Genomic DNA, 144,179 nt, shown 5'->3' with positions numbered 1-144,179 from the left:
GAGAGACATACAATCAGCGTGGTATTATGTTGCGTTTTAATTTTTTTTTTCTTAAACTACTGGAGTTTTACTTTAACTTCTTCTGTACTTCTTTTGATTCTTCATGATTAAGAAATGCCAGATGAATACTGGTAACAGACACCTACATGCTTTGGCCCTCGCTTTTTTTTTTTGATACGCCTGGCTTTTAAAAAGCTAAAACAAGTGAGGAAATTTACAGTCGTCTCTCAGGGGATTTCTGAAAGTGAGACAAACGGATGCCTTGAGACAGTTTTACTTTATTTCCGCTTGTTGAAACTGATACGGCATTAAGAAAATGCCAGCCTGCGGGTGAGTGTCAGCAGAGTGGAGGGAGGGGAGAAGACTCCCACGGCCTGTACTGTGAAGAGAGCAGTTCCCCATCCCTGACAGAGGATTAGCCCTCTACCCCCCAAACATGGGAAAGCTGCTTAGAAGAAGTCTCCCCCATCCTCACAGTCAGAGTCCCCTTGTACACCGTCACTTAGCCCAAGTCTCAAACATTTCTAGGGTGCAGCCAAGATGCCCAAAAACGGTTTCATTAATGCTTTTCTGTGGATTTGATAGGTTTCTGGCATTGCTACTAATTCCGATAAAGTTTTACTTCCCAGTCCAAACTAGTTTGAGATGGATGTGATGTGCGTTTGATGTGATTTTGTTTACTCCTAGAGGAAGAGACTTGCACAAAGTGGCAGGTTAGGAGTCAGAACTTAAACTGCACGCCCATCTGTATCACATGGGGGATAGCATTTTATGATGTGAAGTCCTACCAGTAGAATTTTTCAGTATCATGCTCTTAGTTTTACAAACGTATATAGAGCAGAGTCTGTTGGAGTTACACAAATCCATCTGAAAGCCTTTTTATTCTCTGGCGAGACGTCAGCGATAAAGTGATATTCAGTATGCCTTTCACGTAGAAAGAAATCTTGATATAACTTGCTATTTGCTTTACCTTTTCATGTGGAATTTTGAGTGTGATACTGTATGTACACCATACATTGCCAGTGAGGAGTTTCATTATTTGCCACCCACAGATTTGATTATGATAAGCTTTTATTAGCATATGGCATTAAAAAAAGGATCCATTTCAGTTTCTATTGAATTCTCAGGAATGACTTAGTAAAAATGAATTCTGTGGCAAACAGAGGGCTTAGAATTGGTGGAGCACATAATCGGTCTATAGAAAGCTGTGCTTGAAAGCAGTTTTTCCGACCTAACATTGAATCCTCAATTAAAGTGTGTCACAAAACTAGTTTGAATTGGGACTTCAGCTGGCTTAATGACAAGGCGGTATTTTGGTGACAGAAGGAAAAGTTCATTGGAAGTAAAGAGGTGGAACATTTTCTAAGGCGCAGGTAGCAGGGATGAAGTCCCTAAAGCTTTATTCTTTCTGGGTGAAAATTGAGCAGTTAGGTCTTCTGACCTACATGGAGGTTGGTTGTGACAGGATTTTGTATTTGAGGGGTGTCTGCTGTGTGTGTACACTGCAGAAATCTGTGCTTACATACCTGAGTTGAGATGGTTTTTTTTCTGTCTCAACACCGGCTGTGAAGCTGACCTGCAAGAGAGCAGAGATGAATGCATGGGTAGTGAGTCACATTACCACTAGAAGTAATGTAACCTTAATGCAGGACACTGTTGTGTACTTTACTCCTGCTCATGGTCTAATCTCACAGTTGCCAGGTGACCAATTCCTATCTTGATTTGAGGTTAGATGCATATCTTGAGTAAACTGGAGTTATTACATATCCTTGACTGTGATGAGGATACAGTTGAAGTCCATCAGTGTTTGTTATAGGCAGTTGCTTGCTGCTCATGCGTCGCCTGTCATAGACTCTGCAACATATCATTAAAGCTTTTTTCATATGGTCATTATAACCATTTAAGTGTCATAAATTCAGTGTTATGTTTCAAAGGAAAGCACAGCTGTATTTGTTCACTGATAAAAAAGAAAAGCCATATGAGAAGCTTATCTACAGCAGCTCTGTACTATGAGAGGAAAAAGGGTCTCTGTATGATGACCTGGGAGAGTCATGGCAAGTGTTCAGTAAATCACTTCAGCATTGGAGCAGGATTTATGAATACATATCTGACCTGACACAAGGATATGCCGGCTTGCTCCTATTTATCAGGTTTACCACAAACAGAGTGACATGTTGGAACTGTGCCTGTGGACTTGCGGGCTAGTTCCTCTGTACTGTAATGAAGAGCTTTATTTACTCTCGTAAAGATGGCTGTGCGGCTAAACCTTGATACAGGTGTGTGGCTCACCATAAATACATATCTTGGACATCCTAGCTGTCTGAGATCTGAGGCTGTCCTTTCACGAGGGTAGTCAACTGATGCGATAACCCCTCGTGGCAGATGCTTGTGGGAGTAAAGCTGTTACTTTTGGCAGACATTTTGAGATCATCATGTCTAATACAGTTACTGTATGAAAGTCTTTGTATGATAACAGTGACTATATGCCACTTGTTTGTGCCATATTATATATTCAGACAATGTCACACAGTTATTATCTACCGACACCATTGCACAAGCTCTGGTTTTCCAAGTAAAAAGATCAACTTATTGAAGCATAGTTGGCCAGAACATTGAATAGAGCTTCTGAGTGGAGCAAGCTCTTTGTGAACATCTTCCCCTCAAACATTGCCTAGCGGCGCTCTATAAAGCTTGTCTTAACCCTTTCATACATCTTCCCCCTTGTCATTATCTTAACTGGCCACGGCCTTCTCTTTCTATATCCATCTATCCACAGGACCCAGTTCTCTTCACGGGCACCATGAGGAAGAATCTGGACCCTTTCAGGCAGCACACAGATGAGGACCTGTGGAATGCACTCCAAGAGGTACTCCAGCGTGGCTCTGAATGATTCCCCCTCGCCGGCCCAGGGGGGGATCCCTCTGTCCCCCTGTACAATGCTGCCATTCAGCCTCCCTGCTCGCCACAAGTCATGGGGGGAAATCCCATTAGGGCCATGGGGCCCAGCTCAATGTGCGGCTTGTAACTGGGAACCATTGAAAGTGCTGGGGGAGATGTGTTTGGGCAGTGAGGCCAACCAGGATGAAGGCTCCCCCCACAGTGAAGGGCTTCAGCTCCTGGTCCTGCCTCTGAATGGGTTTGGTGGCCTGGATTAAAGCTAGAGGCTGTCCACAAGAGAGCACTGGCCAAGGTCATCAGTGGACCTGGCCCTGCATTGTGCCAGGCGGTTAATGGGTGTGTTTGGATAGCTCTTTAAAGACATCCCCACAGGAAGCCTTTATGAAGGGGTAATGAAGGGTTGGGGCTCTGCTCTCCCTCTCTGCAGGTGCAGATGAAGGCTGTGTTGGAGGACCTGCCCAATAAGCTGGAGACGATACTAACTGAGTCCGGCTCTAACTTCAGTGTGGGCCAGAGGCAGTTGGTGTGTCTGGCCAGGGCCATCCTCCGGAAAAACCGCATCCTCATCATTGATGAGGCCACAGCCAATGTGGACCCAAGGTCAGAGGACACAACACGTGAACAGCGCTCTACTTGTAGCTTGTTTACTGTAAACTGGTGCTAATCCAGATGGGTATTTTTTAGCTGGATTTAATAAAACTGTAGCAACACTATTGTTATACAAACCAAAATTATTCCTAAAACAAGACTTTTGTTCGAGCCACTCTGCAATTGTAGCAATAGCACATACTGTAAGTGAAACGAATGAAAGGTGCACACATTTAACACTCATCACTCACCTGGTGGGAAAGGATTATATTTCTTAAAGCATGTGACTGGAGCATTAGAACGCTATTATTATGACTTTTAAAAGGTAAAAGATTAGGTGAAAATATTATGGAATCAAAGCATTATAAAAGTATTACAAGACACAAACAATCATCTTAAAGTCAAAATAAACTGAACCCATCTTTTGTTAACTGAAGGAGCTTTGCTATCCTTTATTTTTATACACCCTCTTATGCACATACCTCGCTGCTGATGAGCCATTGTTCAGTGTTAAGTAAAAATCCCTGCCCAGGGGTCTATAGGAAGAGAGTTTTTTTGTGCTGACGTGTTGTGTTCCCTGCTCTTTTTTAGAACTGACAGCCTGATCCAGCAGACTATCCGGGACAAGTTTCAAGAGTGTACAGTCCTCACCATTGCTCACAGGCTTAACACTATCATTGACTGTGACAGAATACTGGTAAGTAAGAATGCAGTAAATTTCCATTGTCCAGCACTTCAGTCAGTATTTTAAATCAGACCACGATCCTTCAGTTATAAGCTGCAAGTTAACAGACAGAAAAATGGGGTGAAACTACAGATAACCAGCCAGAAGTTCAGCGCATTTAGTCCTAACATTTTGTGATCTCCCTACTCAAACGTGTTCTTTCTATAATAAAGTGGCCCACAGAAACGTGTGCTTCATTTTCCCTCCCACTGCTGTACGTCAAACACATCAGGGCTTACAAACACCTCTTCCTTTCTTTGCAAGGCGCCTACTGCACAATCTTTACAGAGTTTTAATTCACTTGCTCTATTTTCAGAACAGCTGGCCGGATTTCTCCATCACAGCGTTCCCTCATTGAGCCTGTGCTCAGGCCACTTGATCTTTGGCCCTTTTCCTTCTACTTCCTGCAGAGGTGCCAATTAGTGCCATTTGTGGCAGAATTTGTTAAGCGTCTATGGAGGACAGGACAACCTGGTGGCTGCTTGGTCACTGAGAGGGTTGCTGAGAAAAGCCAAATATCACACAGTGGGGACCGTTTCACACCTACACTCGTGTTAAATGCCCCCAGATTGTTGCGCACTCCGGGAGAACTAAGCTTTGGCCCACCTGAATTGCCTTGATCAAATTCTTAAACCATGCCATATTTAGACGCAGAATGTTTTCCAAAATACAAACTCCATCTGCTAGTATCCTGTCGATTATGACAGCAGCTGCAGAAGTCTCCCTTTCATACTAAACACACCCTGAAAGTGGGCTTTAGCGATAACAAACTGCTCATTACCGCTGTAAGGGGATCCAGCTTGTTAAAATTTGTCTGTGATATAATTGTAGTCTTTTCCAAACTGCTTGAATTGGCACTATTCTTTGTGTGGTTTATATGGCATGTGATGATACAGGAAAGATGGTAATTTTCTAGAGTGTCTTAAAGGTGTGATTGTTGGATTTGACTGAGGACCACCCCTGAGCCGCTGAAATGCCAGGATAAATACATGGATAAATCACTGATCTTCAGTCTGTCAGAGTCAGCGTGCTAGACTTTCACACTGCTAACAGGCCACGCTCATTGTCCGTGACCTTGTCGAGCACAAACAGGCACCGGTGTTTGCTGTTGCATGAGTCACATGAAATGGATGGTTCCTATGTGCAGAGACTACTGTTTCCCCCATTCATCTCGCACCGTCTGCATGCATCACTCAGCAGTGAAACAGCTGAATGTCAGTTTTCCCCAAAGTAAAGTATACAGGCGGCGACAGGCGCTCACACCCAGCATTGTATGCGTGATTGCAGGTTCTGGATGCCGGCAGGATCCAGGAGTATGACGAGCCATATGTGCTGCTCCAGAACCAGGAAGGGCTCTTTTACCAGATGGTCCAACAGACAGGCAGAGCCGAGGCCGCCTCACTGCTGCACACAGCCAAACAGGTAACCACACCCACCTTTGTCCCAGGACGGGGCTGTCACTAAATAGAGTCCAGCCGTGCCACACTAATCCCAGACTCTCCCTTTAACTCCAGACTTCATTGCTCACCTCCAAAATGATACAGTTAAGCAAGAGAAGATGTGCATTACCCTGACAATGCAAAGACACTTGATTACCATTTTAATTTAAAGTGCCTACTTGGAGCATTGCAACACCATAACATTAATTTCAAGAGAGAAATTGTCCCCTTTGTAGATTTACATCCTCTGATTTTATCCAAGAAACTCTCCGTATAATCTTTTTCTCATAATGTAATTTTGAGATCATTTTAGAGATGATTCTAGAAAAGCAGCTTTCTTTGCACTATATCTATTTGGAAATATTGGGTTTAACTTCATCGCGATTTGGGATAAACTTTCTTTGGGGATTACTGTAATAGAGAATGTCCATATTTTTCCCCTGTGAAATTCATTTGTGATGTAATTCCCCTTCAGACACTGCACAGATAAGAGCCGGCTATTCATTGTTCAATTCCATTTTATGTGTGTCTGTCTGGGACTACAGATACCATATTGCAACTTCAAACAGGTCTTTGTGAAATAAGAAAAAGTAGGCATCATTTCATTTTCTCTCTGTCCCTCGCACAAATTTATCAGCGGAACTGTATCTTCTCAGCCAGAGGAGTGAAATGAGTAAAATACTGATTTCAAAGACTCAGCACACTGTGGCATTATTTGGTATCGTCTTACCCTGTACACTGGCGGATTGGTAGTGACATTGTTCAAGCCCTTACGTTTTCCTTCTCTTTATTGTAAGGGTGCTCTCCTTAGATCAGATTACTGCAGCATCCATAACTGTCTAGCACCACTTATTAAATACTAAGATGGTCCACATGTTGTGTGTCAAGTTTCTATAGTTGTCAGTCAAGGTTTAAATACATTCAATAATCTGATCTCAACCTCTAGCTCCTTTGTTCACGTTGAAAGAGAACGCCAGAGTAGACAGTATACCTCATGCTGGGACCAACCTGTTTTTACCTGTTCTCCCTCTTTTTCTCAAACTTTCTGTTATTGAAATCGTCGGTCTGTCAGCGCCTCTTTGTAGTAAGAAATCAAGCATTTTGTAAGCCAACACACAGGTGAAAATGAACTCAAATGGAACAAATAATTTCAGTGATTATCTATATTTTTTCCCGTGAATTTCACAGGGCTAAATAAGCCACTTTTGCATGCTTCAGTGGCTGACAAATCCCTTCAGCCAGCTCCGACTGGATCTGTCATGAATCACACCTTAAATAGATCGAAGCTTAGATTGGACTGTGTGCTTGTGTTCTGTGACACTGCTTCCCCCTGATGCACTTCCAGGTTTACGTGAACAAAAAGCGTGTGACAGACGTTCGCTGTGCCAAGGACATCAGTGTCATCTTTGAGACGTCTCTTTGACAGTTTGGAGAGTCGCTGCGGCCCTCGCGCTCACCATCACTGACCAAATCTTTTACCAGATATACTTAGATTCCTTCCTGTATATTAAAATGTCTTTAGTCTCCCAGCAGCCCGAGTGTAGTATCTTCTGCATTTGATTGGCAAAGTCTTTTGGTGTGGAACAATTATCTGAGGCAGGGTGTGCCTTTTTTATTGACAGCATTTTACTGGATGGCTGTTTATTGATTACACCCTGCTATGTTTATGTATGTGTGTTCTGGCCTCTTGGGTAGCTTCAATCCTGCACTGGTGCTTAAAAGAGTGCAGATATTGGATGTGTTTATCATGGTGCAATAAATTATTGGTGACTTAAATTATTCTTTTAAGGCAAACATTGTTGGGTAGGACCGAGGTCTCTTTATTATTTGGAAAATGCTTGAGAAGACGAGGAGAACGTGAGAAGAGACGGCCACGTTTTCAGTAATTATTGTGCCTTAATTAGACTATGGATTTTCGTTTTTGTTAATTGCACTGTTTTAATTAAGTCTTCCAGCACTTTGACGATAGTTGTGTTATGTGTACCTCAACTCTTATCAGGAAAGGACAGTAAAGTTATAATGTAAAGTTTTAATGTAACATTTCATGTGCGTGCAATGATGATGACTAACACCAAGAAACGTGGAACAGAAGTTTATTGCCTCTGAAAAATGTTCTCCTAATATCAACTTCCTCTCTTCTGATAAACGGGCTTTAAAATCATAGTTTAGCCTGACTGTATATATAGCTATGTATTTATTTACATTGTTTTCTATATGTTTGCGTACGGTTTTGTTAAAGGTCATATCTCAGGGAGTATTTGTATTTGTTTAGTCATAAATAAGTGATGCAATTCTAAAAACATGCAATAAAAAAAAGTATTGCTTTGATGTTTCAGTACTGTCTTCATTTTTGCATTCAAAACATTGTCTTGTCTCATTGCATTGACTCAATAACCATTTCCTGCTGCTGTTGCTGATGCTATATTCAGATATCTGAATGGTGTGTTTGCTTCAGGTCAGTGGTTACAACTGGTCTTGACCAAGATGCTACAAATTGGTAAGTGGTTAGGAAGAACAACCTAGTGATTATCTTGTTGAGTCAAGGGATTTTTAAAATTCTGTTTCACAGTGGTAAAGCGGTGCAGCCATTTACTCTTTTATTTAAGCGTGCTGGTAGTGCAATATGACGATTACGTTCCCAATTAAATTGTAATTTTGTAATCACCAGCTCAATTAGAAAAGAGCTGTTTAATTCGCCTTCATACAGAAAAGAGCAAAGCCGGTGATTACGCATTCAGAGATGGCTGTCAGTGAACACTTAGCTTGCTATCAAAGGCTGTATTTAACCAGGCCAAGATTTGGGTCGTGAACTGTGGGACATCAGTTCCTTTAAAAGCTGAGTGATTTACACAATTCATTAAAGCCAGTGAATCTTCAGCCAGCGTCATATTAAATGGTTACTTACTCTCAAATAGCCCCTTGGGAGTTGAATTGTTGGCTCACGAATAGATTAAAGTTTACATTGAAAAGAGAAATTGAATTCAGAGGTAATCAATAGCATAATGGGCCAGTGAGAGGAGCCTGCTGCCTCAAATGAAATTACCATATTTTTAATCTTAATTTTCCACTCTGTTTATCTGACAGTGTGGATGTGCAATCCAAACAGATAATGAGAGAGTGGGATATTGACAGAGAGGTCCTCTGGAGTGCTTGTTTCAGTGATTAAACGCTGTGATCTGTGATTACTTTGTGTCGGGTGTCAGGCTGGCAGCCAGGGCCCGGGGAGACACAGGCCCATAGCAGCTGGAGCATCATGGGTCTCTGAGGTGCTAATGCACCTGACACAGCATTGACAGCATTCGAAATCCTATCAGGGACTGCACCACACGGCAGCTGCCACAATAGGAATACTCGTGGCACTATCTACATCAGAGTCAGCATATATCCTCTCTGCTCTCCCCCCGATAACAGCCAACACAAGAATGGCGACAACAAAGTTTGCACAATAAGTATTATTAACCAGATACCTTCCTACGTCGCTCAATAATGGCGCCATTTTAAGACATATCTGAATAGGTGTGCAAATAGCAATGCTGTCAACATAGTGCTGATATGGCTTTAATAAATAAATGTCTGAGAAACCTGGCAGTCCACACAATGAAGTTTAATCCCAAAGAAATAAAACACAAAATAAGAGTCGGCACAATGTGGAGGCAGTGAATGAAATGAGGCATTCACACCGTAGCATTTAATCCATCCACACTTTAAGAGAGGAGTGATACGTTGGTGCTGATTTGAGGATGTGATACACATCCTATTCAGTTAAAGATGTTTTATTGTCATTTGAGAGAAGAATAATGTAACAAGTATCTACAACAACGGAAGTGGTGTAAATTGTTTAAGGTTGTTTTGTTACGTGCCAATAAATAAGTAGTCTCAAGGCCATTTTGGGTTGAGGAGACAATGTTTTTCACAAACTTTCTGTTGTGCCAGCATTTTCTTTTGTGATGGATACTGCTGTTTGACAAATGGAAACAAATTGCATGGTGCAGGCGCCTGAATGGCAGGGAGTTGGGGAGTGTCAAACACGGTGCTGAAAGACGATGAAGCGAGAGCCTCAGGTTTTTGTGGGCGACTCAGACCTGACTGATCCCAGCATAAAGTACTTGTTGAAGAGAAGGAGAAAGGAGAACAGGATTTCGACAGGCTGCAGTGAAATTAGGAGAATTGACTATGGCGGCTTTGTTCCTGGCTGGTGACATGGGGTGGGGGAGATGGAGAGACTGGAGCGATTCCCCAGAGACTCTGCGCTCAGCCTTTCTAAAGTGACTACAAACTGAATATCTGACAAGTTCCCAAGGCCTGACATGACTCTGTGGGGAGCTAAGAAAACAAACAACAAAATGGCTTTTAAGATACATGTAGTGACACTGCATGTAGTCTGTTAGAAAATGGCTTTTTTATCATGTTAAAAATAGGTTTTCAATGTGGAATATGTATGCTATATTTTCTAGATTGTCGCAACAACCTAGTTAGACCTAGTTTTTCCCCAACAGACTTTGTAAAAGTAGAAACTACCAAATATTGATTTGCAAATCCATTAGAGGGCTTATAACTAGCTGCTTCTCTTTCATCTTGCATCACAAAAACATTAACCTCCCATGCATGCTCACGTGAGCTTTAATGAGCAACACTGCAACACTGTATCACGGTGTCTCAGCAGTTTAGTGACCACCCGGGACTGGCCTTATGGACTGGCTCACTAATACTGCTACAAACAGTAATTATAGGTCATATGTGTAATGGATGATTGTGCTTCGTAAACTCCCCAGGCTGTGGTTTGTTTCAAACTCTCTAGAGTGCGAAGTATATTTAATAAGCAGTGGATAATTTCACTCAAATTGAACACAAAAAACAAGGGTGGATCCATTTATGTATTTGAAATCATAAAGAGTAACCATATTTAGGCAAAACACAACATATAACAGAACAAGTGGTCTTAAAGAAGCCTGTTTTTTTTTTTTTTGTAATTTCACCTGCCCCTACTACTTTGAACTAAACTGGCTAATGTGGCCCTTTTGAAAGGCCACCAAATAGGAAACCTCTTTGCATGCTTTAGCCTTAAATCCCGGGCATGCTCTGTCACCTTCCAAAAGTGCTGTTTGATTCTTCAACTGCGAGAGAAAGAAGCAAAGTGGAGGGCTAGACAATAGCACAGGGCTTATCTCATCAGTAAATAAGGCTTATTGCTTAAAGCTATAAAAGGCTATGCTTATTGGTGATGTCACCCCTTTGTGGAAGATTGATGAAGCTTGAGGCAGGGGGCATAATGTGAGTGAGAATGTGTGGAGGAGGAGGAGGAGGAGGCCTGGTGCACCAAAGAGTTTCTAACTTTCCCCTGCAGAGTTTGATATAATTTAAAATGTATGACATATATTTTAACTGCTGCTGCACTAAAATTGCAGTCTTTGGAGGTAAACTAACTCAAATGTACTTCAAAGTTCCATCTGGCCAGGGGGCTTTTATCCTTGGCCATGAGAGCGGTTGATGTTCTGTGCATGTAAACGTGCAGCTTTGGGTAAAGGTGGGGACAGCTTGTGTCCCCCATTATTGTCTGGTTGCATTTACGTGGGTCCAAGGGCCCACTGTGTCTTTTCGGGTTACTTTCTCATCATTTCTCCTAATGTAGAGACCCACAGGGTTGGTGGCAAGCGCACAATGCGGCTGTTGTATGGTTACTGTCAGCTCTCTCAAATAAGGCTTCCTGTTCATTAGACTTCTTTTCACCTCCACACAATGCGCCGGCTTTGCAGCAATAGTGAGTCGACGCCCATCTCTTCAATGCCATGTGAATAGTTCTAAATAGTGTTTATGCAAGCCATTGTTGTCTATTGTGTGCCCAGTCTTAATGCACAGTGATTTGCCTGCTTCTGTAGCCTGGGATACATTATCTTGCCTATGTGGCTTCAGATGCATGCCTGGCTTTTGAGCCAGTAAACAGTCTAAAAGTTAACTCCCTATGGACAATACTGGAGATGCCTGATAAAGTAGAACAGAGTTTACTAAATGCCCCTCCATAATGACTCAAATTGCCTCTTCCTCTGCTGAATTTTGAATCTGAATTTCTGTTTAAAACTTTGTAGTTCTATCATCTGAAAAAGTCACACCTCTATAATTTTATAAAAAAATAAAAAAAGTATCTTGTTTTTTTTTGCCCCCCCCCTCCCCTAGAAAATATAATAATTAAAATAAAGTTTGGAAAAAGAGTCAAATTTAACCTCAAAAATGGTTTTAAATCATAATCTATGAGGATTATTTTTCAATAAATACATAGTAAAGTTGATACTGTTGCTTTGGAAGATTAGACTGACACTATCTGCTGCACATCTGGTGAAGAATGTCCATTCAGTGGGGAGATGTATTTAAACCCTGTGTCTTTATTCTTCAGACTGCCAGTGTGAAAATGAAAGGGTAATACAGATAGACAGCCAGGTGGATAATCTGACACAGATCACAGTCAAAGAATAACAACTTTAAAATCTTGAAGATAATGTCAAAACGATATGTCTTGCAATGGAAATCGTATGTCTTGTGACTCCCATCAGTTACCTTAACATGCATGTCTGTGTGTTTGGACCACAACTTTATTGATTAAGCTGATTTGGAAAAAGATAAAGAAAAGATTCCATATAAATTGTGCATTTGGTTCAGTTTATGTACATGTACTATAGCTATATTTTCCATTTCACAAAGTAGTCCCTGCTCTACATTTGAACTGTTCGGTTACCTTGAGGTTGCTTCTAGAGCACTAAAAAGAGGTTGGTGGCACTAAAATGTTTTTCTGAAATAACCCTGAAAATTGAGAACGCAGGAATGACCATAATATTATAGCCTTCATCTGTTTGTGGCATTGTTCTAGAAAGCATATACATCACCTCCAGTGAGTAACTGATAGGTCTAACCATTCACTTCTTGGATAGATGCACAAAAGCAGAAGATATCTGCGGCACAGATTACATTATTCTCATTTCAAAAGCATTCACAGTCAAGTATGGAGAACAGAAAAAAAAGATGCTTTTAATGCCGGCCAATGATTACAGGTGAGTGATGTAACTGATAGTTGGCCCCATTATTGTTCGGAGATTTGGTGTGTTTGACCCCCTAAAGCATTCTGCTGCCAAGGGAATTTAAAACAACCTTTGGACTCGAAGGAAAGGAATGTTATGATTGCTCTCAGTGACACTGATACAACACTGTCACATCGCTGACTCCAGACTACAGAAGAGGCTTCACTGCGACTGAGCCTGCGACTGTGAGTCACATTTCACCAACACTTAGCAGCAGGCACTTCATTACCCTGTCGGACAGAGGCTGGATGTTGCTTAGTCTTTGATTGCCACATCCCCTAACGTTCATGCTGCTGCTTATACATTTGACCTCCATTAGCCCACCAGGTTTGTTTCACATTTTATTTATTGAACTGTAGTCATGAGGTAATTCATTGCCTGCAACAATACTCCTTGAAGCAAGTTTTTTTTTTTCTTCCTCACACCAAAGTAGTGATGTTGACTTGCTTTGCTCCTGGGCTGATATTTTCATTAAAGGCCTTCTTATCAAATAATGAAATAAAGAATCTGTTTCTTGCCCAATGCTATTACCTCCCACAAATCAAAAGGGTTCCAGTGTAATGTCTTGCCTCCCATGCCAGTTAATTAGGTGGCGTTGTGCTACATACTGATGCTGCTTTCATGAGAATAATCTGAGACAATAAAGCTGTCTCTTTTGTGTCCTTCTGCAAGCCCTCTTAATTAATATCAGCAAATACAAACCAAAGTTAATTGAAATTTGAACATCCCATCTGTATAGTTTACAATAATACAATCGCTAGTGTTTTGTTACTGTTGTTGAATAACTATAATAGCTGGTATCATATCTCTATTTAGTATTTCATTGATCGCTCTCAGGGATGCAGCAGAAATATAAAGGAAAGAAATGTCTTAACCATGAGGAAACATAGGAGGCAATATATGCAACCCCAACATTGATTTAGACCGAGACATTAATATTCACACTCCTCCAGATAATCATCGCAAGGTGTACATGATTTGTTTTCATTGATTAAGTGACATTGCTCCAGCTTCTCACACCATGGTTATTAATATAGTTTGCATTGATATTATTTTTGCATTAACAACAATTTCACCAAGTGAGAGAGATTACGAGACTGATGCAAAAGAGTAGCATCTCGATGGCAGCGAGCTTTAATCAGAACCTCTTTTGATGCAAAATCTTTACGACTTTAATCAATCTTTACGGGACGAGCTTTTCAAACTGTATGCAAGTTTGAATAGCATAGTTTTAAAGAGGCTGTGCCCTCCTGTCAGATACCTGATATGTTTTGCAAATTACAAATCCTTCGAGGAATATGAATTAGGTTGTGCAACTCCTGAGTGTTCCTTCCATTCAAGGTGAACACAGTTCAGATTTCACTTTACACTAATTCTTAGTCCCGGCTAATGCAATCAGGCCAACAATTCCCAACTAGCGTGGGATTTTAGTACACAGACCCATAACAAAGCATAATCTGGCACGCTACTATTCCAGTAGGAATTTTTTTGTCCTCGCATTTCTTTTGTCACATTGGCCTATGAACAGAAATAGCTAAACAAAATAAATAAATAGATAAACAGTGGGTTGTCTTTATAGCCTTTATGCAGTGATATGTCTGAGCCAAGAACATTTCTGAAGTTAACAGTATTTATGTTCTGGTAGTGTTGGTCACAGTCTGTCACACATTATTTGCATCTGCATGTCCGATTAACAAATATGACATATTCCTAAGATCAGGCTCCTAGCACTCTAACCACCCACCATGGCAATTAACTGTCTACTAAGCTAACAAGCGTAACACGCATGCCTGATGCAAGCCAGTAGAATATCAAGCTGCTAGATGTATCCCTGTTTACCCTGTGGTGCCGCAGTAAACACACAGTACACATGTGCGGGCTAATTTCAAATGTTGATTAAGTTGCGGCTCTGGACTGAGGCACTAGTCACACCAGTATCAATGCGAGACTTACGTTGGAGTGCAACTTGCATTTGAAATTCACTAGAGATAGAGAGAGCTGTCATCCATGTTAAGGACTAGTGAGACCTTGTCAGGATGAAAAGAGCCTGTCGGACCAATTCAAAAGGCTTTTCTGAGCTTTTCTGTGTCTAAAGGACTGTAAGTAGTGAACTCAAACTAGCAGCACTGATAGCCTCTACTGCGTAACATGCTGAAATCGTGCTGATATAATATGTGTATATGTATGTATATATATGTGTATATGTATGTATATATATATGTGTATATGTATGTATGTATATATATATGTGTGTATATGTATGTATATATATGTGTATATGTATGTATGTATATATGTGTATATGTATGTATATATATATGTGTATATGTATGTATATATATATGTATGTATTATATATATATGTGTATATGTATGTATGTATATATATATGTGTATATGTATGTATATATATATATGTGTATATGTATGTATATATGTATGTGTATATGTATGTATATATGTATGTTTATATGTATGTATATATATATGTGTATAGTATGATTATATATATGTGTATATTGTATGTATATATATGTGTTTATGTATGTATGTATATATATGTGTATATGTATGTATGTATATATATATATGTGGTTATGTATGTTTGTATATATATATATATGTGTATATGTATGTATGTATATATATATATATATCTATCTTATATATATGTGTATATGTATGTATGTATATAATTTGTATATGTATGTATTATATATATATGTGTATATGTATGTATGTATATATATATGTGTATATGATGTATGTATATATATATGTGTATATGTATGTATGTATATATATATGTGTATATGTATGTATGTATATATATATGTGTATATGTATGTATGTATATATATATGTGTATATGTATGTATGTATATATATGTGTATATATATATATATATGTGTATATGTATGTATGTATATATATGTGTATATGTATGTATGTATATATATATGTGTATATGTATGTATGTATATATATATGTGTATATGTATGTATGTAATATTGTGTATATGTTACGTATGTATATATAGTAATATGTTATGGTAATGTATGTATGTAATATATTGTGTATATGTATGTAGATATATCATATATGTGTATAGTATGTATGAATGTATAGTGATATAGTATGTATATATATATGGTATATGATATAATATTATATATGTGTATATGTATGTATCTGCTATATATATATGTATATGTGTATATATATATGTGTATATGTATATAATGTATATGTGTATTATGTATGTAATATAATATATATGTGTATTATGTATGTATAATTATATGTGTATCTGTATGTAGATTATATCTATGTGTATATGTATGTATATATATAGATTGTGTAATGATGTATATATATATATAGTGTATATGTATGTATATATATATATGTGTATATGTATGTATTATATATATATGGTATATGTATGTATATATATATATGTGTGATATGTCTGTTATCTATATATATGTGTATATGTATGTATATTTTTATATGTGTATATGTATGTATATTATATATATGTGTATATGTATGTATATATATATGTGTATATGTATGTATATATATGTGTGTATATATATGTATGTATATATATATATATGTGTGTATATGTATGTATATATATATATATATGTGTATGTATATATATGTATGTATATATATATATATGTGTATGTGTGTATATGTATGTATATATATATGTGTATGTGTGTATATGTATGTATATATATATGTGTATATGTGTATATGTATGTATATATATATATGTGTCAATGTGTATATGTATGTATATGTATATGTATGTGTATATGTGTATATGTATGTATATATATGTGTATATGTATGTATATATATGTGTATATGTATGTATATGTATGTATATATATATATTTGTATATGTATGTATATATATATGTGTATATGTATGTATATATATGTGTATATATATATATATATATATATATATATATATATATATATATTATATATATATATACATATATACACATACGCATATAGATACATACATACATATACACATATATATGTATATATATATATGTACACACATACCTTTTTTTCTATCAGGGTGGTTTGAATCCATGTTTTGTGACATCTCCTTTTTCAGATTGATATTTTGTATGAAAAGCATCTGTCTGAAATTCTACAGAACAATTTATGAGTCAAAAGAATCGTTTCAGATGAAAGTTGAAATGCTATTGTAAAATAGCCTTTCACTCCTCCCGCTTGAAGATAAACAATTTCCCATGAATATATGGCTCGTCCCCCTATCTATCACAAAAATCAGAATGTGTCCCATACTGAGCCCATTGTAGTCTATTAAAAGAAATCATTCCCTGTGGCAACCATTTTGCAGGTTTCAAGTAGATAAATGCCTTCCAAGAGGGATAAGAATGCATTTCTACAAAACTGCATTAAAGAGTAATGTTTGTCAACTACCCCGATAAAAACTTCACAGTCACAATTCTTTTTAGAGGCGGCAAATGCATTGGCAATGTGTAAAGCTGATTGGTCTGGGGAGGCTGCCTACAGGTTAGCAGGCCTCATTTCCAATCTCTGACAGCAATATGTGTCGCTGTGCGCTTCATCCCGATTGCTCATGTTCAACACAAACCATGGTCACTCTATATATGGAAATCTCTGTCTTCGGGGCGAAAAAAAATTAAAAAGGTGAGATTGGCACTTTAACCTCTATGCCCCCCTGAAAATATGTTTTAGTCTGATACATTATACTACTGCGAATTATTTATCAAGAAGATACAAGCTTGATATTTCAAAAAAATAATGAGATGTTGAGGTGGCAGCTGGAATGTTCTGGTCCAGTGAGCAGCATCTATGAATCGGGGGAAATGAAGTAAATATGGCTGGCTGGGACACATCATGTGCAGAATGTGAAAGAGTGGAGTGCAGCGTTTAGGTGGCACTGACCAAAAACTTAAAATCTCTCCTTTGTGGATGTCTTTTAGTCTCTTTTGGAATAGTGGCACCGAATATAGTCGTGTAATGCAAAACCAACATTGCGTATTACAACAATTAGATATGTAGGAATTCAAGTTTGGAAAAGCACTGGTTGCCTAAATGTCTAAAAAGCTTTGAGCGCATATACTGCAGATAAAAGCGTCAAGAAATGGAAATGTTATATCTATTTTCTGAAATAATGTCTCTGATTTGCAGTTATCAAACAGCTCAAAAAATGATGAGAGTCCAACATGGAGTCTGGAATCTATCATGCAAAAACAAAACGAGTGTTGTGCTTAGTTGAGTTGAAAGAGCCCACCTGTCGACACGCTGCATTCAGAGAACAAGTCATCCAGTTGTTGCATTTCATACAAAGCAAGTGAAGAGAAGAAATCTATTCACACACTCTGAATACAGTTGAAGTGTGTCTCTTCTCAGATGACTGTTATTTGTAAGAACAAAACAGAGAAAGGCTGCATATTAATTCACTTCAGACCCTGTCAGTCACTGCTTTTACTCCACTGTTAGTCCATCACGCTTTAATGAACACACGGCAATCAAGGTGAACCGTGACTTGTTGGATTTCTTTTTAAGGCAGTGAGTAACATGTTTTTCTTCACAAACCATTCATACCAACACAATGTCATTTAAAACCAAGATGTGACTTTTAGAGGGATGATTGTGCCCTAAAATAATAGGGTTTTGTTTTGCTGTTTGTAAGTTATAAAATGGCACATATTTCTGTTAATATAAGTGTTAATATTTGCATTTATTTCAAATCCTTGCTTTGTATTAACTATTTCAAACTTGTTGACTAAATTAAGTAAATCAAATCACAAGAGAGAAAAGCTTTATTTCAGAGCTTTCCCCCTCCCCACCCCAAACTCTTGTCTTTGTTTTGATTTATTTCATCCTCTCAGAACATCCCGTTGCTTTTCAGGGCCCCCTTTGTTCTTGGTGAAGGGGTCTTTTATATTGGAGAAATCTCCCATCTCAGACCAGCGCTTTGCCTTGATGCAGATCTTCATTAATCTCCAGGGCCGCTGTGGGCTCTACAGCAGTCTGCCGTTTTGATGGGAATTGAATTTGATACCGTATTGTAGCTTGTATGGAAGCTAACAATGGCCTGTGTTCCTTCCTGTGTCTGTGCACAATCAGAGAGACCCAATTAAATAATTTGGTACAATAAAGGGGAACAAAAGGAAACCCAGGCAAACAGTGAGGCCTCCAACATTTGCATTCTACCTATTTCTGTATCATGTTAATTAATTTGCTTTGAAACCACGGGGGAAGGCACAGTGCAGCTTATTTCCAAGTATGTCTGAGGATGCTTTATATTCAGGTGACATGCTAAATCAACATTTTACAATAGAACAAATCTCATTTTTCTCTGAAGCGCCAGAGAAAATCAAAGTGTACTTTCTTGATTTTGATGCAGTTTTCACTTATGTAAAGTCAACTTCCCATTATTCACAATTGTTTTTACTGTTTTTTTGTTCAATTATAAAAGGCTCTTCTGTAGTTTAGATAAATAATCCCACCTCTGGTTGAATAGAATAATTTTGCATCTAAAATGACTGTCACGATAACCTGCTCTTAATTAACAATGTGTGAATTGTGTGATATATAACTGCTTTTGTTGACGGTAATATGTCATATTCAATGAAGGGTAAATAAATTATCCACGAGTGGCCCGTGATAAGCGGTGATGGGACCCATATGGAGCTGTCAGTGGACCGCTGGTGGGCTCTCCTAGTCCAGCCGCTGTAATTGAAAGAAATGAGCCATGGAGCTGACACATTAGCAGTCTCCCCAGAGATGGACCACACAGCACACACACACACACACACACACACACACACACACACACACACACACACACACACACACACACACACACACACACACACACACACACACACTCTCACTTTTTATACATGATCTATACAGACTCTATCTCACTGAAAGTATAACCCAGACAATGTCAGCCAGGCTGACGCAGGACAGCGCCCTACCATAAGTGAGACAGGGTGTAAGATTGGGTAGGTCTCCGTCTGGGTTAAGAGGATAATGAGAAACTGCCCTGCAGTGAGTTAATCAGCTCGTCGCTCTCCCAGCACTGCCATTTATTTGCTGTTTATTCCCCAGCACAGGACCCCCAGGGGGAGGCCTGTCTGTGAGGCAGCACCTGCAGCTTCCCAGACGCTTGATTTAGTGCTGTAAATGCTGCTTGTGGGCCAGATTACGCTGGACAGTGATCAAACCTTATTTGCACTCTGATTAGACAGACTGCTCTCTGCACTGACCAGGCTGAAGCAATTCTCCTTTAGCAATTTTATACTGCTGGCCTGCGTAAAAATGATTAACACTGCCTGGATAAATGTGGCAGCCATTCACCACAGCCATATTCCTGCATAGCCTTGATTCTGAACCAGGTATCAGTCCTCCTACTGCTATACCCAACTATTATAATCACAGCTATGAAAAGGTACTTGATATTAATTAAAACCTTATGAAAGCAATCAGAGAACTTACACTGTTTCTACAATTGGTTACAACAGAGTAAGCAAAGAGTCATTGCCGTTTGTGTCAATGCTTATTTTGTTAGGTATCGCTGGCGGATTGAGTAAAATAAAAATATCTGTAATTCACCTCGATATCGCTCAGACAACTTATGTATGGTATGTGTGAATGAATTGTTAAACTAAAAGAAAGTGTGAATCTTTCCGTGTTCCTTTGAATTGTGCCCAGTAGAACTTGGATGTATCTTCAATCATTCAGGTAGAAATAATATGTCGAATTACAAAAGAAACAATACAAAAGACGGCATAACATGTACGTTTTTGGCAAATCATCACACAACCAATGATGGGTATGTTCGAGTTTGACAATATTATCATTGATACAACAATTTTGTATCAATATTTGTAATTGTGAAGCTGCAACTTCAACGTTTTCTACACACCAAGCAAAATGAAGTTGATGTTGTATAAGTAATTTATTTGTATTATTATTTTTATTTATTACATTGTTACTTACATTGCATTTCATCTACCCCCTATGTGCAACCCATGCATATGTACACACACACACACACACACACACACACACACACACACACACACACACACACACACACACACACACACACACACACATGCACACACTCTTAAGAGTAGACAAAACATCCTGTAACCTTCAAAAGTATTGTGTTTAGAGTAGGTCCCCTGTTGCATTCAGAGTGGAAGGCACTGCAGCTCGGCCATTGTACAGCAGACTTTCATGCTTTAGTGCTACACAAAGCCGGCTCTTTCCACCAAATGATCAGGCCATCTTAAATGTTGCACCTGAGACTGAATAGGTACGTATGTAGTGCATTGGCAAGGTCTCTTTTCTTTCATCTACTCCTACAGAGGCTAGCAAAGTATTAATGAAACTGTTTTGTGATCTGCTCTCTTTACCCTGATCCTCCCCCCAAAATGTCTCTCTATCATTTTTCTAGTATTTACTGTATTACCATAAACCTGATGCACGGAATCGTGCTAGAGCGACTGGGAAGCAAAGCAAAGGGGAATTATTATGAAGAAAATGTACAGTATAAACAGCTGAAAAGAATAGAGGGCAATGGCATCTGAAAGCTTTCATTTTTACCCTCATTGTCTCTCCTTCCCTTCTCTAAACAGCCTTCCTTTTTACAGCTATCAGAGCAAAGTTCTGAGAGAGAAAATGAAGTGCATTCATGCATCCTGAAAGAGGCTTTTAAGGTTGAGTACAGCTCAAACAAAAAGTAAGGTGAGCTACAGATGGACTGAGTATGACTCGATGTTCATAACCTTGCCGTGCAGAATTCAAGAATGCTGAGGGAATGAATGAAGCCATCTATAAAGCACATCCGAGGCACAATGCCGGGAGACTTATTGGTATTCATTAACACAGGTTACTAAAGTGATGTGATGTGTTGTCGGTTTTGTGAAAGGTTTCTGAATAATTAAACTAAAGTATTCAAAGCTGCAAACTATCGCCGGTGAATTTGAGTTTGAAACTGACAATGGCAGAACTGACTTTTTTTTCTTTTTTGGGGGAAATCATTCTTCAGAATAGTATTATTGTATTTTTATTGATTTAGAGTGCGCAAAAGATATGCATCTTGAAGATGAATGTACGGTTGCGATAAGATACAAAGAGTATTTTTCTTAGCTGTCAGGCCCCCTCCCATTGCTCCCAGCCCCTTTCTCTCTTCATTTTGCTAACTGGTGCTCAAAGCCTCTCCTCCGCTGACCAAGCATCAGCTTCCCTGTGCTGATAAATGGGCTTCTTTGAATTGATGGCAGGCTGGAGGAAAAAGAGATAATCCTAGATAATGTGGACACAGTTTTCATTTCTTGTCACCCAATTAAACTGCAATTATCCCAAGTGCAGGAGAGGAGAAAAGTGGAAAGAATGGCCAAAGAATGGGAGAGTGAGGCTCCCAGGGACACTCTCTACCAGACACATTAGCCCAGATTTGCTCCATCCTGATAAAAGAGACCCATTTCTTGCACTTGGCAGTGCACAGCGAGTGGCAGACCAGCTGCAACCTGGGGTTTAGAAAAGAATGCCTGTGCAATGTTTGTGCCATGCCTCAAAGTGGCTGGGAAGAAAAAGATCAAAATGTATACAGGTTGTCGCCTTATTAAAGCACTGTGGCTTTTGTATGGCACTCCATGTGTCTTTAGCTGAGGACATCAAGGTTTTATCCCTTAACAGCCCGTATAGATTATTTTGATTATTATTATGCAAATGTCCGAGACACATTGTCGGAGAGAACAAGTGTGTATTTTGTGAAACCTTTGTCATCACTGACTGATCAATGTAAGAACCCTGGAGCTGACTACACAGGGGTTCGAAGACCTTCAAACATCCCTTAGCATATTCAAAAGTGCTTTGACCGAGAGCTTGTGTGCACCTACTGTTCCTTAAAAGAATCGACCGCTGCTTTAAAAAAAGGGACGCTTCCTCCGTGAATTGTTCGCTTCCAGATGAATCAAGGCTGAGTGAACCTCTCCCCTGGCACAAAATCTAAGAAGTAAATTAATGTCTTTTGTAATTACAGTTCCTCTCAGTAATTATCACACTGGACAATTTATGGATTAACATATTGATTTCACTTGACCCTTGGCAAGGCTTAATTTGGACAGAGAAGATACTTTTGGCTTGTGCTGCCAAATGCAAACAGCCCTCAGGGCCCCCACAGGAGCTTTGCTCTTTCGGCGTGTCACAGCATCTTTAGCAAACGTCCCATGGGACGATGATCTGACTCACAAAGGGTCCTGGCCTTTGGGTTGGCTATCTATTCAGCGTGTAGCTCTGCACAGGGATTGACTTTAGCCAAACATAAAAAAACTGCACGAGTGTAAACTGAGAGGAGCATTAGTAAGAGTAATTCATTAATCTTCACGCAGACGATTAGTGCTTTGAAGTCTTTGATTTTGAAAAGCTGTGCTCCTTGCTTTACTATCCCTCCCCTCACAGGCTGTTTAGATAAACATTGGAAATAAACAGATTAGTTAAAATCATTAGGCAAACATCTTAACACACAAACACAGGCTGCCTGCTTTGGAATGCTGATAAGTGCAACCCCTCTGCAATGGCATCGAATGATGTTGTCGCGTGTGCTGTGTGCACAGAATCAGCGTCAGTGGCAGTAATGCATTGCTGATTATGGAGAGGGGAGAATACTCTGTCAAAATATGATCAATATTTCCTATAAGTGCCCCCGCTGCTCTGCATGAGTAATGGCCTGATTAAGCGAGCAACACGAGAGAGGCTAGTATGAATGCGGCCTCTCCACTGCTGTGTCCATCAAATAATGAGATCACCTGAGACAGCCACTGTCACCGCCTCCCCTCCCTCCCCGCCCACCCCCGAACAGGACGTGCTGACAGGACACTTGCCCTCCCATTGATCATATTGTCATTCAAGCCTGTGCTTAGGAAACACATGTACACACACACACACACACACACACATACACACATTCACACACGTGTTCGGAGACGAGCAGAAAATGTGAAAAGCGATGCAAATGTCACTAATATTTTCCTGTGTTATGTGTCTGGTATAATGAACTCTTACACCAGTTGTTGGAATGGCCACATGTTTTGTCCCTGAGGTGTGGCAGACAACACTGCACGTAAAGGACTTACCTAGAGAGATGTGACATTCAGGCGCAACAATGAGCCATCTGCAGGAATTCACTTATTTTACTCTTTTGAAAAGTGAGACTTTTTTCTCTGTCCCTTTCTCTCAATGACATGGTTATTATCTTGGTCACTTAATCTCCTGAAATAAGATTGATTTGTCCTTTCAGGCTGTGTTAGAATGCCTCTGTCAGAAGGCGCTCAGGCCATGGGAACTATAGAGTTCCAATGCATCCTCACAATTTTCCCATTTGATGGAGGTCACAGTCACTCAGGCTGCTTCTTTGACATACTGATGAGTAGAGGCACAAAGGCCCTTTCATTGTTACAAGTGATAGAGAAGAGCACGGCGACACGCACAATACACGACAGGAAGAGATGCAGGGTTGTTAATGTGTCATGCAAATGCTGACACTCACCCTGAATTGTCAGATCATTATATACTTAGACAATAATAATCAACTGGCAAGAATGGTGATTTTAATGAACTTTTGAACTCTTTCTGTGTTTGTCTTTATACCAACGTTAACAGTTGAAGAAGTTAAGAAGTAAGATAGACAAAGACAGTCATAACCCATATGAACACTAACACACTTCTTTATTTTAATATTTTTAAGATTCAATTAGTCTTTTGATATTCATTTTAATAGTTGTCTACCAAATTCCCCCAAACTTCTCAGAACACATCAAGTGTTTTACTTTAAGTAAAACGTTCTGTCCCCCTGCCAAGGTCAGTGTTCCGGTGCTAGCTTCATTTAATTATTTAGTTTTCTTTCTTTGGTTGTAATTTCATTTAGACTGTTTTTCATGAATCACTTTAGGCCAGAATTCGAGGTCTAACATACAATGGACAATGTTTTACACAAAAGAAAATTGTTATCACTGAAGGCTATCTTCTGCAGCAGAAGTGTGAATACTTTTTGCAATTTGATTTGATCATATTTAATATTCACCTTTTATTCTAGCATACCTTCGCATTGAAAAAGGCTGTGAATTTGAATAGATCTTGACCTTTTTCTTTTTAGTGTTTTCACCTTCTGTTCATTCAACCCTGATGAACACAAATTGTTAGATTCAGCTCGGCATTTCCTATTCATAATCTCAGGGAAATGTGCAATAAGGGTCAAAGGTGGTTAATAAGCTGGAAGCAGTATAGTGTTAAGTTTTATACAAGAGTGTTTAATGTTGTGTACAGTGTTAAAGATTAACAAATCACCCTCTGGATTTTTTTTTCTGCTCTGAAGGACGATGGCACACTATGAAAGCCCATAGCATGTTGCCGCGCTGCCACAGGTTCAAGGAGATTGGATCACTTTTTGTTTGCGAAGCGGCCTCAATTCAGCTTCCACATAAAGGGCGAGAGACTATGAGAGGACTGAGAGAGAGCAGTCTTTGTGGTGTTGAAGGGAAAGGGTGGATAAAAAATTGCCTTGGTGCATCAGTTTTCTCTGATCCCAACTGGAACTATAAATTTATCTGAGAGATGAGCTATCTGTGGCGGGCTGTGCCACAAGCAGGCCTTTTCTTCCCTCTGTCCCTATGATGAGTTAGCAGGACCTGGAGTGATAAAGCTGATAGAAGGGCTGCTATCAGGTGGCAGTCTTGGTAATTACAACTCTCTATTTGGGGCTTTGCAGCGATGCTGTGGTGATAAGGGAAGTATAATGAGAAAGAAAGGCCAGCGATAATGTATCCGCTAAATGGTTCAAAATAGTCTATCATGGGAAAAGTCATCTCGGGGCCTCGAGGGAAACAAGTATCTGTGGATTTGAACCACAGGGCTCTGCGACAGAGAATATGAGGAAGGTTTAAGCTAAACATACAGCCTGTGGGGGGGGGGGGTAGCTTTAATCAGAGTTCAAAAATCTGACTTTTCACCAAGGGTAGGATAGGCCCCTTTTTTAATGATCGAGGAAGTCGTTTGATTGCTGCTGCTGTTTTGTTTGCCCCTCAGGGTGTGGAGATATTTTGCAGTGTGAGATTACATATAATACTTTGACAAGCGGCGGTTTAAAGATGAAGGTCTTATCAACCTCGCGGACTCCACAACCTTCTGTGTCGCCATTCTCCTTCCATAATGTGCTTTCAAAGTTTGTTGTATCTGTCAGTTCAGGTCCTCGAAGATTGAACTGACAATCACTCCTCTTTCTTCCCTCTTTACCATCATTCAAACATACACACACACACACACACACACACACACACACACACACACACACACACACACACACACACACACACACACACACACACACACACACACACACACACACACACACACACCTCAGGGCCATTTGCCTGTCTCACTCCCCAGTCTTTAATACACACTGCAGTGTGTTCTATCTTGTATGGCTGTTTTATTGTGAATTACAGATTCCCTCACTAGGGATCATGACCACTATCAATAGTATTTCCACTAATGTGATTAAGTTAATACTGTGCTCTATGAGAGGATTATTTCTCAATTCCTCTTGATATGCGTAATATTTAGGTTGTGGTTGAGTAAATATTTTGGTTCTTCACCAAAATAATTCCCACTGAGACAAAGACACGAAAGTCTGCCCTAAGGAGCAATAAAGACTGTATAATTAGAATGATTAACAAACTGCACAACTAATTTGGCACTTATTGAATATATTTTGAGAACACAACGTTCAAAATAGGTCACATATTTAAACCACAAAAAAATATTAACTTTATTCACATTAATTATGTATTTATTCAGACATTCTGTCTGACTCATTTGAAGTGATGATGGAGTCGGCATTGTCTCTTTACCATTATATTGCCTTGCACTTAAGCATATTTTCTACATATTGTGGAAGCTATAAAGAAACCTCATTAGACAAAATGACTTCTAATCTAAATGCAATCATCTTTAAATAGTAATCAATTGAATCCCTAACAACGCTAAACTGTTTGTCATTAGCACTTTATCAAAGGCTCACTTAAGATAAGATTCTGCAGCTAATGGCGTGTGATAGTGACAAAGTGACTTTCAATACTCTCCACATCATGCAGGAAACACTGTTATCCCTCAGTGTATGTGTAACATGTTTGCTTTGCTTGAAAATGTATTCACAATTTTTTTGATTTTGTTTCCTTGTTCAGAAGTGTCTTTGATATGAATACCTTCGTCTTAAGCCTCTGCAATTTTAATTTATCTCTGCCAATGATTAATAAAAATAGGCTACATGATGAAAAGAGTTAACTGAAAATACACAGTAATTATGTTTGACACAATATTATGTTTCTCCCTCCTTACAGCTTCAGTAATATAATACCAGTCATGGTTTTAAATAGGGTTTTTAAGCAAAATTAATGAAATATTTTGGTCCAGATTTGTGTGTTTATCTGCATCATAAATCCTTAATCTGAAATCAGATGTAACAAATGGAGCAATTTGCACGTTTGTATAAAGATTAATGAAAATCCTCTGATGAAAATGAGATGACTGTGAGGTGCATTTACTGCGTCTGCCTTGTCCCCGGCCTGCATGGGAGCAGCTATATAGCTGAACAGGAAGGGGAAGATCCGGGCAGAGCTGTGATCAGACAAGCAGAAAGAAACCACATCAGGTACACAATCAGGACCCCTCCCTCTCCCTTTCTTCAAACCTCCCCGATAATGAGTAAACTTTCATGTGGCTGTAAATACTTCCCACTCTGTAGGGTTTGAAGTGGCAAACAGAAGATATTGTTGTTTACCCTGCTCACTTCTTTTTTCTTTCTTTTTTTTACCAGTCAAAGAAAAGCCATCTGATAGCAAGAGGTCAACTTGTGTTCCCCTTGAATTCAATTTATTTTAAGACTTGATTCCCCTCCCTCCAGCTCCAATGCTGCCACTTTGGGAGAATAACTGTAAACACTTTGAAAAAGAAAAATGATTTAAAGTACACATCCTTCAACAATCTTTATAGATGAGGTCTTTTTTTATGCAGACTAGGATTATCCAGGGATCCTCATCAACTCTCTCTATAATTTGTTGTGCTTTCTCCCAGAGTTATTGAAGTGTTGAGCAGAATAAACTGTTTGGTGCTATCATGAAGATTGTTGCACCTCCAGGGGCTCCTATTTCAGAATGATGGCTTTAGCACTTTAGAGTGAACTGTGTGCGATCTCTCCGGTAGGAATATGTCCCCATGGGCTTGTTGTTGCTGCTGTCTGCCTTCTATTTGCATGATATTTTTCTATTCAGTCTTATCATCAGTGTGCTGTGAGGTGGGAGTGCTGGCTCCGTCTCAGAGGCTGGACCCGGGCTTTATCGCCAGGTAATTCTCCGACTCTCACTAACTCATCTTGAATTATTTAAGTGTTATTTCCAGGACTCAGGTTGAGGTAAAAGAGGGGGGAGGAACACAGACTGGGTTGGTTTATTTTATTTTATTTTTTATATCAGATCTTCATTAAATTGCTAAATTGAATAAATTAATGTTTTCTCAGTCTGCTAAATAACAAGCTTTTTTGTGGAATAGATACAACGAATCTTGACATTTCGATGAGTAGAAAACGTGCTGCATGGCTGCACCTGCTCCCGTTAATACAGGCCCTGCATAGTCTGATTTCCTCCAACACATGTTATAAAAAAAACAAAAAAACAGAGGCCATGTGTTAGGCAGTGAGTATAGGTAGTTCTCTACATTGTCAAACAATCATAAACAAAATAAGAAAATTAAATGAAACCGTAAAGAGGAATAAAAAAAAGATGAACTCTCCAGGGAGTCAGTGAAAAGCATGTGTGCAGATACTGAACTGCACACCTTTAGTGTCAACTCCCGATAAGAACTTTCCACCGTAACTTATTCATATAATTCATAGCAATTTTTGCCCGTTTGTGTCATGAGAGGCATGTGCTCCTGCGGAGTGAGTGGAGCGCTTCATTGCAGTAATGTTATCGAGGTGAATGACAAGCCGACAAAAGGGGCGCACGGTGTTGAGAGATGCTGCGACTCAGTTTAGGCAGCAGGTTTGTCTCTCATCTCGTCCTCTTGGCGCGGATCATCCTCACCTTGTCAGGTTTCCTACTTGAGACAAAAGAGCGATCCCTCAGTGAGCTTTTCCTGCACTGCATTAAAACAACACTAATCCGTGTTAACAGAAAATTTAAAACAAGCTCAAACTGCAGCAATTAAGGGCGCTGTCTCTTAGACATTGCGCATCACTTTGGGATAGGTCAGCGTCATCACTCAACGTTCACACTCTCAATAATTTTCTTATTAAAATTCTAAAAATATATTTTTTTGTCCAATATTTTTTATTTAATAATAATAAAAATAATAACAATTTCACATTGTGTATTGTATGAACTGTCCTTAGATTAGGCTACACCGTTAAATAAGAACAACAGTAGGCCTACAGTGAATTGAATTTGACATCCTTTTATATCCTAATTTAAACGCTAGACCTACAGCCTAATTCCTCATTTAAAATATTGTTCGATACAGGCCTTCTCTATTTCCTTTTTTGTACATAAATAATTGTCTACAACGGAGAAGGTGCGAGAACAAACCACTTAAACCTACAATTTACTCAACAAGTCCTGCAGATAACTGTAATTGCTTAGTTGAATATTCGACAACCTAATTTCAGTTGTCGATTCGCTGCCCTTGGGAAAGTCCTTTGAAGTGAAAGTGAAAAGGGGGATTTCAGGAAAGTAATTAATTTCACCAAGCGCGATTAGAAACACTTCAGACCTCCTCAGCATTTGCGTATTTACGACAAAATGCCACAATATCAGAAAATTAAAGAAGACATTCTCTACCTCTGTTGTCGTCTTACACACTACTTTGGCAGTGCCGCCCATGGGGAAGGGAAGGGGCAGGCAGAGAGACACCGGTGAGGATGAAAGGTGAGAAAGTGGAGTGACACCAGATGATTCAAGCTGGTTTTGTTGTCAAAGTAAACAAATGAGTGGAAGAGGCGATTAGGCGTGTAATGATAAAGGTTGTAAATAAAGGAGAGCGCGTGAGTTTGTTCTTCAAATGTTTGATGGCTCAGATTCAATACAAGTTGAACTTTAACGCATGTCTGCTGCAGTCACCAAAGCTGTCAATGTATTAGTGAGAGGCTCATACATGATGTCAGCCTCAGGTATGTCAGGTACCTCCGTACCTTAAGTAAAAAAAAAGAAAGAAAAGTTAATTACTTTGATTAAATGGAACAATTCCGAAGTGACAAGTTGCTCATTAGAATAAATATTTCAGAAGATGAAACAAACGAGTCGAAACTACAGCGAGGTCAAAAACACTCTCACATAGTAAATAAAGATATATAATACGAGATGCGTTTCCTCTTCAAACAGGGTGGGATTTTTCTAAAATCATTCAGCAACTCGTCTGCGTACTCCGCGGCAACTGCGCATGCGCCAGTGGCACTTTCACTACCTGCCACACAATCCTGTATTTCACATGGGGCAAGCGGGAGTTCTCATCCACTTGCGTAAACGCAGCTGCTGTGTGCTGGTTGAAAGTCTCAAGCGACAAGAGGAAAGCAAGACGTTTTCTTTTTCTTCTCTTCTTTGCTAAAGGCGTGGATGCCACCATGGAGCAGAAAACATAAATTGAGCTTTCATAAGGACGCTGCCACTTGTACTTTACTGAAGATATTCATCGGAGGGATGAAGAACTGAAGTCTAAGTAAGTAGCCAAAACACGAGTATCAGTTGTTGTCAAGCTTAAATGAGTATAACTGAATTGTTAAACTTTTAAAGGAGTGATGTGTGTGTGATTTTGTTCTGATTTCGCAAGTTATTTATACTTAAGCTTATTTTTCACATGTTATTCTTCCAGAGAGAGTTTGTGCCAACATGTCTAAACCAATGGATCACGTCAAACGCCCGATGAATGCTTTCATGGTTTGGTCCAGAGCCCAGCGCAGAAAAATGGCTCAGGAGAACCCGAAAATGCACAACTCCGAGATCAGCAAGAGATTAGGAGCGGAGTGGAAACTTCTCACCGAGTCTGAGAAAAGGCCATTCATCGACGAAGCTAAACGACTGCGAGCGATGCACATGAAGGAACACCCAGACTATAAATACAGACCGAGGCGGAAGCCCAAGACTCTGATGAAAAAAGATAAGTTCTCTTTCCCCGTGCCCTACAATCTCGGGGAGCACGACGCACTCAAAGTTAACGGGCTTTCTGGACCACTTTCCGAGTCCATCCTCGGGCACCCCGACAAAGTAGCTGCGGCTGCGGCTGCCGCAGCGGCGAGGGTATTCTTCAACCCGTCCATGACGAACCCCTATTCCTTTTTCGACCTGGGATCCAAGATGACTGAGCTTTCCCCACATTCATTTCCGTACGCGTCTCCGTTGGGCTACCCGCACGGAGGCTCCGCGGCTTTCGGGACTGGAGTTGGTGGAGGGACACACACCCACACTCACACACACCCGTCCCCGGGAAACCCAGGCTACATGATCCCTTGTAACTGTACGGGCTGGCCCTCAGCAGGACTTCAGCCGCCCTTAGCATACATCCTGCTCCCCGGGATGGGAAAACCTCAACTTGAACCGTACTCTGCATATGCTGCAGCATTATGATAAGGCCCGCTTTGGACTTCTGAGAAAATGAAATGTGAAAACAAAAACAAACAAACAAAAAAAAAGCTATTCATGCAAGAGTTTTATTATGCATGCACAAACCTTGTACATGTGATGAAGTGCTCGTCGTCTCAGATATCACATGTGTATGTATATTGATTACTGCCTTTATCTAAGGTACTGCTTATTTAGAGAACTCTCTAATCTATTATTACCCAGTCATCACCTCTCACAGTCCAGAGGGGAAGGACTAACGGATGGCAGGAATGCACACATTTGAGGAAAAGGTATCAGAGCATTTTGTGAAAACCCATTTTGAAAAGGTACACTATTCGATTTCTATCTTTTGCAAGTTGCACCTGCTTTGACTAACCTGTTGGAATCAAGGGCAGCATATACAATGACCATATTAATCACAGGATTTCCTCTCAGATAAGTTGCTGTGGGTTGTAATTCATGGATCAGGGAGGATTTATCACAGCATTTCTCCCCTCTTGAATGACTGTAAATGTGTACAGATAAAAATGACTCTAGTTTATTTGCCGTTATAGGCTTAGTGTTTGAGATAGGGCCAGGAACTTACGCATTTCACTAGAAATGCGGTGTATATTTTGAGTTTTTAAACCGTTTTATAGATGTCTGTAATATTTATTGTTTAGTGGAATTTATGGTGACCCAGACAATTTTAAAAAGGACAAGACTAGTTCTGTAATATTTGCACATGAAACGTAGAGGATGTAATTTATTTTCAAGGGGATATTCGATTTCAGTGGGTTTGATTCATCGAACCGTGTTTCCCTCCAAACTGTACAAAAAAAGTTCCAATTTAAATGCAGGTGGAAGTTTATTCAAGGGGTTTATCATTTCTTGATCCATAACCCTCCCACTCCTCGTATCATGTGCAGCAGAAAAAAACGTTTTTAACTAACTCTTATGGAATTTGTATGTTTTGTGTTTTCTTTAACCTCCGTTATGTACTTCAACCTATTGCTACTGTTCACTTGTTGAGCAAAGGACTACAATAAAGCCTATTCGGATTAAACGGAAGGGAATCGCAGCTGTAGTTCTTCATGAGATGAACAAGATTGTTATCTTTTCTTTTCCTGCTCATGCTCCTCAGTCCAGGTGAAGTGTAAGGTATCCTCAAAAGGCCGCTTTTGTCCGCGCTTTGAATGGCATTATTACTGGGGGGAAATCTAAATCAGCCCATTGTAATCAAGAGCCAAAACCTTATTTATCACAATTTTAATCGTGAATAGGAGGGAAGATAAAACTGTGTGGTAGTCTGAGCTTTCTTTTCCCATGCAGGGTGAAAAAAAAAGAGAGAGCTGCTTTTAGGCTGCAGAACAAGCTCGTCTTTGAGACTTTAAAACAACCTGATATCTGAGTGTGTGTGCACACACAAGTCCGAAAAGAAAAACAAAGTACATTCAATATGAACTAAAAGGGACACGCTTTAAAACATTAAAAAAAAAAGCATGCTGATCACCTGATCACTCAGGAGTGCATGATCTCACGTGCGCGTGCGTGCAGCAGGTGTGTGTTCGTGTAGTTGGGTGCACCACATTTAATTTCGTATTAGATCTATAACGTGTAATGTTGTTTAAGCAAACTGCCCCTCCTAGGTTACACTGAGAGATTAATTCATAAGGATCAGAGCGATTATGCAAAACTAATTTGGACAGTCCAGGGATAATTATCTCCGTCACGGTTAATTAAACCCTTTCACCACTATGTTCTCCATTGTAACACCCCGATCACTTCTCTCCACGGAACTTCCTTCTTGGCCCCGAGAATAACGCGCAAGTGACCTTGTGTTTCATTTACAGTCTAGAAAAAAAAAACGGAAAGCTGTTCACAACATGTTCAAAGAAAAATGAAGATTATTTTTGACACAAGAATCTGTTGGTTCTTAAGTGACTTTGAGGCCATGCCTATATATTGTATTTAATTTAATGTCGTATTATTAAACATCTCCAATTTTATTTTTGTTATGCCACAAAATGAAATAGATTTGAGAATCAAAATGTAAAAGGTTAACTTTTATTGTAGGTATACGGTCCTAGCTATCTGATCAAAACACAGAGAAGGTCGTCATGTCTGTGAAAGAACTTGCATTACGAGTTCAGTCAGTGGCCATTTCTTTCTCTTTCTTTGGCCTTTTTATTATACATTTTCTTTCTTGAGGAAAAGGGGAAGAAAGCTGAAAGAACTTTTTTTTCTACTCTGGGAGCGTTTAGACGGTCGAGGAGGTTTTGTCTGGGAACAAAACGTGGGTTGGGAGGTTTTGTGAGAGTGTTGTTTGTTGAAGTGGAGCTCAGCAAAAGCGGCTGCTTTCCCTCATTGTGATGAAAGCAATCAGTGGTATTTGGAAAACTGTTAGCATTGTGCACTTCTTCTGTGTCCGTTGTGGAGGATTTCTTTTCACAAGGTTTTTTCAGCCGATCCAGCTGGCCGGAGTGAATAGCACTGCAATGTGTACACGCTTTGTCCCTCCAAGCCCTTCAAGTAGCCCACATTGAATAGAGTGAGTTGACACTGCATGACAGTGAAACAACATAATAAAAAATACATGAGCGCATGAATAGAAGCAGGCGCATAAATAAATAAAATGGGTGGCCAAACTGGATAAACTGAATGACAAAATGGTGAAAAGGGAACAAAAAGATATTTAACACGCTAGATTAGCATTAGAATGCAATCTACAAGCCAGAACAATTGATGAATAGGTTTACCGGCCAAGAAAGAAATGGACTAAATGCCTTTTGAATAGATAGCCTATGTTTTGTTTTTTTCTAAGATGGGAACTGAATGGGAAAGGTGGAGATGCAACTATGGAAATAAGTGGGAGAAAACTTTTTCTTATAAAATGTTTTTCACTCTTTATTTAAAGTTCCTCAGTAAATCTGTGTTTCCCAGGACAAGATTATAGTTAAGATATATGTGATTGTTGTTTAAACTTTTTTTTTTTTATTAAACCAAAGTAAATAACAAACATGCTCGTGTCTTTGGTTTTCTGCCTTCCTGGACTTTTGGTGTCACCTCATACAAGCCTAAAATAGCCTAAATTAAAAAAATGTATTCAAGGAATAACCTCTTAAAAATTAATTTACATATGGCCCACTAATCTAAATATTCTCAAGCCACAGAATTAAAGTCTGAAAGTAAGTTTGTATGTGGTCGTTTAGATAATGGCTGCATTGTGACAAGCATCTGGCACTGGTGTAAAAAGCTGTGAACCTGCTGGACAATGTGAACACTGGATAAACTCAAGCGGGGAAGAAGACTTTAAATGAAGACTTTATTTAATTCAACACTTTAAAACAAACTAGTCATTAGCTACTGTAGTATCAGTCATGTGTCAGTTAGAAAGCATTTTCTTGGCATTAGACGAGTGTTGAAAATATAAAGTGAGTGTTTACACGAGATAAAGACGGGTCCTCCTTGCAGAAGCAGCCTGTGTATATATTTAAGTTGCACACTTTATTGATGTCTGTTTAATTCAGAACAAACAGGAAGTTCAGTTCCTAAATAAAAAACACTGTTTAGTAGTTTTAATTAAACCTTTATTCATATTGTTCAAGAATACTATATGCAGAGTGGGGCTTGACACAATGTATCAACGTAGTTAAACTTTAAAGCAGTGATTCAAAGACCAATACTGTATGTGTTTTAAGATATGTTGTAGATAAACAATAACTTAAAAAAAATAGGAATTTAGTTTATGTTTTAATAATACATTCAAATTCAAAATCCTAACCACACTTGCCTTGGTATTTCACAGCCGGTACAAAGGTTTCTACAGAAGATTTAAAGCTATGGCTGCCTCATGTTTTCATAAGCCTCCCATCTGATGCCCTGATATCATTATGTCTTAGTGGTAAACCCTTTATGTGCCTGTAAGACATTTGTAGAAGTGAGATTAGGCAAATTAACATACATATGTATCACCGGTTCAACCATGTTGACCTTAGAGGGACGTACAATGGTTTCCTCATCCCTAATTCGCCCAGGGCTGCCCCACAAGCATGTGGATTATCACCTGGCTTCAATGGCTTGAGATGGATCATTTTAATATTTTTTCTGACATGAATAATACATCAATATCATCTCTTTGAGGACATTTTCTCTGTTTGTTTGCAGGAGTCTGCCTCTTGCTCACCTAGTTGTCATAGCGCGCGTGTGCTGTGCAAAAGCTGGGAGATATACAGCCAGTGCTGGCTTCTCTGTGAGGAACCTCAAAGAGCCTTGATCACTGACTTCTCCATCTCATTTAAGGCAAATCAAAGTGTGAAAAGTCTCTCCTGAAGCAATATCTCCATCATCAGGTTGGGTCAAGAATGTTTATGAAGGCTGTGTGCCATATTACCTGTAATCTCCAGAGTATGAAGTGTTACATTTCTTACTTCTCTATGCTCCCAGGAGGGAAGAAATTCCAAAATTATCTTGCATTGCACCTTTTCCGCAACCCCTCAACGTGGCAAATGAAAGCATCCAAACCGTTCATGTCACTGTGCCCAAGGTCACCAAGAGAAATGAGAAATCTCTGTGTACTGTACAGACCATGCCTATAAACATGCCACAGCCTCTGATGTCTGACTCTGCTTTTAAGAAGTCCAAGTTTGTTTAATAGTACATAATGCAATGAGTCGATGGACCCCTGCTGGAGTTCATAGAGGGAACGCTTGGATTAGGTTGGGGGCAGGTGGGTGGAGGTTAGGGGGTGGGGATGGGTTGTGTGTGGGGGGGTTGGTTGGTTGAGGCACTTTAGAGTTTTGCAGGTGAGACGAGTGAACTGCCCTCATAGTTGTCTCGCAGATTGTCTGGCATTAACACATCAAAGAATCTTGGTAACAATATCACAGCCCTACTAATATTTATCACAATATGTTAAATGCATTTTTGGACACTTCTCGTACCAGTAGAATATTTCATTACTTTGTATACCCTGATCATAGCTGATGAAATCATACGACTTGTGTGGAAACATACAGCGCTGGCCACAGTTGCTGATGTGAGAATACACTTTTTTGGGTGGATTATTTAACTCTATTGTTCTGTTTGGGTTCATGGGAAACCCGAGACGTTGGTATATCAGTTTAAAAAAAAGAAACATACAAATAACATTGCTTTATCAGCCTAATATATATTTTTTCATTTGTTTTTAAATGTTATGATTATTGCTTTTTGAGATTCCAGAAGTCTGCTGCACAAAATGACATGTTAGTTCTCGTTGAGGTCTCAGCTGTAAAACATGGTTAAGTAAAATGGACTTTCATATTCTTTATGTCTGTACCTTTTGTGCTTCCAAAATAAGTGTGTTCACAAACACACTTGGCAGTAGTCTATATGCATTACTGTTATTGGAGAACACTTTGTTCACAAGAGGTCTAACACTGAGTTTGTTGTCTGTTTATTATTTTTTTAGAAAACAAATGAATATGTATTTCTTCATACATAACCTATGTAACATATAACACATTAAATATCTAATTGTTTGGTGTAATAACTAAGCTTTTTTGTCATTTTTGTATTGCGTCACATTCCCAGTTTTTGGCTAAAGGGAAGAAATAACACTTTGTTTTTTTTCTCGAAAAAATATAGTGTCAGAAGAAAAGAAAACACATATTCAATTAACAAAAAAAGGTTAATTTAAATATTGCACATGAAATTTGCGGAATCCCGAACAATGAAAAAAGTAAAGTTGATGTCAAAATACAAGGATTGACTTTTCTTATCAATAAATTAATAATGAAAATTGATAACCCCCCCCAAAAAAAATCTATTTTAAACGTCATCTCTCGATGGTCTGCAGTCTTTCTGAACACATAAGAGGAAACACTTTTGAGGTGTTCTATAAACACCAACATGAGGTTGTTGTATCCCAGTCAGTTTTAAAACACAAGGAAATGTGAGAAACAGACTCTGAAGCTCCCACTGCTGTCTAAAGGAAACCACTGCACTAATAACTTTATATTCATATTCAGTATTATAAGAAGGAGCATTATTTTAAAAGCCATGTTCAGACGTTTCAAAAGGCTAGTTTGAAAATACACAATTTAATTTAAGAAAACTAAATACAAGCCCATGTATTTATACTTGAGGAAAAAAGAAGTACAGATGTTGTAGGTGACACAATTGAATTTTTGATACGATTAGACTTTTTCAAAAGATCCTTTAGCTGCTGGGTACTCACTGAAATCATTACGTTAATAACCCAAAACATGAAGCATAGGATTATTCTATGAATCCATCAATAAATTAGAATAATGTCAGTGAACAGCCTAAAAATGTTCTTTAAACTGACATGACATTTTTTGTTCCATTTCCAAATGACCGCTGGCAGAGATTGCTGGCTCTCGTATTAATTCTCAGGTTTTAAAGGAAAAATATATCTATCATAAGTAGAAATAATGAAGTTGAAGAGCTGATGCCCCGAGGAGCAGTCACAAAGAATTATATCTTTCTATAACACAGGACACAGGCAAAAGATAAGTACCTGTCAGTTGGCATACTTTCTGCTACATGTGCCTATCAATAAAAGAGATTATTTCCCCCCAGTTATTACAACAAAGATCTGCGGGGCTCCAAGATTGCACCTTTAATGAGAAGGAATGATTTCCTCCTGCACACTCACAACCACACTTGAAGTGAGTGAGCTGTAATGCCATCAATTTTCCCTCTCTCTAGATTTTTTTTTTCAAGAACTTATTAAAATGAAATATTGCCAACATTAATTCACAGGGATTATTTATTACATTTTAACAGGATTATAGTGTGCAAAGCTTGATTTGGAATTCACACCCTGTATTGTGGTATCGCGGTTTAGCTGTCAAATTTTGCAGACTTGTTGTAATTAACGATGGCAAAATAGATCACTGCCAAATGATATGTCGCTCCATAGCTAATCTTTGTGTACTGAAATGTTGGAGTACTGGAGAATGCGTTCAGCGGATGGAAACTTGGATTGTGTCTCTATCAGTGGAGGGCGACTTGTCGTTCTGTGTGCAGCACTTTTTCTGTTAAAGAGACTTCCAGTTCAAATTGCAGAAGGTGATTTCTTTGTAGCTCTTTATGGTATTGAATTTTTAAAGCTTCAGGTGTGGTGGTGTCTAATAGGGCTGACATTGATCTCATGTCTGTCGCTGCTTGTTTTCTCTCTTCACAAACACAGTTTTGCAGCCATGGTGTAATGCACTGGAACAACCATATAGATGCCTCGCTAATGACTGTATAAAGAACGCAAGTGTATGTACCTCGATGACAGCAAAGCAATAATTTGTACGGGCACCTTATCATATTCAGCAGAAAATCCAACACTCGCAAACCACGTCCTTAATCTCAAAACATGGCTGGTTCATGAAATGTGCCATTAGTTATACTGATGAAGGAGCATGACTTCATACCTTCATTGGGAGGTAATGTGAAGGTCCTCAGAACAAATCTATTATGAATGGTCCTAACAGACAGCACATACAGGGGTCCTTCAGACAACCCATAGTCTTTAGCCACATCCCGCTGTGTCTGGTCATATTGTGTTGTGGAAATGTTCCATGTTCTTTGTTAGCACAGAAAGGGTTTTATTGAAGGTAATGGCTTTTCAACATTGTATTTATACTTGCTTTGTTTGCTTGTGTGTGGGAAGAATGAAATGGATCTGTAAAAGGATGTGAAACAGAGAAAGCAATCAAAAGTATGGCCTTCACTCTCACTGTGCTGCTCACAAAAACGTTACAAGGCTATAGAAGCAGCTGAAGTACCTCGCCACTGAGAGGTCCTCTCTAAATGCTTTTACAAAAATATATATCTACATGTAAGATACGTGGTTTTATTCAACCTCTTCTTCCGCAAAGTCAAAAGCTGTCCAAGATAGCAATAAAAGGTATGGTAATAAGAGCAGAAGCACATTACATTGAAATGTGGCTACATGTGACAGATCCGTGCAAAGGTCTAGAACTTTCCGATTTTTTAATTCAAGCACACTGAAGTTGTTTGTATGAAAAATAAAATGGGTCAAGTGGAACAGTGCCCTTTGACAGGCCTTTTTAAAATGGAATGAAACCCTTGGAATAGCAGCACTTTTTTCAAAGAGATGGCACCCATACAAACTCTTACAGGAGACACAAATGAACTTGAATGTCTAAAAGCAGACTTCTACACTTTGATATTAATGCAGACAGGTGTAAAAATATACATAGCTGTAGAGCAATAATAAGAGATTTGAGTATGTAGGGCGCAAAGGAAATGCAGAGCCGTTGCCTGGTGTTGTCAGGTTCATTTTCCTGTTGCGTCATTCACCATGCCAGCGCACAGTGGAGCCAAATATGGCAGAATCCTCTATTTCTCATAGCACGTGCATCATGATCTCTTGTCAGGCAAACAGATGTCTGAGCGCTGTGGATTGTTGGATGTTTGTATAAGAAATGAGTAAACAGGTTGAAATATTTCCCCCTTAATTTGATGCACAATACATCTTGACAGCTAATTCAATTCATGCAGATTTAAGATCCAGTGTCACATGTCAGGTCCTTTCTGCTCAGATAAATAAGTTAGTTTAGTGGCAGGCGGCTAATAACTCCATATCGCCACTCAACACGGCGAATCAGGTGTTTCTATTTGTCCTGTAATATTATCACCTCGTTCTGACCCTATCTAACCTTTTACCTGTACAGTCAATACACTCAGAGGTGATAAAAGACCAGGAGTGAATGGAGAGTGTGTAATGTTGCAGCCAGCAGCGATTACAGAGGTAACATGAACACTTGGAAGCGATACTGAGACAGGGCTTTTTGTGCCTCCTAAATTGCTGGACAGCTCCAGGGCTGACATTTAAAACATAACATCGCCAAACAAAAACACATTAAAAGAGAAAAGCTGAGCAGGGGGCTTTAAGCAAAACCTGAAATTCAAGTTTTGGCGAAGGCAACTGACCCAAATTTCCTGCCCCTTCTTCTCCTTAACATGCTTCTGCAAGCCTGGGCCCTGGGGTGACGTATCCCTTACACAGGGATTGCCAGTGCATTTACATAGCATGGTTAATGAGAGATCAACACCAGGAAAGCGCCTTGAATATAAAGCTTTCTTGTAAAAATAATGAGCGAGCGATTGATCCATACTCAAACAAGCCGGTTTGCTGAGTTAATACCAAAGGCAGATTATAGCCAGTGCCAAAAGTGCCCTGGCGTGCGACGCCTTTTGCTTAGAGGGTCCCCAAACTTGTCATCACATTAGCACATGGTCAAGGAGTACATCCTACCACTCTCATAATCTGCTTTCCTGCACAATTAGCCTTCTATAATAAGGCAGCTGCCTGACAGCCGGCAGGGAGAAAAGAGTGAAATCACTGAGTTTCACATAGGATGGATGGATCGTTTGCTGCCACTGAAATATAGACTCTGAGGTGATTCTCTCTCCAACTCATCACCTACTACTGCTCCTCACATTAGGTCTGAACGTTATGACAACATGGAGGCTTGCTCTTCTTTATTGTGCCAAGCATCTATTGCACTTTGATGAAGCCAGACAAAGGAGGGCAAGGGGGGAAGCAGGGCGGGGGGTGTAGAAGAGATAGAGAGAGAGGGGGAGAGAGAGAGAGATAGGGAGAGAGAGGGAGCACCCATGGCCATGGGTAGATGTGTTTTTAGCTCAGGAAATCTGAGAGAATCAGATGTTGGAGAGGGTAGAATGGCAGAGGATGGCAAGTTTTCTGAATAAAATAATAGATAATTTCATTCCGACAAAGGCAAGGAAACTATGGGCAAGAGAACAAAATAGCAGGAAGGGATGGAGAAGGGAAGGGGTTTGAAAAGAATAAGAAGAATTCAGTGCTGCTTCTTGCAAGGGAAAAGAAAAAAAAAACATTGATGACACCCGGTTCCATTCTTCCGCTCTCCCCTTTCTCTGCTCCTCGCCTCGCAGCACGGCGGGCTAAGCTGGGAGCTGTAATGTCATTAAATTGCAAATGCTTTTTTTTCATTTCCGACACACACTGTTTACTTATCTGGCAAAAACATATGTTGGAAGGAATCCGTTAAATTCTGCCCATTGCCTTGGGTGAAAGTGCAATAGAAACGGGCCCACTGAGCTCCTTCTGTCGTCTCCTTTTAGCACTTTGCCTTATCTACAAGGCTGCTTAGCAGCAAACTGGCGAGTTCAATGAAAAATGAAGATACAGTGCAAGATTAGGGAAGAACAGTGAGGGGAGAAATGCTTGGAGAGAGGGTCATCCCATTGCAAATGATTTCACTCCTCTCCATCTGCATAAATGACTATTTTTAAGGCATCTCCAGCGTCTGTATATTTTTCTCACTCTGCCACACATTTAATTTCACGCCCCGTGTTCTGAATATGCTTAAATGCATATCTCTGATGCACCTTTAAGCCAGAGGAAAGAGGATGGGGGGAGTGGGGAGGGTACGAAAGCAAAATTAAAGATAAAATGGTGTGATTTGCACTACAAGTCTATTACTTTATGGCATTTACATATAGTTTACCTCTGCAATTCCAAGATTTTTTTTTCTACCACCTTCCTATCAGTATTTGGGCTTGTATAAATATGTATAAATCTTTGTTGAGAAAAAATAGAATTCCTAGCACTGCACTGGAAAGTTTGAAGGGTGCACTTTCTTGCTTCAACTTCTTCTCTTGCTCCCATGAGATTGTCAGCATATCTGCTGGGGGTGTTCTCTCCCTGCTTGCCCCAACAAAGACACAGACTTCAAGCACTTGCACATGCCCCCATGATCCCCAGATACTCCTCCCCTCAGCAGAACGCGTTGGGAGAGGGATCCAGGGTCAAGGCTTGGCCATAGCCTTAGAGGAAGGGCCTGGCTAAGCGAAGCCTGATGCAAGCGAGAAGCAGCATCCTTGTCAAACAAGTGGGCGAACATCTCTGTGAAAGCACAACATGGACTTCAATATGTCATGAAGATTGTCAAAGACGGTATGTACAGAGGGCCCCAGACTCCCACGCAGGTCTTTCACATTGATATGATGAATAGTGACTACATGTGCGATGCTACTGCTATCAGGTGAACGTGTTGTTCTACAGAGGAAGTTTGAGCTGCGAGTGGAAAGCCCGCCCCTAACAGCAGAGAAGAGGAAGGCTGTGAATTGGCCTGGGAATGAAAAGGAGAGAGAGAGAGGCTATTCAGAGCACGATTCCTTTCCTTCATTGTCTGCCCGCTTAGATTTGAATACGCTCACTCAAAGCAGACGAGAAAAATGCTTCAGACCCTCGCATTGTTGGCTTTCTCTCTCTTCTTTTCTATTTGCAATTAAATGCATTTCAAATGGAACAACTGTACAGAAAGCATTTGTGATAAGAAGGAATTCCATTGCCTTTAACCTCCTTTGTAATGGCTTTGCAATTTTTGAGCACTCTTATTATGAGAATTGCACAATCAAAACATATCTTTGAATAGAAAATGCCATACAACTTACGTATTGCTTCATTGAAAATTAAATTGCATTTAAAAATCATTTTTAGCTCCCTGTGTTCCTCATTTCTTAAGCCAATCTTAGTGTTTCTGTTTTGTTGCTTTGTGTGTAACATTGTGCCTTGACAGGACCCTTGTGTCCTGAGCAGTATCATACACGCTGGTCCTAAGCATGGGATGAGATCAGTCAATTAGAATTAATGTCATCTGGTCATTTACAGCTAAACACCCTCCATATGCATTGTGTTTGCTTTGTGTGCAAAGCATCAACTGCAAAACCAATCTCATCCTCCAGACATGAATTTTTTGAAGGATTTGAACGCTGTAAATAACTCCAAACCCTCTCTTACGAGGTTTACCCCTGGAGCACTTTGTAACTTATCAGGGCTGCCTTGTGCCTCCTCTAATGCTTGCATTATGCTCAAATGTAAATCGGTAAGCTGCCAGAGAGGTGGGCGGGAATCACTGAAGAAAGAATCACTGAAGGGTCTAGCCAATATTCTGATTGGGGCATAGCAAAATAAACAGTATAGTTTTGTTTTTTGTTTTTTAGAAGCTAGATGTTTAGTTTTTTGTTGTTGTTGTTTATGAACAAAAATATATCACACCACTCTGTTATATTCACAAACAATTGTTCTTTTAGTGTTACACACTTCTAGAGATTTAAGCAGGAGCAATACAAACGTGAGACTCCCCGCCGTCGGAATATTCTAACATTTGCAAAAGTTTCGAGGGTTGTAAGTTTTCATTTTCAAAATGCCAAGTAATAAAGAAAACTCTAATATATTCCTCAGTGAATGATGCCCAGAGGTCTGTTTTGTATTTCTAATTTCCATCTCTAATGGTACAAGAGACTGATTAGTAATTAGGAAAGACTCATTTAAATGCATGTAATGAGCGTTATAGGTTTCCCATATACTTTGCACTTCATACAGATGAAAATGGATAGCATCTCTGTCAATTTGAACGCGTGTTGACCTTTAATGGCAATTAATCTACAACACAGTTCTTCATGCTGCTTGTCCTTGGCTTTACAGTGTAATGAGTATATCGTTGGAATCTCCCAAATAATTGACCTCAAGCGTAACTATTAATCTTATTTTCCAGTGAATAATTTGATCAGTTTGCAAGAGAAGTGGGTTATACAAGTACAAACTAGTGCAGAGGGATATGTTGCCCCTAGATATTAATTTGGAGATGGATAGGAGTCTTAAAGAGGATTAAAACTCTATGCAGGCTAGTCATTTCATATGACTGCATACCACCCAGCCCACTGTATATACTGTCAGTCACTGCTTGGCATGGTTGAAATTTGAAATGGTGACAGTTAAAGTACAAAGGTGTCCAATCCTAGACTATTTCATGGCATATTTCTCCTAGCATCCTGAAGGAAATGCAAACTGTTAGGGCCAGTCATTCCAGTGAACCAAGGCCACCAGAAACAGCAACACTGCCCCCCTGCTATTGTCTACAGACACTGCATCTCCCTCTTCTGTCTGCACAGGATCACTCTTTCTCTCACACAGGAAAATACTGTCAGAGTAAATGTGAAGGAGAGATACTTCAATAGCTACCACAAGTACTGTTAATATTTTTGACATGTGTGGTTTCTTCATGCACAAAAAAGCTAGGCATGTCAACATGATGTCAGAAAATAAAACCTGGATTGAAAACACCACATAAAGAGCTTTTGCGGTGTTGTTTTGAAATTTAAACGTGTGAGAAAGTGTGCTATGTGAAAAAGAGATTAATCAGACAAAGTGGAATGAATGTTTTCTAAAAGGATAGAATAATTGTTTTTCACTCGATGTTCTGTTCTTTACAATTCTCGATGTTTTAAAATGCAAAGTGTTTCATCTAAATGTTGGAATGATTACACACATTGGTTAGTTAGCGCATTGCTGTTAATGTATAGTTAGTTAGATAGTCATAAAGTATTGTGCACATCATTTAATTTACAGATGATCACATGACCTGTGCTATGTTTTAAAGTTATTCTAAACTACGGGCAGGTTTTATTTTGAAAATAACAATTTAGTTTTATCTTGAATGTAAAATATATGATATATGTTTATATATATATATGTGTGAGGTTCCATGACTGAACTAAAACAGTATGCATGTGACCCGTTGTCCATTCTTCTTCATTTAAAAAAAATAAAAAAGTCTAGTTTATGTGCATTTTCACAAATGCATTAGATTTGGTGCTCATTTAAAATAACAAAAAAAAACCAAATATGAATATGGAGAAGACACCCAAAAGCCCGGCAGGCGTCGAGTGGCTCCTCACATTACACATCATTAATGAAATAATACCAAACAAATCAAGCAAAGCGAATTGGTTGCTTTTAACCAGTTTCCAGGAAACTGAGCTCAATTCTCTGTAAATGTAACTGAAGTGGCCTCAATTAAAAATGTAAAAGGCCTTCTCTTGTTAACTAGAACATATTCCTATAAAACGTATGCAGAGTGGGCTAAGTGTTAAGTGCACAGAGTAGTCAAGAAAATGGATGCATTTCTCCATCCACATGGTAACAAGTATATAATTTTACAAATGAATAATCCCCTCCAACTGTGATTCTCTTTGAAAGACTATTAACAGAATGGTTTCATTTGTTCCTGTTTATAAGGTGGATCATTATGCACATCCTTATGTTGGACCTAAGAAGGGGAACTCCAGATAAAAAGGCAGTGAATGGATGTTTTTATAACTCATAAGTGATAAGCAAAACAAAATCTGTTCTTGCCACCATTCCCTTGTTTTTTTTCTTTTTATATATATCTTTGATGCAGCCTCAAAACATCATTAGATAATAATATAAATATGTTAATAGTTATTCTTGTATTATCTAAAACTGATCAGCAGAAGTTATTAGATACATTTTTAAAATGAAACCCGTCATCTTTTTATTAAAAGATATTTGTCACTCACATAATCTTGCCATTACGTTATATATGTGACTTGTTTCTTCGTGGCTCTCTGGCTCCATCCTGTGTTTCAGCAGGAATAATGGATTCTGTTCATTTCCACATTTTTGAAGAAAGTCAATTTTAGGTAGAAGAAATGCCATAAACAGTTTAATTAATGGAATCAACATGTCTGAAGGAGTAATCATTTTGTTAAGATCATTTATTATTACATGGATACTTATGCAACAGTTTGAGGGTCAAATAGATGACTGGTTCAATTCAGTGTTATTGGAATTCTTACTATTTTTAATAAGTTACTAGATTGTAAATTAAGTTTATATTTTGTTACATATTCTTCAAAGGTTAAAACACTTAAATAAAAACAGAAACAAAAAAACAAGCAATTGAACATTTTGTGATGATATATCTCTAAATGTTACTAATCTAGTGTTTATTAATATACTTATTAATGTCAGCAAAGTTTTAATTGTTGGTGTTTTCAAACGTGGACAAGAACGACAAATACTATTCAGCTTGAAAATGTTCAAATAAAAGGAACACATTTTAATTTCCCTAATAATAGTTTGCTAAACCTTTTAAGCAGGTATGTTTTTTTTTCACTTGATAAGATTTGATTTTATCTTGTTGTTAATGTGATTTGGATTATGCGTAACATAACATTTTCCTTTACATGACAAGCCATGACTGTGATAAATTACAAACAAGTCTTTGTTAGATTCATCAGAATCACATACAGTACACACTCTGGTCCTGAGCATTTATTTTTCTCTCACACACTTTGCTGCTTTTTTGTATTTTTTTTTACCACTGACATAAATGTGAAATAATTTCTAAAGAGACATTCCATTTGACTCCCTCCAGGAATTCTGCTCACTAATCCCGTTGAGTGCAGTGAACCTCACATGGTCACACATGAGTTTTCTCATGAGGCCATGTTTATGTCTCTTCTATGTACAGACTCTCATTTATCTGATACTTTAAAGGTGCTTTGGACTTGGACATTGATTCAATTCTGTGTAGCCAAAAGGAAGATTCGATGTGATTTATTAAATGTTGATACGTTTAGATTCAGACCCCGGGATCTTATATTATAACAAGGCTCAACTGTTTTATTTCCATGCAGTTACAGTGAAACTATAGACTGATATATAAGATGTAAGCAGGCAAACTGACTCTATAGAAATGCTTGAAAAACAATATTCTTTTATGATTGACGTCTCAGCTGTAAGCTTTATCAGTAATACAAATACTACTGAAAAGGATGATAGCAGGGGAGCTACTAATGGGACATTTGCACATGTTTATATATCTCCTAATCTTACCTTACCTTATGATTAGCTCATTTTATAGCTTCCATAAAAACAGTTATGAGTAAAAGACTTTGGCAAACTCTCCTTAACTTTCTGTGCGGTGGAATACAGACTCACGAGTCACATGGCAGACCACTGGAATGCATCAGTCAAAGAGACAAAGCATCAGGAGTTTCTCCCTTTTATAAAGCTTCTTCTTTGATGTGAGTGGAGCTCCTGCTTGTGAGCAAGCGTTATGTTTTAGGAAAACTCTGGTTAATAATATTAATTGTTAAAGAGTATTGAGAATCAAATCATGTGCATATTCCAAGATCATCCACTGACAACATGTGACTCCTGATGAAAACACAGAGCAAGGGATTATTTCGTTTTTTTGTCACAAGTATGGATGTGTGTGACCTTTATTTCTTAGGTGTTAAAAACAAAACAAAAAAGCAATGAGTTTAATAATTGTTTGTGTTTTTAATCAATGGGATTTTGTAAATAATTGATTTCTCCTCCGGACTGTGTTGCTCCAATTAAAGATTTCCTCATTGCTGTAAAAGGAAACTTGTATTGATGTCGAGGAAGGAGACACTATGTCACAGGATTCATGTATCCTTAGCAACATCCACTCGATTCTTTGAAGAACCCTTTGACGCATTTCATTTTCTACGAATTATTATCAGAGGTTATCTGCTCCTGTTCTTAAAGGAGCATACCAGCGTGTTGGTCTGTTTTATAACATTTACTACTCAGTGCATACAATTTACAATTACTGCTAACCATCTCTGAAGGCACCGTGAACACCATGTCGATCTGCTTTAACTGCCGTTCAAGTTCTTTTTATTATGCATGTACTGTAATATAGATGTCAGTGCTGATTGATTTTTTTTTCTTGGTGTCACAGTTAGCAACAATTGTCTATACATTCTTTAAACTTAGTTTTTATAGATTTTATTCATGTGATTATTTATTGTTTATTACAGTAAAAATTCACAAGATTGATTTATTCTCTGTGACAAAGTCAGATATCAAGTACTCACTTCCTGTATTTAAATAAAAGTACCAATACAGCAATGTAAAAATACTCCATTACAAGTAAAACACTGGCATAGAAATCCTAAAAGTACAGAAGTATGATCAGCAAAATATGCTTTAAAGTGTCAAAAGTGTTTTTCACTTCTCTGTGACATGATTCCGTTGATTCTGCGACACAAAATTCACATTATTTCTTTATTAAATTCTAAATTTCTTAAACCATTTGAGAAGTGTGAAGGAGAAATGTCTCTTTATGCCCCAACAACACAAGTTTTTTTTCTTCTTAAGGTGTCACACAAAGGAACCAGTGGTTAAATCTTTAACAATGTGTTGGGTTTTATAAGCTATCTTCAGCTTTATAATATGTTTTTTTTCAATGTAAAATCTCACGCTGAAAGGAAGAAGTAGTATAATGTAGTACAAGTATAATGTAGCATCAAATGGAATATTTAAATTGAGTATAAGTGAACCTTTGTACAGTACTTGAGTACTTCTTGACTACACTTCTTAGAGTTGCTCTTTTATCCCCTCACATGCACAGTGCAGGGTGTCAGCTGAGACCTGGGGTGGAACAATTGACTAAAGCAAAATAAAAAAAAGAGAAAAGACCAAGAACCAGATCCAAAACAATCTGAAAACTTCTGGCTGGATTAACGTGATTAATCCCCATCAACATTTACATAACAGATTTACTGAAGGGGTTATGGCACCAAAGCTGATTCTTTACAGACAGTTCTTATATTACAATAGCTGAGAATGAATATAACAAATCAATGAATTCTTTTATTTGTATTTTGTATTTGACCAATGTCTCCACATGTAACTGTACAATTTACTCTGTTTGAGGGAAATCTGACTGCTTTGCCTGTCTCTTACTTTTTCTCCTGATTAACTGGAGACACAGACACATTTTAGTCTTCTCGTGAAAAGTAGCCAACAATACTTTATAGACCCTTTAGGCAGTTTCTTGGTATTCATCCAGATCTGAGTGCAGCTCACAGCTCTGCTGTCAGGTGATGATCACAAGACCGAAGGCTTAATCCTCCTCAGCTCTACAAAAGCAAGAACAGAAATCAGAGGCTTTCTTAATATGCATGTAACCAACTGGAACACAACATGATTTGGCTTTAAGTGTTGTTTCCACAGATTTTAAAACTATCACTGAATCTAATTTGAAGATACACAACTGGGGACCGTGGCATACTGAGATTCCACACTCTTCTGGGGGGAACTAATTGGCCTTATTGCTGCTGGAAGTTGATGTACAAACTGATTTTTCACCACTGACTGGAGGAAACAAACTGGTGAGATATGATGAACACTCTGGGTCTTGGTCTTCTTTGTTTGCTCCTCTGGCCTGAGTCTGCAGAGGCTCAGTTTCCTCGAGTGTGCTGCACCGTTGAGGGGATCATGTCCAAGCAGTGCTGCCCCGCTCTGGGATCAGATCCGGCCAATGTGTGCGGCTCTCTGTCGGGCAGAGGAAGCTGCTTGGCTATTAGAGTCGACACCAAACCCTGGGGAGGACCGTACAAACTGAGAAACGTTGATGACAGAGAGAGGTGGCCGACCAAATTCTTCAATCAGACTTGCAGATGCACCGGTGAGTCACGCACACTGTTATTAAACGTTCAACTAGATAATGTTTCATGCTGAACGTGAAACATCATCAACATGATTTGACACGTTTAGTTTGCTCTCTGTGTTGCAGGTAACTTTGCGGGTTATGACTGTGGTCAGTGCAAATTTGGCTGGACTGGACCAAACTGTGACCAGAGGAAGGCTCCTGTGGTGCGGAAGAACATCCACTCCCTGACCCCAGAAGAGCTCCAGGAGTTCCTCAATGTCCTGGAACTGTCTAAGACCACCACCCATCCGGACTACGTCATTGCCACCCAGCACTGGCTCGGAATCCTGGGACCAAATGGGACTGAGCCCCAGTTTACCAACATCTCCATCTACGACTTCTTTGTCTGGCAACACTACTACTCTGTCCGAGACACTCTTCTTGGTAAATGAGCATGGTCACATATTGAATACTATTGTAACTGGTTAGTTCATGTGGTTGACTTTATTCAAAATACCATGATAAAAGAAGTATTAGAAACATAACAACATAGGAATATATTAATAGGAACATCACCATTTACTAAAATTAGCTCTGGTGACTGGGTAATACCGTTTTTATATATTTTTATATTAAGCCCTATTTAAGGTCATTTCCAAAACGTATTAGTTATTATGATGTGTAAACCTAATCCATATTTCTTTGACTACATACATTTGAGGTATATTCAGATTTATGATTGTAGAATTTAACCTTTTTCTTATATTCTCAGTTGATCATAAATGAAAGTTCAGGTCTGTGTTACTGTGTTTCTAAACATTATTGAAGCAATGCAACTTTGAACAGCATCAGAGGACATTAACAATATAGATTAAGTTATGTAATATTAAAAACAACTCATTAAAGAGGGAGAGTAGATCGTGTTTGGATTTTTTATTTTGGAAATAAACCATTTTTATGTTTTTAAAATATATATTTTTCTTTTACATATAATATAAAATGTGCACCTTGTGATCACACAGAGCTCATTAGACACCGTGTCTCTCTGTAGGTCCCAGTCGTCCATTCAAGGCCATTGATTTCTCACATAAAGGACCAGCTTTCATCACCTGGCACAGGTATCACCTGCTCAGCTTGGAGCGAGAGTTACAGGTATGTGTACATTTTCTGAAAACATGTTATTAAAATAATTTTGGCATGATTAGAGGGGATCGGTCACAATACAAGAATGTATTTCTGATTCAACCAAACAGTTGGAAAAAGTCTCTCGTCAATCATATTTCTCCTTGGGGTGATCAGCTTTTCTTTCTGTTATTACCTACATATATTTGCTTTTGTAAAATCCTAAATTTCTTTACCGTTAAATATCAATTATTGGCACATCAGTGTCTGATATCTTGAAGGTTCTTGTCAGATTACATAATAACTTATTGTATAAGATTATTATTTTTCCAAACACAATTATCCATCCAGTTTATCGATCAATAACATTTTGGTGAACACTTTCTTAAAGCACACATACATACCTGAGACTGCATTGGATTTGCCCTAAGGAGGACATAACCTTCCTAAAATACTTTTTATCACACACAAAGGTTTTTTAATGTCACATACTGCCCTTTTCATAAAGATATTTATAATACTTGAATGAAAGTGGAAGTTTTTTAAGCGAGAGACAGGGAAGCTTAGGGAAGAGAAGTAGAGGATATATAAATCCTATACTGGATCTGAACTGAGGAATCGTGTGCTGAACGTCAAAAGTGTTGATGACCAAAATAAACATTTCTAATAATAATTTTGAACTAATATCAATAACATGTGTCTGCAGAGATTGACCGGCAATGACAACTTTGGGATCCCTTACTGGAACTTTGCCACGGGGCAAAGTGAGTGTGATGTGTGTACCGACTCTCTGCTGGGGGGCCGAAACCCAGACAACCCGTCCCTCATCAGTAACCAGTCCAGGTTCTCCAGATGGGGGGTGGTATGTGACAGGTCAGCACAAAATACTGATGGGAGGGGAAACGGACGTAATAGTTATTGGTTGGATTATGATGAAATAAACATTGAGGGACAAATTAATGCATGGTTGAAATCACATTTTAATATTTCAGTTATTTGATTCATTTCCAGTTTGGATGAGTACAATCGCCTCGTGACTCTTTGTAATGGCACCAGTGAGGGTTTCATTCAGAGGGGGATAATGGAGAGAGGGAACACGTCTCTGCCCACCATGACCGACGTCCGAAGCTGTCTAGGAATCAGAGACTTCGACAGCCCTCCATACTTCACCAACTCCTCCTTCAGTTTTAGGTACTATACTCTACTGTTTAGCATCAAATGTAATATGAAATGTACACCAGCTATTTCTCTGCAAAACTAGTGTTTGTGCTTTGTGCCCAATAGAAATGCTCTGGAAGGGTACGAAAAACCAGATGGAGAACTGGATGAATCGGTCAATAACCTTCACAACCTTGTCCACTCCATGCTCAATGGAACCAGCGCTTTGTCTCATTCTGCAGCCAACGACCCCATCTTTCTGGTCAGAATCTGATTTCATGGTTTACTCTGAAATGACACGAAAGAGTTGCTGTTGTAAAATCACCATTTAAAAAAAAACGGTTGTTGGTCTTGCAGGTGCTCCACACTTTCACTGATGCCATTTTTGACGAATGGATGAGAAGGTTTGTTCCATCCAACGCCACCTTCCCAGATGAGATGGCCCCCATTGGACACAACAGGGACTACAACATGGTTCCCTTCTTTCCTCCGATCACCAACGAGGAGATATATGTTGCGTCTGAGCAGCTGGGATATTCTTATGCCATTGCCCTGGATGGTGAGCAAGTGTTAAATCATTTTTAGCTTATTTACTTTCTTGCCGAGAGTTAGAAGAAAGTTGGTAAGAAGATAGTGAATATCGTCTCCACTGTCATATTTGAACGGTAAATATGAGGCTATCTTAGCTTAGCATAAAGACTGGAAACAGCTAGCCTGGCATTGTCCAAAGGTAACATAATGTGCCTACTTTCAACCCTAAATTTCACAAATTAACCTGTTTGTTGCATGGTTATCTTAGTTTAATTTGTACAACAACATCTCAAACTATTTCTTTAAACGTATTAAGACAAACATGGTTATAAAATAGGTTAATCTGGGTAGTTTCTTGAGCTCTTGAGTGACAAACAAGTAGAGAAGAAACTCAAGTCACGTGAATGCATCACACTATGGTGCAAAATACTGTAATCATCCTGCTTTTCCATTATAATGAGTCAGAAGTATTAGCTAATAGCGAAACAATCATTGATGTCAAGTCATAGCATCATCAAACCCCCATTTAGGTTGTTTTTTTTCCTGCTGCAAAAAGGTTTCTATGAATATCTCCACCTGTGCTTCATTTTTACAGATGCAGGAGGGCCGGCTGTGTTTGTGCTGGGCTCCACTCTTGGGGGAGTCTTCATCGGTCTCCTGGCGCTTCTTCTTATCTTTGTGCTCTACCTGCGTCAACGGAGAAACAGAGGCTTTGAACCTCTGATAAAAGCAGACTTCACAAATAGAAAGTACACAGAGGAGGAAGCCTAGATTTCCCCTGTTCTGACACACATTTCAATTCTTATACATACCTGAAAGAGACGGAGCATCTAATGTTCTGTATGCCCTACTGTGATGCGAGAGGAAGAAATGTATCCTGTACATGAACTTATACAAATCTATTGGAATGTTTTTAATAAATATTTATTCTCAAGAACCGTAACAAAACACAAATGCAATAACCTTAATTGCACTGGGAAACAATAAGGCATATTTTCTGAACTAGTTATTCACCCCTCTCCAATCAAATTTCACCTCATTAAGAATTGCATTGATTATAAAAAATGTTGACTCATTGTGTTTCCTGCTAATTATATTGTGCAGATAATTCGTCTGACCAGACATCCATTTAAAATATTTTATTGCAAAAATATTACCATTAAAAGTTCAATGATACAAAACATAAAAACGGCATCCTGTAAGATCAATATTCATAATAAAGACTCCTTTTAAATGACACATTTGAAATATTTTCTCTATATTTTTCTTCTTGTAATGTGGATGAAAATGCTGACTTAAATACAATAAAGAAAAGCTCAACAAATATTCACTGATATACTGCGAAGGGCATAACACTGGTTAATTCCTTGGATATGTAAGCTTAGCTGGCCTCGTGGTTATGGAGCTGGCGGCCTCTCAGAGAACAGTGGACGTACATACAGGCTGGTTTTGTCCTTCCCCCTCAGCAGTGCCAGGCCTCTCACATTCTCTGTAAGTACGCTCTACTGAGGAGCTTCACTGAAGCATTCAGGCCTGTCCGGACTCCACAGATTCTCATTTCACAGGTGACTGTGGTCGGCTTCCAGCCTGTCTGTGCTGCAGACATAACCATTCAAGCTTTACAGATAAATTTAGGGGCCCTTTCTTTGCATTTCCAGTAACCACTGTGTGCTGTTTCCTACTTGTTCTCTTAATAATTCCCTCCCTTTTTAAATAACTGTGGTAATACATTTCCAAAAAGAGCAACAGTTAACTTTTTACTACTGTCTGACAGTATTTCAGTGTTGTCGTGTTTTAAACACTACAATGCACATTTTCAATGGCTATTGTATCTAAACTGTGAATGAAGTTACAGGATAAGCTTTGGCCTGCCAATCACATATGCAAAAGTGTTCCTGTATATGCAAATCCAAAATCCCTGGAACATCTTAAATGTGTAATATTTGTGAAAATACTTGTAGAAGTATAAGCACAAGATTTCCATCTGTGATAGTGATTCTGTATTAAATGGTTGTGCCTTTTATACGGCGATGTCCATTTACACGTACACAGAACAAGGTCACGAGTTTCCATTATTGTGCCATTATAATGCTTTACAGTGTCAACAGAGGATGCTTTAGCAATGGTCACTGATGCTATGACGTGGTTAGAGGAAAGCTGACACTGGGTGACTCACTTAAAGGAGACATGTAGAGAAATATATTATCCTGCAATTAGTGATGATTAAAATTAGTTTAGCCCTCTCTGACTAATTAATTAATTCCACACCAGGACATGCACCCCACCCCATCCCACACAACACGTACAGAACCAGCATCACTATGATGGTATTACTCTACATTGGTGTCAGCTTCTCTGTGTGACAATAATTGCTCCATATTAATTGTGTCCAGGCCGTCTACTCCTGAAACAAAGCCTGAGAAACCAGCATGACATGAGAATATTTAGCAGATAGTAAATGTGTTGCAAGGCAAATGAGTATATAAAAAGGTCAATCTTATCCCTTTTAACAAAATGTGAGTTTTAGCACAAGATGGCTTTTGAACAGAGCTGATCCATGACCAACCCATGACACACTTAACCTACCAAACATCATGGTGGAAATTAGTGTGAAATATAAGATTAAGCGACATGATTTAGTGTCTGCATCTGATCTAAAAACAAACATGGATTCATGATGACTTTGATGAATATTCAATCGTATCTCATCAAAAATCAATAATTGGCACACGATTTAATGGCAATGGAACAAGGATTCAATAAAACTTTTAGGCGGAAACCACATGTTCCTTCATTTTCTGTCATTATCCTTTGTATTATTTGTTTCAAAATATAATGTTAAACATTATTCAACGACTTATTGTGCCTCTTTTAGGTGCATCAAATAACCACATTCTCAACATTTTTCAACACACAAACATTTTTTGCATTAAAAAAAATCAAAACAATCAAAGTGCGTGTTATATTTTTCCACATGGAGACCTACATTAATACCTGCCATATGTGCAAGAAATCTCTGAAGAAGAGTTTATTGGGTCGGCATCAGTGTTAGATGGTGAAGTGATGCCATAAAATGTCAAGTCTAAGGATGGCACTGCATGATCTTTGGGAAAGTGGGAAATCATGATGCATGACTGCTCTCTTTTTCAGAGCAGACTCCTCTAGCCTCCAAGCTGGCAGCCTGAATACTGTCTGCTTGACTGTAGCTCCAATCTGCCTGAATACAAAAACTGCAAAAAAAAAGAAAAAAACCCTGCTGTCCATGTTGAGCTGGTTCCTCCAGCATTATCTCCATTGTTGGTGGAGTGCCAGGGCTGAGAGGGCCAGAATGGTTGGCAGTGCCACAGGCGGTGCACGGAGCGGGGCAGAGTCATCCACAGGCCCGCGCCGATCGGCTTCCACCACCGGGCCTTCCGTGGCAGCACCTTCCATCTCTGTGGGGCAGACCTCTGTGCAGCCGCTGCCACTGCCTGAGCCACTGCCTTCATCGCCTGCAACACAATAACAAAACACAAGCCACACTGAGCACATCTCTGGAAATGTAACATCAGTCAACAATACATCCAGATTTTTCCTAAACTGTTGTTTTAACCCTTTGAACTCTGCAATAGAAATGGTCTTCCAGTGCCTACGTTGGTATTTTTGCTTGTTGTAATATCATTTCCTGTATGTAAAATATGTCATTCATAGTGATGAACCCACAGAAAATGATCACCCATCTGCAGATCCCTTCAGCTCCATGAAGCATTTTAGTGTCTTTCAGCTTATTCTTTTTTATTTTGGTTAACTCTCACCGCTCTCATCAGCGTTTCCACTGTCCCCAAGAAGCTAACGCAACATCTGTTTGTGACTCCCAATATGAAAATATGAAATCCCAATATGACTGTTGAACTCAATCCTTTTTTCTGTGACGGATGGGGTTCTTAGGAGTGAATTTAAATGAAGGAGAATAGTGCACACCCAATACTCTGCCTCAAAATCTTTCCATTACTGTCTTCATCAGGTTTTCACATACCTTGATGAACACTGGACCTGTTGGCATTGTGTATTTTTAGACACTGCCTATGTTATTTGCTCCTTCAGTGCCTCTTGTGGCTTTACTGATGCCGATTACCTTCGCCTCAAGGTTAGGTAGTATTTGAAAGTTAACAGCTTATCAAGATGAGTGACATGCACTTGACCAACCACGGCAGGGAGGGCCTGACTAAAAAATACATTTCCTGCCTTAAGACAAAAAGTAGCATGCTGTCACGTGAAAGTGGAAAACTACTTACTTGAGTCTTGAAAGTAGATATCATTGCCGTTGTAGGCGTTTTTCAACTTGTTGGTCATCACCCTCAGAGCCATGATCTGCTGGCGGATGAAGGTGTCTGGGCGGGTGATGTCCACAACCACCTCAGGGTTATTTACCTGGCTGGTCAGACCATCTTTTTGAACTTCAGGGAAGTACCTTTTAGCATTTAAAAAGGACAAGGAATCAATAAGAAAGATACTAAAATAGGCTACAATTTGTGTTCCTGTCAAAATCACAAAGCAATAATTGAACTACATTACTGTGATGCTCCAAATCAAAATGCTTAATTATTTATTACTTAATTATTGCTTTATTTTAAAGCAATGTGATGACATAATAAACATTTTCTATGGAGTGGGAAAAAGCCAAAGGTTAAATTGTTATTTGCCCATAAGGAGAAAGGATTGTTCGGCCTTCCCGACCCTACATAGTATCATTTATCTTTTGTAGTCCCATTAATCCCCGCCATTTCTGTATTGATAAAAATAGTGTATATTCTAAGCAGTGGCATTCCCGTGGCTCAAACACTGACTTTTTGGAGGATGTTGTGTTCCTATTGTACAACAATCTTGTAGATTTAACTGGTAGTAAAAGGACATTTCTGGAAGTAATTCAGACAATAAATTGTACATATCTAAGTCATATAATGTGGTTGATAACACAACTGTCTTAAACTACCACAGGAAACCCACAAAGCTTCACCATTTCATAAAATAAACAACTCTTTGTTGAGTAATGACATAAAACTGAAATAGGAACTACACTGTATACAGGAATGTGGTTTGGTCAGAGCACTCTGGATCCAGACACTAGTCCTTTTAAGTAGTTGGGCTGGTTCAGAGTCCAAAGTTTACTGGGGGGAACGGTCCAAAAATAACGGCCTCCCGAACTGAAAGAGTGGGTTAGTGTAATGGTGGAAACTTATGCTTAAGAGAATAAGTAGGGATCAGGAGGAAGTGGTGTTTCCCTGGGACCGGTTTTGGGAATACATTAAAATGGAAGATAGGTCTGAATAGACAATGTGTGACTCTGTGACAATGTGTAGTAGCACTCAAGATGTATGTTGACTTGTTTTACCTCTGTTATTGTTTAGTTTTTTCCCCCTTCTGGATTAATTCATTTATTTTTTACTGGATTTACGTTCTGGATTCTGCCTCCTTGATTAAAAAAAAAAACATGCCATGTAACCCGGCACCATGGAAACAATAATATATGTATGCCATGCACTAAGCCTGTCAAACTAAGGAAAAATAGAGAAGAAAAAAAAGAAAAGGTCTACGTGTCTGTGTATGTGCCCCAGCTGAGGTCGCTGATTCGGCAACATAGCAGCTATCTTACTTGGCCTAATATGAAATAGAGATTTGCAATGTGGCACAATTTTGGCTGCAAGACACTTGATTAAAAATAGAAAAAGCTCACCATGACATTAATGTTCAATGGGAGCAAAGATGTTCATCATGTCACATACATGTTTTGTAGACTTGCAATAAAAAAATGTTAATCTTCCGAACCCTGAAAATAATCAAACATTTTACTCGCTGGTATTACTGAGTCACATGTAATGATAGAGGAATGCCAATTTTATTTAAAATGCTATTTTTTATTATTATAACTATGATTGTTATTATTATTATTAATAATATAATATATCGTCTTATCGTCTGTCGTATACCTGCGATGGATGGATGGATAATATAATATAAAATACAAAACAAAATAACAATAATAATATTTAAAAACTGTAAATGTTATAATTTCAGGGTGGATGATGGGGACCTCTGCTGGTGATTTTATAGATGCTATTTATTTGGGTAGTGAAAAAACAGGACAACGAGCCTGTTCTATCGTGTTTGATGGGAAAACGGATCATACTTTAGTACCATGACCACTACAAAAACTAACAATAGACTCTCTCACATGCGAAGAATCATCATAATCATAAGCCCTACATACCTAAGAAGAACTAGATAAAGGCTAAGGGTGGACTGATGCTTCAATATTTTGTTGTTTTAAACTATGTGTCTAATTCTCATCCAGACTTGAGAATAGCCATGTGAGGTTATAACAGTGTTGGTGAAATTTGACCATATTATGTTGGGTAATATTCTGACATACTTGTGATATATTTCTCCAGAGTAAACATGTCAGCTGCCTGCATTCCTCTCTGATAAATAAGCAGCAGGCCATCATGTGAGCGCATTCCACAAATTGTCTCACAACAGCATTTTCTTCTCCCCTTAAGCTCAGGTCACCCCTCTGAGATCTCAGCGAGTTATGCAACATTTGAAGTCCACTGGTGATATTCTCTTCTTTTTTTGATATAGAAAATAGCAGCCGCTTCTACATCCAATATCAAAATACATATATATATATATATATATATATATATATATATATATATATATATATATATATATATATATATATATATATATAGCTCATCAACTATAAGCTTTAAGGGTTATTCAAATAATTTAAAATTTGAATGCTGAACATCTTTTGATCATACAGTTGATGCTGTGAATAAAAGTAGCACAAATCAATTAACTGTGACCTGAGCCATGGCTGCGGGCATTTGGAGCGCTCATGCAAATGTTTTCCCTGAAAATGAAATCAGATTAACATGGACGCACCATAGTGGTTGCACATTTTAAAGAAGAATGAAAACACAATTCCCTAAAATAACACTAACAAAAATGCAAAAAGCCTTTTAAAAAGAGACAATTAGAATATATAATAAAGGGTGAATCCAAACCCAGAATTATCGACTCGAGTTTGGCTTTTTGTTTAGTTGATGAATAACAGTCAAAGTATGCCATGCTCTGGTGCAGCTGAGTTTAAATCAGGGTTTAGTAAAATAAATAATCTGGTCCTTAATTCTAGGATTAGACCAATTAGGCCGAAATTGAACAGACTTTGGACTTGAAGTAAAGCTCTTGTATCAGTCTGCATTAGCCCCGGGCCCTGGTGCACTTACCTGCCCTTGCTGTGCCCATTCCAGCACTCCTCATCGCTGGTATTTCCAGCGGTCACTCTGTCCTCCACGCACATCGCCTCGGGCAGGTTGGACCAAAATTTCTTTGACAGCTTGAGTTTCTCTTTTATGTCAACCACCTAAGCAAAGACAGGGGTCATTAAATACGAGGGGGGAAAAGAACCCTGTATAAACAAATCAAGTCTGTGTTCCAAATAAAGCAGTTTTAGGCTTAGAGGTACAGCTGAAAATGATGCATATACACAGTACATAATACAGGAAATATAACAAAATAAATTGGATGCACATTTGTACACGATTAGTTTAATAGGACATTACTCATCCCGAGCAATAACATGAGTAAAAAAGATAGCAAAGAGTGTGACCAATGCTTTTTCCTTGAAAAGTCGATGACAACCCTCCCACACACCCCGATTCCTTTGTTTATGCTGTAGCCCTCAAAGCATTACAACAATATTCCTAATTACCATATATCCTTGTAAAAGCAACTGGGAGAAAATAGACACACTGAAAAATATCCTTGAAGTTTCTGTTGATAAATGGTAGGTATAAATCTGGCATTTGTGTCAACTGCGTCCGAAACTGAGCTTAAAGTCTGATTAAATTCTCCCCGTTACTCAAGATATATCTCATTTGTAAACTCATTATAAAGCTGCCCCATCGTCACTTATTACCACATCTTATCAAAGGGATTATAAACTTGTGATTTAACCCAGAGACATTTTAACTCTTTGACTCACCAAAAGATTTGGGTTTAATTTTCATTCCACGTCGACTATCAAATGTTTGCATCATGAAAAGTGAGTCCATGCAGGCTTGCAGCAATAATTTCAGCTTGAATGTCAAGACTTAAATGCTCCTTTGCATCCCAGCCATGTGACACAGTCAGATATCATTTCCTGACTTGAGCCTGTTGAACTCCAATCTTTCATCAAACACAGAATTTGACATATTTCACTGAAGCTGAGGGAAAGCCTGATAGCAGCAGGTTGGCCCCATTATCTTTTTCCGTCTGACTTGCTGTTGGCTTACGTGAAATTGTGGTGAACCTGAGCAGAACATGAAAGGTGCTGTACTGACTGTGTGACGCTGCTGTAGGCCCCGACTCTGCTTTTGATGTGTTAATCCTGTCACACTGATGCCAAAGCACTTCAGCAGCTCTGATACTGCCCAGAGGGTCAAGGCTGCACTCAATGCAAAAGATTGACTGGCAATGTTTGACTAAACCTCACACATTAAGTTTAGTGAGAGATTCACAGTTTTTCTCAAGATCTGCTGGCAAAACCTGTAACAAGTGTGAATTAAACTTGGAATGAAAAACTCACCTTTAGGTAATGCAATCTTTTTTTTTTATAAGCACCTCCACTAAAGATGCTACTGCATGTGGCCGAAAACAGAAAAGCAGTTCACTTATTTAATGGGCTGAGGTTGACTAACACTGTCTTTTTTCATTTATTGTCACAAAGAAAGTACATATATCCATTATACAGAGTGACTAAATGGTGAATGTTTACTATTTCAACCAACCACAACAAACACATAGTCTGAGCAGGTACATGAACGTCCCTATTGAGGTGGAAAACTGAAAGAAATCCACAGGGAACCAAATAAAAGAACTTAATGAACCTAAAATACCTCAAATGTCTGATGCTTAAAGGGGAACATTTTTTAAAAGAAGAGGAAAGGTTGAGCCTTTTTTTACAAAATGATAAAACAGCCTCTGGGAAAAGTCTGTCTCTCACTTCATTGCGCATTGCCCATGAATAAATAATACGACTGCAACAAGCGGCACTGGCATGCAACCTGGCTTCAGAGCACACTAGATGGCACTGTGTCTTTGAGAAATGGAGGATACAGATGAAAGCAGGCAGAAAGAAAGCGAGAGGAAAATAAAAGTGAGAAAATACATTCAAATTTAAACTAATTATGTTTACTTCTTTCACATCACACTTTGTATGTACATGAATTGCCACGTGCTCTAACATAAAGACCATGTACTTGCCATGGAAACAGATGCCATTAGGAAGAATAATGACAGACTAAAATACACACAAATCTACAGTATTAACAACCATCATGTCCACATTATCATCGCAGTACGGTGATGTGAGGAAGGAGAGAGGAAGTGTGTGTGGAGCAGAGATCTTTATTATTATTATTATTATTATTATTATTATTATTATTATTATTATTATTATTATTATTATCAGCTTGCCTATTACTGTCAGTGTTAATATTCTCATTAAAAATCACAATGAAGATAACAAACAATACTTACATCAGGAAACATCATAACAGATGACTATAATCAGGTGTAATAGCTTTTTCCATGATGACATGAAAGGTGTTATTAGTGTGCGACACCTATGGCTCTGTAATAAGGGCTGACAATAGAATAGAAATATATTAATAGAAATTAATAGAAACATTTACTAAGCCATGATCATTTATATAAATATATATATTTTAACCTATAATGACATAATATATATATATATATATATATATATATATATATATATATATATATATATATATATATATATATATATATATATATAATAACAGTCAATGTATGAATCTTAAGTTATTCAATCCTATTTCGTACCTAACTGTACAGATGTTTTTCACCTAATGCTCTCTTCCACTGACAAACAAATATGTTTTAAACATGACACATGAATAAAGGATTTCATTTCCCTTCATGGTTTGATATACATTCTTACATGTCTTAAACCCCTTTGAAAAACTAAAACTTTAATTTACTTTAGTACTCAAATTCAGCATTAATGCGCTGTATACACACATTTAATAAATGGTTTATAACAAAGTATAATGTAGATGTACTTACTTGTAATTACACTTCTCATGTGAAGATGAATTTAATAGTAAACCACTATATTATTAAATATTAATATAGTGTTTTACGTTTACATTTACTCACCAGAAACAACTGCTTGCAAGTACATTATAGTCTGTTATGAACCATTTAATACATTTTATATAAACTCCAACTTAACTTCCCACTTATTTATTTTATATAAACTGATTCATTTATTTTGCTCTTACAATTGTATTTGAAATAGTATTTTCACATTTGTGTGAAGTCAAAGCATTTCTATCTTAGTGTTTTACACTAAAATAAAAAACAGAAGAAATGAATAATTTTCCACTTTGCCAAGGTGTTTACGAGGAAGGCTCGTGCTGCAGGGCTTTCCATGGCCTCGCTCTCTATCTGTTTATTGCCTCACAATATCTATATTCAATATTTCTTAAAGGCATGATATTGGTGAAAATGGATACCTAGAGATGTATTATTAAACAAACTGTAATACGATATTCTGCTTCATATGAAGGCTCTCAGTGATCCGGGTACAGTAGTATGATATTTACTACTATACTACACTATACTATTTCATTCATTATGAAACAGACAATCCAGTTGCCTTTGACGTACAGTAATTCTGCTGGAGGATTAAAAACATTGCAAACTTTAATTAATGTGTTTAAGATGTTTTAGGTTCGGAGGTGCAGAAGGTTTTAGAGGCACAGCTGGAACATGCGTCTCACACTTTGCACAATAAACTCAATAAACATCTTTGAAAAATAATATCTTAAGGATAAATAAGTCAGACAGTATTCTCTATTTTTCAATTAACGAGTCAACAAATCCCATCAAAGACCAACACAGACACTGGTTAAGTGTCTTTTTAATACCTTCTGACTTCCTGACCCCATCTGTTAGACTCAGCCTCAAACCCTTTGGTACCTTTTGGAGTTTTATTGACAAAAACAAAAGCTCAGTAATCTTTTAAAAACAGCTGGCCTCTGTAGTGTTCAGCAAATGTTACTCAAACAGGAATAAATAGTGCTTCTGTTGGGGACTAATACACTGATACAAATAGCGGAGCCCAGGTGAGTAGTCACAGCAGCAGAGTTATGTGAGAATGATCGATTGAAAATAAAGTACAGTGGCTGTGTTAACTGTAATGAAGGTACATGGCACCTAGTGTGGCTAATTGATGTGTTTTTAATAGTTATTGTACAACTCTATGGCACAGAGGAACACTGCTGTGAGCTGTATCAGGCTCTGGAGATAATCAAATGATAGATTCATTGTTGGTTTATTTATTTTTGTCGTACTTGATAATGCTGCCAAAAATACAAAATCGTACCAGACTTATCCTTTAAAAGTACTAAATCAAGGAGAGATTCATGATAAAGCATCAATTTAAACCTTCAGGTTGAAAAGCTGCAGCAAGGTGTAGTTTTGCCCGCTCTTCCGCCTCAGCCATATTTTTCTTCATCGCCCTCCGTCTCCCTGCTTGCTGTCAAGAACCATATTCTCTCTCCCTCTCCCTCCCTCCCTCCCTCTCTCCCTCCCTCTCTCTCTCTCCCTCTCCCCCTCCCTCTCTCCCTCTCTCTCCCTCTCTCTCCCTCTCTCTCCCTCTCTCCATTACCACAGCCCAAGTGAAGGTTTCATGGCTAGCTGACCTATAATCTTAGACCAAACTTCTATTCTAAAAAGCTCTGTGAAACAAAGACCCTGGTCTTTCTTGTAGATGTGATAAAACAGTGTATGCTCAGTCGTCTCCTGACTGTACAGCATCCGTTCTCTCATCTTTTCTTCTCGAGTACCACAATGTAAATGAGCTGTCCAGCAAGATCGCAATAGCTATTCTTTTTTTCTTTTCTTTTTTTATACATATTTATTCAATCATACCTGTAATTAAATCAAATAATCTATAATTGTATTCTCTCGCTGTACCTGCTCTGTCTCCTCAGGAACAGGAAAACAGGAAGTTAACCGCACAGCTAAACCTTAATAGAGCAGATTAATCCAGCAGTAAACAGCATTGAAAAGTGGACCATAAAGTATTACAGCTGACACAGCTTAGCGTGCCATGATCCAAACATAGCCTCACCTTTGCATCTTTTTTTAACCACACATAATATCCACCCAAACATATTAGATATACAGTACACTGTTTACCCAATGTAAAAAAAAAGTAATTGGCTAGCTTGAATGGACAAACATGAGGAAATGTTGACATAGAATAATTATTTCCAAAAACAACAATATGAGTGAATGAGATAAAGGCATTAGCAGGCTTAACATCTCTGTTTACAGATACTCCAAGTATTTCTTGCAGTATTTATCATCAGTCGTGTTTCGTGCGCTCGCAGAGGGGGGGTTCTGTTAACAGGGCGGCGTGTGCCACCTTTCAGCTCAGCACAGACATGTGAGCGACCGGTACTTTGACCAGTGGTTTTCAGATGCCCTTGCCTATTCTCAGATCAAAAGCTGACGTGTCACTGGCTTTGAAGCTGCAGTCACACTCCTGGCAACAGCACAATGTCAGCGGTCGAAGCTCTTATCTGGCTGTGGGATGATGCCCGGACGTGCTATCTGCCTTTCAGTAAAAAAAAAAAAAAGAATATCAGACTATGTGTTTAACTTTCTCATAACACATCATGCTCACAGCGCTGCCAAAGTTGACCTACAGTGTTCAGCTGGCTGTTCTGTCAACTGGAAAATCTCCCTTTCTCTCGCTCACAAAGAAGAGCTCTTTAGGCATTCTGTCTCCCCCTAGTTATAACACCTCTATCTTGTTAAATTAACAATTAGTCATTTTTCAAGCGACTATCAAGGGATGCCGTAACCGCTTGACACGGAGCATATCCCTCTGCTCCAAGTCTGAGCTAAATTAGTACATGTTCAATCTAATCATAGACTTGGCAGCAGGTCTCACCACTAAACCACAAGCGGCAGACAACTCCTCAATCAACTTATTTTCCCTGGCAACTGCTCCTCCTGTCTGCGTTAAAATAGTTTTTCATTTGATACGAATGCAGTATTCTTCCTGCATCTCAATTACAGGTCAGGGAGTCGGTTCTGCTCATACCAAGACCTTGGCTGTGCCATAAGTCTCTCCCTGACCAGTGACCACTTTGAGGACAGGCTGAATAGTTTCTCACAAGGAGGAAGGCCACAGTAAGAATAACTCTGCCTCTTCATCACATTCTTGATCAAGTTCATATTGTTGACTGAGCCAATCCTAAAAAGAAAAACTAATAGACTCTCCTCTCTAAGTCTGGGTGCACTATGTGGTCATGTAGCCAACAGATGAACTGCCACAGTGTCGAGTATCAGGGTGCTGACGCTATGTGGGTGCATGTCCGCGGACATGGCTATTTAATATGCCACTCTAACATGTCATAAACTCCTCAATGGTTCCAGTCTATCCAAAAACAGCAGATTCTCTCAACCAAGACCTGCCATCTGGACTATAAAGCACTTTTAGCACATTGAAAAATCGGTAGAGTAGAAATAATATTGGCCAGCCCAAAGCTTACCAAGTAAATGACCTCAGTGATAATGTTTTGAGTAGCAGTTGTCCCTTTGTCAGGTCTCGTTTTGTCCTTGTCTGGAAACATTCACCTCAAAGGTGACTGGCAGTGTTGCTTAGAGCAGGTAACTGCCAGAGTGTATATAGGTGTGGGCTATTTTCATCCAATCAATATCCATCAACAGAAGGCAAAAGCAAATATGTTTCCCCTCTGCGACTTCACAATAGATTAAACTAGACAGACAATCACTAGAAAGACATCGCCCAGCTGTTGGGAATGGTACACCAAAACAAATCATGGTTCGAAAAACAGCACTTGCAAACTAAAACATGGTTTGATAGGACAGTGCAGCCGGGGTTTCTGTCCTCTACTGCCGGGCTACACTCCATGTGTTCATGAAAAACCCATTTTTAGGATCATTCTGTCGGCCATTGCCCTTTTTTCAACTCTCAGCTGGAGCCGCCCTCCTTGTTTCCCTTGATTACAACTGATTATGTCTTAGCATAAATCTGCCACAGCAGAACACTACGACATGATTTAACACCGACTTCTCGACAAAGCCTCAGCGGCGCGTATATCTCTCTTATATCTCCTGGTGACAGCGCTGTGATACTGTTATTATGCTGCTTCCTGGGAGTGGATACTTGAGATAAAGTGGAATTCTATTGTTATTCAAAGGTATCCATTATTTTGCATTGGTTTTGATTTTGCAGCCCAGGTTTTCAACAGTGTAGCGGAAATCCTGTGAGATGCATTTTAATGGTATATCTGACAGAAAGTGATGAACGGATACAGATAATATTGAGGCAATAAACAAACGTAATGAATATTTATCACTTCATCACTTCACTATCACAGCCCTTCACAGGTTTAAAAACTGCTGCCTTAAACAATACTGTACAGCGTGTTGATGTAATTGCACGAGTACAATATATTTGATTTGCTGCCATTCTGTCTGACTATGTTGTCAGATTTAGTTTTGATTCCATACTTCAGTATGAAAGAAAGCTGAACACTGAATTTAATCGCTCAGTTCTGGGACACCCTGGAGACATAACTTTATTTTCAACTTTCAACAGTCTTCATTACTGTTGTAGGAGAAATAATTCATCACGCCTTTAATTTAATGTGACGGTGAATATCTGTGTACCTTGATAAAAAGAAAAGAAAAAACGATAATGCTGCTTCTAAAAATAGTAGAAGCTGTGTTGTTACAAGAGATGCATAATTACACACTAGCGGCTTTAGTCTCTTTAGGCTAATTTGAACAGGTTTAAATGATCTACAATCTACTGAGAAATAATCCCCCAAAATACATTAAATACAAATAAAAAAAGCACTCAAGAATTACACAAAAACATGTGATCATGTGTTAACCAATGGTTAAAACGAATCCACTGGTGTTGTTAGAGCCCAACATTAACTGGCTTCAACTGTATTTGTGTCCATATTTCAGACAGCACATCAGGTCTTTTATCTTATAAAGGACAAATCGCTGTATGTTGTTGAAGCTCATGTAATATTTAAGTACCGTCAATGAACAATAGGGCATTCTCTATGGCCCGTTTTAAATAATATTGCCTCTAACCATTTGCTCAGTCCCATGGTATCTACAGTTTGACAATAATGTTGTATCATGGTGAGCAAAATTAATCACACAATGATTCCACAGTGAGAAAAAAAATGACAGAATATTGATGAAACAGTGTGAGCTTGTGATTTGCCCAAGGCCACGACAGGAGAAGTTTGAAAAAGGGAGATGATTAAAGGGAAGCTATGCTCTGTGGAGAACAGAGCAACTATCAGCAGGCCTGCTCTCTCCCTGCTGCCCTTGTTCCCCAGAGGGGCAGGCAGCCTAGAGTGTAATGGGGCCAATGTGCCTCATTAATGTATTGAGAGATATGAAAAGTAGCAGAGCCTTTATGACACCAGCTGAGAAAGAGGGGACGATGCATGGTATGATTTGAATAAAAATCACTGAGCTTCTTTTGTGAAAGAATGTCGTCTTGGCATTATAACGGTTGGTTGATTTAGCCTCTGATTCTGCTTTAGGGTGAATTGTAAAATACACACGTACTAATTGTTGTACTAATTATTGTCATGATGATTGTATATGGAATTTGTTTTTAGCTAAATTATTATGAAATGGTTATTTTCAGTATGGTTAAATTAAGTCTCGACGCCACTCTCTCTATTTGTTTTTATTTAATAAACCATGTTAGTGGTTTCTTAACATGTACTTGCAACTGGCTTGACCAAAACACTATTTAAAAACTTTTCCATTCTATGCTTTACTTTGAATGTGATGCCGTTCAAATCTATTACAACTTTTAAATCCAAACCTCTGGATGTTATTACATTTTAATTTTGAACCAGTTGAATCATTTTTTTTTTTGCTGACACCTACAATTTCTTCTAATCTGGGTGTTCAATTAATGTCAATGCATTTCAGTGAACATGGAAATGTACTTGCAGATGTACTCACTCTCTCAGCGGCAGACGTCTCTGCTCCAGTCTGGCTTCCTTTTGTTTCCACTGGCTACTTGTGAATTTCACATGGTAATTGCGCACAGATAAAAATCAGCTTTAAAAAATGAAATCACAGAGCAGAATAACAGACCACTGAGAAAACTAAAGAATGAACCGTAGATGCAGTTATGTGTTAAATGCCTGTGTTTGATTGGCCATTCCTCTCTGGGCTCACGGACATGTGATCAATCCTGTGATTGCTTAGTTACTCCTAAAAGTTACTGCTACACATTTTCTGTAAGTAAGACTGAGTTGTTTGACAAATGTGTGGGTTTTTTTTTCACTTTCGCTGTGGAACTGATTTTCTCCTTAACTGGCTCCAAAGAACTTTCTTAAATGTACTTCACAGACCTTTGATAAATATGGGCCCAGAACTCACTTTTTGATAAAGACCCCAGTTCTCCCTTTTGAAGTTCATCCCTAACCACCTTGGATGAGGCTGTGGACATGGTAAAAAGTTTAAAGTATGAGCATTAGAAATGGTTTTACAATTGCTTTCCTATCGTGTCACCCTTCAGACACATTCATGCATTAAAAATGTCTGGATTTGTCTCATAGAATAAATCAACATGATGATTTTTTATACAGGTGACTTGTGATTTACTTGTGTTGCCTTATGAATGACAACAGTAAACTGTGGATGATTAGTATTCTATGGTTGTTGCACCTTTTGGCTTACTAAAGCATGTTTGATGTCTTTATCTCACGACAGGACCATGGTCATAAAGCTTTGTTGTACTGTATGGCTGTAGCCCTATGCAGTTCTCTGATTGAGATATGTTGCTTTGGGATACGCCACCTTGCGTGTTCATCAGACACACTATTTAATTATGCCCTTCCACCTGACACAAAGTGATGGCTGTGTAATGAGGGAGGGCTCTGCTTTCTAATCATCTACCCGCACAGCTCTGTTCTCTCTCTCAGAAGGTTAGACTTTTCAATCATGCAATCAGAGAACCACGCTCACGGCCACAACTGTCCACTTTATGTTATGATGTGTAGCACATTTATTGAACAGACACATGAAGTGTTCTGACTGTAATTCATCTACGATGGTGGTCATTTGTGGTTACCGGTCACTGTAAATGGGTTTTAGATCCCAGAGGTCCATTCAAAGCAAAGTGTGAAGTCTTGACTGAACAACTATGCACCTTTTAGTGTGCAAGAAAAGAGTCTTATGCGCATGGTTACACACCTGCACAAACTGGCCTTTTTCAAAACCTTTAGCTATTTTCAATGAATGTCCTGCTTTACAATTACACAATAACATTCACTGGCAGCTGGAAGCTGTCTAGTACAATGCCAACAGTGGTACTGACTGAGTGACTGACTCAAACTGGTGATTGACATGTGAGCTGACTGTTTTTTCTCTTTTTCAAATGAAGATACAATGGGGCTGTTTTTGACAGCGGTTCTCCACATCTTTCCATTTTCTGCTACATCCCTGTGCATTACAGATAGTGAATTCACTGAATGTCTAACAATGGCAGTAAGAAAACATAATACAAGTCAAAATAAAAATTCCACAAGATATAAATACTCTATAACAAGTACAAGTATGGTATCTCTCACTGTCGGCCACATTAGGATTGAAGGAATTCCCAGAATTACTTTTTGTTGCCATAAATGAAATTAGATTTTACTATGGAAAATGAATGATATAACGATGTGTATTCTTTTCTACATTTCTTTCATATTCAATTATGTATTTGGTACTAGAAGAGCAATTAGTTTTGAGAGAAAACTACCTCAGATTTTCAGCTGATTTTCCTGACAGCTCTGATAAAGCCCAGTTGAGCTCAGGACTCATCTTGAGAACGGCCACTATGTTACAAATCATTGTTAAAAATACACTAAATGCTAAAAACCCAGGATTCCCGCAGGTATTTTCCCCAGGAAACGGGAGGAGAGAAATCCCAGGAAATCCCACAACCTCAATTCCTGGCATCCAACCCCGTCCAACATCAGCTCCACCTAAGTGTCCCTGCTTCTCTAACTGTTGCTGAGCAGTAAACCTGACACCACATTGTGAAATGTCCCTTCAAAACCATGTGGCTAATGGACACCGAGTCAGTAGATATAAGTAGATAATGCTTCAGCATATCGTGAGAGAGAAAAAGAACATACAGTACTATCACTGCTGTGTGGGAACACACGATGCAGATGCAGATTCAGTATGCCAGTGACTTTAGGAGACAGGCCTTTGTGAAATGTAGAGTGTCTACATGTGGTGTAATGCCACAGCTTTATACAACATGCAGAACAATCAATCAGACCAGAGGAAGTTACTTTCTCTCTCACTTCCCCAACAGTAAACACAGCTGTTTAACTGACAAGATTGGTAAGCTCTTTAAGTTTTGGTCTTTCATGTTTAAAACACATCACAAAGACAATCGCTAGTATAGAAGTATGACTGGTGTGTACCGCACATGTTTAAAAAAAAAGCGAACTGATCATGCATGGAACAAGTAAAAGAGATTTCCTGCCACTAACCCACAAACCATTTCAATTCATGTTTGTTCTCCACATTTCCCAAGTATTAAATCCTTATGAAGTCAGACAAAAACCTGTTTCTGCTGAAGGGGGGATTTACATTTAAAGTTACATGTGGAATTAGAGCAAACAGTTACGCTCCAGTGCCAGCCCTCACCCGAGTGGATTGTTTAATTTACGGTCAAACAATGCCTGACTGAACCTGAACCATGTTGCCACATATGCACTTCTAGACTATTTATTTTTGTGCGGTCTTAGAAAAAGTACAAGATATGTTAGAATCTGTGGAATCCACATAATTGCATGGTTTGCAACAAGAATCAGTAGATACAACAACTCAGAGAAAGGAGCTGTGGATAGGCCCACTTTGCTACCATTAAGCTGTATCCAAAAGCAAGAATGTCACAGTGGCTTGACATGTTCCTGGACTGCAGGAATATAATGCCAGGGTCAAGATTTTTGGGAAAGGAGCGGTTGTGCTTTTTCCCCCTGACAACTGACTTCACAAACCACAAGCGGATGTTTTACTCACTGTTTCCTACTGAACATGAAGAATGAGAGGGAAAGATTGTGTGCATGAATATTCAGTTTTACTTAATGTTATACTATTACAAGTAACCCGTGTACCAAGTGTATGAATGAATAATGTATCCCGACATGAAAGTGAGAAGAGGCTAAAAAGGGATAGTACAGTTTCTACTAAACACAACACAAAATAAATAGAAATTTGCACTGAGCTGAAAAACGACCCTTTTGCACCTTTATTTCTTCTCCACGCTCTTATTCCCAATCACAGTCATGGAAGGCTGGAGCTTAAGCAACGGAAAAACCTCTGGGCACATCACTGGTTTCTCACAATGCTAACAAACATAGACAGGCAATCACACAGTCACACTTAACAGCAGTATATTGCCCTGCATGGTTGGCATGGAGTGCCAATAGAAGAAAAAAAAAGCATGGAGAAAAACCAAGACTTAAGAGCAAAACTTTGTTGCTGTAAAGCAGCAATTCTAAGCATTGATCCACCATGCTGCCACCTTTTCTTTTACTGTAAAGGCTAGCCAACTGGACAGGAGCGATTGTCTCTTTCGGACTTGAACCAACTACTGAATTGGGCACGATAAGGCATGTAGCAGACCTGAGGATATAATGCACAACTGTCCTTGATCTAATGTCACAGTAAGAGGTGGCTTTTGGTTATTTTCTATGAAGTTGAACTCGACTCAAAAATATGTTTAGCACACGTTGATGTTTGCCCTTCACTGTGCAGAATGATGCATGTGCAGAGTCAGACACTAGAAGGCTGTTTACATATTCATTTGCTGAAAGAGGGAAAGTTACTCTTCTCACCTTCAATCTGAGTTTAAGACATGTACTGTACACGTGAGAGCGTGATTTATGAAATCACCACTCGTTTGGCCGATCAGAGAACACGGTATTTTCTATTTGTTTTGTGACCCAATCTTGGAAACATTGGGTCACAAAACCAGCAGTTTGCATTTAGATTATTTTCTTAAAATATTATGGAAAGTGTTTTTTTTTGGTTTCGAGCAGCAGTCAGGAGTTGCCCAAGGCAAGTTTAGACTAACCTTGGGCTGTATGCCTGAATGCAGGCTGGACAGCCACTGCTTATTGTTGACTTTGGTTTCCAAAAGTGTTTACTTTTGCCAAGAGTACAAAAAATGTTTGACAGGGGGAGACAGGCAGGGAGAGGAAGAGCAGAGAATGGCAGAAGTGAATTACATCTGCACGGATGAAAGAGGAGCTATAATGTGTTAACAATAATAGCTTAGTGGTCACTATCATAAAGACTAGGTTGAAACCTAGTATAAAGCTGGGCCGTGTCAATGAGCTAAATTGTGGCCATATTGTTACAGGGATCGTCAGCGGTAGTGTCTTTAATGTGAATTTTGTATGTTCAATTTCCATCTGCAATTTTCTGTGGTGGTCCCAGTAATATTTGTTCTTAAAGTGTACTGAAGTTGTGATATTTGTGTGCACAGAAAAACAAAAATAGAAGATTTTAATATTGAGAAACAGACGGAAATTGGATTTAAGAAAATGCAGTTGATGAAAATCCGATTTGGAGACATAAAACAGACAATTATTACACTTAATCGATAATCAGAACCTCAATCATATTTGATCCTGCATTGCCTCATTTTCTGGAGAATACGAGTTGCAAGAACACCTTGTTTAGCTGAGAATACATTCTACAAAAGCCCTAAGAGGCAAGGTGAAATTAATTTTTTGATCAGCCTACATCTAATGTCCCGGATGACGGAGCGCAGCAAGTCAAGTAACAGTAAAACCGCTTCAAATGTTGTTTGGTGTAATGCCAGAAAGATAGGCTATTCAAAGGCAAAACCCCGCCGATTCAGCACCATGGACAGGGCTGGAAGTCACTGAACTAACTAAGAGAAAACTGTTCTCCACTTGAAGGCACTGATAGCTTGTTTAGAGTAAGTAAAGGTGAGTTGGTGAGCCACGGTCAGATGGCTGATGGAGGCATATTTCCATTTGACAAATAAAATTGCTATTCACAAACGGGCTTTCAAATGCGGGGTTGGTGTGTATTTCACATAAACGCTTTCACCAAATCAATTTCCTTTTTTTTCTTCATATCGCTACTATAGGCCTAGTAACTGATGCAAAATCCCAGTCCGTCTGTCTTCGGGTGATTTGTTGTGCGTGTTGAAGTTATGACGCTCTGAACCATGTAAACATTTCCTGATGTAATGCTTTCCATCTGCTGAGCTGTCGTTATGACGTTTGACTGTGATTGGCACAGTCGTTCCAGAGCTACGAGACAAGTACCGGACTGGCTCAGTATTTCATAATCCCCATACACAATGATCTACATTCACATTCACCCAGCCGTTTTGTAAGTTGCGTGGCTGCACATACATGAACCGAAATAGAGGTTGCGCATGGAGACGCCCACTCAGTCAGCGAGCCTAAGACCTACCACCTTGCGCTTGACATCACTAATCAAATTTCAACTGAGGGTGCAAATTATTTAACGGAGCGTGCAATGCATGCATTTTGCGAATGTGACAACTAGAGCAGCCGGGATCAGACCCCAGCGCTGGGGTTTGCACTGGCTGAACTTGAGTCGCTACACAGCCTCTAACGGAAGGCGAGATCTGTCCCTTGATCTGCAGAAGTAACGCAGGGCTTAATGTCTCTCACTTATGTGAAAACCGTGGCAAGCACTGATATCTTAATGTCTTTATGTTTAATGCAAATCTCAAAATAATATTCCTCCATAAAACTAACCTCTTCCACGGGTTTGTGCGCTGCATTGTTGTGGTTGTTTTCTGACCGGGATGTACATTAACCTTTTCTTTCTTTCATTAATTTAGTCCAAAAAAATCTCCTACTTATGAGATACATTTAAGCTTTTCCCCCCGCAAAAAAATGTTAAATGTTCACCTTGCCTCTTAGGGCTTCCAAAGTTTACTTCTTGCAACAGAAAAACAAAAAAAAAGAAAGTGGTGTAAAACTGATCCTTTTAAAACTTCCAGGTATTTTTCAGTGAAATTCAGTAAAACATAACAAGTCTTAGACATACACATACACATCAACTGACCGAGCGTTAATGAATACAGCTTTCTGAATACATCAAGGATGTTGGAGCTGCTAATTGATGACTTGGGTTTCATTTATTAATAATCAGGGAAGAGTGTACATGAATAACCTTGTAAAAAGAAAATGTTACATCTGATTGACTTCCAAGAAGTATCCCCTGAAAGCCATGTAAAAAGAGGGTACAATGCTATTGACAGACATAAAGTTGAGGATCAAAGGATCATTAATGACAAACATTTTTCCCTACGAGCTCGTTCTACAGTCTAGTGTTGTTTGTGTCTTGCTATTATTTATAGTACCATGCTGATAAAATGCGAACCGTGTATAACATAAGGGAGACAAAAAGCACCAATAAAACTACACTAAATTGAACTGCACCAAACTTGTTACAAATGTCAAATTAAAAGCTCCACCTCTTATCTATAATGACAGTCTGTTGTGCCTTTATCCCCTCTTTGGACTTTCAAATCTCCATTTCTCTAAGAGCTTTGAGGGCGTGTGCTCTGACAGAATGTCAGGCAATTAAACAGTCATGGCTCATTGAGCTGGAGGTGGGCCCGCTCCTCCAGGCTTCTCTGTAGGCAAGACAAGAAATGAACGCAGGCTCTCCCTGCCATCCCTTGCACATTCTTTGACTCACAAACTTAGCGGTTATATCCAGACAAGAAATCCTTATGAAATGGCACCTTAAACAATTGTCCTCTTTCACAAGGCTGTCACAGTCACAGGTAATTATCTCGTGCCAGAATGTAAACATGGACAGTGTGTGGGACAACAAAGATGTCATGTCCCCGCTGCAAGATAAAGATATAAATGCTGTCGTACTAATAATGGCACGAGGGAGCAGCTACATGAGATTAACACCTTCACACCTATTCCGAGTGTACGGCATAGAGGCATAAAGAAATAACAGAGAGAAGTGTCAATTAAGACACGAACAGACAGAAGGTTACTTTTCTTTAACATATTTTTATGATTATTCTGTAAAAAGCCTTCAAGAGCTGGTCAAAACCTGCATTTGAACTTCTGTATTTCGTTCACACTGGATCCGAACAGAGAATCGAGAACTGTGACTTAAACTTTCTCACCAGAGCAGGAACAGCAAACACCTCTTTGTTCAATAGTCGAAACCATTACAAAATACTACCAACCTATTGGGGTACTGCAGTTGATATACTGAAGAAGGAAGCAAGAACCGGAATCATAGATACAAATGGCTATAAATTGCTTTTCATACAAGCCACCCACTGACCACGTCTGTCTCACGTTAACTTTAAACAACCACAGTGATACAATGCTAAGTTATGGGAAATGCATGTGATTCCGTCCATTACTCACTTATTTATGTATCTAGCAAACAAATAATAGCATGTATCCAAATGCAGCCTCAGTCAAATCAGCAGGAAATGTTTACATGTAGCACCAGGCACACCATCACTTTAAATCATACATATGAGTGACACACCACCTCCGTTTCTTAATAAGCTAATGCAACCATAGTGAAGCTCTCCCTCTGGTGCAGGCTTCATTTGACCATAATGTGGCTTAAGTGACCAAGAGTCATAATATAATGGCAAAACATGATTTTGGCACAGTCCCACTTATTCAAGGACTGGTGATTATGCAGGACATGCTGTGTTCAATAAACGGATATGTTTAGTTCAGTAGCCCATGTTGCACGGCGCCTTCTGTAACATTTTATTTTATTTTTGAAAACTGTAAAGGTACTTCTTCCATTAGTTAATGTTCAGTAGTACAAGTAGACATTTCCTTAAGATTACCTCCTGTGAACGAGCTTCCTCAGCAGCCATGAAGTTTGTCTGCGTATTCTCGCTGTGCCGTCGCTCTCCTTCTCCATGTTAGATGTTATACTGTGAGCTGATTGACAGCGGGAGGTTAAGCTGCAGGAGTGACTTCACAGCAGCTGTGTGTGTGATATCTATAACATATGACCTCAACCGACGAAATTCAATGTTATCAAAAACAAAAAAGCCCAGAGAACTCGGAAGTTCATGCAAGTTTAATGAAGTTGCTCTTTGGTAGGCAACATAAAAGTACAAAAAAAGAATGTTAAATGTTTAAAAGCCTTTAATCAGATGGCTATTTCATAGTGACATTTTATCTTAACGTTTTGCCAGAAGAGTGCTTTGGCTCTTTCTTATTATTTTTTCTAATTAAATATTAACTAAGGAATCTGCCATAAAAATATACTGCCATAAAAGTAGTTCAATATTACCGCAACACGACTCATCACAAGGGTGAAGGTTATGTTTCACTGTCTGATTTTAACTTTTATCATCTTTAGTTTAGAATACTAAAAGCAGACTAATCCTCTGCCACTGTGGCTGCTTCATTTACTGTAATCAAAAGCTATTCAACACAAGCACTCAGTATGTGAAAAGATGGTTAGTACTGATGAACCCAAAGAGAATTAGAACATTCTGCACCACTGATCTTTATAGGATGTTTCAGCTCATTGTTTTGGGTTTAAGGCCTGCAACTTTACTGTTTTGGTTCACTCTCACCGCTCTGATCGGCAATGACTTTTGCAGACACAGCAGGCAACTGTTTTCAATGAAAAAGCTTAATAAACACACAGTAAACTACCTTTTCAGCGCCATGCCGCAGGGAGACAAAGTTAACATCTAGCGTGATCATTTAGCAGCTTAAGAACCAGATATTTCTCAGGGATAAGTGGACGACAAAAACAGAGCTGAAAGCAGAGTGAATATTTGTCAATTTGCCTGAATCATGACTCCAAGTTAATGCTAATGTCGCCCCGGTTTGATTTTCAGCAGACACCTGACTGCGGCTGTAATGATGGATGTGAAAGACAAACCAAGCATTTTCTTTTTCATCCCATGAACCAATCAAACCCCGGTTACAGCATATTACTAAAATGTCACAATTTGCAGCTTCCTGTGGTCCCTATGATCAGCGTCTCGAGCTCAGGGATGTTGATAATAGAATGTGCTGCTCAGGTATACTGTTCTAGATATGTAAAAGCTCCCGTCGCTGAGCTACATCTTGTGAGATTCTCCAAGCAGGCTAATTGCTCAGTTATTCATGAGCAGTGTGAAGCTCCCACTTCACTCTATCATTACAGCAGACGCTGGTTCCAACACTCTGCCACCAACTCTTCACCGCTCTCCCCTCTGCTGATTGGTTGCTTTCCTCGAGGAGTTCACTCTATTAGCTAAGAGAACGAGGGTCTTCAACTGGGATGCGTCTAGAATAGATGTGGTGGATGACGAAGGTTTGCGTTGGATCTCCAAGAGTGGAATCCTGGTGACACTGTGGCACGTGTTCAACAATCCCTATGGTGTTAGCAACTCAACTGTAAAATACCATGTTTAACAGCTGATACTTTGATGCTATAATACACCACGGTGGCCTTTATCGAGGTCTGAATAGTTCCTGCAGTAGATCCCCTCATAAATTAAGTAACAAACTGCTCATTAACAGCAGATTCCATGAGACTGGGTGACACTGACTCCTATGTGAGATGGAAATGAGACGATGACTGACATTTAGTGTCGCATACCACTGAGATTAACAGGTCATGGTGCTTGTTTGCTGTAAGCTCTAATGCTTAGAACACATTGCTGTGTATCCCCAACCACACAATATTAAAACATTACAATAATCCCAGCAGAAGAACAACGGAAATGAGTATAAAATGTTGAACCTTACACTGTGTTGCATCGCATTCCAAACAATCCTCTGGTTTGCAGCATAAAAGCAGGGAAACAGAAAGTCTTAATTAATACAGTGTAGGTGGAAGAACTCATTGACGGACATACAACGCTTAAAAGGCAACTGCTGTACATGAGACATCAAAAGTGTGTGGAGAATGAATTAGATTATGCATAATTAACATTGAATAAAACAAATAATTCATTTATTGTTGTGGGATTCCAAGAGCCAGATGGCAAAACAAAAAAGAAATTGCTGCTTTTCAAATTATGTATTCATTAACTGAAAAATCCCATTATTAACCTGACACAAAGCTTGATTTAGCATGTTTTAAACACTGTGGGCGAGACTGCTTTTCTGCTAAACTGAATTAATAAATTCGCTACATTCAAAGGTCAATAATGCAAAAAAATGTTTTGGGGTTTCGGATAAAAGTAACTCTAAACACTTTACTTTGAAAGGGGCTGGAGGAGAGAAAGGAAGGGCACTGTGGCGCTAATCCATGATGAGAACTGTCTCTCAGCTGAATTGGTCTGTCAGCTCTGTGTTAACCTTTACCCTGATGCAGCATTTTAGGTTTCAAGGTTGTTTGAGATGGAAATCCATGTATCAAGATCCAATCCAACAAACATACAGCTAATCTGATAGAAAATAAAGGTGTGCTTTACAGCAAACAATTGATATGGTCAGCCTCAACAAAATCTATCCATCTCTTCTTTCATCCCTTTCTTTTCTGTTTGCCAAGTACACAGAGATGAGAAGGGACACTGAACGCAGCGCACCACACCACACCTTCCACTTCCCTCTTGGGGTAGAGCTGTTGATTCGTTAACAAACACAAATCGATAGAAGGGCCTGAATGGAGGACAAGTACAAATAATTAATTTCCGGCTCCAGGGGGCTTACAACGGCAAATCAACGGCTTTAATCAACAGTGTCAAGTCAGAAAGACAAATTATGTTTACGCTGAAGCAGTGTCTCGTCTGAAAACAGCAGCATGGACTCTGTCTTCTTACCAGTCTGTCTAGGCTTGTGCCAGCTGCAGTGGTAGGGCGCTCCTCTGGGCTGTACGGCCTGAAGCGAGCGTTGAACACATCCGAAACACCACGGGTAGACCTACTCATTCCTGCGGGTTTTGGCTGGCCACAGCCTTGAAAAACCTGCAATTACAAAAAACATGGGCACCCACTTGTCAGGGGTTTAAATTACTTGGGAAGCGGAAAATAGGCAAAACATGCAGTTTTGTTAAGGTCTTATGAAGCATTCACCACATTACCAGCGTGATAGTGCTCTTCATCAAGTTGAGGTAACCACGTTGATATGTCATTCAACTAGGTTTTTTTTCCACCAATGCTATTTAAGATGATAGTTAACTTTTTTACGGGCTTTTGGGGAAAATACCACATACACATAAACAAAACTGCATCTGTTGCATGGGAAAATCCAACAGAGCATTTAGCTTCGAATGAGAACAGGCATCCAAAACTGTGTAGGCAGAAAAAAATATTCACAACCACCTACATTTTCTTTCTTTCTGACTACAATTTTGTGGGCAAAGAAAAATGCAGTAAAACACAGGAAACACATTAACTACTGTTAGTTGAACTAAGATTATCTGGCCAAATTGAAACATATAATACAAGACCTAAACTTGGACATAATTAGAACATGTTGTACTACACACCTTAGACACAGCCCAGTATGACTCAAAGAAAGCTTAGTTTTGCTTCAAGTTGGACTTCATCAGCCGGTCTGAGGTGGTACTTTGGTTCTCTGGGGAATAAACCTAATTGACATACCCTGTAGGAGACCTGGGCACTGTTATCTTGCATATTCATGATGGCCTCTGAAATCTTGACATCAATAGGCTCCATGACAGATTCAATGTTGAAAGGTCCCTCCAGCCTCTGTGCCACCAGCAGCAAGGCATCTGTCATAAAAGTGGTAAAAAAAAGAAAAAAGGAGGCGTGTGTGAGGGCGTGAGGAGAGCAGAGATGAAAACAGACATTCAGTTGAAGAAACACGTCTCACTGGTATCTAAGTGGTCAAGCCCTCAGATACAAAAATAACTTTCAATATAGCAATTACCGTCAAAGATCTTTAAACTCAAGACAAGATGCATTATGGGATCTCGTTCACATACTTAAGTGACACAATCCTGTGTTGCAGCAGTATTAAACATATTCACAAGTTTGATAACACATTTCACGAAGTTCACTGACAATGTGGAAAACACAATTATAAAACAGAAGCAAAAAGAAGATTGCCCACACGTCCTAGAATACATTTGTGTTGCAGCTCAGTTCAGTCGTGTGCACGTACAGTGTTTCTGTATTTGCATGTATTTTCTGTATCTGCTAGTAATTGCTTGCATTTAGTTATAATGGGTTTTCTATATTTGCTTGTGCTTTACGTGCTTTCCAAAAATGCAATGCATAAGTTGTCAAACTGCTGTGAATGTTCATTTGTTTCTGATTTCTCACGTTGTGTCAGGCTCTGTCAACTTGAACAGCAAAATACAAAACAGCAGGTCGACTCCACGGACAACGCTTACTGTTTTAATTTCCATATCACACCTTTATTTATTAGAATTTTGATAAATGCTAAAATGCTATGCCTAACTAATCAGTATAAAAAAATATTAGTTGAACAAAAAAAGATTTATTGACAACTATTTTAATAATTCTCAAATGTGAGGATTTGCTGGTAAACTTAAGTTGGATAAAACAGGCTACTTGAAGACATCACTTTGCTCTCTGGGGAATTGCCATGGCCGTTGTTCACTACTTACTGACTTTTAAAATACTACATAATTAATACACTGGAAAAAACTCAATCATGAAAATAATCCTGAGCTTCTTGGGCATTGTTTTACCAAAGGTCATGATTTCAAACAGCAAACTATTGTGTCTTGCTTTCTGATTACGACACAGTATTGTCAATGATCTCCATCTCCTTATCACAGTCCACCAACACACATTTATGAAGCATGAATGCTTCTTGGGGCAAATTACATTTTTATATAGATCAACTCAATCAAGTCAACAAAAGGTTGTTATGCTGCATGCAACAAATAGCGCTGATGAGCCATTGATTTAATAAAAGTTTTGAAAGCCAAGCATCTATTTACATCGGCTGCGGGCAATGAATGAATATAAGGTCAATGGCTCATTAATGTCCTTGTGTGGACATGAGACACTTACCATTAGCATCCTCACAGACTCTAATTGATTTCATCACTTTCGATTAACAACAAATAAATAATATAATAATAATAAAATAAATAAAATAATAAAATAATAAAAATAAATAATAATATTTACAGCTGTAAGATGGTGAAGATTTCACAGTAGCTCAAAGTAGTGAGGCAACATATTAAGGCCCTGTCATACATATCCGTATGACAGAAACTTATGCCGGCGCATACGAATATTTGTCAGAGTCCAAATACGTCCAACTTTTCATCGGATCAGAAAAGTGAACATACAGATACACATGTCTAACCTATTGATAGCGCATCACTTACTTATACAAAATGTATCAGACGAATGCCCAACGAATGCATAACGTATACACAAATATGGCATATACAAAATATCGGCAACACGCTGGTGTATGTAGATATAAGGTAAGGTATAAGTAGTATTCTTTAAGAGCTCACTGTGTTACGCTGGGGTGCGTTGTTGAACGCTGATGTTTTGAGCATGTTCAAAATTACCGGACGTACCCGACGTGTGCTTCATAAGATATGCAGACGTTACGTTACGTTAGACATACGTGAATACGTACGTGAATACTTACCTACGTGAATACCTATGTGAATACGTACGTGAATACGTTAGAGGAACGTTAGATATAGGCTACGTCGGCTGACGGTGAACCCTACAGCCAATGTATTGATAACGAGTGGATAACCTGTTCCTACCCTATGTTAAGATGATGCCTGACGACGGAGTAACTTATTAAACGTGTTTCTACAGTACAGCTAGCGTTCAGCATGTTAGCCGTTCTCCAGCATCAGCATGACGTGAACCAGATGGCACTTTTCCAGCTCCGTTGTCCAGACGCTCTGATACGTTTTGTATGAGTAAGTGATACGCTATCAATGTTTGACATACGTATAATAATTTGTTATGTATTCGTTATGTATACGTCAGCTACAACACCGCTGTGGAAAAGTTGGACATATTTGGACTCTGACACATTTTGAGCTCATTTTCATATACGCCGGCATGTTTCTGCCATAGGGAACTGTGTGTAGTCTGGCGTGTTCGCCGTAACGTCTGCGTCCTTCAAACCATCACAACATACCCTTCATTTATATCAACCTATTGCCGATATTTTGTATGTGCCGGCATAAGTTTCTGTCATACGGATATGTGTGACAGGGCCTTTAGTTACCAGCCGCGACGCTAGTATTGTTTTCACCTTGTGAGTCTGTGTGTGTGTGTGTGTGTGTGTGTGTGTGCGTGTGTGTGTGTGTGTGTCATCATGGAAAAATGTGCTCCTGGAGACAACTACTGTAGCGGGTACTACTATTATATTTTCCTACTATACTATTTCTGTCTCTCTGTCTGTGTGTCTGTGGACAGATTATCTGACTCTGATAGCGTCGCTACTCTGCAAGATGCAGTCACAAAACCTACAGTAGTTGACATCAAAGAGAAGGTTGAGTTTAAAGATGGCTGTGGTCCAAGCAAGGGGGGCGAAGGAGCCAACACACACACACACATTTTATGATGGATTTATTATCAGTAACCCCCAAGCTCACTATAAATTGGGTGAAACCCCCACCTACTTGCACGTGCCCAAAGAAAAAAGAACAACAACACAAAGACAGCCTGCAGCTCAAAGACAACACAGCGTATTAGCCTGAAGCTGTCACCATCTGAGACACCACGTCGATGATAGAGAAACAACAGAACAGGAAAATCCTTCTGCTTATTTCTTTGTTATATTTTAAATAAATTATTTAAATTTGACCATATGGCCTTAGTGTTGTAGGCCTACATTAAAAATGTTTAAATAAAATGTGGTGGATGTATCATCTTAATAGCGTGTAGTTTTAAATGTACATGAGTTAGGGCACATAAAAAAACAATCTCTTGATCTTTACGAATCCAGACTCATACAAAGTTACACACATACTCTAAACACACATAGGCTACAGATCACATTAACTGTGGTACAGGTGTTTTTTCATATTAAACCTATAGAGTGACAGTGAGGGGGCGGATGTTCCAAAGTGATGGTCCTGTATGTTATGGCATATTGTACAAGAGTTATGTAATAATAGGGAAGATGAATATCCTTTGCTTGTCTGGTTGGATATGAATGAACATCAGAGTTTATTAAAATCAAGTTGTGAAATACATTGGATAAGCTGTAACTAGTTAACAGATTTAATTTATTGAACAGGGGAACCGATGCCAATCCTAAATCATTTTCATAAGCTGTTGCTCTTCAGCGGTTAACTTTGTTAATTGATATTGCCATGAAACAGAAACAGTACTAAAGTGCTCTCAAGCCCACAGGGTTTATACTAATCTGCCAAAGTCTCAGTAATGGCAGTTCTGCATTTGAATGGCGTGCCAGATTGGGTTGGGCATCACTAAACCGCAACTCATAACTGAGTGAGTCCCAGATCTGGAGACAGTACTTAAGGAGTCTGCCAGGAGATGTTTCTTTATCCATAGACCTCCCGGCACAAGACCTCAGCAGCAGGCCGTCGTAATGACTCTGCAATTACCTCTTTACTAAATAAGGTCATCCTATCATTTGGAGACTACGGAAACAACGGCCTTGTACATGCTCACAACTGCCTCAACAGTGTGTAGTGTACAGTGCAGCAATCAGAGATTTGTTTTTTTTGGAAAATATCTTGCATATTTATTTTGGCTTGTTGATCCCATCACCCCACCCAGCATAAGAGAATGGTATAATGTATTCCCAAGCTGTCAAGGCACCTATAATACTCCAGAGAACAGACCAGACCATGTGTGAAAACCATAAAAACAATGGAAAATAATTGAAAAAAAAAAAGAAAAGACAAATACTCTTCAAAAGCATTTTTCTTTTTAAATTGCACTCCACTTCTTTCAGCCTGTCCAGTTTCTCATTCTTGCGGGACCTGAGATTCCTAATGGCAGAGGAAAAGCGCAGAGAAACATTAGCCAAGCTCTGGCTCGATTTCGCTTCCAATAATGTCGAAGTCTGAGCCTTTGAAGAGCTCTTCTGATTGTTAACATAGACAATTATAATAGCCTGTGATGCTTGTTAGTGCCAAATGGTTTTCTGAAGTAACACTTCAATCCCACCACTGTGCAACCATATTTTCTAAGTGTAGATGTCCAGCAGAAAAATCTAACCAACAAAATGTGGCTTTGCTACTGCTCGTTATCATTGATGCTGATCAGCTGTGACGTGCTTCTTGACACTGAACTGCAATTTAGGCAGAATGCTTTCTTTGAATTCGGCATTGCTATATAGCTTTCTGCTTAATCTGATTATGATGTAAATTCATTCAAGTGCCTCAGGTGTGTCTGCTAACTTGATAACAAACACACACATCAAATCTCAATTTAAGCGTAAGCCTAAAAACTGTCAAGTGCAAATACTGAAAATTTAGGTCACAAGAGCCAACTGGGAACAGCTCATATTTCATAATAGGAGAAGAGAAGAGTGCCTCTAGCATCAAAGACGATGGAAACCATGGTGACTTATCTGCAACTTATCAGATGGGCTTGACAAACAGAGGGAGCCAGGAACTTTGTCTTCATACATAACTGAGGCAGAACAGACAGGGAGTGACAGGAACAGAGGGAGAGAGAAAGAAGAAAGCGAGAGAATGAAAATGAAATGAAGTGGTGCTGATTGGGTTGAGCCAAACTCTACCTACATGGAGAATTAATGACCATCATTTATAAGGAGTGCATAAAGTCCAGTCCACTGTGGCATTGCTGCCACTCTGAGCCAAATGTTCCCTGCATCACTCTTGCAGGACTGAGATAGGCCACTGGCCAGCCGGAGGAAATCTTTTTATCATCGTGACACAGCCATGCAAATAGACGCGTCTTGTCCTATTCTGAGCTGAGGGTTTTAAAAACAACAGACACCATGCTGTGAAACCACAGTGTGATCTGCAAATTGTGTTTCATATCAAAAGGCTAATGTTTCAGTTTGAGATCTGAAACATGCTTATTTGTGCCGTCTTGCTAAACAGCTAAAGAAAATCTGAGGAGGTAATATTACTCTGGGCCTCTTTATCGAGATTGATGTCCACTTAAATTCAGGCTATGTCAGCCAGCGGCAACCTCCAGCAGACAAGGACAAATAAGGAAAGTGAACAGGCCCATCTATGGCTCTTTGCCTGTGAAGAGCTTCACAGAATGAAAAATGGCTCTATTGTAATTTGGATTCTGTAAAGCATAGCTCATCTGTGGTTCAGTCAACCAACTAATGGTGCTATATGAAATGGTATAAAAATGGATAGCAAAAAGAAAAGGCTGCTCCTTGGTTACACTTTGTCCTGATCAAGAAAGTCATTGAACAAACACACATGTGCTCACACACTCATGTTAATTTATTTATTTGTATAATTTATTAATAGCAATAAATAATCGAGAATAATGTTTTCTTACCAAACCTTAAAAGCTTTTTTCAAAATGATAATTTCTTCTTCATACACATCATACACAATAGAAGCTGAATTTCTCCACGGCTACAGACAAGCTGATGGTGATGCTTGTCCTCTGTTTCAACCTCAAGTGACTTGTTAAGGGCACTCACAGAAAAGGACAACATACTTAATATCAGAAGTATCTTCTGCTGATTGTTACGGCCACGGCCTTGTTTATCTGCGGGGGATTACTTTATGGATGCATGCACCTTGTGTCCCTATTTAGGTATGCAGATTTGGAATACTAAGAGCATGTCGTGACTATATAGAAACAGCACATACACAACAAGAGCTTTTCGTCACACTTTGATGGAGCTCACAGAATGGAGCTTATCAATGTACATGCAATCTATTAAGGTATTTCTAGTTGCTTAAACACCTGTATATATATATATAGTGACAATGCTGGTCTCTCGGTCAGTCAACCACTTTGGTCCAGACTAAAATATCTCAAATGGATTGCCATGAAACTTTGTACAGACATTCATGTTCCCAAGAGAATGCCTCCTACAGATATTGGTAATTCCCCATATTCCCTTATAGCACCACCAGCAGGTCCACTTTTCCCCTTTGCCAGGGAAATATCTCTAAATTTACGACTACTTAGATTACAGACAGTCATATTTTTTTGGAGTGATGTAGGCTATTTTAACAACTATTGGATGGATTGCCATTTGGATTTGGCCCAGACATCCATTTGTCCCTAATGAGGATTTGTAAAAACTGAGGGGGATATCTTGACTTTTCATCTAGAGCCATCGTCAGGTCAAATTTCTATTTTCCCAATACTCACCTGCAGATCTAATGACATTCCCATCAGCCTCAGCCGTACTTTGTGTCAAAATGTCACTATCAGTATTATTAATAGACTGATATTCATACCAAATAAGGCAGTTTTTGTATGATTTATTAGGAGAAACTAAGCAATTTGTTGAAATAGTTGACTATTCGGTGTCACCCCTACACAGCACACTGAATAGTAGGCGAGGCAACTCGTGTAAAAGCCATTTACTGGAGCAGCACTGACACTGTACTGCACTGCTAATGAAACTAAGCAGCATAATCCAATAATGAGCCCTTCACAAGCAGATTGTGTTACTAATGGGGTTGGCGACGTAATGGAATTATAGTCTATGGATGCTGACAGGAGTGTTTCAAATACTTTGCCCACAAATATGTTAAAGAAGTCCTTCCCCCCAGTCACTATCCTCGTTTTCACTCCACATGTTCCAGGGCACATCACCACCGCACAACTCTGATGTGATTTTGACAGGCTAAACAACAGAGAAAATAGAGCAGCTCCGAGCAAAGACAATGTTAGGCCTCGCTGCTCATAAATACACCAGAGAGAATCATTTCTCTCTCTCTTCGCAACATTTCTCTTTCTGCAAATGTGCAATTGTACAGGTGGGAAGTGAGTCTGTAATTATATCCACTCAACCAGATCTTCATGTAACTGTGAGTGATTAGACAAGCAAAGAACTATAAAAAAAAATGGAAATGAATGTGTTACTGTCACAGTCTGCTCCAGTACTTCGTACCTCAGCCCATTACTTTTCCACACCCCGCCTCCTTCTCACCTCACCAGCCAGCCACTCCCACCTCATCACCTCACCTTGGGATCAGGCTGTTGCCAATTAATCAAGCCCTTAATTAAGCCTCTCCCAGTCACTCACTCAGTAATAATAATAATAATAATAATAATAATAATAATAATAATAATAATAATAATAATAAGCTTTATTTGTATAGCACCTTTCATACAAGAATTGCAGCCCAAAGTGCTTCACAGCAAAAACATAACAATTAGTACAAGGACAGCAAAAGAGCATTTACAGTACAATAATCACAGTGATGATGTAAATGAGTCTGAAGTACCATTGTAAATTTAGCCGAATTAAAATAGTATAAAATAGCAGAATTAAAATTGTATAAAAATAGCAGATAAAATAGCAGCCTTTACACATTCTTTGACATTTTCATAATCCCTTTGTCTGTACTTACATCTATATTTGTCTTTGCAAATAATCCACATACTTTCTTCCTATCCCTGTTCTCTGCTTCCTTCTCCCATAACATAAACTGTCTTTCCATTGTTTTCAACGCTTCAGATTTAATCTTTCCCTTTGACATTACTTTTTCCTCTTGCTCTCTCAACCTTACTTTTAACTTTCTTACTTCCTCAACACTAAATGATCCTCCTTCAGGAAAACCAAGCTTAAAAATTTATGAAATTATTTAAATTAGTTTACAGTGGCTAAGATAAAAATATATAAAATATCACCATTAAAAGTAAAGAGATATGTTTTTAGCTTACTTTTGAAGATATTGAGCGTTCAGTGCCAGATTGTTCTCTACTCATGTCAGACTTTCCAGCGATTACCCCCGGACTGATTTCCTGTTACCGACCCTGCCTGTCTCCGAACTACCCGCCTCGTCAAATCCCCGGAAAACCCACCAGCCTTTTGTCCCTGACCTGGAGCTCGGTTTCCTCATCTCTGAACCTGGGTTACTTATGTCTGAGTAAGACCCTCTGCTGTGTGAAATTATCATTTTGCATTAGGTCTCTGCATGTGTCCTGGGATTTCCTGTACCTGCCTGTTCCGGTAAATAAACCTGTGTATCTACAATTCCTGGTTTCCTGTGTGTTGCATTTGGGTTCTTACACTCCCCGTGACAGTTACAGATGCCTTCGCACATAAAACCGAAGTGAGAGCACAATGCTCAACCAGCACTGCGTTGTGAAGGAGCACAATATGTTTCACAATATTTGTTTGTCTTTAGACAAATGGCGTAAAAAGGGTGGCATGGGCTGGGCCAAAGTAGGCCAGGAATAACTCCTGTGTGTGTGTGTGTGTGTGTGTGTGTGTGTGTGTGTGTGTGTGTGTGTGTGTGTGTGTGTGTGTGTGTAAGCTATAAAATGTAATTTCCTCAGCCCTCAGTTTTCACGGTATTAGTTGTCTTACAGCTTGAAGCATGCAGTTAACTTAATGGATTCTAAATTCCAAATAGTGCAAAAAAAGGGCAATTCTAAAAATATATATTATTTAAGGGTGATCAAATGTAATTATATTCTTTTGCAAGATCAATAATCTTGTCAAGCAACATTTCAAACTTGTGGCGAGGGAATTTGTCTTGATTTTTCAGACATTCACTCTACTCTATACTTCGTGAGAGCTTGACTCTGAAAACGGTTTGCATTGATTTCATGTTTTTGTTTATTCCCAAAAAAACTAGGCAGGATAAAAACAAAGCAACACTGCATATGTGTTGATGAACGGCACAGTTTCCACTGCAGAAACTAAATAATAAAGTAAACAGGATAATCTTAAAGTTGGAAAATCTAATTGGATTTAAGTCCTCGTAATAATTCAGTAGTCTTAGATTGACCATTTAAAACCTTAAGAGGTGGAGGAGTTTTATTGCGCCTGTACATGTACATTGTTTAATTCTGAAAAAAAAAATATATATATATTTTTGGAAAGCTTAGAATCTCATCTATTTTAATATTGATGAAAATCACAACAGCGGTACAATCAGCTCCTCAAACTAGCAAGTACACTCAAAATCATAAGTTTGAGCACACTTACCTATAAAGCCTCATGAATATCCTCTTTTCAGCAATATTTTGAAAAAGACTCTCATAAGCCATTGCCAGATGTCCACACGTTCGTTTCTGGTAAAAAGATATCCACTGTGAACATCGTCACATCGATAAATGTCCATGAACAGCTGTTGCAATCTGTGAAATCAGCTGATCGATTTTTACATTGTGTGATCATAAACAGTCATAACTTAATATTTCGTGCACCCATCACGGTTTAGACACGTCCTGGTTTTAGCGCGGGTTCTCAGCATTAGATTGACACTTTATTTGAGCCAATCGGAGCATTCGAAGGGTTTTTTACAACCTTCATGAGCCAATGAGTGTCAATTTGATAAGAAAGTGCCCATCCTCTTCTTTTGTTACAGACTGACCCTGGATCAGCTCAGCGTCCTGGTGGTGCGCGCACCGTATAGAAAATGAGCGCCTCGTTCGTTAGATGCGTCACTTCCCATGGTTTGTTTTTTCAAAATAAAATGGAATTTAAAAATGTAATTTATTATTTATGGTACAGAAAAAAATACAAAAAATGCATAAAAATCTTAGAAAGAAATGTCATTATACTTCACTTACTCTGTGTGATTACTACTAACAGGGAATATGGGTATATAATAGTTATTTATTAATAAATATATGTACAGTACATGTACATATTGCACAGTTGGTGTACACCTGGTGTTACTCTTAGACAAACCTGTCTAATAAATTAAGTTTTTATCCCTTTTTATCTGTAATTTGGTGGTGAACTTGATAACACTTGGTTCTATGTTTTTATTGTGTTTTCCAGCCCATACCTATCAGCAATATCAATCTTCAGGCATATTTTTCAACAACAAACTTCAGGCGGAGTGTATTTTCTTCAAATTCAGTACATTCAGGCCACTATTACTCAGTGCCAGAAGCACTTGGAGTGATTATTCAATGTTTTGCAAGAACAAAAAGAGAGTTATCTTTTGAATGAGACCAAAATCATGCAGCTGTTGCAAATGGTTGAAGAGCAGCATACTTTGGGTATGTTGTTTGTAGGTATTTTCGGGTAAATTCCCCCACCCCTTAAGAGGTTAAGGAAAAAGCTTTCAAACTTCCAGTTTTATAATATGAAAGTCTTGTTTTTTCCCCTGTGCACAGTGTTTGTGATGGTAAGGCCAGCACCTGCGTGGGAGCTCCCTGACATTGGTGTGTGAGTGTGTGCGTAAGCATCAAAAACCTTGTAAAGCACTTCAGATCAAAGAGCTATATATATGTAAAAATTACAATGATATGTTTCACTTTATGGGTAGTTACATTCTGGACTATTTCTTGGCCAGGACCAGTTGCCAGGCAACCTGTGATGACAATGGATTTGTTTTCATCCTTTATGGTGCAGTTTCTTTAGTAAGGGATTGCTTCACGACCAGTGTGAGCAAGAGGGATCATTACAGCAATACATAGATATCTTAACGTACGTACTTGGCAGACTTGGAAATAATCAGAGACTCAAACTAGTCTTGAGTTGTGAAACATTGACATATTGTCACTTTTTAGGCTGGAAAAACTGTTTATATTATAAATATTTATTCATAAATCAGCTACAGAACAACATTTACCGGTAGCAAAAGCGACCCATATATAAAGGCTGAGTCCTTGCCACAGCGGCCCGTGGTTCAAGTCCGACCCGTGGCCATTAGATGTATGTTGTTACCCTTCTCTCACGATCTACACTTCTCTCTATCATAAAGGCATGAAAAGCCCCCCCCAAAAAAAATACATATCTGATGAATGTAGCTCTTATCATTCACTGTCTTTGAGCTCTGTTGTTGGACTCTACCCTCTCATGAGGAAAACGTCTCTTTAGCTGCTGAATGCTCCGCTATGGTCACCAGTTAGTCTCCAACGTGGCTGTCTACTGTGTGGTGCTGAACAGGTAGTGTACTTTGGACTTTAAGAGCTTTTTCACTGAACAATGTTTCCTGCTGCAGCTGATAACACAACTATATGAGAGCGGTGAGAGTGAGATTTATTTTAGGGGTCACAGCTTCTGTTTAACATTATGCTTTAGGGTTAGTGTTAAGTTTCACGCTCCTGGTGATACTCCTTCTCCTGAGGGTGTAAGGAAGCAGAGTTTATGTCTAATTTAAAAGGTGTAATATCTTAAATTGCATTAAACAACACTAATCTAGATTCAAGCACTTTTGTCTTGAATTTCTGAAGTTTCCATCTTTATAATCAAGATTTTATTTACTAGATATTTTGGTTTTATACTTACACATTTGACTAGTTAGTAGAGGGAGATTCTTTTGCAGTGCAGCTATGTATTTTCATAGCCCTTTGCCCAATGGGTGGTGGAACAAGCCACACAGTGCAAACAACCGTCATAAATCCATTTAACTCCAAAAGGCGTGGGTGAAATGGCTTTTAGGCACCGCTGTTCTAAATCAATGCTGTTCAAAAGCATCTATCCTCCGGATGGAAATCCACACAGGAAGGAAAACATGAAAAGAAACGAGGGTGCAGCTAGTTTCCAGACCGTAACTTGACACTCATTTTCTTTTGACATTACATCCACATATTGGACAAGACAATGATGGCCAGGCGTATGAGAAGTCTACATATTCAATCACACTTTATTCCTATGTGGGTATTGAAAATTTGAGGAGCTTAAGACCTGAGGAGGACTTTTCTGCCACTTGTGAGAGTTCAAGCTCTTTGATTTCATATCCACTGTAGCTCAGATTGCACAGAGGTTTTATCAGGCACACATGAGATGCACTGCACCTTTTCTGTCGCTCTTTTTCTTTTAGGGCGTCTAATACATCACGAGTACACGGGTTGAGCAAACCACAGAGTATATGAAAATATAAGGATTGCTTATAACATATAATGCTTTGTCATAACTCTCCAACAGTATATACAGGTGAAATAATTAGTCAATTAATCGATTGTCAGAAAATTAACTACTAAAACATATCAAAAGCAACTACTTTGATAATTGTTTAGCATTTTTCTTTTAAGATTTCATGTTTCCAGTTCCTTGTATGTTTTTTGTTTCCTATATTTTATATATATTTTAATCATCTTTTTGGTTTGGACTATTGTTTGGAAAAAACAAGCATTGTGAAGATTTCACTTTGGGCTCTGGGTAATTGTGACAACATTTCTAACTATTTTCGGAATTTTTCTAAACCAAACAATCAATCAATCCATTAATTTAGAAAATAATCAGCAGATGTATCCATAATAAAAAATAATAATTAGTCGCAGTCCTGTACAAAATAGCTACACACTCCACATCAGTTTACTGCAGTAACATTTCCAAAGCATGACTTTGACATGGGAGTATTTTTACAGTGTCTATTTCACTAAATGAAATTCCTTAGATTAATAGAAAAGCCTGTTCACTACAGCCAACTCTTGTCTGAGCCAGATTTAACCCTGGTGGTGGAGGAGGGTCATGAGGTCATGTTGTGTGTTTTGCATTGACCTATTCTATTGAAATCTGCTGCCAACGCATGCTTAACCCGTGTCACTGTGTAGGCATGAAAGCAGTATTAGCTTGCCTCAATAATGGTAAAGTGTAAAGGTGTGAGATTTATCAGTGCTCAAATTCATGCTGGGGGAAAAAAGATTCTTTTTTAAAAACCCTTCAGCAGAAAATATTTTTGGTCTATTTGAGTGGTCTGACTTTCAGCCACAGGCTGTCCACTCACTGTGTGTTAGGGAAGGTTTTTCAACTCAATATTTTATTTATGAGGAATTTTTCCCAAAGTAGAGGATTTGTAGCTTGAATATCTGCCATGTTTGTTTTTTCAAACACTGAGGTTGCGGCTGGATACAGTTACCAACTGAAACAAATCACCTAATTAAAAAGAAATCAGCAGATAGAAGATCACTTGCAGGGTGTTGACATGTCTCTCCGAGGAAACCAGTAACCAGTGTTGTAAACACCAATTCAACAAGATGCAAATAAAGCTGAGTCAACCAGTTCACTTACGAATGACTTTAAACTGATCGCGAGTCTCACTGTGAATATTGTGCAGGTGGAGGAGGAAAAGCTCCATCACAGGTGTCAACTACCTGTCAACACAATGAAAAATTATAATGACACGAGGGGTGTAAACCGCATCGGACAATATTTATCACCACGGCATGTGATTGGTATTAAAACGGCCTGAGAGGAGGAAGATATTTGAGCAGACAGCCTGATGAATGACATCAAAGTGGTTAAAAACAGCCTGCTTCAGAACATTCTTCAACAAAAAAGTATGCCCAACCGGAAGAGTTGTTAAAACAACACAAATAAGTAAACACTGTCAAAGTGATCATCTTAAAACAAATATCCAGTGATTTATGCAGAAAGCGTAATGCTCTATATATCCCAGAGGACTTGGCATGTGGGTCTTGATTATGTTCAGTGAAGTTCTCAGGTGCGCTGAACAGACTGACAGCTGTTCATCGACTCTCCACGCTTCAGTTTATGTAATTAAAATCTAATCCCACTTTTAAATCGCATCAAAATGCACATAAAATGGTTTTCTTTTTCTTTTTTTAAATGCACGTTCATGATGCGAAATAAAGTAGCATTTATTACAAATGAATCAAATACTGGTATTTGCAATTTAGATGCACGCAATATACTGCTTAAAAACATATTGTAATTAGCATCTTGTTCCATAATTAATGCCCCTGAGCAAGTCTTGTCTTTAGAAGCAGATTGAGGAGAGGTCAGCAAGGATTTGTCCTCTGGTGGGAACAAACGGATTAGAGACTGACTACTCAGCAGAGTCCATTTAATCTACTGTATGATTAATTCACATTTAATTTATTCAGTGCAACATTAAGGAAGAAATACTCATTACAGACTGATACGTTAGCTCTGTTTAGCTTGTGTTTCCCTAAAACTATAGGCATCATTTTAGCTGCCGCATGAACACATATTTAGTAACACTGCCGAGGAAAAGTGTTTGTATCAATGTTGATAATGAGATGACCCTCTGGAACTAAAGCTTTATTAGTTCCAGGAACAGCACCTTTCAAAATTAATCTAAAATGACAATGTGAAACAAGCGTATTTAAATCTGACATGCGCCTTTGGGAGCCGACAGTCAGCTTGTGTTTTAAATTAAATTTCTTGGTCATGTATTATTTGTTTTTCTAATTAATCTTTTGCTCAGGGGCAAGCAAAACAAGCATATGCACAAGGACATTTGATCTAAGTGTGGTAGTAAAAGATACCCTCATGAGATGCATGTGCATACTGTATCACACATGAATACAAATACAGAGGAATGGTGTCAGATTCAGGATGACAATTTCTCCATCATTTATTGTACACTGGCCTTAACAACAAATAATTAATTTCAAAGAATGTTGGAACACTAAATAAAAACATCCAACATGAGAAACAAACTAGTTGTTATTCTGTGAAAGTGCATTACAGAAGCTGAAATGCACACACATACAGGGATTATTAAAGTGAAGCTGCTCTTTAGACACATTACAGTGACACACACTTATATTAGATACATGAAGGTGAGGTTAACGTGAACTGGGCCTTTGTTTTTGCTCAAGTTCTGTCCCAAGTTAGAACTCATTAAAACAGAGGGTATTATTTCCTGCAAGTGGCGTTGTTAAGTGAGAAAATGTTGGGGGGGGGGGAATCGTTGCTATCATGGGCACAGCCTCTGGGTTTAAAGGATTTCTCACTCTTTGGATGGATTAAATTTCGTCTTCTCTGGTCAGCGGCGCAGGTATATGATGTTAGTCTGAATGGAAGCCACAGAAATCAAGACGAAAATCTTAGCTTCACGTCTGCTCCTGCTCCGTGTCAGGACTCTGAGGTGTTTCACACAATTCATCTCTGAGACCTCGAGCCAAAGCTTCTTATTCATTTTCAGCGAGCCGATACAAATACAACCCGTTTTTGGTTGACCACTCTGCGTAAATAACGGCGAGAGGACGATCAGTCACGTTGGAGAAAGAACCATTTACCGAGAACAACACATTTGTACGGAGCAATTCATATCAGCATCATTTATATTGCATTAGACGTTACATTATCTCTCCATCTGTGCTGAACGTGACGGAGCCCTTCTGACAATTTACCACAATTTAAGAGCCAAGTCAATACCTTTTTTTGAGTTTAGACCTTAAGCAAATTGAAAATCTTTCATCCTATAATAAGCATGAAATGTCAGTGCTAGAACTGGCTTTTAATCTTCACTGGGGAACAATAATCCAATTGACAGGAGCCCTGATGAAGACAGAATGAATGCTGCTCCACCATTAAAGATCACCATTGATCTGAATTGTTTACCTCGTGAGCTAAATGTAGAACTTTTTAAGTTACATTGAAATAAACTTAGTTGGTCTTTGTAAGCATGCGTGCAGAAATACATTTTACTGGCTCTTAATATAATGTATTTTAATATATTAGCCGAGAGTGAGTGCCTCGACAGTTAGGAGGATAAGTGGTTTTTAAATAGATGGATGGAGATTAACATTACAGTACATACAGACAAACTTAGAAATAGACAAGACAGGTAATGCTGTTCGGCCTGTTGAACGTAAGCTGTGAGCAACCAATTTTATACGGCTTTAAGAGCAACAGAAGCAGCGGATTATTTTTGGAAGGTTTTATATTACTGGTTTATTCAGCAACGGTTATTTTTTTAATAACTAAAATATACTTTAAGATCAATTCTTTTCTTTATCAATTAATCTAAAAGTATTGCGATTTTACTGTACAATCTCAATGCATTTCTTGAATGTTTATGATATTGGTTCAATCACTGCAGTAGTCATGAATTCAATTATGAAAGGTTCTGTATTGCTGTCGTATATGTCACAAGCCTGACAGATGATCCATCTATAACAGGGGTGGGGAACCTCTGGCCTCCGGGCTGTATACGGCCCGTGAGACCATTTGATCCGGCCCTCGAGGTAATTCATAAACACACGCAAAAAACTCCACTAGAAAACAAAACAAAAAAATCTAGACAGCAATAGATGGCTGACTGACTGTTTTTCGTGGCCACGGTCAGGGTCCTTGAACACAACACGAGCGGAACGTGTCATCACGTGGTCACGTCATGTAAAACAACTTCAATATTAAACGAGACTGTCATTGACATCAGCGAGCGCAGCAAGGCGAGTGTGAAACAGAGAAATGTGGATGCAGAATGTCGCACTGTCCAGGAGAAATGGACGAACGATTGTTTCTCCAGTGGAAGTAAAAGGCCAGTGTGTCTCATTTGTGTGGACGCGCTTGCGGTGATGAAAAATAATCTTGAGCGTCATTACAGCACAAAACATGGCAAACTGCAGGAGCTGAAAGGACGAGTGCATTTGGATAAAGTTAACGCTCTTCGGCGGAGTTTGGCCCAACAAGCAGCTCTCTCCAGAGCGTAACATGAAAGATAGACAGGTAGACCACCACACCAAGAATCAGACTATTCCACCACTGCTGTGCAATTATCACTGCCATGTGCAATATTCACTTTATTTTCTATCAACCACTTGGTACTTATATTGTTTTTTATTCTATTTAATTATTGTGTACTGCCTTTTTACTTCATATGTTCTTTTGCTGTAACTGTAAATTTCCCCGTTGTGTGACTAATAAAGGATTCCTGATTTCTGATAAAACAGAAAGATACATGGATACAAAAGTTTTGCACAGCATAAAAGAAAGGTGAAATGAATGGGCTGAGTCTTAAAACATTTTGCAGAGGTTATGAGTTCAATAATTACTATGGCCCTCGAAGGATGTTGTAAAAAATAAAATGGCCCTTGATAGGAAAAAGGTTCCCCACCCCTGGTCTATAATGTTCTGCTGATATGCGAGAGAATGTGAATGCACAAAGTAGACAGTACAAACTGAAACGTGCACATAAATTAGATCAATAGCATAAGCGTTTAGTTTATTTAATAAAAGAGTACCTGTCAATGTGAAAAATAATTTATTTTTTTTCGAGAAAAAAAAAAACCCACCTTGAATTTCAGGCAGGGCGCTGGGCTCCGCCAAGACAATGGTAGGGGAAACACTGGTATCATAAAATTAAATACAAGATAATAACCCAAAATGGAACATTTATTAACAGAGAAAGGCATGCATAAACTGTAAGCATAGAGATGTATTGTGTCACATGCAGATCCTTTGAACTCTCATGAGAGACTGTAAGGCAGTGTGCCAGCTCATGTATTTATCCACTCTTGTATGCAGTTTTTTATCAAATTTTGATTTTTAAAAAGATATCAAATGTTTAATGATGTAGGTCAACTCAACCCAATTTCCCAATGTGTCAGGAAGGAAAACACATGGCATCCTGTGGTTCTTTTAAGTTAATGTGATTTAATGTGTCATATTGATGGGAAAAATACAGATACTGAGTGTTTAGCCACAGCAAGGAGACAAGAGTGTGAACAGCTGCTGAACTACGGATCAATCAAAGAACATTCCTCAGTTGATTGATCAGCACATCTGTCTTTACTGTAAACCCCCATCTTGTGTGAACAAAAGGAAGACTGACCTGGAAGATCGTCTTGACTTCCTGCCCTTTGAATTAGGTATAAATACTGAAGCAGGGACAGTTGCTCCTCTGAGCAACACGACAGCATTACAACCTGTGTGTGTGAGTTTGATCATCCTTTGTATGTATAAACTCAGCTCCTTCTTGGAAGAATATAGATTAAATCTCTTATTTGATTTTGATCCTGACTTTGTTGTGTTATCCAACACGTATATGTGCACTGTGTGTGTGTGTGTCTCTATACACTGCTTTCTACAGGCCCAAGTAAAGCGCATAAATAAGATTGAAAATATGTTAAGTATAATCTTCATGTTAATTACAAACATGTACTCTAAACATATGGAGGATACTCAATTATTTGAAATATATAAAAACGTGTTATGTTGTCAAGAAAACGGAGTGATCAAATAAAATCTGTAATTATGTTCATTTTCATTATGATCACTTGGATATGGAGTGAAATATATCAGGAGTACAACCTGCTGGAGTTGGTGAAGCTTGATTATAAAAATAACTCTACGCATTACATAAAGCAAAAGGAGCTGGCTTTTAAGTTAACCTGCATCAAGCTATTCAACGTATCTCAGTCTCATCATTTGGCGACTGCAAAATATCTAACAGCCGTTTTAGAAAACTTTGGCAGCACATAAATTGCTAATAGCCTTTTTGTACTTTTTTTTTTTTTCCCCCAACTAACTATTCCTGCATATTTCAAATAGTATAAGATGTCGATCCAATCTACTGAGTACCACACTGCCGTTAAGGTCTGTACACTCTCTCGGACTGACGGCATTGGAATCTGCGTATTTGCCATTTCAAGTTTTGAGTGGTTGTTAAACTTCATTAATGTGTGTTTATACTCCACTGCACCCTGGCTTTTAGAAGAAAGTTCCCCAACAACTTGTCCTTTCTCCTTCCACACAGCAGCTGCTCTGCCCTGTGCTCACTGAACACATAAAGACGTTCAGGCCGCCGCGGATCATCCAAACAGATCTGCTTCCACGTAGACATTAGTGACAACATGCATTCACAACACCCTCACAAATGTTGCTTTAAACTAACCCTGACCTTAATGATTACTAACTAAATTAAGAATTAAAAGAAGACCTTTGCTTTAATAGACATTTTTCAGACATCTCTGTCGTGCATGGTCGTTGCTGATGTAACTCATTCCTCACCTTTGTTCTGCATCAAATATATCTTTGAAGCTCCATTAAGATATACTTTTGATAATAAAACGGAATCAAATGACAAGGAAAATGTTAGTAAATCTGCCGATCCAACTGAGAATCAACCCTCTACCCTCAAACCTTCTTTGAGCTGCTCGTTGTTTTTGGTTTGCTGGTCCATATAGTCCCAGTGGTTCTCACAAAGACTGGCACGCAACTTTGGCCAGCTGCTCCAAGGTCACAAGCCTGGACTAGCTGGTTGTACATGACATGCCCACTGTGAAATGGCCAAGTGCCAAAGACAACGAGACACCGGCGAGGAGGACGGAACATCAAGGCAAGCCAAAGAACAACCCAAACACAAGGACCAAACGTGAGCTAAAAAGAGAGTGAATCTGAAGGTACAATCATCAAGTGCTAAGAATCTGCTGGACATGTAAGTAGGCATTTGTTTGCTAACACGCACTTGATAAGTGGATGAAATATGAGGACTCTGTTGCTGTGAGTCTTAAGCGTTAGCCTTAAGTCCCAGTGAAACACAGTTAGAGTGTATTCAGCTTCTGTTATGTGACATGTTTGCCAGTGAAACAGAGTAAGTGGGCAGGAGAATCATTGCAGGAGGGATTTGATCAAAACTATCTGGGATTTGATCGCTCAAAAGTGAACATGACTTGAGAGCATCCGTTTTTGGAGAATCCTCAACCAGCAATGTGAGATTGGGAGGTGGAGGATGAGAGGAAATTATTAAATCAAAAGATCTCAGCCCCTCTCTTCTGGAAGTGTAAACATGAACGTTTTTGCCAACTGACATATGAACACACACACACACACAACTCGTGATATCACTCTGCTAGCAATTACAACCAACAAGCTCAACTTGGTTTTATATGAAGGGAGGGCTTAGCTAGTGGTCCCATAGCAATGTATTGGACACATTAGGGTAAACACATTGGTATGCAGGATGATCAAAAAGAAATTACACCGTTTACGTTTTATGAATTGTGACAAGAAGGAAATATAAACGCACAAACGCTTGGTCAGATATTGGGCGTATAACAACAGGTAACCAAACATGTAATGGATGGACACAAGGATCAAACTGTTTCTTTAATTTTGCTTTAAAAAAAAGTAAACTCTGCCATTACATATTTACTTTATAAACACTCCAATATGCAGTGTCAGCGGTGGGATTTCAATGTTTTATTTGGCTGCATGGAACAAACAGAGCTCCTTCTCCTAGTCATGTGTACTGTCACCTCTTTATCTCAACCCTATATGTGCAAGATTCAACTGTGTGAGGCATTCTACGAAATGTTGAATAAATATATCAACATTACAGTCATGTTTGTACTTTTTGTCTCTGAGCTGAACAAGTTCCCAGTGAACTTCTGCTTAGAAAACTTGACATTCCACGCTGTGCACTTCTGCCCTATTACAAGTCCCCATTTAGCCCAGCAGGAGAGCAGAATCCCATGAATAAAATCGTTTCATGCAAGAAAACGTTGATAGAAGAATGACTAATAAAGCAGCCTCTTATCCGAGGGCCTAATGTGTGTCAATGGAAATGATGTTGTCAAAATATGATAACACAGCACCAGCTGTAACCCCTCTTAAAATAGACAGTCAAACTCGACAACATAACACACCTATTTCTGTAATCCTGCAGATTTACAAGATTAACGTTTTGAACTCAATGATATCGGTCCATTTTAAACAAAAACATTGTAAAATGCTTTACTTTAGTTACATATTCTTTTGCTTGCTTAAAAAGTGAAAAAGGAACTTATTGAATAAAGAAAGGCTGGTATAATTTGAATCAGATAAGCAATATCTATTTGTGAAATTTAACCTGCTTGAAGGTTTTGAGAGGGAAACTCAAACCACATTAATTCAGATGGTTTATAAAGTAAAAATATTTCAGTGCTATAAATTCAGTGGTTATTAAATTCCAAGTATTCAGTGCTGGTTCCACTTCACAGTTTTCAGTTATCTTATAAGATTCAAATAATAGCAGCCTTTCTTTGCGACTATAATACATCAGCCTCAAAGTGCCAAAGCATTTATGTTTCAACACAAATATGTTTACTCTTTCATAACCATAAAAGACAAAAGATGTAAAGACACACTAAGTAATACTTGTGATATTAAAGTTGAATCCAGTTACTCCCGAGTGTAAAATCAACATTCCACTCTGCAGCCTTCAGCTCACGCTTTAAACTGCTTTCAGCTCGTTGTCATACAGTAGCATGCAGCTTAAAACATTCATTTTAATCAGTTTTAAAGTAAGTCATGTTACTTGCTGGCTTCAGTGTGCTATTAAACTGCAACACGGTTTCAAAAAGAAAAACAATAAAATAGTTGTAGCTGTGAATGTGAAAATGTAATCTACAAATGTCTTCATCACATCCATTAGACCCATTTAACCATATTGTAGAGCCACACACCCAGGCATTAATACATAAAGAAAAAACATATAATAGTTCTAATGGGAAATAATACAACAGCAGCACCTAGGTGAAAAACAGCTGGAGTGGTGCTTGAAAAGACTTACCAATGTACAGGTTCCACTCTGGATCCAGATCCGCTTGATTGGCCAGACAACCCTTCACGACATTCAGGCAGTAGTTCTTACAGGGTTTTACTGACGGCATGCCCTGACAAAAGGGGCAGTACAGCATCTTGGTCAGGGCTCGAATACATGCTGGAGTGCTGTTTACCTGCAAGAACACAGAGAGGAATAGCAGTCATTAGCACCATAACCCATAAACATTTGAATTACATTGTCATTTAGTAATTAAATTATTCGCAGGAGGATTTACATGTCATTTTTCATTTTATTTGTACTTACTGACCACAATTAAGGATTCTTGGCAATTTTAAAGTGAGTAGTCCCGATAAAAGAAAGTGTGTCTGATCATTGTCAGACAGTTTAACCTGCATTTAAATGTCAAATATGAAGTAAAGACACATATGTGTATACGCCAACTCATCAGCCAGAACTAGCTGTCAAGTATTTTATTCATCTGTCTCTGTTGTTTATTGCCATGAAGACACATAAGAAAAAAATATGATGTTATTGTGTGACAGGGGGAGTTTGAAGAGGGCGGTAAGGTGTCATCAGTCATCTCACACACTCACACTCACACACTCACACTCACACTCACACTCACACTCACACTCTCTCACACACACACTCACACTCACACTCACACTCACACTCACACTCTCTCACACACACAAAGCACCAACTTTAGACAAGATTAAACATGCGCACACTGACAATATTTATAAAGTGTGCCATCACAGAAGATTACTCCACAGCAATGAAGAAAAAAATGCCTAAACATTGAACTATACCATTGTGTTGTAGGTAACTGGATTAATGTATGGATGATAAAGTCGAATGGTAATCAAGTGGACTCCATATCACAGCTATTCAAAGCACCTCAAAAACAGGACTGTTACAGAAATTGAAATACTAAAATACTAAATAATGTATTTCTTGACATAAGATCAATACTAATGCAGATGTCTTGCTTATAATGTGTTTAAGAGCTCAAAAATATGATTTATGGAGGCACATTCATGTGGTTTCGGTCAGAACCACGGGATTATGTTAGTGGGTGAAATCTGTATTAATTAATTATCAACAATTTAATTTATAACGCATTATAAGAGGATGGAAAACAACATAATGAGTCAGTTTAACAATCAGTTGTGGCAATAATTGAGTATTTGCATTTGTTTCATAGACTCCAAATCACAACTCGCTGATGCTTTTCAAATGTTTTTTAACACAGATTATAATTTTAGACACATTGATAACCATGAGAGAGATGTGCAGATCTTTATACACAGGTGTCTTTTTTCGGGAGAAGAACATTTAGAAGAATTCACAGCCTCATGTGGCACTAAATAAAATGATGTCTTGCTAAGCCATGCTCTTTTCTTGAATAAGACCAATGCTTCAATGTACGAGTGTCTGAGGATAGACAGTGTTGTGTGTTGTACAAATTGTAAAGCCGTCTTAGGCTAAAATCACACATTCCATTTGATTAATTATTGTGAATAAAATTGACTTGACTTGAACGGTGTGGCTTTGTCCACCAAACTATAAAGAAATACTTTCATCCGTCTCAATCAGGAGGTGTTGTGATAGTGAGGGAACAACCACAGAACAAGTTTTGGCAAAATCAGCTGTTCTCTGCTGTATTACATTCAGTACACTTGTGTAGACTGTGTACGTAGAAAATTGCAACATCTTTTCAGCGATTGTCTTGTTTTTGTCACGTGTAAGCTAGTACTGTGACATTTCAAATAGCAAATACAAACTTTCCTGCGTGACGTTGTAAAGCTGATTTTATTAAGTAATTTCTTAAGAACATGCGACACTCAAAAGCTTGCACTCTGGAGCCGTTAAAATGTTAGAAATTAAAGGTGCAATGTGTAATTTCGAACCACCTGCTCCAAAGAAATAGGGGGCAGTATTTCACCTCTACTGCTGGGTCCTTATCTAAATTCATTGATTATCAAAACCATCAAAAACTAGCGTATGTTAACCTGTGTGTGGCACTGGGGGCTGTATGGTCCGTTTAACGTTACGTTTTGAAAGTTTGTATGTTAGCTTGGGTCCGGGGCGGTAGAGACGAGAGAACTAATCCGACTTGGATACGGTCGGCGTATATAGCAGCACCGGGAGCAGCAGCTGGCTGATGGAGCGCTGAGTCTAACCTGTGTAACGGCAGCAACAGAAAGTTTGCCGATCCAGCAGGAAGTCGGCTAAATCAGTGTTATCTGCTCACTGCAAATGGAAGATCTGTCCGTCTCCCTTCTCTCTCGCACACTCTACTCCCGGCGGAGCATCCTCCTGGCAGCAGTGAGGACAAGGCGAGGCTGCGAGTCCTTTTCTCGTTTCTGCCACTTTGGATTTAATCAAAACAAACTGTCAAAACGCGCAGGGATCATGGATGTAATGTTGACAAGCCCCGAGTCTGCCCGAGTCAGGCAGCTGTACTTCTTCTCCCTCTGGCCTGAGGGCAGACTGGAGCTGCACTGACTCACTGTTCATCGTAGACTTTACGGGCCGGAACGGTCAGTTAGCATGCTAATTTCTAGATGTCTCTGCAACACAACACATCTGTGACATAACGTCAACACTGTTAATAATGTTAATTCATTGTTTTAATGTTTGAAGTTTACATTCTGGCACATCTTACACATTGAACCTTTAAAGCTTCTGGGTCGGCGCTAATGGACTTTTGTTTGTGTTCCATGAAGTGCCAACAAGCCTCTTATAAAACATCTGCACCCGGACATGCAAGACCTCACTAAGCTCTCATTTTCTTTAAAAAAACAACAACAAATAAAAACGTTACTCCAAGCATACTCCATGTGTACTGTAGAACTCATACTGTATTAGTTTTTGCACATTTTGAAGATGTCTAGCTCTTGTTCAACAGGCGATGAATGCACTTGTAAAGCCCCTTAAGAAGAGACATTTGTATCGAATTGTATTGCCTTATGTGAATACGCAAGGATGAACACAAAACATTTAGTGCTTAAAATTATAAACTGAATGTAGCTGCATTATCGCAGCAGGATGGGGAATGTACATGTTCTGTCTCTGGAAACTTATGAACCTGATCACACAGGGAAGCAAGGCTGCAATTTCTGTTAATACCTTTAAAGCAGAACAACCTAAAGGATTGTTGTGTTGTTGTTGCTAGGCAACTATAGAATACACGGGTGGCTCTCAGAGCAAAAAGCAGCCATAGAAAATGTTATTAAATACGCTGTGGTGTACCACTGCCTATTTAATAACATTGTAGTCATGGGATTTGGTTACTGTGGCCATTCTTGTCCTCTATGCTGCAGAGAGAAGCTTCAAAAGATTTAGCTACAGACAAATATACAGTTGCTGTTTCTAAACAAAACGTGTCACTAAACCGCTGGTTGGAGATAACATGTAGCCTGCAATAAAATCATAGGGAAAGCAGAGGTATTTAACTTGGGGCGGCAGCAGTTCAAGTCCCAAAACGGACTGTGGACTGGTAGCTGGAGAAGCGCCAGTCCGCCTCCTGGGCACTGCCGAGGTGTCTTTGAGCAAGACACCTCTCCCCAACTGCTCGGGGCGCCTAACCATGGCAGTCCCCTCGCTCTGACACTTCTCCATTAATGCATGTATATTAGGTCCTGTGCATGAGTGTGTATTTTGGGCCTATGTGTGTAATGTGTAAAAATAATAACTGTGAAAATTGAATTTCCCCTCGAGGGATTAATAAAGTATGTCTTCTTCTAAAACAACCTGCAAGATCTTTATATGTACTGCTATATTTCTAGATATTTAAAGCTAGGGTGGGTTATGTACTTTAGAATTTGTTGACATACTCTTTACATCCAGACACCAATCAATAAATAAAATGCTCGTACAAAAAAAGAAAACAATCTTGTATCTGCGGCAGTTGCAGGACTGTAATAAGTCCGTCCAATCATAGCATTTGGCAGCTAGTGATGCTAGGTACTTTCATCGTAAAGAGTTGGGAACATTGGGCTGGGTTTTTCCGGTTGGATAATTGTAATAACCTACACAAGCATTAAAATAGGTAATACGACAATAGTTGTCGTAACACCTGAACAATGGAAAGCTAAAGAGAATTGACGAAGTAAAGCGAGTAGAAAATGTACACTTGCTGAAAGTTTCACTGTGGGCATCTGACTGTATCTATAAAGCAGGTCTCAAAACATTGTTACAAAGTAATTTGCAGTAAAACAGGGATAATACAGCGAGAGATGGTTAAAAAGCAAATAAATTAAAGAATGGGATAAAAAAATCCCAAAAAGAAAATATTTGTATGATTTAAAAGACGACTGAGAGGCCCAAACAACAAACGCACGGCCACTTTTTGTAACAAACACAGTTTTTAAATTCTGAATCTGACAGGTAACTGTGGTGTAGCCAAGTAAATTAAGGTTAATTCTCTTGGAATGTGAAAAAGGTCTGACAGCAACATTTTGTCTCAGCTGTAGTCGGTGGATATTCACCTGCTAAGACCAGAATTAAAATACAATTAGAGAAACCATACGATCTTGGTGATGTGTGGTAATGTTTGCTGTGCCTGGACCCCAAACTCTTTCTCAGCCCGGTGCTTAGTATCATAAAGAGAAGACTGGAGGTATTTTTGTAGCTCCGAGGAGTCAAGGAAGGCTCAAACACACCGCCGTGACTACCAGAAAACATCCATACATCACCTCGCAGACAGCTGGTGTGACTTGTCACATACTTACTTGACTTACTTCTAAAAATGATCCTGCCAACACCCATCAACCTTACACAGATGTATGCTAGTCTTATAAAATAGACAATACTCTGCTTTCAGCTGAAATAGAGGTCATGACGACAAATAAGGATTTTTTATTATAATAATTATAATTATAATTATAATTATAATTATAATTATAATTATAATTATAATTATAATAATAATAATAATTATTATTATTATAATAATAATAACTGATAAATAATAGAAATTATGTCAATAGTACAATTTTAATTTTCAATTTTTCAATTCTTTCATCACATTAATTAGTTCTATTTTTTTTAAATATAAGAGAATATTAATGGTATTTTATGATTAATATTACACACAAATACAGTATAGTGTGTTATAAAAATATTCCAAATAATAATAAACCAACGCTCATAACAATAGAAGTGAATGCACAAGTCAACAAATTATTTTCATTGTATTGTATGAACATAGAAATGCAATTAAGCGATTGATAGAATAAAGGATCCCTCCTGTGGCAGTGGTTCACTTATATAGGAATATACGCAGGGAAACATGCTGGGAAATATCATACTATTTCCATTTTACAAAGTTGATGTAGCCCATCACTGTGACTTTAATGATAAGACGGCACAATGTTGCAACATTGTTAACACCCTTGCTTCTGTCCATTGTCATCTTACTACATTGAGTGTATTCAGATAACAAGTTGTTTGTTAAAATATTCAAAGCATCAACAACCAGACAGATGATTACAAGCCTTTAATCACTTCTGATAAACAGAAGCAGATGCACTGTTTGGTTAATGATCTGGGATAAGTATGAGCTTTGTTTTTGAGACGCAGACTCCAAAACACGAGTTTGTGCTTCCTCAAAGCTCTGCCAGGTTTTGTGTTTTGTCTCTTAAAGCTGTGAAAAGCAATAAAGTACAAAATCATTTACTTTAATTCAATACATATCGCAGCAGCAATAAGCATGGATGTCACATCTTAGAAGCGCTGTGCGATAGACACCTCCAGCAGGGTGTCTTATTCCATTATGCTTACACCCAATCCTTCATGAGTTTGTACCCTGGGGATCAAAGGGCTGCAGTCCCAGACACATGACCTGGATCTCAGGTCCCACTGAAATGTCAAGAGGTGAAGCTGGGACATGCTGGCTTGTGAGAAACGCAGAGTGTAACTCAGTATACGCATACTAACAACACATCCTCTGTGGCTGCTTCTAAATGAGCCCCCTCACCACTTCGACTGGCGAGGGGGGGAAATGAGACACACAGTGAAGAGAACATATTTAAAGTTCAATGAGTGCATCATGGTGGGGCTACATTTAGGATTTCTTAGAGAACGTATCTTATTCTCTCTGTGTAAGATGATTGAGTGTTACTATATTTCCATTGCATTCTGTTAATATACAGTACAGCAGATCTATAAATATTTGATAATCCAATATAACCAATATCAATAGAGTAGTAAAAGGACACCAGGGCGGTTGGGGATATGCAGCGTTATCAGAGTGCTTCTCTCAGCATGGCGTGTAGAAACAGCCCTGTTGTTGTAGAGTGTGACTAAAGCCAAGCCTTAGCCTCTTGCTTTTCCTTTAATCTTACTTTGTACATGATCAAAACTACACACACTCCCAGAGCAGTGCGATATACTGCAGAAGCTGCATTAAGAATACATCGCATCAAATAGAATACGAAGGCTACAGCATGATTAATGTCTTCTGTATCCTAGGATAACAAATATTAGGATATAGAGCAATAAACAGTGATGGCACAACATTCCCTTTTTTTTCTCCTTTTTCATTGTGTGGGCATTTCTCCAGAGCAATCTACGGACCCTTCAACAATGTGTTCTAGCCAGCACCTGAGCAAGCCGCCTCGAGCCCTTAACTTCCTGAAGACATGCATCAAGTGAGCACACAGTTGTCAGAAATGTATCTGGGAGGAACTTGTTCGCAGTGGAAAAACCAGGGGGAAACCTGTGCTTGGTAAAGAAACGCCAAACAGGGCCTTGTGAAAATCTTGACTTGACAATACTGAATATATTCCAACAGAATCAGCGAGAGCAATCAAAATGAAATATGGTTTTGTTTAAGGTTAGAAAATGAGAGGAGCAAGCAGTTGATTGGGTGTTTCATAATCCAGTTAAATTCTACTAAAGTGGTGAGCACTGTTACCTTAGACACTCTCTGGGCCACCTCCCGGCCAACAGATAGCCCTTGGACAAATGTGCGTGCAGCGATGAATGCCCGGGTAACCTGAGCCTTGAGCTTCCTGGGCACGTCTCCAAAGGGCTTGAGCTGGTCGGTGTACTTACTGATACACTCCAGATAGTCCTCAGTGATGACGTACTGGGAGTTGAGCAGCGTGAACATACGCTCCAGCAGCCGCGACCAAAAGTCATTAAGCATTTCCTCCAGGTTAACATTTCCTCCTGTGTAATATCGCTTCAGCTCTGCAAACAGGTTCTCAAAGACCTCAGAGTTCTGCATGTAAGGCTTGCCGTAAGTCCTCACGAACATCTCATTCAGGGACCTCTCCGTGTTCTCCAGTAGCTCCAGGAAGAATTCTGGGAGAAGAAGAAAATAAAAAAGTGTTACTTGTGACTGTGTTGGTGTAGAGATTATACTGGACATGGCATACATAGATATGGCTTGATAAGATGAAGGGGGAACCTTCCCTTAATTGGTGATTAAAATACAAATGCAACCAAAACAACATTAACTACGTCTGATTACAAGAGAGAATGCCTGCTTGATTGCAATGCCAACACTAAAAATAGCAAATCAATTTGGGCTTCTGTTGATTTCATTTTGAAGAGTCTTCCCAGCTTGGTTGATTTTTATCTCTAGGAAACTCTCCTTTTGATATTGCAATGTGAGCCTTCTTCATATATATTTCTGTAAAGCAATAAGTTATGTATTTGCATTTCATGAGGTCTGTATTGTATTGTCCATAGATCAATATACTAAAATACATTCCTGCACCAATATGAATTGCTGAATGATTTCCTATACACAGATTTGCACTGGAGCATTGCTCTATATGCTGGAAGCAAAAGGTTGTCAGATGAAGTGCAATAAATGATCCTTCAATAAGATTCCACTATACAGTTTGTCTGTAAGGTTTGCTGCCGTTGTGCATCCTAGTTTTTAGGCACCACTTGCTGTTTGCCTCATGACCTCTATAACTCACCACAAATTGAGAAGGGATGATAATATTTCTGACCATCTGCTCTCCATAATGATAGTCCTGGCGTTCAAGGACCAAGATTAAAATTTAAATAGGCTTCTGCACATTTAACTGCAAAGAAAAAAAAATAGTAGGCTAGGCAGAGGAGACTCATGGTGGTGGAGGTTACGGAAGGTATTTTATATTCCTCAGTTATTGTCTTTTATAGAGCAATACGTTTCATCAAAGTTTTGAAGCAGAATACATTTTTTGGGTCACTTGGCAATAGCAGGAAAGCTGTAAATACAATATTGACATATGATCACCTCATAAAGTTGATATGCCGAACATCGCCTTTTTACACATTTTAGAAGACATTAGCATTTCTTTTGAGCCGCCTTTCTGGACACAATTTAAGTCCAATATTCACTCTCCTTTTAGTTCTGTTGTGGTCCCAACTACTGACGGGAACAAGGTGCTATATTCTATGTTGCCCAGCCAGCCACTATTCTGCCTGCTGTTTGGTGCTGGACGGGTAGCGCACACTGCGTTTATCAAAGATGTGTCACTGAAAACAACTACCTGCTCTGGATCTGGAACAGTGTTGATGAGAGCAGAGAGACTGAAAGTTGCTGGCCGCAAAACCAAAACATTGAGCTGAAAGACTCTAAAAGACTTTGGAGAGTTGAGGCGATAATCCTCTTTGGGTTGATCACTCAAACAGCAACTTTCACTTTACACAAAGTCTTTTGATCCATAGTCAATACAAAAAGGTCTCTAATTCCACTGCGGTACGGGCTAGTGGAAAGAGTAGTGGCGGTGTGAACAAAGCCGGCAGTAAGAACAATAAATAAGTGGGGATACTTAAAAACATGCATTAATACTAGTGATTTTTCTCTGGATTTTAAAGTAACTGCCACCATTGTACATCTCACATTCTTCACATGATGCAATTCATGGCAGCTAGGTCACATGACTACATAATCACTAGATCCCTAATGCCCTCTGAGCAATTCACATAGCAATCACTTATCAGAATGGCTCTGACAAAACTGTAATGGATTTGAAGTGGTCATTAGTGCTCAGCAATGATGGTAAAAAATAAAAAATGACAGCAGCAGAGAAATGATACCACATCAAATCACATCTGGTTAGCTGTATCAATAAGTGTCCATGTTGCAACCCAACAGAAAGTAAAATATGCCTCACCTGCTAGGTACACGGGATCATTAGCACGTTTTATAAATGGTACCAGTTAGTGTTAACTGTAAGACGTCCTCTGGGGATCTGATTAAATTAGCATTACTCTTACACCTTTTTTTTCTGCTATCTTAAGAGGATGTCTTTTTCTTTCAGTAGCACATACTGTATGCGGGACTTGTGATGTTGGTCAAAGTAATACTTGAGACTATATGAAAGACTACAGTGAAAAGTTCTTTAAATAAATAAAAAAACAAAGCTCCAAGCATGATTTGTGTTTCAGAGGGTCGTTGTTGGTAATGAAAATAGTCAGTGGTGCTGAGCGATATGCACACTGATTGATGACAGCTTCAAAACTATTTTCATCTAAGACGAAAATGTGCATTTTAGAAAAAAAAAAGATCTTAATGCAGTCCGTTTCTTTGCCTAGTTTACAGAAATATTAATTGAATACAACCCATGTAATTAAGGTAGAATGTATTGTTAATGTGGAAAGTACATTTGAAAATAATTCTAAGCTCTGTTTTGAAATGATTATGATGAATAATTACATTATGGATGAACTCATTATAATTCAGTGACTAATATATTTAGTTAAAACAGACAACTTAATCTAATTAGGGAGATTCATGTGAGGGATCATATTTTACAATAACAAATTAAGTGAAACGTCAGAGACTAAAAATATCAGGAAAGCTTACATAAATCCTTAACACATCTTAGTAATTAAGAGGTCTGTCCAAATGAATGGTGACAGAGCTGCAAAGAGAGGATAATGATGCTGAAATGCTGGACAGCGCTGATTCTAATACTCTCAACTTGCAGAGAGTTCATTACATTTCGCAGTTTGGCTCCAATTCTTCACTTGTGTGCACAGAGTGTGCAGAGGTTACACAGAGCCCTTCTCTCTGCGATAAAGAGAGAGCCTGCGTTTCCGTGCTTCCACAGCTGCTTGCTCTCACAGAGACCTACTGACGGATGCTCTCCTAGATGTCAGAGATGTCAGCAGCAGTCTCAATTTCAGCAAACTTGAAACAGAGCACTCCTATTTTGCAAAATTATAGAAAAAAGGCAAGTTGCATGCTTTTCATTTATAAGCAGACCACCGTTTCTGGAGAAATTATAACGCATGTAACTAATGGAAGAAGGTGTGGATGGGATGACATCTACTGTGAGGAGCCTTGTGGGAAGTGGCCAGCAGAATTAATTACTGCAAAGTCTCCTGAACTGTGACCAGCCATAACTCGGGAGGATATAAGTGCCTTGGTTTTCCACCACAATTCCCTTTTCTTCAGTTAGTAATTACAATCAATGATAAAAAAAAAACAAAAAAAACACACAGTGTGGTGGGGAAACCGTGGCATGGCTTCCTGGACCACATTCTCACTGGACCACATTCGACATCTGTGCAAGCAGATAACCGTATATGCATATTTGTATACAAACAAAGTAATCAAAAGTCTATAACAGGCTGCAATCAACAGCTAGAATGGGTATCCATATCATAGTCTGTGGGTTAATAGTCGATGTTTAAAAGTTCAGGAAATGTTCATATAGCAGCACAGTTAAAGTTCAGTGTTACATCTTGAGCAATTCATTATAATAGGCAAGATGCTTTTTGAGATGGATGTGGGATGGATAGCTCAGAATGTGTGTGTGTGAATCTGTCTCAGGCAAAATCCATACAGTATTTGGAAACAAGTAGTAAGTTCAAACAGGGACTCAGAGTGGAGTGCAATTTAAGAATGAATATAATGAGGCTGCATAATTACTGCAAAATCTCAGGAACAAGCAGATCAATTGTTCACTTTCATTCATCAAAGGTCCCAATGGAGATTGTTTTGATCATTTCAGGCAGAAATTAATACAGTTATTAAATTCAAAGTACTTTTTATTCATCTTTAAAAACAATGAGAAGAACTCCCGTACATTGTCTCGCTTACTACTGAAATATTTATTAAATTACAACTTTTCAGTCTGTCCGACCTTCATCTGGGAGATGTGCAGAATCACAAGACTTCCACATGCACATACAAGCTGCCTCAATCATCCAATGTATCCAAAACAGCACTGATGATCACGCTTGATCTCACTCAAAGCATATGCGTCACCAGTAAGGAAAAAGCATTATAAAATACTAGAAAGATACAAAAGGACTCAATATAACGATTATCAAAAGGTCAAAAACCAATAAAAAGAATAAGTGAATTTAAGAACAAACATACTGATGTATTATGAATCTTTCAGTGTTATCAAACTAAATACATTCATTCTAGAAACAAGTCCAAAAGGGAAGGAAAATAGGGACAAAGCTCTCAATTTGTCAAAAGGCATTGTTTATGTAATTATACACGAAACATATCTATCTCCAATTAGCATTAAATAGTCACAGGTCAAGGATGCACAACCACACAAACAAATAGCATAATATCCCATTCATTAGCAGGAGGTTCATTTATACAGTAACCTCCATGTTTGACCCGGGCTTGTAAAATTGGTTCTGAATTTGATTATTCTTTATGCATTTTTAAGCATTCTTCCAATTCGAAGACATTTTTGGCAGAAATATTATGCAACTGCTCAAAAATGCAAGAAACTTGTTGAATTTGCATATTTCTTGTGAATATAAAATCAGAAATTCCTTTAGGGACTGACCAATACTAAAAATGATGCATATAAATAAAATGCTCTACTGTTTTTGGTAGCTCCTGTGCAATGACATGTATGATTGGTGATAATTTTACAATGTATTATTTTGAGTGCAGCCTGTTTTCTATTTTTCAGATCATTTGTTCGATGTCGTCTATGTAAGCAACACATTGTCAAAACTATCTGATATTTATCAGTGAAGCTACGCTGAGTAAACTGCATACGTTGCAATGAGTAGAATAAATACCCAGTTATCTCCAGCAGATCCACACAGTGTCTTCTACAGACAATCACAGAGGGAGCCCATTTCTCACCGTGTGATCATTGAAACTGCATTACGTAACACACACATGGCTTGGTTTGCAACCTACTGAAGCTCTTACGCCTGGACATGAAACTAGCACTTTTGCTGCCAAAAGGAGCATTTCCTCATGTCAATCAGAAGAGGATCACCGATTGGCTTGACAGGAGGCACCGGTCTACAGAGCGCTGCCCTGAGTGCTATGCTAGTGTACAGAACATGACAGGCTGACCTTTTCTGTCTATACTTTCAAGTGTTAATTCTTGTAACCTGCCCATTGTGAGTCACAGTTGGAGAGGCATTCAATTTAAAAATCAGCTGGTGAATAAAGACATAACAGGTCTTACCATCCAACTCTTTAACATGAGTAAGAAAACTGGAACACGTTTGATAGAATGCTGTTCACAGCTGGGATTTAGCATACTGTCCTAAAATTAAAGTGAAATTCTCTGAATTTCCAGAGAAGGATTAGACCTCTCTGGGAACCATCACCTTATCGTGGTGGAGAATGTGAGCGCTGTGTTGTCTGGAGCCTAGTGCTCCTGGTAGGGTCTCCCAAGTTACTCACAAGTCCCCAGCTGAGCGCCGCTACGTTGGCGTTCACCCCGGTGGACGAGAGGGTCGCCTCCCTACACTTTCGGGTTATGGGGGGGGAAACTCTGACTGTTGTTTGTGCCTATGCCCAAAACCGCAGTTTGGAGTTTTTGGCCTTCTTGGAGACCCTGAATGGAACCTGAGAGGGCGATGTTCAAAACCTCTATTGCTGAAGTTGCGGTGATGAGCTGTGGTCTCAAGGTCTTAGGTGCCTCAAGGGGCGGTAACCCTCGAACACCGTGGTGGACCCCGGTGGTCAGGGATGCCGTCCGACTGAAGAAAGAGTCCTTCCGGGTTATGTTATCCGGGAGGACTCCGGAAACAGTTGCAGGGTACCGAAGGACTAGAAGGGCGGCAGCCTATGCCATGGCAGAGGCAAAGCAGCAGGTGTGGGAGAGGTTCGGTCGGCACCAAGGTGCTTCTGGAAAACCATCCGGCACCTCACGAGGGGGAAGCGGGGAACCATCCAAGAGTCCGAGAAGGTTATCGGGTGGTGGAAGGAGCACTTTGAGGAACTCCTGAATCAGACTAACACGCCCTCTATGGTAGAGGCAGAGCTGGAAGCTGATGGGGGATCATCATCAATTTCCCTGGAAGTCACTGAGGTAGTCAAACAACTCCACAGTGGCAAAGCCGCAGGGGTTGATGAGATCCGTCCAGAAATGCTGAAGGCTTTGGGTGTTGAGGGGCTGTCTTGGTTGACACGCCTCGTCAACATTGCGTGGAAGTCTGGGACAGTGTCTAGGGCAGGAGTGGGGAACCTCCGGCCTCCAGGCCGTATACGGCCCGCGAGACCATTTGACCATTTGATCCGGCCCTCGAGGTAATTCATAAAACGCACGCAAAAAAAATCCACTAGCAAAAACAACAACAACAACGGGCGACTGACTGTTTTTCCTGGCCAAGGTCAGGGTCCTTGAACACAACACAAGTGTGTCATCACGTGGTCACGTCATGTCAAAAAACTTCAATTTTAAACGAGACTGTCGTTGACATCAGTGAACGCAGTGTGGCGAGTGTAAAACAAAGAAAGGTGGATGCAGAATGTCGCACTTTCCAGGAGAAATTGGACGAATGATGATTTCTTTGTGGAAGTAAAAGGCCAGTGTGTCTCGTTTGTGTGGACGTGCTTGTGGAAATGAAAAATAATCTTGAGGGTCATTACTGCACGAGACATGCCGAACTGCACGAGCTGAAAGGACGAGTGCGTTTGGATAAAGTTAACGCTCTTCGGCGGAGTTTGGCCCAACAAGCAGCTCTCTCCAGAGCGTAACATGAAAACATGGAAAGATAGACAGGTAGACCACCACACCAACAACAGACTATTATACCACTGCTGTGCAATTATTACTGCCATTTACAATACTCACTTTTTATAATTTGTGCAATTATCACTGCCATGTGCAATATTCACTTTATTTTTTATCAACCACTTGGTACTTATATTATTTTTTATTCTATTTAATTATTATGTACTGCCTTTTTACTTCATATGTTATTTTGCTGTGACCAGATACATTTCCCTGTTGTGGGACTAATAAAGTATTGCTGATTTCTGATAAAACAAAAAGATACATGGATAAAAAAGTAGCTTTTTTGCACAGCATAAAAAAAAGTGAAATGAATGGGCTGTGTTTTCATTTTTTTTGCAGAGGTTATGAGTTCAATAATTACTATGGCCCTCGAAGGATGTTGTAAAAAAAAAAAATGGCCCTTCATAGGAGAACGGTTCCCCACCCCTGGTCTAGGGGGTGGCAGACCGGGGTGGTGGTTCCCCCAGAGAGTGTGTGCCATCTACAGGGGTATCAGACTTGTCAGCCTCCCTGGTAAAGTCTACTCCAAGGTACTGGAAAGGAGGGTTCGGCCGATAGTCGAACCTCTGATTGAAGAGGAACAATGTGGATTCCGTCCTGGTCGTGGAACAACGGACCAACTCTTCACTCTCGCAGGGATCCTGGAGGGGGCCTGGGAGTACGCCCATCCGGTTTACATGTGTTTTGTGGATCTGGAGAAGGCGTATGACCGGCTCCCCTAGGAAATACTGTGGGAGGTGCTGCGGGAGTATGGGGTGAGGGGGTCACTCCCGAGGGCCATCCAATCCCTGTACGCCCAAAGCGAGAGTTGTGTCCAGATACTCGGCAGTAAGTCGGACTAGAATGTTGACCTCCGCCAGGGCTGCGCTTTGTCACCGATCCTCATTTTCATGGACAGGATATCGAGGCGTAGTCGTGGAGGAGAGGGGTTGCAGTTCGGTGGCCTGAGGATCTCATCGCTGCTCTTTGCAGATGATGTGGTCCTTATGGCATCATCGGTCTGTGACCTTCAACAGTCACTGGATCGGTTCGCAACCGAGTGTGAAGCGGTTGGGATGAGGATCAGCACCTCAAAATCTGAGGCCATGGCTCTCAGCAGGAAACCGGTGGATTGCCTACTCCGGGTAGGGAATGAGCCCTTACCCCAAGTGAAGGGGTTCAAGTACCTCAGGGTCTTGTTTGCGAGTGAGGTGACGATGGAGCGAGAAATTGGCCGGAGAATCGGAGCAGCGAGGGCGGTACTGCAGTCGCTTCACTGTTGTGACGAAAAGAGAGCTGAGCCAGAAGCCAAAGCTCTCAATCTACCGGTCGATCTTTGTTCCTACCCTCACCTATGGTCATGAAGGCTGGGTCATGACCAAAAGAATGAGATCACAGGTACAAGTGGCCGAAATGGGTTTTCTCAGACGGGTGGCTGGCGTCTCCCTTAGAGCTAGGGTGAGAAGCTCAGCTATCCATGAGAGACTCGGAGTAGAGCCACTGCTCCTTTACGTTGAAAGGAGGCAGTTGAGGTGGTTCGGGCATCTAGTAAGGATGCCACCTGGGCGCCTCCCTAGGAAGGTGTTCCAGGCACGTCCAGCTGGGAGGAGACCCCGGGGAAGACCCAGGACTTGGTGGAGAGATTATATCTCCTCACTGGCCTGGGAACGTTGGGGTTCCTTACTGGAGCTGCTGCCCCCGCGACCCGACCCTGGATAAGCGGTAGACGATGGATGGATGGATGGATTAGAGTCCAAGCACTTCCACATAAAATCCTGTAGTGTACAGAGATACTGTGGCAGTTCTACTTGAATCCTACCTACTCTACCATTCTCCAACTGGATAGTCCAATATGACTTTTGCTGAGCAAGCATGCTCTTTTCAGCACTGATTAGCTCCACATTCATCTAGTCAAACACATCCACACCTGGTAGCTGGCCAGCACAGTGCGGCCTTGAACGGTTGGAAGCTTTTGAGGAGTAATTTCAGGTTAAGTGATTTGCTCAAGGGCACATCGACAATGGCTACTGAGGGAGGAGAGAAAGGATACAAATATTTGCCACCTTCATACACTAAAAACTGACTTAGTTTCAGTCAACATAGCACCAACGTAATACTGGGTTAACTTTACTAAGTACCATTATTTCGACCCAGTGTTGGCATTATTGTTTTAAGTTTTACCTTAAAATTGTTACAAATCTATCATCAATTGTACAAAACAATATGCCATTCAAAATTACAAAACACACACATATTATTAACAATCAGCAACAAATAGTGACATGTGACTTTAAACAGAGTTATAGTAGAAGTTCACAACCATACCATATTTGTTTGAGTAAATAACCAAACACAAAACCCCAAAAACAATTACACACAAGGTCAAAACAAGCCATTGTCTTCTGATGTTCTTCCATGTATTAGTAAGTACGTATTGTTTTGCTGTCAATTTTGTTGGCATGATATTTTTAGTGTGCAACGATACAACTGATGCCATTGTGTGCCAGTTGCGAAATACTGTCTTATTAAACTGCCAGGAATATTTTGACGAGCAATAACAGCATGAGTCAGTAACTCCAAAGAAGATCAATTGTGGAGGGTGGAGCACATTAATATTCTGCTTGGCTACCCAGCTCCACAGTGTTCGTGTTCAAACAATTGATTAGCAATTAAGAACCCTGACTTAGTGTTTAATGCGCAAGTGGAAAAGAAATGCTCTGTGCCAGCCATTTATCTAATTTCTCTTAACAGTTGTTTCCTGGGGTCCTAGGAATAGGACCAGGATCTCCATTATGGTGAAAGCAATGAGAATATTCAGACATGATTTGTGATGCATTAATAAGCAAACGGGTGAAACGTATTAATTGATGCTGCATGTTTTGTACCGATTGTTCAGAGCATGCCATTTCTCTCTTAGATTCACACAGCTGTGCAGTGCAACCTGGGTTGTTGTGGATATTTCTGTATTTGTGCATAGTCGAGACTGTGCCCTCTCACTGCGACACGTAGGCTGTGGTGTCAGGTATGTGTGGGCTGGCCAACTACTGTCAGCTACAGTAACACTCATCACAAACTCTGCATAAAGAGAAGAGAATATACACATACATTGATTCTGCGTAGATGGGACTCCAGAGCCAGATGTTAAATAGATGGTAAAGAGCATCTAAATGAACAGCTTTGTATTATTTGTTTATTTAACTGTGTGTTCACACTCCGTATCAAGGCCAACACAATTATTTGTGGTAACACTATTTTAGTAGGAGGAAATACTGTTTAAGGAACATGGAGTCAGATAAGTTCAGAATCTAATAAAAGACACAAATTGTGCTTGAAATGCTTGAAAATGTTTTCTAATATCTATTGGCTGGTATAATCTCAGCTAATAACTCCTGCTCAAAATCTTTCCACATGTATATTAAATTAATGACGCTTAAAGATAAGGGTGGAATTCAATGCCCAGCAATCAATATTTAAAATTTCTAGTGTGGCTGGTCAGTGGAGACCCTCAGCAGACACAAAGTCTCCAGACAGCAGAGGGCTACGGAGCTGAAACCTACATATGGCATCTGCTTTGACACTGATGAAATTATGGAGAATGGCAGCAAACCCCGAGAGGAACAGGGGTGCCTGGAGTCATGCATCTAAGTGCTGCTGGAAAAACCCCATTTCCTCCCTCACTGGAGCCCTCTTTATGACATCCACTAACCTGACAACGACTGATCAAAATAACACTTATTTATTTATGCACGCTTCCAGGAATCATGTGTGAACTAAATAAGAGTATATTCCTGGAAGAAAAAAAAAAGCAGACAGACATCACCCAGGTATTGTGACATTGAGTTTCTGGGCAATGTGTAATCATCTGAGAGTTGCAGGCTGTAACTGAATAGTAGGCTATTTGTTTCATGTAATACGTTGGACAGTTTGAAAAGTACGAGCATAGAAAGGCAAGATATTGACTGGTAAGTATTAAATTGCACTACTTATCACTCAAACATATGAAATGTTATGCTTCAACCTCAGACCTTTGGACATATATTAGAATTCCTCTGGATTGACTGAATATTTGGGAGTGTATCTGTTCAAGCCTGAGCTCTAAGAAGAGATTCATGTTCACGTAATGTAACTTATGCAATTTATGTATGTCAACAGTATGTTAACAGATCATCCAGCAGTCTTCTCCGTTTTCACAGAGAGCTTGCCGTTTTGCAATTTAAATTCCACAGATGTCAAGCAAGCAAATAGATTTAAAATACAGAGTAGAAAAATGAGAGCAGAAGTACAGTTATAAGATGCCTGATATGCTAATAACACTCAAACTTTGATTTATGTTCTTTATGTGCATGTGCAGGAGGCTTGTTTTTTACACTACAGTATATACAAACCATGTCACGGGAGTAATACAATAAATAAATAGAATAAATAAGCTTGATTTTATTATCAAATGCAAATGTCTATCAATATCAACATGTTGTGCATAAAAGATCCTTTTTATTTGATGATTCTGCTTTTTCTGCTGGTGCTTCTTGACTGAAGACCCGCTGAAGTCTCAGCACAAACCAAAATAATCTTTTTTTTCATTGGCTTTTCTAGATTTTGCATTTGTGGTTTCTACATTTCTCTTTTCTTTCTCCTGCTACTTTGTTTCCACTACTTTGGAGAGTGCAATAATAGATAAAGTGTGCTTACATTGGCATGAATCACCAATCATTTCAGTCAAGGTTGCCAAAGTTGGATGGTTACATGGTTGCAGCTTTGCTATTTCTTCATGATTACAACTGGAAATGTAACTAAACATGTATCAACGACAGGAAGCAAAATCTGATGTGGGGTTTTAAATATAGGGTCTTGATACATATGCAGTATATAATAATAATAATAATAATAATAATAATAATAATAATAATAATAATAATAATAATAATAATAATAATAATAATAATAATAATACTTTGAATTTATATAGCGCTTTTCTAGATACACAAAGACACTTATGCTAAGGTTTAAGTACCAATAATAATATTAAATAGCTTCTTATGTCAGCACTCTTAATGTACCACAATTCCTTGGTTTAAAAAATTTATAAAAAAGGAAGGATTAGGGAATTTTCCTTAAGAAGAGTTTTGTCCTGCCATTCACTTGGAGAGAAAAAGAGTTATCAACAGGGAGAGGTAGAGTGAGTCTTGGTTCAGTAATGAATAGGCAGCATCCCCTCCCACAGCAGAAGCTCGGTGGATGTGTGGTGGTCAAGACAGTCACCATGGGGCTACGACAAGATCACACAGAGCAGAGGACCACCAAGCAGCCTTAATAATGCAAAGTTAGGCTCTGTGCTGCTGTTCAAGCTGTCAATCTGCAGTGCAAGAAGCCATGTTTGTCTAATCCAACAAGAGGGTTCTCCACTCCAAGGCATATTAATGAGATTTTCACATCTCGTCTCCTCTTGAGGGAGGACAGCTACAGAACTACAAACAGTGAACCTTTTCAAATTAACACAAAATTGGTCAAAATCCTTTCATTTTACTTTTAGCAGCATTTTGTTCTTTGGTGACTGACCATTAAAACTGTTAAAAAAGAGACACAATTAAATCAGCATAAAATAAAATAGACTTACCGTCAAATCTTTTATGTCTGGAAACAAAGGTGCTTCTCAATTCATGACTAATTTCATCAACAAGATTCTCAAAGTCCAGTTTGCTCTGCTGGCCAAATTTGTCCTCCATTTCCTGGGTGCAACATGTGTTTCCCTGAGGACATACACGAAGATGTTCCCCTGCAAAATCGACAGAAAAAACAGTGTTTTTGTATCCATACTAAAAGTCACACTGACTGCAGTCTTAATAAATGTTTCATGACTGGAGTATAAAACATTTTAACATTCAAATCCTTTCTTTCCCACCACAGTCTAAATTTGCATTTTGGCATCAATATAAAATTTGTGATTTCTATCAATTCAATTACACTTAAATCCTGAGTTTCAGCAAGTTGGGTGTTTAAAATGGCTCAATGACTCAATGAAACTTTTACAGCACAGGTCTCATTTTGGACACATAATCATTTGAGCTGATAACAGTATTTAACTTTTATGGTCTTCCATACAGCCTTCTGTGTTACGGGAAAAGTGTGCAGGATTGTGGTTTCCAAAATCCACCATCAGGTCTTAATTAGCAGCAGTGCATTCAAACTGACGGTTTACTAAGCAACGCTTTGCAAGCAGAAGCAAACATTCACACCTCTGCTCGTGTAGAGTGGAAGTGAACAGAAGGCGGATGTTAATTTAGAGGTAGATTTAGATGCATATTGATGAGATGATAGCAACTTTTAAAATTATTATATTTAATAATAAAGCTATAGTTAGAGTAAGTTTAACATATTGACATATTTGTTATTAGGCTATTTGTACAATGACGTCACAAACAGCGTGTGACTCCAATCTAGTGACTTTTTTCGCTGACTTTAGATACTTTGCATGGATAAGAGTTGGCAACACTGGTTTAAACCATTCACACTTCTGCTGTTGTGCTTTGCTATTGGTTTTGTTACCGTAGACATATTCAGACCTGCAAAATCACATGGTGTGAGCAAAATTGTGTGAGGTCAAAGGTTATTGTGTAGATGTTTTGGAACTTCAATTTGTTAGATTCCCCTTTTAACATTTGAACACATTTAAACATAAAACTTTACAAATGAGTGGGGAAGAGCAGATTTCAATAAACCTCATGCCAGTGAATTACAGTTTCTCCTGTTTCCACATAACCATTATTCCTCAGAACTCTCACAGACTGACATTTAAAGTTCCACCAACACGAGACGCTTGTCAGGGACCATTTACTTCCACATGAAGATGTGATATGCATTCATTCATCACTGTAATTTTCTCTGTACAGAAAATTAGTTGCTAATTTCAGAATTGGACATAATGAATAAAATGGCTTTTGCTTTGTAGTGTTGTCAAAAATATATATTTTTCAATGCATAGATTCAGAATTTTTTTTAAACGGTTTCAATACTCCGCATTATCGCATTATCGATACACTGGTACCATCTGTGTTTTCTCATTCTCTCCAACAGCCAGATGACACACGCACCGCTGCAATACCACATAGTGACGCCTCCTCAAACTCCCTCACACACAGTGCCGTCTTCTCGTCCCTCTTCTCATTCGCTCCAGTTGAATATAATATTTTGTGAGGCGTCGTTGTCATGTTATAGCCTCCAGATTGATGCATTTAATTTTAAAATGTACAAGATTGTAGCATCCACCCACTACAGTCCCACAATATTATGTGGGAAATACTGGACTTGTTATATTTATCTTTATATTTAAATTAGAAAAAATGTAGGACCTCAATGTTGTGTCAAGTTTTTTCCCGTGCTTCCGAAAATGGTATCGAATATCAATATTTTTTCAAGGTATTGTGTCGAAGTTAGAAATTCCAGTATCGTGACAAAACTAGAGCCTTGCAGGATCTTTAACATGATTCTGTGTAGAAGAGGAACAATGGTAGTGTTTCTCATTTGGTCTGACAATAAGAGGGATTATTAGTCAGGACTTAAATCAGTGGGGAGAACAGATAATACATTCCTTTAAAATATTCTCTCGCATTACATAATTGATAACATTGGGAAAATACTGAAGTGAATCAAAAGTTAATGATCTACAGCATTTAATTTTCCCAAGCAGCCATTTTAAAAGAGCCACAGATGAAGCAGACTCCATCTGTAACAGCATGTATTTCTCTATTTCACAGTCTAAAACTGTATATTGAGGACAAAAGATTTGAGGGAGCAAATAACTAATTTAAGCGCTAATTAATCTTTGGGAATTGTGTAACCACATTGGACTTCATTTGAACTGGAAGTGAAAGCTCATCCTGTTCCTTCTACTTTCAAAATAAAAGCTGGGATGTTGGACTTCTTTAACCACCAGGTGAAAACAAAGAGCGGTATTTGGTGTCTGTCTCATCTTAAAAATCTAAATGCGTTAACACTAAATGACTAAAATCCCATCACCACACATTTATGAATGATTCTGATTGTCATTTCTGAGCAGAATGCTGCCCTCAGATATCTAAAGAGCCCAATATGAGGTGGTTGGGTTTACTGTGATCTGATCCCACTCCACATGGGATTCAAAAAACTAATGGGTTTCGATTTTCAGAATAGGCGTAAATCAGAAATATGAATAAATTATCAGTTAGATTGTCAGAATTGGGCAACAGGGCAGATCCACACGCCCACAATAATTGAAATTGTGTGCGAAAATTAATGTATATAGGCATAAAATATGCTCATCACGTCCCAAATTATCATTTGACTTATATGGATGATATTTCACACACATTATAGCCTAATAATATTTCTCTTCCCCACACAAAGCAGAATGAAATTAGATTTCCTCTAATACAAAATGCAGATCTAATGTACACCGTCTCCGATCAGCATGAGCTTCCAATCAGGCAAGCAGCTGTGAAATTCTCCCTGCATGCAGCAACAGGATGGAAAACAAATGGATTTCACTTAGTGAGCGCCACACTGAGTGAGCAACAATATGATATGAGCACAACATGGGTTTGCACATAGGCATCTACAAATGGCAAAATGAGTCTTAAAGATTTAGACTGCAGCACCCAGAATTGATGCAATATCTCATAACTGCACCCAGAATTGTAATGTTTTTATCAACCTTTCTATCAAAAAATACTAAGACATGAGCTTTTTGTGGACCAAGCATGTCAGAAAATTATTTTTATGTAATTCCTATAGTAACACATATATATATACATATACATATATATATATATATATATACACATATGTATATATATATATATATATATATATGTGTGTATATATATATATATATATATATATACATACACATATATATATATATAGATATATATATATATATATATACACACACACATATATATATATATATATATACCAATATTGACGAAACTAATCAGTTACTTATGGTCATAAAAACCTGGATGACCTGCACATGACACATTATCCTAAGATAAAGTTACTTTAGATGGCATTGCCCCGGGCTCCAGCATCACCATTAGGAACCTCAGAGAAAATTACTTTTGAACTTTTAAAAATATTTGAGATGGTTATACAACAATGTCCTTGTTAAACATTGACACAAAGTAGTTTTGATAAATAGCACAATATGTTTCATTTAAGTATTTGTTAGAGTCAAAATAATCCTTGAATTTTTTATTTTTTATTTATATACATCCTCTCAAAACGATGCTAAACAAATGTCCATGTATTTGTTACTTCTTATTATCAGGCTGCCCAATAAGTCCCATAAGACTCTCCAGTTGATCCAGAATGCTGCGTGTACTGACAGGAACTAGGAACATATTTCTCCCATTATTGAGCTCCTCTACACTTGGCTCCCTGTAAAATCCAGAGTACAATTTTAAATCCTTCTCCTCAACTTCAAAGCCCTTAATGTTCAGGCACCATCATATCTTAAAGAGCTCATTGTGCGCTCCTAGAATGCAGGGTTTACTTGTGATCCCGAAAGTCTCCAGAAGTAGAATGGGAGCCAGATCCTTTAGCTAAAAAGCTCCTCTCCTGTCCACATTTAAGAGTGAGCTTCAGACTTTCCTCTTTGATAAAGCTTATAGTTAGATGTCCCATAGACGCATGTTAATAACTTGACACACGGGACTTACTAGGCTATACGAGGTAGGATATGAAAAAGTCATAACATACATCTTTTAACTTTTTGTTTAACAGGACATTCTCTCAATATTAGAACAGGAAAACATGAGTTATGTTTGTCCTTTGTTACAGGCCTTCGGAGCAATGGCAGTTTGTTTTCGGGGTAACAGGCTGTCAGACAAATGGGCTTTTGGTCCAATGGAACATTTTGTTGTTTCAGAATAATAAGCCATCGGAAAAATGAGCAGTCCCCTCTCTCTCAATACACGACACAGTGTGTACATAACGCACCACTAATAAATAATAAAGAGCTCACACTTAACACTGCACTACCTTGGGTCCTCAGCAGTACACCCGGCAAGTGTGAAGTCGACTGGATGAACGGTTGTCGAGAGAATCGACAGACAGACAGACAGACAGAGAGACAGACAGACAGACAGACAGACAGACAGACAGACAGACAGACAGACTCCTTCTACTTAAGTTAGATATATCTATTGACAAAACATGATAGAAAAACAGTGTTCAGTGTTGATAATTTAATTTAAATGATGTTCAGTAACTACAGCAATGTAGATTAACAGTAAAATAAATATTATATAGCGAGGGAACATCTTTGTGTGTTTTGGTCCACAGGCGAAGAAATAAGCAGAGGGTGGTCGTCGTATATAGGCTACTATATATACGATATGAAAATTGACTTTACATTTTTAATCATTTTCACCATTGGGTGTTTGTTCTCCATAATAAAATAACTTTAATATGTATGTAATTCAAATGAGGCATTAAACGTATTATCATTTTCATAATGGGAGTTTGTTTATAAAAATGTGCCATTAATGTTTTATTTGTTTTCACAATAGGCAGTGGGTGTAGTCAAACATGTGAACAGGGAATGTTACATATTTAATTTCCCCAGAAAAGTACATTTTTATGGTTCTGATAAACAAGAACATGGTGACCACATGCTGTCACACACTCACACTGTCGTGGATGGTGACCACATGCTGTCACACACTCACACTGTCGTGGATGGTGACCACAGGCTGTCACACACTCACACTGTCGTGGATGGTGACCACAGGCTGTCACACACTCACACTGTCGTGGATGGTGACCACATGCTGTCACACACTCACACTGTCGTGGATGGTGACCACAGGCTGTCACACACTCACACTGTCGTGGATGGTGACCACATGCTGTCACACACTCAGTGGATGGTGACCACATGCTGTCACACACTCACACTGGCGTGGATGGTGACCACAGGCTGTCACACACTCACACTGGCGTGGATGGCGTGGATAGTGACCACAGGCTGTCACACACTCACACTGGCGTGGATGGTGACCACAGGCTGTCACACACTCACACTGGCATGGATGGTGACCACATGCTGTCACACACTCAGTGGATGGTGACCACAGACTGTCACACACTCACACTGTCGTGGATGGTGACCACAGGCTGTCACACACTCACACTGGCGTGGATGGTGACCACATGCTGTCACACACTCACACTGTCGTGGATGGTGACCACATGCTGTCACACACTCAGTGGATGGTGACCACATGCTGTCACACACTCACACTGTCGTGGATGGTGACCACAGGCTGTCACACACTCACACTGGCGTGGATGGTGACCACATGCTGTCACACACTCAGTGGATGGTGACCACAGGCTGTCACACACTCACACTGTCGTGGATGGTGACCACAGGCTGTCACACACTCACACTGTCGCGGATGGTAATGATCAGACATTTATACACAGTGTCCGGGTATCCACAAAAAGGCTTTGATCTTAGAGGAAAGGGACTCTAGTACAAATATGTCACCAGAGCATTCAGGTGGACCTCCCTTTGGAAATGTTTAGCCCTCCATCAAGCACAATGTGTGCATCAAAGACCAGCTCTCTCCTCCACTGATCAGGCCTGCACTTAAATTTGTATTTCATATCACCACTTACCACAAATAAAGTTATGGATGGATTTAGAAACTTCATTAATATCACACACAGTGTACTAGCAAGTCCCTCTGGCTACACATTTTGAGTGCGACCTTTTCATCAGATATGTCAAGAGCAAGAAAGAAAATCCATCTTGACACAACAAACCTACTGTGTACTCCAGCAGTCTCAACAGAGCAGAAACATCACTTAAAATAAGACTGTTGTACGTCAACACATGGGAAGGAGCTTTCAAGGGACTTCTCCACTCAGCAAAGTGCCACAACCTTCCTTGCCAAGGTTAAAACAGCAATGTGGCTTCACAGATAATCTATCTAGCAGTGCACTGAACACACATAAGCAACAGACAGGATGAAGTTTGTGCCAGACAGATTTTTACTGCAAAGGAAAAACTGCTGCATATTTTAAAGTTTGTTGTAGTGTCATACAAATATTTTATGACAAATCATTTGCTTATTTTATTATTTTCTTAACATGAAAAGACTGAAACCAGCAATTAATTGTCACTACTAACAAGTAGGCCTATGTCCTGCAGCATAAGAATGATGTAGTATATTCTTTTTTGCCATAGACTTCCATTGTGCTGCGTTTTTGTTACAACTGGTGACTGTAAATTTGGATTGTATGGACCCAGTGGATGAGGTGAAATGCTGCCCCCTAATTCTTTAAAGCATGTGGCTAGGCATTACACATTGCGACTTTATAACTCCTTTAAGAGTCCAACTTAAATTAATTTACCCTTATTTTTTCATTAAGTAGTTCTCCCTTTACGTAGTTAGACAACTTCCATACAGCAAATCAAATACTTGCATTAATAACATTAGTAATGTCATAGACGGTTACTCTGCTTCAGTAGAAAGCATCCTGATACACAACAGAGCCACTGCCACAAGCCATATTATCTTTCGTAAAGTCCAATTTACGAACATGACACACGTTTTGTCCTGCACCTGAGCTTATTGAACGAGCACCAAACAACAAAGGTCACTGCAACGTCATTTAGACTATACGTTAGCCTTGGTTAGCTGCAACACATTTAACAGCAACGTAGTTACCTGCAAATGTCACTTGGGTCCAAATGCTGGCGAGGTCAGTTGCCACAGCAAACAACACACTGTATGTCCATGACTTGAAAGATAAACTACAGCGCGAGTTTGTTCACTTTGTTCGGACCGGAGGTAAAGCTTCTGTCAATCAAACATGGACACCGACATGCCCCTCCTGTGCGACCATCCCAGGGCCTGCGCTTACATGGGCCCATAAGGTCACACCCTACCTTCCTGTCTTTTATTATAAAGGACATTTTACTGTTTTTTATTCATTTAAAACACTCAATACTGTATTCTGAAAGGCAATATTTAATTGCACTTTTTTTACCCCTCTATGCTGGAGGCATTGAGGTGTTCCTACAGTGTTGTCTTTTTTTGTAAATATTGTTTGTGTGTTCTATTTTTTTCAGAGTCATACGGTTTGCCAGAATGAAACCGAGATTGGTGGCCATATACATTTTTTGATTAACTTGTATTTAGTTTATTATTTGGAGTTGACTAAATAATTAATTACCTTGGAGTTGGACATCTGCTAATCTTAGCGTACAGGGACGCTGATGTTATTCATACTGTTGTCAAATTGTTGACAGTGAGGATGATACTTTTTGCTTGCACATTTTCATTTTGTACTTATTTCTTTAATCTTTCAGTCCTTTTCTTCATCTCAAAATACACATGAAACTCCTGTTCGTCCTACAGTAAATACTGTGACTGCTTCTTCTCTCACAGCTTCTCCAGCAGATGATCTCCCATCGATCACACTGCATTTGCTTCAGAAAAGGCACTTTCTAGTCTGGAGCATTGTTTTGGTGCAACATTTCAGTAGTAACTGAATTAAGAATATACTTTGCTTCTCACCACATTAATATAAGTATCACCACCATAGAATCAAAGTGTAAAATGGAACAGAAAACAATCTCTGTCATTGATTCGTATGCCCAGTATGTCTCAGTAAAAAGTTAAAGTCGCAATTGTGACCAGCTCTGGTCTGCTTTATTGGACACAATGTAAACACATATATTGCTGGCTCATGTCTTTGGGAAAAGGGATAAATAAAAATTGTGCTGTGCCGTGAGTTGCCGATGCCCTCAAGTCCGGCACCACACATTATTGGCTGAATGCACTTTCATTGTTAGCATTTCTATGGAAGTCAGCAAGTTTCTCCAAATAAACTGTAAATTGGCACTGATACAGTTCTGTATTTTCTACCATTTAGGTATTATGTCAAACTAAAACACATGAACACATAATCTAGTGTTAGAGCATAGCTTTAGGCACAGGTGAAAGCTTGTTGGCATTGCGATGTTGTCAAAGTAATGCTTCTCTCTCCTGTCTTTCATTCACACAGACATGCAGAAACACATCATGACAAATAAACTTTTCCTTACCGTTTTACAAATGTTTACACCTCATATATATATATATATATATATATATATATATATATATATATATATATATATATATACAGTATATATATATATACAGTATATATATATATATATATATATATATATATATATTTATACATATACAGTATAAATATATACATATACAGTATATATATATACATATACAGTATATATATATGTACACACACTTATATATATCTAATTTATATTACTTTATTTTATATTTATGTTATATTTTACCCCCTACGTTAACTTGCACTATTGCTTTTGTATTGTATTGTATTGTTTAAAGTCTTATTTTGTTTGCTGTAAGATTTTATCAGCTTTTCTATTACCCCAGGTCCTATCTTTCAAACTGAAAAATGTGAACGATGTGAGGGTGACCCATGAGAGTTGCAAAGGGTTTGTGAAAACTGTTATGAAAACAAAAGTGTTTTTCAAGTAAATGTCTTAGCACAGCTTTGGGATAGCTCGTTTCTTTATTGGATCTGCACCGAGCTAAGTCTTATGCAGATGAGGTTTTGTGTCTGTTTTTCTTTTAGCTGGTATGGTATCAAGTCTGATTTCTACCTGAAGCTGTCTGTGATCCTGAGCAAGTCATACTTTAGTAGCTGAGTCGGGATTATTTCCCACTAATAGCCTTGTATCAAAGCTGGCCTTTGGCAAGTCATTCAGAATGAAGAGGGCTGTGAGGTTGAAACAAAGAAACTTGTCCCAGCATAACCTCACTGTACTAACCCGTTCCCTGTCCTTTATTTGTCCGGAGCCAACAGAAGGATGCATAACTTTACTTTGCATTGAGCCATGGCACCAGATGTTTAACATGCATACAGAGCAGCGGATCCTGCTCACATTAACATATTAATAACAAAACAAGAAGCAGATTCAATACATAGTAATGCTATAAAAAAAATGTAAAGCTGAGTTTTAATCAGAGAGGTTTACAGTGATACTCAGTGATTTATTAACACCTATACTAGCTGTCATTATAAATCGCAATCACTTCATGTCACTCCCATGTCTGCAATCAAATGGAATCAACTATCTTATTATCACTCATGATGACAACATATTTAAATTGTACCTTCTTCCAGCTGAGATCTGCTCACATGTTCATGCATATCTGCCATTAAATAGGAGGAATAACTGATGTATGTATGGACTGCAAATACAAATAGCATTGGTAACCTTTTCCACATCCTTCACCAGGGTTAAGTAGTTGTCCTTTGTTGTGTAATAATTATGTTTCTGTTCAAGTCCCTGTATGGATGTTTATATTCATTTTCTTATTTAGGAGCCAGTCTTTCATGCATCTGTTTCAATTGTTACCTGTTCATAAAATGTGATGAACACCTCCATGTGTGCCTATCAAAACCCTTCAATTTCTCTAATGGCTCCACATCCATATAAGTTCTTTGTCACTGAGAAATAGCTCTCTGATTCGGTGTTTATACCTAAACTTCACAATTGTGCATGTTCCCCCAACCCAACAGTCAGTTCTAAAGTTCTAGTTTTTTTTGACACACTTATGATTGTTCTTGCAGAAGCACACATTTAGGAAGGAGGACTATTATAGGGAGGATGCAATCAACAAAAATAACACTTGTGTTCCCCTTTAAGCAAAATTATAACATGACTTTAGAAATACCCGCAATAGTTATTTTTTTGGTCTATATGAAAACATGAGGATATATTTTAAAAACTTATGAGTCAGCCTGGAGAATTCAGTGTCCAAGTTCCAGCGCATACCAGCAAAGGTAGGCCAACTCTCAGAAGTATCTATCAGTGTACCTGGCCAAAGAGACTCACAGCATATGTGCTCTGCCATCTGCTGTGTCCCATGGTTCCCCCCGACAAACTTTTTATGGGTTCACACACACTTGAAGCCAGACTCAAACCTAATGAGACTAGCGTTCCTAGTGTGAGTGCAGTTTCTTATCCTTGTAAAGTCACTTCATCACCTAAAAGATAACTATAAGGGCATCCGAATTCTGGCATATATTTTAAAAGGTATAGTCCAACACTTGCTAATATCTTTTAGTTGGGGGTTTGTCACAGCTCTTTACACAACAAAGCATCCCCTCTCTCTTTCCAGAATTATATTTCAAGTTTCTGACCAATGAATTACGCTCACTTAGGCATGTCATTTATATAACCAAATGCATTTTTGCTTGGTCATAAATCATCTTAGTTCTTTAGGATTTATCCACCTTATTTCAGCAAAGACAGTCACTTGTTTGAGGAAAAACAGGTAAACCTACATGAGAGCAAGTGGAATAAAGTCATTTTATTACAATCTTTCAATTTTGCTTTGCTCCTTGTGGTCAGGTGATGTTTGCTTTGGTAAGTCTAACCAAGAAAAAAGCTTTCCAAGTCTAATCTTATGCCAGATGGGCAACAGAATCGACCTTCCACCACTCGTTTCAACTCCAAAAATACGGTGCTGCTCATTTCTGTTATTATATAGACAGCTTCTACACAACTTCTTTAGAGCTTCTAGCTGATGGGCTAGAGCGATTCTCAGAGGACGGTTTTCCTGCTAAATATCATGTTGCAAAATCTGAGCTAAAGTGATTTAGACTGGCCTCTGTGAGACTACAGCTATTTTAGTCACATGATTGACTCCTTAGCACGGACACAAACATAAAGCAGCATGAACTTTTAAAAGCTTGCCGAGAGGAAGCGAAATTAAGGACGCTGTCTAACGGTGATGTCTCAAGACGTACACATTTCCAGGCCAACTATAAGTGAATGAACAAATGCATGACAAATGAATGAATTACTTTGTCTAACTGCAAGGAAGTAAGTGGGTGGATATATCCGTATGAATAAATTAACATGCAAATTATTGTCTGGCTTCATGCACATCACATCTAGAAATGATACCCTGTAAGGATCTCATTCGATCTGATATTTAAACTGAAAACAGGCTAAGATTGCTCAGTCATTTCACCTTGTTAAAAATAAATCAAGAGGTCATCTAGAGGTTGCTTTAAATCACTCATCACTCAGCCTATTCACTCAATGTTGTGTGCTTTTAGACATCCAAGGCAGTTAATGTACAAGGTTTCCGTTTCACCCCTCTATAGCTGAAACATGTCCTCTAACTAAAGGATAACCAGACATTTGGCAAAAAGTACCATGCTCATATCCTCAGGAACTACAGCACGGGGATGGAATTCAACGCATATGAAAATCAGCATGGACATATACATGTGTGTATTCCACAGTCTTTCTTTTACACTTTTAATAATGTCTCCTGAGGGTTTTGTGTACAGAATAGCCAAGTTTCTCGCTCAAGTTAGAACTTGCATCAATCAAAATTGAATGACATTATTCCTATCACATTTTGGGTCATGTCAGAAGTCATAATGAAAGGCATGCTCGTGTTTTAAATAACTAGGGGATGCTGATACAGAGGAGTATGTCCTTGGGTGAATGAGGACAGGTTCAAGAGGAAATGAATTCTCACTGACATAAAACAGTCTACAATAAAAGCAGCACAGTACAATGGTATGATGGCATTCTTCATCCTCAGGAGAGTCAGCGTGAAGGGAGAAAGGACAGGAATAAAGATGTTGGAACAGTTTCATGCTCCTAGCAAATGTGACAATATTTTCTTTTTTTTGAATATGTCAAGATATTCCACTGCAACATGCCATGTGCAATGCTGTGTATATGATAAAACAGCCTGAGTGTTGACTCAACGGTCCGCTGCTTCATATTGAAATATTTTTAAATTTACGATAAAGAAATCTCTTTGAGGAGAGGAAATATAAAACGCACAACTCGCCTCTTTCACTGCAGAAGAAACATTTTAAGAGGCTTTGAAAAAGTTGTTGCGGAGAAATAGGTTTTCTAGACAATATATTTATACATGCAAGTTAATCGTTCCCGGGAACTGAAGCTGCATTTACTACTTTGGGTTCAAAGATGAAAAGTACAGAGGAGATGACCAGACAAGTTAAAGGGGACTCCGTGAACACATTCCAAGACGAATCCTTTACTCAATTAATAGGAAACTATTTTGTATAATTGACTAATTGTCATTTTCAGTCAAAACGATTTTCTTTGTCATATGATAGTAAACTTTTAGTTTTGGACTGTTGGTCAAATGTTACCTTGGGCTCTGGGAAAATTGTGATGATCTTCTGACATGTTACAGACCAAAACAAATAATTGAGAAAGCAATCAGCAGAACAATTATTAATAAATATGTTTAACTTTCAGCCCTGCATCACATTGTACAGTGAAGCAATTCCCTTCATGTAAAACAACACACAAAGACTAGATTTCTCCTCGTATAAATCTTTGCCAAGAAGATAAATATACAACAAAAAAGTACAATATGTTTAACCCCGAAGGTTATAGCTATGGAATATTCATGTGACCCTATACCCTTCTGCAAGGTGCACCAATATCATTACAGCTAAGATTAATGCATGGATTTCCCTAACACCATGTGCAGCACATTTAGGAATGACAAGCACTGCCTATGCAGCATATGTAGCACTATGTATGTCTGTGATATTTATTGAGGAGTGTGTAATAAAAAGCCAAGTGGAGGCATGACAAGGCTGTTGCGGATATTCGATCCACATGGGCAGCACGCCTAGAAGCCCCTGAGAATAAGACGTGAGCAGGCAAGCCACTCTCTTCTGCGTCAAACTGCTAAGTGGAGCATGGCAGAGGACTGCACTACAGGCAGCAGCTGGTGGCTGTTTGGAGACCTCGAGGGCCTTGAGACCTGCACTGATCATTACCTTTCACTCAGCATTTACAGCTTAGTTTACAGACTCCGGCCTATATTAGCCCTGCTACCTTGTTACAGTGCAAGTGTCCTATAGTGAGCAGGCTGCTTAAGTGAGAGGGAGAGGACACAACACACAGCTCCCCACGGCGACTCGCTGAAACACACCACACCGAAGCGTCCTCAGGAGCAGTGTAAAGGCAGGAATCATATCCAGTTGCACATCGTGTCTAGTCAGACATTGTCAACAAGACAGGAGTGGCAGACGTGTGGCTAAAGATAGATCCAACAACAGCGATGAGGCATTCGAGGGGGCTTTGTTTCATGATGGCTAGATTTTGACAGGCAGATGAGGAGTCGGAGAAAGTTACCAGCTATACGTCACAGTCAAAAGTCTAAATTTGATCCTCGTGTCAATGAAAAGACGCACATTGATCCTGAGGATTGTTTTCTGAAAAGTCAGAGATGGCTTGAAAAAGAGACACTGACATTTTGTGAACTACTGGAAAATGTGTGTAGACAATTCTAAAAATAAATAAATAAACAGAATCAGAAAGGTAGTCATGGATATCAGATATCAGGTAAGGGATTTGTGCCAAATATGTCTAAATAATAAAGGCAGTCATCTGATAATCTGACGCATACAGAACAAGAGAACTCTGGTGGCATTTTATGAGTTGCCGGTGAGAAGAAATAGGAGGGTCAATCTCACAATGTATCCAAGGTTCAATGTTCATTTAAAGCTTGGGAGTATGTGAACAGAATGATGTCCCGTACTTCAATGGAATTTGGTTGAAAGATATTATAATAAGATGTAAAACAGAACACACCACAAGGAGGATAATGCTTCTGTTTCTGTAACAAATCAGGCACGTAGTGTGCAGTATGTCTCGTCTATACTGGTCAAAAGTTTTAAAAAAGAGTTTAAAAGAAAATAGGATCAGTGACTAGAGGAAATGTGTTTATGCCAGCTTGTTAAATGAGGAATGAAAAAGCTCTTTCTCAGTGGCTCCAGGTTAGAATTTAATTGGACAGTTGTTGACAGGAACAAATACATCAAAATAACATCTATTCAATCTCTTGTTGACAACAGGAGCACTCATTCTTTCACATTTTAAATGATTCTTAAGCCATGAAATACCAATTGCCATGCTGTCCCAGGAGAATCACTTTAATCCATTTTCCTTGTTTTTCAAAGTAGATTTATCTCAAATGAGTTTGACAAACATTATTTCTTTATGGCTGCATTCACAACATAATTCCTTCAGTAACCTATATGATAACAGCTGTTTGTTAACGGTATAAACAAGGCACGTGAGGCTTACAATATTTGGTCAAGCTTCAATAACCCAGTATCTCTTTCATGTTCTTTTGTTTCCATCCTTAATGTATTCAGAAAAAGCAAGCTTTGTTGCTATATTGAAACAAATGAAAGTCAACGTAAAACATCTGAATAATGATTTCCTTATGCACTGTAAATTAGGAAAACAAACAGCAGTTAATAACTGCCTGCTAAAATCCCATTTGGTTTTAAAATGTGTAGTTTCAGCAACACAAGTTGGACATAAACCCTGCTAAAGGCCACAAACAGAATAAACAGAAAGCTCGGGTCACAGACAGGATTAAGGTTTAGAAATATTATTCAGAAACTACTTTTAGGGTTTTAAAGAAAATTCATGAGTTGCCCTCCTATTCTAATGAAACCCAGATACATCAACATTCACAGCATCTTCCTTTTGGGAGCTGGAACAGAGCATCGGTGCATAGTCTGCAGGTTCCAGACTGACAGACAGAATGAAATCATTTGGGTTTTGCACTGTTGGTCAGACAAAATAAGCTAATTGCAATGAAAGCGATCATGCAAGAGGTCAGCTTCTATATTGCATTTGAAGAAAGCAAATGGACCGTAGAAAATATACCAGTAACAGACATGTGAATATCTGCTGATGATGAATTGAAGCCAACATGTAATAAAAGGAACTGATACTGCACTACAAACATGGAAAAGACATGCATTACCAACCGTATAAATACACCTGTTCCCATCATGTATGTAAAGAAATATAATGAAGTCCAGTCCAGATAAGGTCAACTGCACATTACCTTTACAATGATTTGCTTTAAAGTCCATGAAAACGTTCACATTTCTCAATAACATTATATTCATACGCAACAATAAAGTTAAAGTTAGGGGAAACAACATTCTTATTAATTATTTAGACTTTTCAACACTCAAAAACTGTGTAGGTGGATCAGATTTGATTTCACAGCGCTGGCAACATATGCAAACAATAAGAATAGTAAGGGCAAAACCACAAATACAGAAAAAGATGTAGTAAAATGTGAAGTAAAGATAGCAAGAAATGACTGAGAAAATATATTTTACAGGGTCTTTAATGCAGAACTATTCAATTGGATAGCATTAAATCATACAGGTGTACCTAATGCACCTCTGCACAAAACATTATTTAATGGTAAAGCTAAATTGTATTTCATGAATTTAAACCCCACAGGTACAAAATTATCTATGCTTTAATACGCTTTAAGTGTTGAGTGTTGCTCTGCCTTCAATGCTGCATCCCTAAAACACTTGTGGGACACAATGTTTCCTACAGCTCTTAGAGGGAACACCTACAGAGATAACCCATCATGAGGCCATTCTGGCATTCATGAGTATGATTGATGACACTGAGATGGAGGCAGCGTTTGAGAAATCCCCTCTACCGCGGGAAAAATGATGATTGTTTGGATTCTTCCTCTCTGATAGTGCCCCCCTCTGCTTCTCAGTAGGACACATCCATATTACATTATATAGCAGAATGCAGCCTCAAATACCGGTGCTACCATATAGGCTACAAACTCAAACGATAAACCCAATCCCAAAAGACAAATCATCTGCACTTTTATCACAAATATTTAAATGTTTGCAAACGTGTAAACACACCCCAAAGCCCTCACACGCTGCGATCCCTCTAAGGGCCTCACTCCCGGGTTTATCTCCACACGTGTGAGTGGCAGTAAGGTCACAATAATCTGACGATACATCACATCAACAGTGGTGTATGCTGCGAGGGCTAACAAAGTCACCTGGCCATTCCCTCTGCAGGCACTCCCATTTAGCTCTTATTAATCCTCTCCATCCCATTACATGACAGGAGAGAACCTGTGCACATTACACGCTTCAACAAAGCTCATTTGCCACGTTGTGCAGGCAGCCATGGATCACATAAAATATCTGCACCGTTATTTCTGTCCCATCTCAATCTCCTGGCTGGGAGTAAACAGAGCTGGCCATCAATAGACTGAGAAGTTCAATTGAATCCAGCAGTCTGCAGTGTGACTCACTTTCCATATCTTGCCATCTTGTCTCAGACGTTGGGTGACAGCTGGGGCAAGACTGCAGAGTGAAGGTCTGATTTTTTAACCAGAGCAAAGAAGTGGATTTAAAAAGGCTGAAATGTAGAATTAAACAGATGCGTCTGCAGTGGAGAGGGAGATGCTCAGGGCAGTTTTAGATATGCAAACACATGACTTTTAGAGCAATCCACAAGTTCATGCTCTCGTGGTTTAAAATGCCAGCACCATGTAGCTATTGACAGCTTTCAGCCGGGCCTGGTCTGCAGGCAGAAGCATTGCCTAAGTCTTGTGGAATTACTGTACCAACTGAGCCTTTGGGCTTTGGATCATAAAAACATTTCTGTCAATAATACTGACCACTGCTGTCATTCCACCTGACCTGCTCCTTCTGTTTGACCAAACACAACAGCAAAAATGTGGCATTGTAAGCTTTTCATTTTGAGCTTCATGAAAAACGCAGTGATGCAATGGTTGAGCAGTGCAAAGGTGCTGAGCACTATATCCCTGAAATAATACTGTTATTTTGCCATTATGTTACGGTTGTAATGAGTGCTTCATACAAGGCCAAACACATACAGTATGATCATAATGTGAAAGGCAACAACAATGAATAAAAAAAGGCAAAAAGCTCAACACAAATAGCAGACATTAACATAAATGTGATTCAGAATTTAACAGTAGTGTAATGGGATTAACTTCAATTCAAACAGATAATGCAAGTCAAACAATGTGGGATTTACTGTATGTTACATTGTAAGAGAAAGATAGTGGTTTCTATCTAATATAATGTCTAATATGGTCTCTAGTGTAATGACATCTTATCAAAAGCAGCAGGAGCACACAGACACATCCCTCTGTCAATACAATTTGATATTGGCGTCTCAGATAACCAAAGAGATTTCACGAAATCAAACAACAAAGAGAAGCCATTTAACATGAAGGATGTGGAAGCTGGGAAAGCATCATTTGCAGAGGTGGACCAGTAACATGAAGGTTGACGTTTCTGCCAAATCATCAGTGAGTTAATAGAGTGTGATGGCAGCTGTAAGGCTGACAGAAACAATAAGCTATAAGGGAAGCTTTAAGAGCCGTTCTACATCGAGTCCCACAAGGACCAACTAATCTACAAGTAGCCTGCTGGAATACTAACTCACGAGTAAGGTCGTCACTGAAGAAGCTCCCGGTCTGCCACATGGTCACCCTCAGTGCCACCTCCTAAACAGCTAATATTACAAACCTTGCTACTAATTTGTGTCTTCAGAGTTTATGTTGTAATCCTAACAATATAGCACAATGAAGTGTACTCCTTTTGTCCTACATGCACTTTTTAACTATACAGTAACTTTGACTATGTACTTAAGTGTGCTTAAAGTACTGAGTGCACTCTAATTTGAGAAAGTACACACTTAAATGATCATTCAAAGCAAGACGTGCTTGATTTATCCAACAATTAAACTACTAAACATGAGCAACTACTCTATTCTTAATGGATACCATTGGAAACAGTACAGAAAGATAAAGTACCATCCATGATAATACACCAGCTCAACATTATATTAATCTCCAGAGTTTGAACAGTGAAGATTTATTTCTGCTTCTGCTACTTTTTGATCTGAGAGTGTTATGCCTTTAAATTAACTTTGAATTACAGATATTTCCACCTTTACTTTAGTCAAGATTTGGCTCAGCTCGATTATTGTTTGCATGAGTGAGAGGCAATAAGTCGCAAGCCTGAAGGGCATGCCCATCACTGTGTGAATTTGCTGAGGTGTTGGTAATGCGTTGTCTCTCCGGCAGACACGTAAGGTTATGACTCATTCAAAGACCACATCAAAAGACGTTTATTCAGGGTGACAACGTTCGGAGATGAGAGAGATTGAATTTTTCACTCATTTGGGAGATTAGTTGTGATGTCAGAGACATGGATCCAAAGGATTTAATCAGTTAGTTATTCAACTCATCTCTGAACAGGTGTGCATGTTATCAAATATGCAGCCTTTTTACGTGTGCCAGATTTCCTGCTTTATAGAGAGAATGATTGGCCCTGAAGCACAACAATGATGACCTGGAGAGACAACTCAGCTGGGGTAATTACTTTTCTACAGCCGCAGACATATTAACATGATAACAAGAATATGACTTTTCCTGATCAAGTGAAATCACAGAATACTATTCAGGAATTGATTTACTGATGTATAAAATATTAGTGCAGTAAAACATTGTTTTTGACTTTACATGCGCCATTTCATTAAAAAATCATCTGAATTCCTAAAACAGAATGTATTTATACCCACTTACAGCAACATCATGTGTTTAGATTTTATTTTATTTAATGTTTTTTTCATTTCCAAGCCAGTACATTACATTACATCTGTGTCGTTTGCATGTATTATCTCTGTCCATGTCTCACGCTAAATGTGACATTCAATAACTGCTCCAAAGAGTAGTGGCTGAAATGATGTAGTTGACTCATGATTAAGGACTGCTACTGAAGCACTGCAAGAGCCAGCAGTTCCACTTCACCTTATCACTTAATTTTCGCAGGACAGGAGTTAATCTGCACAGTTGATCATTCATTATCTCTGCTTGGTTAGCACAGTCGCAGACCTCTACTGGACACATATATTACCCACAGCTGCCTGGGGGACTCACTCTTTACATATTCAGTATTGATGCGGATGATAGGGTATTGTTATCGCAGCATGAATATATAATTAGTAAACCAGCTCTTAACTGAGTTCAGGCTTTTTAGATGAGGAGTTTTCATGATTACAGCAGGCCCGTCACCTCACTGATGCAGGCTGCAGGAGGCTGCGCCCGCTGTTGGTGTCCAGCCAGTCAGGTCAATTAGGACTATTTTGGTAAATATGGTGAGTGTATCCCCTGAGTGCGGTTTAAAACTTTGGTCACTTTGACTCCCAGCAACTTAGTGAGTGACAGGTGGTTGAGGTGCTGTTTAAAAGATTCGTCTAATGCAGCCACAGGCTCCCCCTGCAGCATTCTACCAAAGACCCACAGTAATACTGTCGGAAAATACTTTGCATCATAAAAGTTGCAGTGGGATATTCGGGGATTTTTTTTAACTTTTCCATCTAGAGCTTAACATTAAATACAAAAGGGTTTATTACACGAAAGCCTGTGTTTACTCCCGAGGGTATTTGTAATGCTCTGTTTGGCAGGTCATGAGTCTAAATTCGTGAGACGGTTGGCACTTACCTGGGATCTCCTGAAGAGGAACATGTGCGAAGCTGAAGCCTTTCCCGATACAAGCCTCCCTAACCTCGCTGCAGTTCCGTGCCTTAAAATCTGCTCTTGCTGCAATAGACAGCACAGAAAAAGTGCAAATGATGGTTCCTAGTCTCAGCATTGTTCACTTCTGTGGAGATCCTTATTGTTAAAGGTTCTCTGCAGTATCCTTGCTGGTAAAAACTCCCCTGCAGTAGATCCGCAGGTACTTAATGACTGGTCGTTTAATGGTTACAAATCAACTATTAGTGTCTACCAACACATTTCCCAAAGCAAAACGGGTTTATATCGTAACCAAGAATGCTAATAGTTTTTTTTTTGTTCTTCTTTTAAGTCCCCCGGTGCTGCAGAAAAAGAAGACTCCGAGCGTCACATGAATCCATGCAGTGCGTTTCCCGGTGTGTTGACTCAACTTCGCTGAGCAGACGAAGCCCCCGATTGCTGTGTTGAAGTGGAAATGCTGTGTGGAGGGGAGCGCTCTGTGTTCACATCAGATGCACTGGCGAGGCAAAGAGGGACACAAAATATGGAGTGGAGTCCAGACTCATCCATTTTAGTGGGGGCGGCAGGTCGGCACCTATAACAGGAATGTAGTGGAAATAAATAAATAAATAAGAAGAGATACATACAGTAGGTAGGAATGTGATAGGTGTATGTGTTGTGGAATGTAATAAAAAAGCAGTCATTTTTTTGAAGTGTTATCAGCTACGGTATACACAACATATGTCTACAGCGTTAAATGAGATTAATCCCTGTGGGAATATTTGAGGATATTATGCAATAAAGTACTTGACACTTGTAAATCCTTATTGCTATGTTTCAGTTGTTTTTATTGTAATATATGAGCGTGTTTTAACAATATATTTGAATATTTGTGAAATGTAAAATGTGATGTATTTGCCTTCTAAATATGATTTGAAACACCTAACCATCCTTTATTTGGCCGATTGTTATGTTCCAGGGATAGGGATTTCTCCTGAGTTCAGAAAATGTGTACACTGACAGTTTTTTTTTTTTCACATTCATCTGACATCAAAGACCAAACACCAGTTGCATGGCATCACACTGTATTAACTAGAGGATGTAAATTATGTGTGGAAGACCAGAAGGCAAAGCTTTCATGGCTTTATTGATTTTGGAACAGCTTGATACAAGAGTAGATCATCAGGATTAACATAGCTGCCATCATGTGATAGATTATTGATGGACTAGTATAGAATAGGGGCAGGACTAGATAAGCATGCTGCTTCCAACTTTATTTAGGATATGAAATGTTCATTTATGTTGCTTGTAGAAAGTATGTAGTTGTATACGTTCACCATTATTGATGTTTGTTTATATATATATATATATATATATATATATATATATTATTTTATTGTTCGTAATAAATATATTCAATTCACAAACTGTTCCTATTGTTATGGGCATATCAGATTTTGTATGTAGCTTTAAAGGGACTTGCCATTGCTTTTCGGTCATTATTTTATATAATATATATTTTTGAAATACTTAATGTGTGTCCATGTTGCACGGTGCAATATATCTGTTTTATATCACTGCAGAAGTTTTGCATCTTCTCCTGAGCCAAAAACAACATCAGAATCAGAATCAGAATCAGAATTTTGTTTATTGACAAGCAGGTTTTCACATACAAGGAATTTGCTTTGGTGTGTAATGGTGCAAACATAAACACAGTAGGAGAAATTTAAAATTTAAAATAAGAGCAAATAAAGAACATTGTTGACATTGTAAATTTCAGTATAGGATCAAATTCAGAAACCTTGTTGAACTTTCACACAGACAACCAGAGTTTGAATCAGAAAACACAAAATACTTAAACCACATGTTCACTCCCATGTGCCTCTATCTCAGATGATTTGAGTGTGTGTGTGTTCATGTGCATGGTTTTATTGCAAATAGTTGAATACTATTGTTCATTTAATCTAAGGTCCAAATGTAGTTTTATATGCTGACAGTGGTTCGTCTACTCAAAGCCATCCTACAGCTCTCCAAGAATTCTGCGCTCTATGTTTGAAACTTTTTGACCTGGACATGTCACAGTTAATTAACGTATCCAACTCGAAGGACGTTTCATCCAAATGAAATTTGTTCATACAATGAAAAAATAATTTAATGAGAAATTCTCAGGTAAGATAGCTGTCAAGTTGCCTAACTAGACTTTAAAGTGCTGCATGAAGGGTTTCTGTATGTGTGTGTGCGTGCATATGGGCTGCCTTCAGTGATGCCTGTGCACACCATTTGAAATTCAATTATAAATTTATATATTCAATATTTTCATATACATTGCATTGCCAAAAACATTTTTACTCAAGCTGTTTTGGGATTCCCACACAGAAAGATGTAGTCCCTCCTTTGTGTTCTGAGTTTATCTTTGGGTCTCCTTCCAGCTGGTCATACCCAGCACTCCTCCTCAGGAAGGTGTAAAAAAAGTTACAGTCACAAACTCAAGTGTAGTTAAAAAGGCAGCAGACAGATGTTGCACTAAAATAAACACTGAGATTTATTATCTTGGCAAAACCACACACAGTTATTTGCAAAACAGTTAACACTTGAGCTATTGCAATAACTGAACTATAACTTTGGCAATCGCTTCACAGTGTGGGAAGCTTCCAACAGGATAGAATTATACTCCAAACTGTCACACCTTATCAGTAGCCATGAAGAACACATTAACAGGCAAATGCACACTGAAGACTTGGCAACCAAGAGAAAAAACTTATATGATCCAATAGTTAAACGGGTCAGTTAACTGACAGCTGCTT

General features: G+C 38.9%; 4 protein-coding genes across 6 annotated transcripts in view; 3 read left to right on the top strand and 1 right to left on the bottom strand.

Annotated features, from left to right (window-relative positions):
- The window catches only part of LOC115026714 (multidrug resistance-associated protein 4-like), a 35,456-nt gene extending 27,479 nt beyond the window's left edge, over nucleotides 1-7,977 (top strand). For both annotated transcript variants that reach the window (XM_029459644.1, XM_029459642.1), the window contains exons 27-31: nucleotides 2,777-2,866; nucleotides 3,326-3,498; nucleotides 4,078-4,183; nucleotides 5,498-5,632; nucleotides 6,995-7,977. In XM_029459644.1, coding sequence (XP_029315504.1) covers nucleotides 2,777-2,866; nucleotides 3,326-3,498; nucleotides 4,078-4,183; nucleotides 5,498-5,632; nucleotides 6,995-7,072 — 582 coding nt within the window. In that variant the 3' untranslated portion in view covers nucleotides 7,073-7,977. The remainder of the gene's footprint in view (nucleotides 1-2,776; nucleotides 2,867-3,325; nucleotides 3,499-4,077; nucleotides 4,184-5,497; nucleotides 5,633-6,994) is intronic.
- A 22,344-nt stretch (nucleotides 7,978-30,321) lies between these two features.
- On the top strand, nucleotides 30,322-32,494 carry sox21b (SRY-box transcription factor 21b). The gene is made up of 2 exons (XM_029459588.1): nucleotides 30,322-30,532; nucleotides 30,686-32,494. Exon 2 carries the CDS (start codon nucleotides 30,703-30,705, stop codon nucleotides 31,435-31,437), a length of 735 nt encoding a protein of 244 aa, XP_029315448.1. The 5' UTR covers nucleotides 30,322-30,532; nucleotides 30,686-30,702; the 3' UTR covers nucleotides 31,438-32,494.
- A 16,953-nt stretch (nucleotides 32,495-49,447) lies between these two features.
- dct (dopachrome tautomerase) lies at nucleotides 49,448-53,288 on the top strand. Its single transcript, XM_029459276.1, has 8 exons — nucleotides 49,448-49,736; nucleotides 49,845-50,144; nucleotides 50,752-50,852; nucleotides 51,529-51,695; nucleotides 51,834-52,013; nucleotides 52,107-52,242; nucleotides 52,338-52,539; nucleotides 53,107-53,288. Exons 1-8 carry the CDS (start codon nucleotides 49,448-49,450, stop codon nucleotides 53,280-53,282), a joined length of 1,551 nt encoding a protein of 516 aa, XP_029315136.1. The 3' UTR covers nucleotides 53,283-53,288.
- Nucleotides 53,289-53,635: 347 nt separating this feature from the next.
- LOC115026771 (glypican-6-like) lies at nucleotides 53,636-141,958 on the bottom strand. Of its 2 annotated transcripts, XM_029459729.1 has the most exons (9): nucleotides 141,364-141,955; nucleotides 121,533-121,691; nucleotides 108,889-109,280; nucleotides 101,970-102,135; nucleotides 80,260-80,390; nucleotides 79,477-79,620; nucleotides 59,783-59,919; nucleotides 56,786-56,961; nucleotides 53,636-56,002 (listed from the first exon to the last, which is right to left on the bottom strand). In XM_029459729.1, the coding sequence occupies exons 1-9, from the start codon at nucleotides 141,512-141,514 to the stop codon at nucleotides 55,797-55,799; spliced, it is 1,662 nt and encodes a 553-aa protein (XP_029315589.1). In that variant the 5' UTR covers nucleotides 141,515-141,955; the 3' UTR covers nucleotides 53,636-55,796. The 2 variants fall into 2 exon arrangements, with proteins under 2 accessions (XP_029315589.1, XP_029315590.1); XM_029459730.1 differs by lacking the exon at nucleotides 121,533-121,691 and having other exon boundaries at nucleotides 141,364-141,958.
- Nucleotides 141,959-144,179: the final 2,221 nt, after the last annotated feature.

This window comes from Cottoperca gobio, chromosome 21, assembly GCF_900634415.1.
Source record: "Cottoperca gobio chromosome 21, fCotGob3.1, whole genome shotgun sequence".
NCBI lineage: Eukaryota > Metazoa > Chordata > Actinopteri > Perciformes > Bovichtidae > Cottoperca > Cottoperca gobio.
Note: the sequence above shows the minus strand (reverse complement) of the source record. Positions and strands in the feature narration are given on the sequence as shown.

Bases quoted from the DNA above. Each gene is read 5' to 3' on its own strand.
- sox21b (XM_029459588.1), top strand. From the start codon at position 30,703: ATGTCTAAACCAATGGATCACGTCAAACGCCCGATGAATGCTTTCATG.
- dct (XM_029459276.1), top strand. From the start codon at position 49,448: ATGATGAACACTCTGGGTCTTGGTCTTCTTTGTTTGCTCCTCTGGCCT. The intron at 49,737-49,844 runs GTGAGTCACGCA...TCTGTGTTGCAG, and splicing joins TCAGACTTGCAGATGCACCG to GTAACTTTGCGGGTTATGAC. The intron at 50,853-51,528 runs GTATGTGTACAT...ATGTGTCTGCAG, and splicing joins GCTTGGAGCGAGAGTTACAG to AGATTGACCGGCAATGACAA.
- LOC115026771 (XM_029459729.1), bottom strand. From the start codon at position 141,514: ATGCTGAGACTAGGAACCATCATTTGCACTTTTTCTGTGCTGTCTATT. The intron at 109,281-121,532 runs GTAAGTCTATTT...TTCTTCTCCCAG, and splicing joins CAGACATAAAAGATTTGACG to AATTCTTCCTGGAGCTACTG. The intron at 102,136-108,888 runs GTAACAGTGCTC...GTGTTCTTGCAG, and splicing joins TGGCCCAGAGAGTGTCTAAG to GTAAACAGCACTCCAGCATG.